Source organism: Onychomys torridus, chromosome 13 (genome assembly GCF_903995425.1).
Source record: "Onychomys torridus chromosome 13, mOncTor1.1, whole genome shotgun sequence".
In the NCBI taxonomy this organism is placed as follows: Eukaryota; Metazoa; Chordata; class Mammalia; order Rodentia; family Cricetidae; genus Onychomys; species Onychomys torridus.
Genome location: NC_050455.1, coordinates 62,641,396 through 62,785,574, shown reverse-complemented (window position 1 = coordinate 62,785,574; position 144,179 = coordinate 62,641,396). Strand labels below are relative to the sequence as shown.

Here is a 144,179-nt window from a genome sequence, read left to right as displayed (position 1 = left end):
TATTCACATTCTGAAGTGTCTTAGTTGGGGTTTCTATTGCTATGAAGAGACACCATGACCACAGCAACACATCTAAGTGAAAATATTTCATTGGAGCTGGCTTATGGTTCAGAGGTTCTGTCCCATTATCATCATGGCAGGAAACATGGCAGCATGCAAGCAGACAAGGAGGAGCTGAGAGTTCTACATATTGATCTGTAGGCAGCAGGGACAAACTGTGCCATACTGGATGATGCTTGAGCATAGGAGACCACAAAGCCCATCCTCACCATGACATACTTCCTTCAACAAGGTCACACCTACTCCAACAAAGCCACACCTCCTAATAGTGCCACTCCCCTAGGGGCCAAGCATTCAAACACATGAGTCTATGGGGCCATACCTATTCAAGGCACCACACTAAATTACCAATACTTAGAAACACATTGTGCCTGGAACCACCAGTGGACATACCTATTAGGAGCTCAGAAGCATTCCCTACCAGCCACCACACTCTCCTAAGAACCAGAGAGGGCAATAGAAAACAAGAAACAAAACACCCACCTAACAAAGACAAGACCAGAAAGCATCACCTAGAATTACAATCTCCCCCAACACAGATGCCTATCTGTCAGCAATACAATCAATAACAGCAAGGAAAATACATCCCCACTAGAGCCCAGCAACCCTACTACAGGGGGCCCTGAGAAGTGCAGCATCACTGAAGAATAGGCCAAGGAACTTAACATAACCATTATGAAAGGCTATATAGCAAAGGACACCATCATTCAGACACAGCATCAGGATAAAGTGTCAGGTTACAAAGTGGGAAAAAGAGTTAACCAGCTACACATCTGATAGAGGGCTAATATTCAAGATATATAAAGAACAAAAAAAAATCAAATATCAAGGAACAAAATAACCCAATTAAAATTTTTGGTACAGACCTCAACAGAGAATTCACAAAAGGGTAGACTAAAATGACTGAGAAGCATTTAAAGAAATACTCAACATCCTTAGTCATCAGGGAAATGCAAATCAAACCTACTTTGAGATTTCATTTTACACCAGTCAGAATGGCCAATATCAATAAAAACAATGACAGCTCATGCTGGTGAGGACATGGAGTAAGGTGAATACTCGCCCATTGTTGCTGATGGTGTAAACTTGTACAGTCACTATAGGAATCAGTATGGAAGTTCCTCAGGAAGATGGGAAGTGACCAGATATACCACTTTTGGGTGTATACGCTCAAAGGATGCTTCATCTTACTCCAGAGACACTTGCTTAACCATGTTCATTGCTGCTCTATTCACAATAGCCAGAAATTGGAAACAACCTACATGTCTGTAAATGGATGAATAATAGTTAAAGAAAATATGGTATATTTGCACAACTAAGTATTATTCCACCATTAAAAAAATGAAATCATGAAATTCACAGGTAAATGGATTTAACTAGAAAGCATCACCCTGAGCAAGGTAACCTGGACCCAGAGAGACAAATATGGTATGTATGTGTTAGCTGTTCAGTCAAATGTAAGCAAGCTACATTCCATAGACCTACAGAGGTTAGGTATAGAATAAGGGACTGGGGGCAAGGGACGGATCTCCCTAGGATGGGGAAATAGAATAGATAGTTAAGGATGGATGGTGTAGACTGGAACAGGAGTGTCAAAAGGAAAGAGAGAGTAGAGAACAGGGCAAAGGAAGGGCTATGGGAAGGGACATCTAAAGTTGATGGCCATTTGAGGGGTAGTATGGAAACCCAGTACAGTAGACGACTCCTAAAGTATATACATATATGAAGGGGATCTAAATGAAGTCACCAAATAATGGGGTTAACCAGACACCTCTTATCACTAAATGAAGTTTCAGTATGGAGAATGGGTTATGTCTAATCGAGTTATTGGCTGAAGTGGTCCCATGGGAACCCCCAAACAACGCAGACTGTTGCAAAGGCAGTAAGTTGTTCTCAACACACTGCTGATAAAGCCCTGCTGCAGAAAATAGCCCCTATACAACCCGTTGAAACCAGAGAAGTCGAGCTGGTGCCTACCTAGAGCCTTTACCTCTCTGGCTAGTGTTTCTGGTACTGGAAGTTACTCTGCACACTACCAAAGGAGAAATGTTTGTGACCACCTATTGTTTGATGTTGGGTTGTAGGTGCCACAGTACAGAGAGAAGCTCACCAAGATGCTAAGCCTTCATTTTCCGAAGGAGCAGAGGGGTACAACCTTCTTGGAAAAGCCTGACACCCAGCTAGCTCCCTCCAGTTACCTTATTCAAACAATTGCAAGGTTAATTGGGAGTGGGAAAGGTTCCAGCTACCAAAATCATCTTGCTCTTGCTGCCCACGAAAGACCCACACACATCTCAGTCCCTTTTGATGATTCTATAATCACAAGTGAGAACTCCAAGTCTGCCAGGAGGGTCTTAGAACCAAGATCAGCGAAGCTGCAAGCTCTCACGTGGCACCAAGTGAAGACTCTCCAGAGAAACATTTCTTTGAGGTTTAACCAGTCTCAAAACAATTCCTCAGCCTCTACTGAAAACATAGCAAAGGCTTTGCTAAAACATTTCTCTCAAAGCCAGACACAAAGGCTTTACTATACACTTCACTTAAAGCCAGACATTAGGCTTTACTTTACATATCACTATAATCATCAACCCAGCCACAAAACCTCTGATCTACAATGTTGTCCTGTCTGCAAGATATGATAGGGCAGTGGTGGCACAAAGCTGGTGGGAGTGACCAGCCAATAGTTGATTTAAGGCCTATTTCACAAATTGGAATCCATACCAGATGCTGTCTGGGGGACCAAGAACCTGAGACTAGATAGGCCAGGTTTCTAGGGGAAAACCAAATACTACTGCTCTGAAGAAGAAAAAAAAAGTAGCATTAAAATGACTCCTTGACATTCTCCTGTACTCATAAGTCAGCGTCTTGCTCAGCCACCATCAGAGAAGCTTCCTCCTGCAGCAGATGGAACAAATACAGAGACCCACAGCCAGATAATATGCAGAGAGTGAGAGACCTTGGAACACTGAGCCCTAATTTATGTCTCAATCAAATCCTCCCCTAAGGGTTCAGAGAACCCTGCAGAAGAGGAGGCAGAAGGAAGGCCTTCTAAACACAGAAGGAACATGCATGCACATAGGAACTCACAGAGACTGAGGCAGCATGCACAGGGCCTGCACTGGTCTGCACGAAATGGGACGATGGAGCTGAAAGCAGAAGTGGACACATGCTTCCATCCCTAACCCAGAAGCTCTCTCTGATTGACAGCCATTTGCAAATGAGAAACTCTTTTTCTCCAAGGAAGTCACACTGAGCAAACATACTACTCTTTTTGTTTTGTTTTAAAGATTTATTTATTTATTTATTTATTTATGTATTTATTTATTATGTATACAGAAGAGGGAACCAGATCTCATTACAGATGGTTGTGAGCCACCGTGTGGTTGCTGGGAATTGAACTCAGGACCTCTGGAAGAGCAGTCAGTGCTCTTAACCTCTGAGCCATCTCTCCAGCCCCAAACATACTACTTTTAAGGGTAGGCCATATGCACAGCAGTAGGTGGCCAACAGAAACCCAAGTCTATGGCATCCTTTGGTGGTTCCTGTCTTATAATGTCATATCAGGGCTTAAAAAACTATTATTTTATTTTATTTACTTATTTATTCTCCTTTTTACCCTACTGATTTTACACATACATTATGGCTTCCAGCTTCATGTTTTTATGGGGTCCCTGAGTGTGTGGTCAGTGGGTTTCTGCATCTTTCTCTGATCCTTGTGTCTTTTCTCGGCTTCCTTTCCTCTGTTTGTTGGTTTGGACCGTTTCTGACTTGTTTGTTTTTGTTTCATCTTGTTTTATTAAATTTTATTATTATCCTTAGAAGTCTGTTTGTTTTCTAATGGGAGACAGAAAGGATGTAGATCCAGATGGGAGGGGAGGTGTGGAGGAACTGGGAAGAGTGGAAGGAGAAACCTAGTCAGACTATATTGTATGGAATAATACATTTTTAATAAAGAAAAAAGTTTGAATAAAATAAAAATTTTTAAAGGAGATGGTTCTTTTCCCTGAATCCTACCTAGACTCTGTTGTACTTGCAGAGTTGAAGAACTAAATCTGCTGCCCCAAAGGCTTCCTCTTCCTTCTCTCTTTCTTTTCTTCTTCATCCATTTGAGCTATTTAAATCCCTCGAACTATCCCTTGAAAAGAATCACTAATTTAATGACACCATCAAAAGCAAATGGGGGAAATCCACTTTCACTGGGAATTTGCACGTGCATCAGCCTTAAAGCATTTGTTTGGAGCCTATCACACATTAGAGTCCATTTTAACTTAGCTACAGTTTTTGTTTTTGTTTTTGCTTGAGAATTTCAGTAAAATGGGATTTTTCTCTTTGCTTTTTCTTGTTGTTGTTAGACTATTTATTCTTTTCAAGGGATTTAAAGGTAAGTCAAATAGTTCAAATTTCTACAGTCTAAAAAGAAAGACTTCCAAGGGTGTTCCTTTTCAGTGGGGTCTTAGAAAGCACACTGAATGTGAGCCCCAGCGGCCCAGCTTCAAATCCTGATCATTCCAGCTGCTTGATCTTAATCACTCTGGTCCTCGGTTTTCTCCCCCATAAATTTTATGTTATAATCCCTGTCTACAGGAGAATTGGCATGCATACCTAGGGATGCATGCCAGTAACCCCAACATTAGTGAGGCAGAGGGAGGAGAATTAAGAGTCTGAGGCCAGCCTGGGGTCTAAAGCAAGACTCTGTGCAAATACAAGTGAGTGAGAGGGGGTGGGGAATACGTAAACTATGCATCATTCATATCATGAAATACTATCTGAAAACAGCAAAAATCCAGTGACACCTACCCCAGTAGGGGTGAGTTATTCAGCTAAGTGTAATGGAGGGAACCAGACACAGAAGACAACATCCTGTATGATTCCATTTCGAATTTCAAGAGCAGGCATATGAATGGATGGTGTTAGAAACCAATGGATGATGGTTCTTGATGAGGGAGCAATGGCTGGGAAAGCTGAGAAGATTCTCTGGGATGCTGGAAAAGTTCCATATCTTTTCAGTTTTGTTTTGGTTTTAGTCAGTGTCTTATGTAGCTCTGGCTGTCCTGGAACTTACTATGTAGATCAGGCTGGCTTCGAACTCACAGTAATCTACCTGCCTCTGCCTCTGCCTCTCAAGGGCTGAGATTCAAAGTGTGTGCCACTGTGCCCAGCATGTTCAATATCATTTTTGTTTGTTTGTTTGTTTTTGTTTTTTTGTTTTTCAAGACAGTAGCTTTGGATCCTGTCCTGGAACTCACTCTGTAGACCAGGCTGACCTTGAACTCACAGAGATCCGCCTGTCTCTGCTTCCTGAGTGCTGGGATTAAAGGCGTGCATCACCAGCGCCCAGCACAAGTTCAGTATCCTGATCCAGAGGAAGTATATGGAAAAACTTAATGGAGCTATGTCCTGTGTGTGTCACAGCTCAGTTATTAAAAAAGAAAAATCCCTGTTAAAGTTCCACGGCTACACATGCTTGATAAACACCAAAAATGTGTATTGTTGCTAAGTAACAATAACAACATTAGATTCCCAAGCCTGAAAGCCTCATTGTCCTTTTTTCTAGACTAAAACTAAATTAGGAAGAGAACCTGAACATTTCTAGGAAGTTACACAGCTTCACTGCAGGGACATGGCATGTGTTATGGTCTGTGACATTTCTAATGTTGTTACACTTAGCATGTGTTGAGGACTAAGTCTGGACTGTGTTATCTCATTGAATTTCACAAAAGTTAAAGTTAGGTGGTCTCTAGAGTCTTCAAGTCTTCGACTTCTTGACCCTTGACTGGCTTAGAAGTGGCCCAAACAACCAGGTCCTAAGACACTGTGGGCCCCTGTCATCCATGCTAATAGTATATTGGCTTCTTCCTGGAGCCTATAGCTCATTTAACTCTGTCTAGTAATGTAAGCAATATAGTCAAGAAGGTGACTCAGTCATTAAAATCACTTGCTACTCTTGCAGAGGACTGGGCTTTGGTTCCCAGGACTCAAATAAAGATTCACAACTGTCTGTAACTCCCATCCCAAGTGATTCAATACCCTCTTCTAGGTTCTATGGGTGCCAGGCACATCCATGATACACATTCACACATGCAGACAATGCGAGCAAATATTCATGTATACAAAATTAAAAAAAAAAAAACAACACATATTAAAGGCTGTGCCCTAAGTGAGAAGGGAGGTGAGACAGGTTTGTGAGATGCTGTCCTCTGGGCATGCTATGATGCCACTACCATCCTAGCAGACAGGTGTCACTACTGAACAAGACCTTCACAAAATAAAGTCTGTCGGAGCCTTGCCGTAGTTGGCTCCCAGCTAACCATTCACTCTTAGTGTCCTCTCTCCCAGCTGCAGGTGACTTTGGTCTGTCATTGGTACCCTCTCTAGCTTTTGTTTTACATGTCCCCCGGGAAACCCAATGCACTAGATGGTCTGCACATGAATTGTGGCCCTTACGGTTTGTCTCTGATGTGTCCCCACAGGTTTACACTGTTCCCCAGCTGGAGGCACTTGCAGTGCAGGTAAGGCCTGGCTGTCGGAAGTCAGTCACTGCAGACAGGTCTTTGAAGGTTGAAACCCGGCCCTGCTTCCAGCTGCTCTCTGCTTGCTGTCCAGGGCAATGTGAGGAGCCTCCAACACCACTGATACCATAGCTGTGCTGTGCTTCCCCGACCGTGGTGGACTGAACTTCCCAGAAACCGTGAACCCAATTAAACCTCTCCTCCCTGTGGCTGTTTCTGTCGGGTATTTTGGCCACACCCGCAAGTCAGTGTCTAGTGCACTTAGAAGATCATCCAAACATCTGGATTTGTTTGCTCAATGCTGAAAGCTCTGACCTTCTGTAGCTAAGATGGATTGTCGCATTGAGACAGTCCACTTTCGCTTTGATCCTCCCGAAAGAGATGCAACTCAGCGTTTTCTTCTTTCTCTAGTCCATTTACAATACCCAAGACCCAGAAGTCTAGTTCAAGTACCCGCTTTTCTGGAACCTTCCATGTGGGCCCCGGCCATCATAAGCGTCTCCCTTTTCTAAAACTCCCAAGCAGAGGGGTAGCTCTGAAGTGTTGGTTGGATGGTGCCACTCTCCTCCAAGTCACCAAAAGTCTTCTTCTGAGCCACATCAGATGAATAGATAGATCTGAGCAGATAGTATGCTATTTACACGCAGTTTCAAGATATACACTCCCCCACCCTAGATTCAACTAGATGCCCCCCAAAGCTTGGGCTCCACACATTCTGGCTTCTTCCCATAGTGGTATGTCTGTTCTCTGCAGTAGAATGTATTCAACACGGCACTTCATTACACGTTGCTTTATATGGCTCTCCGCTGTGTCTTGCTCCAAGGTCTGGATCTTTAATAAGACTGCTTTCTGAAAGGGCATTTATTCTGTTATTCCTATTCCATACGCCCCCTCAGGCCTAGCAGGGAGCTTCACAATGCTGAGGTAGCCCTGGGTTCTTATAACTTTAGGGATTTTCTGCTAAAACATTCCATGCCTCGTAAACAACACAGGCTTTTATTTGTATTTATATTTGTGGTAGCCATGCTGATAACCATGATGGATATATTAGTTTTCTCCTTATTGCTGCATTTATTATTGACTTCTCCAGTCGTTAAACACAATTTATAAAATGCCAATTGGGCTTTTAACCGCCCCACAGCTATTTCCCAAGGTGATACTGTACTTTTTCATTACATCTTTAAATACCATACTCAGCACATTTTGCGGGCTGATAAAATAAATTTCTCAAAATGAAACTCTGGCATCTGTAGTGTGTATGCCAATAAACAAGTTTTATTTCCAATCACCACCCAGCTTAAATTATTTTTCCATTCTACTCAAATAGCAACCTCAGTTTATTTACAAACCAGATTGTTGGTACTTCCCATGGTCTTCCTTGAGCTTTCCTTCCTTGACTTTTGGGTCTGGTATTATCCTGATGGGCACAGGTGCACAACTTTTTATCCAAATTCTTTAGGGCTAGATGTCATTAGAATTCTGAATTTCTGGATCTTAGAAATGTAGCATGATGCCAAGGCATAGATCTCATAATGCAGATTCCAAGCCACAGCTGAGAAGGCCTGTCATCATCAAGAACACCAGCACAATCAAGCTTTGTTGATCAGGTTTGGCACGGAGCTTTCTGATCTCAGAGCAGCTTGAGAGCTGGAGGTGAGGCCCAGAGGGGCTGTGTTGATCTTCCAGGCTGTGCATGGAGGGGGCCTCATCCGAGGGCCCTCCAGAGTCTTTCCTCTTTCGTTCATTTGAGGACTAGACTTCAACCTAGCACACATTTGTCAACAGGGTCCTGCATCCCAGGCACTGTTCTGGGTGCTGTGAGAGATTTAAAGGAGAATAGAGAAATCTCTGTATTAGCCAGCATAGGCTGTCATCACAAATGCCACAGCTAGGTGACACAAAACATGTTTATTTCCTCTCCTTTCTGGAAGTACAGGATCAAGTTTCATTAGGGTTGGCTCCTTTCATGGATGTTCAGCCTTCTTGCCTCGTCTCCTTATTTCTCCATACCACTCCCTCCCCCACTTTTTTTTTTTTAAATCTCCAAAGCAAGTGGTCTCTGGAGGCCTCTCTTATGTGGACAGTACTCTTTTGGCCTCTCAAACTGTGGTTACTTCTCTGAAGTCATCTCCAGCCACAGCCTCTCTCGGACCTGTGGTTAGGCTTCCAACTCTGTGCTCAGCAGGCTCTTTGCCTCTCATTGCCTATAGCTGAGAAGATGACGTGGGTCACAGCTACCCTAACAGAAAAGAGGAGAGCTGGGCTGAGAGGGAGGGCACTACAGAGACTGTAAGAAGGCAACTTTTGACTTCAGCTCACCCTATAGAAAAGCCAAGAAGTCCACAGGGGAGTGCAGAAGTGAGAGGTACTGTAGGAATCCAGTGTGAAGCCCTTAAAGCCATTTTGCTTGTAACCTTGTATCAGTCACTCAGTGGCTGTGATAAAACACCACAGCCGAGGTAATTTATAGACTAGAGAGTTACGTTGGCTTATTGTTCCTAAGGGTTAAAGTTCGTAATGGCAGGGGAGGCACGGCAGCAGGTGGTGAGAGCAGGAAGTTGAGAGATGACATCTTAACTGCACACAGGAAGCAGAGAGACCAAACAGGAAGTGAGGCAAGTTTATAAGCCCTCAAAGGCTTCCCCAAGTGATGTACTTCCTCCAGAAAGCTGTACCTTCTAAAGGCCCCATAACCTCCTCAAACCAGGGTCTAGGTTTGCAAATACATGGGCCTGTGGGGGATATTTCCCATTCAAATTGCCACAAACCTCTATCTCACCCTCTAGGTGACCCCAGTGCATATTCCAGGCCATATAAGACAAGTTTTAAGTCAGCCAGCTGAGTTTTGGCCTAGCTACTGACACCCAGACTGGACATGTTAATCGCTATTGAGCAAGTCAGGCATGCTTGGTTGACTAAGGACTACCTCTGTCTGATTCAATATATAAACTTTGCTTCCTGGTTCAGGGGACAAGGGTCCCCCTCACCCTGCCACCTAAAACACACACTCCACTTCCTAAAAGTTACACTTGCATGATGTTTTAGAGTTGCTCCCCTGTTCCTTCAGCATCTTGGTACCTCCCATACCTTAGTTAAAGTTTCTATGGCTGTGATAAGACACTGTTATCTTAAACAACTTGGGAGGAAAGGGTTTATTTCATCTTACACTTCCAGGTAGAGTGGTCCATCACAGAGGGAAGTCAAAACAAGAACTCAGGTAGGATCCCGGAAGCAGGAAGCGGAGCAGAGGCCATGGAAGAGTACTGCTCACCGACTTGTTCCCCATGGCTCACTCAGCTGCTTTCTTATACATCCCAGCACCACCTGTGCAGGAGTGGCAACATCCACAAAGCCCTGGGTCTTCTCACCTCCATCGCTAATAAAGAAAATGCCCAACAGGCTTGCTCATGGGCCAGTTCCATGGAGCCATTTTCTCAGTTGTGGTTCCCTCTTCTCAGATGACTCTAACCTGTATCAAGTTGACATTAAAAACTAGCCAGTGGACCCTGCAATGGTGGCCAGTTCTCACATTCTTTGTCTTCCCAGACAGGCATGATGGCCTCAAGTAGAGCTGAGGACAACATAGCAGGGATGAGAGGTCTGCCTGTCTAGGGACCCAGTGACTGTCAACTCGGATGCATGAACAAGCTAAAGGGGGCCTATGAATATGGGTTCCAAGGTTCTTTCCTTATTGCAGGATAAGGCCTATAAGCACCAAAGCCTATTGATAGCAGACTCAAATATGTAAGACTCCATTTAAAAAATAATAACCCAAATAAGCAAACTTTTAGCTACTAGAATCGTACCAGATGAAGCCTCACCTAACAGCTGCTGCCTACTGATAAGCAATAAGGCCAGAGGCTCCTGCACAGTAACTGATATCACCTAAACATGAATGTCCCTCTCAACCTCTCCTCTGAAAGTAGCTGCCTTGTCCTCTTTCCTTTGTGAACAGTCAGCTTACCTCCCTAAGCCTGTGGACTGGCTCCTGCAATGAGACCTCTCTTAAGCCCTGCACAAAAGAAACCCAAGTTGAGTGTGTGTGTGTGTATGTGTGTGTGTGTGCGCATTACTGCCACCTCATGGTCATATCCTTCTTCCTGTCCCCAAGTGTCAACCCCAGAGAGACAGAAGGAGGCCTAGAAGCCAAGAAGAAACCTTGATTGATAGCCAGAGACATAGATGAAGAAACTGTCTTGCCCTTCAATCCACACTCCAACTCCACATTAGCTGCTAATTTGCCACAGTCCCCTTACAGGACTCTGGGGTCCACCTCAAGCATAAGTCACACGTCCTGCTGCCTTTCTCCCTTGGCACTTTCCCTGTACCTTCTTTTGTCTTGTCATCTGGAAGGCAGGGAATCAATATCCTGAGGCCAACCTCCAGCCAAAGGAGACAAGGGAAGGGATAAATGTGCCCCCCCCCTCCCAGCTGTACCTTATATTATAAAGCTGATGGGTTTGTGGATTTGCTGTTGTGTTTTTTGTTTTTGTTTTTGTTTTTGTTTTTAAGGTCTCATATAGTCCAGGCTGGACTCAAGCTTGCTCGGTAAGGTGAGAATGACCTTGAACTTCCCATCTTCCTGCCTTCACCTCTGCAAGTGCCAGGATGGTAAGCATACAACAACCACCATTTCCAGTTTTATGTGGTGTTGGGGATGAGCCCAGGTCTTCAAGCACGCACTGGGCTAGTGAGCTACATCTCCAACCCCTGATGTATTTTCCATACAGTCCTTCAGGAGGTCCCAAGTAAAATGAGACTCAGCCTCCTACAGAGGAACAGCTCTAGAACACATCCTTGTACTGATCCCTCACCCTCCCCACCACCGTGCTGTGCTCTGTGGATCACTAATCAAACAACCTGACTATACCACATCTTCACTTGGGCTCTGCTTGTGGTAGAAGCAAGCCCAAGATTCCCCATCTATAAAGGGAAGGATGTGGAATGCACATGCTCTCAGGTCCCTTCTAGCTCCAGATACTCCTTGGTTTTTAGGCAAGAAGATTAATCTAGAGGCTGGAGAGATGACTCAGTAGTTAAGGGCACCTGCTGTCATTGCAGAGGACTTGAGTTTATTTCCAAGCACCCATGTCATGCAGCTCATAGCTACCCTTTTCAGGCCTCCATAGGTGCCTGCTTACATTAGTAAACATGGACACACACACAAACAAACACACACATACCAAACAAACAAACAAATAAATAAATAAAATCTTAAAAGGAAATTATTCCAGCCCAAAGTTACACAGAGCTGATTATGACACATGGACCCAGAGCCCAGCTGGAAACTGGTTCACCATGTCACCTTACCAGTGCTATATCGACAGTCATTGCAAATAAAAGTCCCTCATTACAGTGCTTGGGAGCACAGAGCTAACAGCCCTCAGCCTCCCTCCAGTCATATGTCTTAGAACTTTATAGAGAAGCATTGACATTTAGAGGGTAGTTAGACTCTTATAACCCTGGCCTAGCAGACAGCTTCACAAGCCACATAAATGGAACCCCAACAGCTCTTATTGTCCCCTGCACTAAATGTGATAAAAAAGACTTTCCAGTTATTTCAGTGGCTTCTCAATATAGGAGGCTGTTCTTTTATTAGATGGAAGTCTCTTCTGTATTCTGAGAAGCTATTTCCTCTTTTTATATACAATAACCAAAAGATCAGCAGGCCAGCTTCCAGGAGAAAAATATTCATGTTTGCATTTAACTCATTGACTATGAATATACTTGAGTACCCAGTGGATTTGTACCAAAATACTCTGCTAACAAATGTAAAGGCTTCAAAAGAGACCAAAAGCAAAAGAAATAGCATGGAAACAGTGTTGTGCTGACAGCTTAAAAAGCAAACTTTTTTCTCAAATGGCATAATGGTGCATAGGCACTCGAGAGGTAGAGACAAGGGAATTCCCATGATGATGAAACAGCCTTGGCTACATAGACAGTACCCAGCCAATAAAGTCTACATGACAAGACCCTGTCTAGAAAACAACAGCAACAACAACATAAAACAATACATTCACCAAATGCATTGATGAAGACAACAGGGCTTTAGCAAAGCAGGGAGAGGTATAGGTAGGTTTTAGAGGCAATCTTACAGCATTCCCAGTTTTAGGATTGGTGGAGGCTAGACATCTGCTGAGCTTAATGATATATTTCAAGACTTACCTAATAGTCATGATAATGTTGAGGTATAGAGATGGAAAAATGGGCATTAAAAGGACTAGGATGGGGCTTGGGAGATGGCTCAGTTGGTCAAGTGCTAGCTTTGCCAACATGAAGGTCTTATTTTGATCTCTGTCATCCATGTAAGGAACCAGATGCAGTAGTGCATCCCTAAAATCCTATTGCTGAAGGGACAGAAGCAATACAGTCTGTGGGGCTAGGTGGATAACCAGTGTAGCCAAATCAGTAAGCTCTGGGTTCAGTGAGAGACTCTGTCTCAAAATAAGGTGGTAAGTGATTGAGGATGACACCAGGCATCAACCCCTGGCTTCAGCACACTCAAGCATACACATACTCACACACCGACATGGACTAAGATTATATGGGATAATTGTCTCTTGACTTACAATATTTCCATGTCTTCACAGTCATAATATGTTTTAGTCTACAAACGTCAAACATCTACAAGATCTTTAATGTCGTTGTGGCTCTTTTAGAAAACTTCAGTTCATAAAGAGAGAGGTTATTTCTTTGGCTTCCGCTTCTTCACTTACAAAAAAAAGCTCAGGATTCTTTTGGCTATCCTGGATTTTTGTTTTTCCATATGAAATTGAGTATTATTCTTTCCAGGTCTGTAAAGAATTGTGTTGGTAATTTGATGGGGATTGCATTGAATCTGTACATTGCTTTTGGTAAGATCGCCATTTTTACTATGTTAATCCTGCCTATCCATGAGCATGGGAGATCTTTCCATTTTCTGACATCTTCTTCAATTTCTTTTTTCAGGGACTTAAAGTTCTTGTCTATAGGTCCTTCACATGCTTAGTTAGAGTAACCCCAAGGTATTTTATATCATTTGTGGCTATTGTAAAGAGTGATGTATCTCTGATTTCCTTCTCAGCCTGTTTGTCTATTGTATATAGGAGGGCTACTGATTTTTTTGAGTTGATCTTGTATCCTGCTATGTTGCTGAAGGTGTTTATAAGCTGTATCAGTTCCTTGGTTGAATAGACTTCTACACAATTCCAGGGAGGCTACCTAAAAAACAGGACCCTAAGAAAGACACAGGGATCACCCAATGACAGAGAAATGGACGAGATCTACATGAACAACCTGGATGACAGTGGGAGTAATGAAGGGCAAGATTCAAGGGAAAGAAAGCTTAGGGGAGCAGGAGATCCCAGCTGGATCAAGAACAGAAAGGGAGAACAAGGAATAACAGACCATGATAAATGAAAACCACATGAGAACAGGAAGAAGCAAAGTGCTAGAGAGGTCCCCAGAAATCCACAATGATACATCCACTGTAGACTACTGGCAATGGTCGAGAGAAAATCTGATCTGACCTAGTCTGGTGATCAGATGGCCAAACACCCTGTGTGCTGGAACTCTCGTCCAATAACTGATGGAAGTGGGTGCAGAGATCCTTGGCCGGGCCCCAGGTGGAGCTCCAGGAGTCCAATTGTCAAGAAAGAGGAGGGACTGTAAGAGTGTAAATTGTTGAGACCAAGATTGGAAAAGCACAGGGACAAATAGCCAAACTAATGGAAACACATGAATTATGAACCAAAAGCTGTGGAGCCCCCAACTGGATCAGGCCCTCTGGATAAGTGAGACAATTGAATAGCTTGAACTGTCTGGGAGGCACCCAGGCAGTGGGACCTGTCCTTAGTGCATGAGCTGGCTGTTTGGAACCTTGGGCTAACACAGGGACACTTTGCTCAGTCTGGAAGGAGGGTACTGGACCTGCCTGTACTGAATCTATCAGGTTGAGCTGAATCCCCAGGGGAGTCTTGGCCCTGGAGGAGATGAGAATGGAGGGGAGGAGAGGGGGGGAAGGTGGGGACAGGGTGGGAGCAGGGAGGACAGGGGAACCCATGGCTGATATGTAAAATTAAAACACAAATATTAAAAAAGTTCAATGAAATATTGTGATGCATTTTTAAGCTCCTAAAAACTACAGTTTATCAATTTTTACTGGTACTCCCTGTGGTGAAGTGGTGATAAGGCAGAATGACTAAAAACCGGCACTCTTCAGTCTTGGTACCCATCTATGTTAGGGTTGCTGTTGCTGTGATGAAACACCATAATCAAAAGCAACTTGGGGAGGAAAGGGTTTATTTCACTCACAGTTCCATATAACAGTTCATTATCAAAGGAATTCAGGACAGGAGCTCAAACAGGGTAGGAACCTGGAGGTAGGAGCTGATGTGGAGGCCATGGAGGGGAACTGCTTACTGGTTTCCTTTCCATGGCTTGCTCAGCCTGCTTTCTTATAGAACCCAGAACCACCAGCCCAGGGATGACCCCACCCACCATGGGCTGGGCCTTACCACATGAATCAATAATTAAGAAAATACCCTATAGGCTTGCCTACAGTCTGATCTTAAAGAGACATTTTCTCAACTGAGGTTCCTTCCTCTCTGATAACTCTAGCTTGTGTAAAGTTGTCCTAAAATTAGTCATCACAGTAACACAGGAAAACTTAATAGTCTTGATATTGTTACTTTGTTGACTTACAGAACACCAATTGTATGGCTTACACAGCTGGGCAACACACTGTTTAGCTTTGCTATAGATAAAAGTGGTAACAGTTGTGTAGTTTCCTTTTGAGAGACCTGGAGGCCCCCTTTTCTCATTACCCTTCAGAGCTTGTCTTTGGTTGCAGTAGCTTGCACATCAAGAGTTCTACATTTTCTACCTGACACTCATGTTCTCAAGTTCCTGAAGTCCTTCGGCAAGATGATAACTGCCTGTTTCTCATCACCGTGACAAAAATGTCTGAGAGAAACAACCCAAGGAAAGAATTTGTTTTGGCTCACTGTTTCAAAGGTTTCAGTGAAAGGTCCTTGCTCTTTTGGTTATTGGCAGTAGCCCATTCTCCTTGGACCATTCCTGAAGTGGCATAAATGATTGAATATGAGAAAACACTTTCCATCAGCAGTTCTATATAACCAGAGCACTCCAGAGCTCTCTTGTCAAAGTAACACCTTTCAAAAGGATTAAAGCTTTTATGTCCTTCAGATGATAATAGGAAGGGTAAGACCAATTCCTGAGAGTTCCTCAAGTCATATTTCCTATGGTACTGATGCAAACTAGTTATCTTCTTTTTAATGACCCATGTCTCTTCAGCAACTATGCTTTTCTTGGCCCCAAGTTTACATGTATCTTTTCTGGGTAAACAACAACTTTTTCAAACCTTTCTGCTCTTCCTTTTATTCTCAATTCTCACTATAAACTTAGCTAAGAGCAGCCATCATTAGCCATGCCACGGTCTGAATATCAGGCTGCCTCTCAATTTTCTCTATCGGATTAATTAGTTCTTTATCTTTAAAACTGGCCTTCCACAAAGTCTCAGGAAATATACAAAATGTAGAAAGAACTTTTACGTGCCATCATGAAGATGAAAAGCCTCTAGCCCATTTCCTTATAGAGTCCTCCTTCCTTCGGAAACCTCACAAGCCTGGCCTTCACTGTCCCCATTCATCCCAGCATTCAAATTTTCAGAGCTTCCACCAGAATTATCCACGTATCTCCACTTAGAACATGCAAGGGCTACATAGCCAGACCTTATCTCCCTTCCTCTCCCCCAAAAGGTAGGTTTGCAGAGTGCAAAATTACTGTTGCATGTTACACACAATTACAGTGAGAAGAAGTTTGCTCTATAGGCAGTAAGGATGGGGTAGATCACAAAGTAATCCCCTAGCCTGAGATGGAGAAAAGGAACTGACTTCATGGGTAGAACAGAACACAAGGAAAATGAGTAGGTAGGGAAGATGGATGAAGGTGGTCATTCCCCAGATTAGATGAGTATTGCAGTTACTGCTTCAACTGGGTAGAGATAGCATGGTAAGGGTGTAAGTCTACTTACTGGCTTGGCCCTAAATGTGCTCAAAAATGACCCATCTTGGTAGGTTGAGCCATCTGTTCTGTTGTGTACATTCTAGAGAAAGAGCTACCATAGCCACACTTTGGGACGTGAATAAATAAGTAAAATTATTAAGTACACAGCTACCCAAAGTAAAATAATAAATAACAAGAGATGCATAAATAGACATCATCAAATCAAATACTCAAAGCATCCCACAGAACTTGACTGGGGAAGTCCCCTTGAGGTAGTCAGCTGAAGTTCCTGATCATGAGAGTCCTGGGCTAGACCAAGGAGACAGCTCAACAAGCAGAAGCACCTGACGCCATGCCAGGCCACTTGAGTTCAGTCCCCGAGACCTACATGGTAGAAGGAGAGAACTGATTCAAGCTGTCTTCTGACCTCCATATGCATAGCACAGGACACTTGCACCCCCACACATGTACACAATATACACACACACACATATACATATACATATGTATATGTATATGTGTGTGTGTGCATGTATGAATATATAGTGTGTGAGTGTATGAGTAGGTCTTTGTGTGTGTGTGTGTGTGTGTGTATGAATATATATAGTGTGTGAGTGCATGAGTAGGTCTTTGTGTGTGTGTGTGTGTGCGTGTGTGTGTATGAATATATAGTGTGTGAGTGTATGAGTAGGTCTTTGTGTGTGTGTGTGTGTGCGTGTGTGTGTATGAATATATAGTGTGTGAGTGTATGAGTAGGTCTTTGTGTGTGTGTGTGTATGAATATATAGTGTGTGAGTGTATGAGTAGGTCTTTGTGTGTGTGTGTGTGTGTGTATGAATATATATAGTGTGTGAGTGTATGAGTAGGTCTTTGTGTGTGTGTGTGTGTGTGCGTGTGTGTGTATGAATATATAGTGTGTGAGTGTATGAGTAGGTCTTTGTGTGTGTGTGTGTGTGTGTGTGTGTGTGTATGAATATATATAGTGTGTGAGTGTATGAGTAGGTCTTTGTGTGTGTGTGTGTGTGTGTGTGTGTGTGTGTGTATGAATATATTGTGTGAGTGTATGAGTAGGTCTTTGTGTGTGTGTGTGTATGAATATATAGTGTGTGAGTGTATGAGTAGGTCTTTGTGTGTGTGTGTGTGTGTGTGAATATATATATTGTGTGAGTGTATGAGTAGGTCTTGTGTGTGTGCGTGTGTGTGTGTGTGTGTGTGTATGAATATATAGTGTGTGTGTATGAGTAGGTCTTTGTGTGTGTGTGTGTGTGTGTGTGTGTGTGTGTGTGTGAATATATATAGTGTGTGAGTGTATGAGTAGGTCTTGTGTGTGTGTGTGTGTGTGTGTGTGTGTGTGTGTGTGTGTATGTGTGTTGTATAATTGTGTGCGTGCAGGCGCACGCCCTGGTCAGAGCAGAGTGTCCCCTTAGGTGGTATTTCCAAACTCATAGAGATAATATCCCCTGTTAGTGTGCCAATTAGTAATATTGGGAATAAGAACCTCCACTAGATATTTTGGGAAGGAACCTGACGCTACAGCTATCCCGTATGATAAAGAAAACCTAGAATGGCTATCTGCACATCACCCGAAATGGGCTACACTTGTTTGTTCCTATGCGGGAAAATTCGATACCCAGATGCCTAGTGATAAGTTGTTACAGTATTTTTCTTTCACCCCCTTTCTCTTTCTTAAAAATACAAAGTCCAAGCCAGTTCCCAATGCTTGCACAGTATTTATAGATGGATCAAAGAATGGTCAAGCTGCATATGTTTATAACCAGCAACAAAGAGTTATAAAAACACCCTTTAAGTCCGCCCAATTGGTGGAGCTTCACGCCGCTCTAGCTGTGTTTGAAGCATTTGAGGCACGTCCCCTTAACCTGTATTCAGACAGTAGATATGTGGTGGGAGCTCTGCAGGTCCTGGAAATGGTGCCAGTAATTCAGCCAAACACCCCAACTTTTGAGATGTTTTCAAAGATTCAGAGATTGATCGGCCAAAGGTCAAAGCCCTTTTTTATCGGGCACATTCGTGCTCACACTGGACTGCCTGGACCTCTAGCACTAGGGAATGAACTTGCGGACACTTGCTACATGCTCGCCCTTAGTTCTGCTTATAGAACAAGACCAGATCGCAGCTGCCGGCGAAGCCCACCGATTACACCACCTTAATGCCCAGACCTTGAGACAAAGGTACTCACTCACTAGAGAGCAGGCTAGAGAAATTGTCAAAAGCTGTAAAAAATGTCTAATGTTTTTGCCCGAGCCCCATTATGGGGTAAATCCCAGGGGGCTTGTTCCAGGACAAATTTGGCAGACGGATGTCACCCATGTCGCTTTCTTTGGAAAACTAAAATATGTACACGTTACCATAGATACCTTCAGTGGGTTTATTAGTGCCTCTGCTCACAGTGGGGAGGCCACTAAGGATGTCATCAATCATATGCTACATGTTTTCACTGTGCTGGGACAGCCAAAATGTATAAAAACTGACAATGGCCCGGGGTACACTAGCAATAGATTTAAACAATTCTGCTTGCAATTGGGAATAAAGCATATCACTGGAATACCCTATAACCCACAGGGACAAGGCATTGTGCAATGGGCTCATCAAACCCTAAAGAACACTATTAGTAAACTCAGCTCACAGGAAACCTTGTTCCCTATCAAAGGAAACCAAAGGATGTTGCTTGCACATGCCCTCTTTGTGTTGAATTTCTTGACCTTGGATGGCTTGGGAAAATCCACAGCCAAACAGCACTGGCACCCAGAGACCAGCCCAGGATACGCCCAGGTTCTCTGGAAAGATCCCATCACTGGAAAATGGGGCGGCCCGGATCCAGTATTAATCTGGGGAAAAGGGTCTGCATGTATCTATGACACCAAGGAAAATGGGGCCCGCTGGTTGCCTGCAAGATTAATTAAACCCTACTCTATAAAAAGGGTCCCCTAAAAATAAATAATAACCTTGGGTCCAGGAATTAGCCCTGAGACATGAATCTTTCTTTTGCAGGTACCCCTGAGACCCAAGGAAGGAGAAGGACCATGAGTACTCTCATCGCTCTCTCAGCATGCCTCAAGACCAGGAAAACCCGCCTCTATGCTCTTCCTTTTCTTTTAATTTTGACCGCCATCTCTATGGCCAAGGCCAGTCCCCATGCTTTTAAAAGACTCACTTGGCAGGTTATCTCCCAAACTGGGGAAACGGTCTGGCAGACGTCTGCCAATCATGCCCCTTTGTCATGGTGGCCGGACCTGACCCCTGATTTTTGTCAATTGGCTGAGGGACTAGCTACTTGGGACATCCCAGATAAAGGTATCAATGAGTTAAATACAAGTCATGGTAGCTCCCCTCATAGTCAGCGCGCCTACACTGGATGCAGCAGTCCCACCGCACGCTGTCGACTTGCCCAATCTGACTTCTATGTCTGTCCCAGAGATGGTAGAAATCCTGCCCAGGCATATAAATGTGGAGGATTTGAAAAATATTTCTGTGCCTCATGGGGATGCGAAACAACTGGAAGTGCCTACTGGTGCCCTTCATCCTCCTGGGACCTGATAACTGTTAAGCGAAATTATAACAAGGTCTATACAGGGGCCAGTGGATGCTACTGGAACAATATACCACAATCCCTTATGCGGGGACTGTCCCTTCCCCTCAACATCTCTTTTACTGAGAAAGGAAAATCATTTTCAGGTTGGGCTACAGGCCACACCTGGGGCCTGCGATGGTATCAGTCAGGCTCGGACCCAGGAGTTACATTCAAACTAAAATTACAAATAGAAAATCTTAACTCTGTCCCCATTGGACCCAATCCAGTCCTCCCCAAAACTCTGGGCAAGCTCCCAGCCCCAGCCAAAGCAGCGGCTACCCCAGCACCCACTCCGGTTGGCTCCCTCTCCTCCTCCCTGCCAAATGCCACCTCCTTTACCCCACAGACCACAGATACTAGACTGTTTAGCTTAATACAAGGAGTATATATGGCCTTAAATACTACAAGCCCAGATAAGACCTTGGATTGCTGGCTTTGCCTTACCTCCAGCCCCCCTTATTATGAGGGAATCGCCTTTCAATCTGCTGCCAGCAACCTCTCCTCCCCTAGCAGCAGGTGCCAAACTAACCCTCATAGATTGACACTCTCTGAAATCTCGGGGCAGAGATTCTGTTTAGGTACGGTATCATCAACTCACCAACATCTCTGCAATCAGACAATAACACCCACCAAGGGAAGCTACTATCTTGAGGCACCCAATGGGTCCTATTGGTCCTGCAACACTAGATTAACCCCCTGTGTGTCTGCTCAGATATTTAATAACTCCCATGAATTCTGTGTACTTGTTCAGCTGTGGCCTCGTGTCACATATCATGAGGAAAGCTCAGTGATAGAATTCTTTGAACAGAGGGGCAGATACACTCGAGAGCCTGTATCTATGACTATTGCCCTCTTGTTAGGCATCGGAGGCATTGCTGCTGGAGTTGGTACCAGAACCACTGCTCTTGTACAAAACAACCACCTGATGCAGTTACAAATGGCCATGACCACCGATCTAGAGGCTATAGAAAGATCCATTTCAGCCCTTGAAAAGTCACTCACTTCACTTTCAGAGGTAGTACTACAAAACAGAAGGGGTCTAGATCTATTGTTCCTGAAGGAGGGAGGTTTATGTGCCGCCCTAAAGGAAGAATGTTGCTTTTATGCAGACCATACTGGTGTTGTCAAAGAATCCATGGAAAAATTGAGGGAAAGGCTAGCTCAGAGAAAAAGGGAATTAGAAAATCAGCACGGATGGTTTGAAGATTGGCTGCAAGGATCCCCCTGGCTCCCCACCCTGTTACCCACCATTTTAGCACCTTTGATTATTTTTCTTCTCCTCATCACCTTTGGCCCCTGGGCTTTTCAGCGGCTGACTCAAATTATCAAAAGTCAGATTGATTTGGCCTTACCACACATATTTCGATTCACTATCATAGACTAGACACATAGGAGAGTGGCCAGGAGCCCCCTCAAAGACTCAGGTTCAGTGTCCTAGGGTCCTAACATTCCTTGGTTCCATTAGGACCATGATGAAGATGCCCCACACAGACCCCTCGACTCGGGTGAGGCCGCCCCTGTGTGAGGGAAAGATCCAGGCATGACTGGAGTGCAGCTGTGACTGCACAGGCTGGGGACGTGGGTGCCCTAATATCCCGAGAGCCTGGATTACATGCCCCATTGCATAATGGTTGTGCGGTAGCAGCCTAACGCTCAGCGCTTACCAATTTCCATTCCCTCTAAAAAACCGCCCGGTCTGCTGATTGCCGCACCACGGGGACGCCTGTAGTGTTTGAATCTGGGGAGATATTGTCTCCCGGACATCTTTTCTCATAGCATAGAGGGACGGGGCCCCTGTGATCCTCGAGAAGCCATTCCTTCAGACCCCCCAGACTTCTTAAAGCTTGACCACAAACATGGTCCATTTTAAAGAAAAGAGGGGGGATTTGTTGGAGACTGACCCAGGACTGTTTGACCCAGGACTGTTATGTCTTGAGTTTTTCTGCTTCTTGGAGTCTTGCAAAAGCAGGGCGTCCTTGGCCTAACCACAAAAATGTACGTTTAGATAAGCCACCTAGAATAAACTTTAAATCAGCCAGCTTCAAGAGCCTGGGACCAAAAACACCCCCACCCTGACCACCCTGACTTCTTCTCAAAATTTTCCACTCTCCTTTCCCTGCTCCCCCTCCCTGCCTGAAATCCTGCTCATAAGCTGCAGCATCCTGCCAATAAACGAGACCTTGATGCGACTCAGACTGACTGTCTTTCATTATGTGCCTGGTCTCCTTCTCCTCTCGCCCCCATTGGCTTTCAGGTGGTTCCCTCCTCGAGACCCTCGAATAACCTGACCTGCTGGACGGGTCAGTGCCTGATCAACCAGGCTGTAATTCCTACGTGTCACATATACCTCCTACTACCTATTTCCCAAGTACTAGCGTGCTTTCTTTACTAGTCCTCTTGACCCATATTACCAGATCCTTTTTGCATTACTTGAACAGACCATGAACATCCAAATATGCACCCAGGTAAAATGGACAGTCTTTCCCCTGGGATTCTACAACAGCCCTTACCTCCTTAACCTCATTCACAGCATCCTCCTCCAGCATGTGGATACCCTCCTTCTTTGAAGTCCCTCTTACCAACCGTCTACAGAACACATCTCCATACCTGTTAGCTTTCTGACTGGATGAGACAAACTATCCTTTTCTAAAGCCCAGATAGCCTTCTCCCACATAACTTACCTTGCCCTCATCCCAACTCCTCTTTCTTGGAAAATCTAAAAGCTGCAAAGCTGAGCTTGAGCATACCTTCTCCTCAAACTAAATGGAATCTTCTCACTATACTGGATCTCATGGGTTATTTTTATCTGGATCCACAACTGAGGGGTCTTAGTTAAATCACTTTGCCAAACTATTCAGCGTCCCCTTATGGACACTTTAGACCCCACCTGTACCAGGCTTTTTCTTTTGGGTCACACCCGCTCCCAAATCATGACATGGAGATTTCTTATTAGTTTTGAATGCTCTGTCTTAGCTTAGCTCTTATTTTAAGCTGTTTCTCTTTATATATGTTTTCTCAGGGCTTTTTTTTTTTATCTTTCTCTCTCTGTGTCTCTGTCTGTCTCTGTCTTTCTTTCTATCTTACTTTCCTGCTGTCTCCACCAGCTGGCTGGCTGATGGCTGCCTGGTTTTTGGCCTGGTATGCCTCTCTCATTCTCTTTGTTCTTCTTCTCTCTTGAGCCTAGATTTCTCTTCCTCAGTCAAGGAGGCTGTGAGAGGAGGAAGTATTAATTTGTTAATAGAGTTCATCTGATTATGTTTTGTTATGAGCTGCAGAATTATAGTAAGAAGTCAGCTGAATATGGTAAAGCTGTACATGAAAGAATCAAGGAATTCTTCCAGCGGATTAAGCCAAATCTCAGGGAGTATTTGGTGTTATTTGGCTTTTAATATATCAGTTGTCTTCTGTGATGAATTTCATGTGTGCTCATAACTTCCCCAAGAACTTTTTGTTGTTGTTGTTCTGTTTTTACCCTTTATTTGGAAGACAGGTCAACTATAGTTTTAGATTTTTAAATGATATACATGGTGACAAAAGTGTTGAAAAGAAGTCTGGCCTGAATTTGGAGAGTAAGTGGTTTTCCACTTTGGGGGTAGGAGAGAAAACAGGTGCAAGATCATCTCCAAAGGAGAAGAGAACGCATGCTCAGTAAGCCACCAAGGGGTTTGGCTTCCACTCACTAAGGGCAAGCAGTGCAGTTCAGGCTAACCGTCCATGATCTTTTTCACAGCACATCACAGTCTCCAACTGTTCAAAGTCATTGTCGGTACAAGTGAGAAAGCAACTCCAGACTGACTTAGTAATCAATCTGGATGACTATGAAATGTCCCCCAGTCCAGAGGTGGCAAAATCTTCAGAGTGACTGTTGAAGCAGGGAACCTTTCATGTGCTCCCAGTTGTTATACAGTGCATAGAGACTGGTGAGGGTCGGTCCTGCCAGGCCGCCACATGCTATTCCTCGAAGACCACCTGTACATATATACAACATTCCCGTCATGGTTCCGGCTGCTCCTGTGTTGAGGTCATCTTCTGCACCTTGTTTTTTTCTCAGTGATAACGCCAAATGCACTATAGAGCAAAGCCAGAGAGCCTAGAGTATTAGCCCAAAGTGCTCCTTGCCTAGTCACCATATCCAAAATCTGTTCGTTTCTTGGTTTGGACCAGGCCATGCTCTGGGTTTCCTTCAATCCTAACCGAAGACCGTTCATTGCCCCAAATACAGCCCCTGCCATGCAACATCCTCCAATGGTAAAGAAAGCTAGCTCAAATCTGCCTCGGGTTTTGTTAGCTCCAGTTGGCAAAATGAACTCATCGGAATCCTGAACAAGATAGCGTGGATCCACATTTAAATATGGAATCGGGGTTCATACCAGTTAGCGGAACGCCAGCCAAGTCAGCGTGCAAGTAACCCGCTCCTCCCGCTCGGAAGAAGCCAGCCAACCCGCCGTGGTTTTGTTGCCACTTCCTCCGCCACCCTGCATGGCGTCGCAGCAGACTGCGGTGGGCTTCCCACCACCACCTCACGCCGGGGTCCCCACAGCAACAGCGGGAAGACCCGTGTTGCTACTGCCACCTTCACATGCTGACCTTCCGGGCGCCGGCTCCCGTTCCAAGAACTTTTAACAGTGTATTTTACCTGAAATACTTCTCAAGCATCCTAGGCCAAGACAACTATCAGTCGCCTGAACTAAAGTAAACACCCTCCAGAGACACTGCCTAGGGGGCAGGCAAAGCTAGGTGCAGAGCTTTGTTTCTCGTGCAAATGAGGCTCAGACCCTCCCTCTCTCTCACAGGCCAAGTGGCATTCCAGAGCCTTTTACTCAGATGGACTCCAGTCACACATTCATATTTCCTCTTCTTACAGTCTCCTTGACTTCATAAGCCAGTCTTTTCTCTCCCTCTAAAGAGCTTGGTGTGCTGAGATTCTATTTCCCCAAAAATAGTCCTCACTGTTCATAGTTTTCTCTCCTGAGCTCCTGGGAAGTATAATATTAAGGCTAGTCCTTTTAATATTATACAATATTATAAAGAGCCAGGAGGGGATTAGGTCATCCTAAACATGATTGGCCAAATGAGCAGCCCTAACTAATATGTTTCAGATTGGTTGGAGCTGTAAGCGCTAAATATGCAATATTTCCCTCACCTGCCTTATGAGAAACAGCATTGTTCTCCCAGAGTCAGATAGCGACCTCCTTTTAGTAGGAACAGTAAGTCTAGTCTCCTTCTATTCTGGAGTACTACCTCTGCCATGGAAGAGAGGGACTCTTGTAGGTGGGTGATAGATTTTTCTAGATTGGCTATGTCAGCACCTTTAGCCAAACTTAAGGCTTTATAGTTATGGTCCTGGAGAATGAGAACTAACATTCTAGTTTCTAGCTCCAGTCTGGCCCAGGCCTAAGAGGGAAGATACTAAGATAGCCATGAAACAAACAAACAAAAATCCCCTCCTAGCTCTTTATAATCTTGTGTAATATTAAAAGGACTAGCCTTAATATTATACTTCCCATTCTGGTGGTCCTAGCTGGTAGAAAAGTCTCCTCCACAGGGTAATAGGTTATTTTGGGGACTAATTGCACCAAGACACAGGAATTCTGAGTGTTATTCAGAACGTGGGTATGTACACAGGGGTTAAGCTGGTGGTGCAAAGGGATACGTTGCTTTATGCAGGTAGCAAGCACACTGAGAGAGCAGGAAGTTCAATAGGTCTTTATCCTAATGCAAGAGTATGGTGTCTTTTCTGCATTAGCTAGGATCTGACCCCGCAGTCTTTGGTGGTTATCTAACTGTAAAACAAATGGAACAAAGGATAGGGAGAAAGGGTAAGTTGATCCTGGCCATCAAATATGGGGGAATGTGAAGGGTCTTTGCATAAACAAAAAGTTTTACAAGAGGGGGCAGGTTACAAAATAGGCTACATTCCTGTGATTACTCTTTGGATAAAAAAGTAAAAAATAACTTAAAAAAAAACCTCCTTGTGGTTATTTCCCACCACCTTACAAAAGATAGAAATCACAAACCTTACCTGTACCATCAAACTAGCATGATACTGAAAAGCCAACATCTACACTGACTCCAAATATGCTTACCACATTCTACACTCTCATATTCCAATTTGTCAGGAGAGAGGCCTCCTCACCTCAAGGAACAACCCAATTAGTAATCCCAAATTAGTTTGCAAGTTCTTTGAGGCTACCTACTTGCCCTTCAAGGCAACAGTCATCCACTCCTAAGGTCATCACTGTACTTCAGATAACCAAAAACAACACTAGTGTGGCTACCCTTGCTAAACAGGTAGCCTCTGTATTCAGGGTACTGTGTCTCAAGGGTCTGTGTCTTAAGAGTACTGTGTCTCAAGCGTCTGTGTCTCAAGGGTACTGTGTCTCAAGGGTATTGTGTCTTAAGGGTTCTGTGTCTTGTGGGTACTTGTCTTTTTCCCATTGAGATCTGACCTCACAGTCTTTGGTGATTAGCTAACTTTAAAAAATGAATGGTACAAAGAAGCTGACCTCTTACCCCCATATTCTCTTTTTTAAAACTTTCTTTTTATTTATTCTTTGTATCTTTTACATCATGCATCTTCATTCCATTCATTTCCCTGTCTTTTCATATCTGCCCATTGCCCTTGCAATCCTCCCAATAAAATAAAATTTAAGAGAAAAAAGAAGAGAAAACAAACAAACAGAAAAAAATCAATCTCATCATGGAAGCTGTAGTATGACACAGTGAGTCATGCAGTAAACACTTTTATTCATTTATCTTTACTTGCAAGTGTTTATTGCAAGCAATCATTGGTCTGGTTTGAGGTCTCTGGTTTTTGCTATACCATTGATGTTGAGCCCCCACTGAAACTCCTCTTGTTTATCCTGTTGTTGCCCTTTATGTACTCCAGCAGATTATAGATGGGGTGAATGTTGAGGTGGGCTAACTCATAACCCTGGTTCTGGGCCTGGGCAGTTTCAGGGTTGGTCAGTCCTCCAGCTCTCCTTTGTCCTCACCACCAGAGTGAGCTTTCCTGTACTGTGCTGGCTAGTTCACCCCTGGCAGGTATGAGAAAGAGGCTGGGCCAGTTCTCCTTCTTTCATGCCATCAGAGTGGGTTCTCCCATACCTACCCCTTCAGGGCCAGCTCTACTGTGTTGCCCAGGTGTGGTGTAGGGACCACTCTCCAGACTGCTGCAGCTGTTGAGGAGCAGAGACAGCTCTCCTGCTCTTTTAACCTCAGGGCCAGCTCTCCCACCTGCCTCAGGTATTGATAGGTGGAGGAAGGGGCAGGGGGAGGGCATTTGTCCACCACCCATGCTGCCACATGGCAGATGAGTAATGGGGACAGCTCTCTTGTACTCACAACTTTAGGGCTGTCTCCCCCACACCTCCATCAACAGGATTGGCTCTATTGTGCAGATCCTGCTCTCCCAAGTATTGCAGCTGGTGGGGGACAGGGGCAGCTCTCTGACTCTTATGACTCAGGGCCACCTACCCCCATATTCCTTACACCACATTTTTTTAAAGACTGTGAAGTCAGATCCCAGTCAATGGGGAAAAGGCATAGACCCTTGTGTTAGGATAAAAACCTACAAAGCTTTCTGCTCTTTTGGTGTGCTTGCTACCTGAATAAAGCAATGTACACCTTTGCAGAAGCAAAATCTAGTTCTCCAATTTTCCAGACACCACCCACCATCCTCTCTTGTTAACACTCTCCTTCCAGCTTCCAACCCATTTCAGTCTCTCTATTAATAGGTCTTCTGTACCCCAAGAGTAGGTTTCTCTGCCAATGCAATAAGCCAGATCAAACTGAATTAAAAATAAAAGACCAGGTATATTGGAGCAAAGCAAGCCCCATGTGAGACCTCTAGCCCCCAGAGATCTGAGTAGAGGAAGAGGGCAGGAGAGAAATCACATGGCCAATCTAAAGGAGGGGGCTTAAGTACCCTGTAGCTGCAGGCTGGTGACACATCCTCCACAAGCTGAGTTTGTGGCCTATTATAAGCTTTTGGTGGGGTCATGGGGAGCTAGCAGCCTCAGATGAGAAGCCACTGCTTGGCAGTTTATCTGAGAGGGTGGAGTTTGGAGAGGGAGGAGTAGCCGGATCAAGAAGGGGTAAGCTGAAGATTCCAGCTGAACATCAACATCCCCAAAAAACCTCCACAATTGAAAAAAAAGGTAGCCATCCTCAAAGACTCCTGGTATGTTCTCCATAATTGTCTTATTTCTTTCTGCCCAAGAGCAGGCCCTCATCTCCAGCCCACATGACTGTTTTCATGTGAGACACCAAACTCTTCCCACTTTACTCAAAACCAACTCCCACCACCACATGCACACCTTGTCATAGAACGCTCCACATCATTACCTGTCTACCCTAAGAGGCTCGGAAACCACCTCATTTTCCCAATCACCAAACTCAAGGGCATCTCCAGAGACAATACTGGTATCTAGACTTTACTCATACATGCTGTTCACTTGGTAACTCAACTGTATTCTCACTGTGGTAGACACTTGTCAGGTGGTTAGAAGCCTTTCTCACTATGTCTAAGGCTACAAGAAATAGCTCATTTCCTTTTATCTCAAATCAGTCCTTTGTTTTAGCCTACCCTCTTTGACACAATCTGACAAGAGACCTGCTTTCATTTTAGAGGTAACTGCTAAGGAGCTGTAACCCTGACAGATTTGGACTTGCACTTCTCTTTCTCCTGACTGGGGATACAAGGAAGAAAGAAGCAACAGACACACCAACGGAAGAGCTGGGATTGGATGGGAAGTAGGCCGGGCTGGAGGTATGGTGATGATACCCAGTGCCCTCAACACATTATATACTCTTAACTGTGGGACATAGGTGTGGCTGTTTCTCTTCAGGAGGGGAATCAACACTGAAATCAGTAAGCTTTCAGGAAGAGGGGTGAGAAGGAATAGGAAAATTGTGAGCAACCTATTGTCATATACTATTCTTAGCTGAGGATGATATTCTCATAAACATGTTTGTGTCTTTGGACAAACGTGTTTGGAGAAGGGTCATGCTTCTTCTTCATAATGGAGACTGAAGCATTACTCTAATTGTTCTTTATCAATAAAAATTCAGAAGTCAGATATTGGGGTAAGAGCCTGAAAGATCAGAGAAGCAAAGAATCCACTAGTCCTTCCTACCTGTTCTGTTCCTTCCTCCAAACAGAGAGCCAAATCCCTTTCCACCTTACTACTTCCTCTCCTATCTGTCCTCAGTCTTCTAAAACCTCTGTGATTAATTTTGGTCAGCTAGTGACTAACTCCACCCTCTGACTCTAAGCAAGCTTTACTTGTCAGAACACAATCAAAAGATCACACAACATTTCCCCCATTTTGTCTAAAATGAAGAAAAAAGAAGAAAGATTTGTAAGTAACACAGTAAAACAATATAAAATTTGTACAATAACTATATACAAGTATATACAGGCAAGAATTACATTTAAAATGTCCATTCTAATTGCATCTGACAAATTTGGAGAAAATACTCCATTATCTATCCTATTTTGGTGAGTTCAAAGTATTGTACCAAATTCACTTTCTATCCTAACTTGTATTACCAACCCAAAACTATCTTTTTATGACTCTAAAGTATATTCTTGTATACTTTACACCTCTTTTGTCAGTTTCTTTTCTGAATCTGGTAACAAGGAAAGCTATAACAATAGCTATCTAGTCTTCACTACATCAGAGACCTGAGAAGGATAAAATATTATCTGAATAAAAAAGAAGTATGAAACAAACAACTTCCAAAACTAAGAAATGACAAAAACAACTGGTTGCCTGGACAGTAACTCAAGGTTCCTCTGTAATGTTGGAACATTCATCTCTGGCCTGCAGTACCAGAATACCTGGCCAACTTTTCTGTGAAACAGGATTTTTGAAGGAATGTCCCACCTTGTCTTGGCAAAGTTTGGCAGTCACTTTCTTTTGTGTCCTGATTATCCATTTTGAACAGCGCACTGTCAGCAGTTGAGGCAAGGTCAGTTTCTTGCCCAGTGCCTAACTTTTTCCATGATTAAAGTAAATTTCATATGGAGTTTCTTATATGTCCACCATCTATTCTAAAGTAGATTGATGCTTCCAGGAACAGACATGTCTCGTTGTCATTAAAGAAAAAAAAGAACCTTATGTTATTAAAACATCTTAAATGCCATATTCTGTAGATTTCTGAAGTGTCTGAAGATCACCTGTCCAGCTAAAATATATCTGTTTGACCTTGAAAACATACCTAACATGACTACAAGTTTGATTATAATAGGTGACTAACTTCTAACCTGCATTTCTTTATTATCCTAAATAGTTTGTAATAATAACTTTCAAGGACTAGAAATTTTCATTACATTGTTAAATAAGCTGTATAAGTACGATGCCTTGAAAAAGGGTAGAAATGTATATACAGTATGTTCTAAAAAAATTACCTTAAATTTATATCAATATATAAAATATCTTAAACAAGAGTAGAAACATATGCATAGTATAACAAAAATAACCTTGCCGGGTGGTGGGGGAGCACGCCTTTAATCCCAGCACTCAGGAGGCAGAGCCAGGCGGATCTCTATGAGTTTGAGGCCAACCTAGGCTACTAAGTGAGTCCCAAGAAAGGCACAAAAGCTACACAGAGAAACCCTGTCTCAAAAACCCAAAATAAATAAATAAATAACCTCAAATTTGTATCAATTTACAAAAATTCATACCAACATAAAATATTTAAGACTAGTAGTTGGGGATTTTTTCTTTAAAATACCATCTTACACCTGTCAGAATGGCTAAGATTAAAAAAACACTGAAGACAGTTTATGCTGGGGAGGATGTGGAGCAAGGGGAACACTCCTACACTGTTGGTAGGAATTCAAACTTGTACAACCACTTTGGAAATCAATATGGCGATTTCTTAGAAAATTGGGATCAATCTCCCTCAAGGCCCAGCTATACCACTCGTGGCCATATACCCAAGAATTCTCAATCATATCACAAGGACACATGCTCAACTATGTTCATAGCAGCATTATTTGCAATAGCCAGAAACTGGAAACAACCTAGATGCCCTTCAACTGAAGAATGGATAAAGAAAATGTGGTACATATACACAATGGAGTACTACTCAGCAGAGAAAAACAATGACCTCATGAGGTTTGCAGGCAAATGGATGGAAATAGGAAAAAATCATCCTGAGTAAGGAAACCCACACTCAGAAAGACAAACATAGTATGTACTCACTTGTAAGTGGATACTAGATGTAAGGCAAAAGATAACCAGATTGCAACTTACAACTCCAGGGAGGCTACCTGGTAAAGAGGACCCTAAGAAAGACAAAGGGATCACCCAATGACAGAGAAATGGATGAGATCTACATGAGCAAACTGGTTGTGTGGGGGGGTAATGGAGGGTAAGTGTTGGGGGAAAGAAAGTTTAGGGAAGCAGGATGTCCCAGCTGGATCAAGAACAAAGAGGGAGAGCAAATAAAGAGTTACCATGATAAATGAAGACCTCCTGAGAATAGGAAGAAGCAGAGTGCTAGAGAGGTCCCCAGAAATCCACAAAGATACCTCTACAATAGACTACTGGCAATGGTAGAGAGAAAGCCTGAACTGACCTACTTTGGTGATTGGATGGCCAAACACCCTAACTGTCATGATAGAACTCTCATCCAGTTACTGATGGAAGTGGATGCAGAGATCCATGGCCAAACCCCAGGTGGAGTTCCAGGAGTCCAGTTGGCCAGAGAGAGAGGAGGGATTATATGAGCAAGAAATATTGAGACCATGATTGGAAAAAGCACAGGGACAAATAGCCAAACTAGTGGAAACATATGAACTATGAACCAATAGCTGAGGAGCCCCCATGGAACTGGATCAGGCCCTCTAGATAAGTGAGACAGTTGATTAGCTTGAACTCCCAGGCAGTGGGACAGGGACCTGTCCTTAGTGCATGAGCTGGCTTTTTTGAACCTAGGGCCTATACTGACACATTTTTCTCAGCCTTGGTGTAGGGAGGAGGGGACTGGACCTGCCTCATCTGAATCTACCAGGCTGAGCTGAATCCCCAGCGGAGACCTTGCCCTGGAAGAGGTGGGAATGGTAGGTGGATTGGGGGGAAGACTGGGGAGTAGGAGGAGGGAGGACAGGGGAATCCGTGGCTGATAGGTAAAATTAAATTAATTATAAAATAAAATAATTCTAATAAATAAATAAATTTTAAAAAGAAATAATACTATTGACAAAAAAAGTAGATTCAATAATCTACCCTTCTATCCTTTTCTGTATTCCCCCTTTTTATTTTGAGAACAAAATTCCTGCATCTACACTCCTTTGTTCAGCTTTTTTCCTGATCATTACCAATAACAACTTGTAACCCCCACCCAAATGATAGCAAATATCCATAACCCACTGAATGAACAAAAACGGTCCACCCCATCTCTTGGGAATGCGGACATTGCTTCCTGTTGTCTGGGGATGACAGCATCTTTAGAGGCACCCTGAAAAATATTAGGATAATTGTCAAGTCCCGGGAGAGGTAGCTGTGTCATTTGTTGCCCAGTCTCTGTAATGGGAAAGTGCAGGGCTCATCTCAAGTCTTGGCTAGAGTAGTCTATGAGGCTGGACCATTTCAACTAGCCACCTTGAAATTGTCCTGAGCCATTTGTGTCCAAAGCAGATCTTTGGGTGGTGTTTGTCAGCTTGGTGGCATTACCACAATCCAGGTAGATTTGTTGTTGTGGGGTCCATCCTCCTTTTAGAGACTTTAAAGGTCACTATTAGGGATGGTCATGGTTCGGTGTAGAAAACTTAAAACATTTTAAATGTTATATGCAGCAGATCTCAAAGAGGTTAAAAGACCACAAATTGTTATATACATCCAAGTACAAAACTTAATTTTTAGTTACCTGCTAAAGACTCAAACCCAAAGTCATGTACATTGTCCATAGCTCTGTCCAAGAGTCACTCAGTCCAAGCTGATACTGCTCTCCACATCTTCCCCCTTTCTTGTTTTTGTAGATGTTTATGATGAATCTTCTTGCTTACTCCAGAGGAGATTTGTGGCAAGGCTCAGCACCAGAGTGTAAAGAGGATAAGAAGAAAAAAAAATAGCTGCTATGCCCAATGGAACAAAAAGGAGTGTTTTAACAAGTTAAAGGGATTGAAGTCTCAAAAACACATTGAGGATCATTTGTGCAATAATAGCTAGGAAAACAATCTGATTGTATTGGCTAGTCTTACGTCAGCTTGACACACAAACTAAAGTTATCTGAATGGACAGAGCTGTTGGTGAACCTTTCTGACCCACCATCTAGTTCCGAAATAACTGCACAGAGATTTATTATAAAGGATAAACGCTTGGCCAATAGCTCATGCTTGGAACTAACTAGCTCTTATATTTTAAATTAACTCATATTTCTTATCTATGCTTTACCATGTGGTGGTCCCATTTTTCAACACAGAAAGATCATCTTGCTTCTCTCTGAGTCTCCTCATGACTCCTAAGCCTCTTCCCTTCTTCTTCATGCTCTCCTTTTGTCTACAAGTCTCATCTAACTTCTACCTATCTAGTTAGCTCTTTAATTAGCCAATGAGAGTAACATATATTTATTGTGTACAAAGATTGTTTCACAACACAGAATCTTAATTAAGAAAATGCCTCCATAAAATCCACCTATAGGGCATTTTATTAATTAGTTATTGCTGGAGGAGTGCCCAGCACTTTGTGGGTGGTACCGTCCCAGTGCTGGTGTTCCTGGGTTCTATAATAAAGCAGTCTGAACAAGGTGGTGGTGACCCACACTTTTAATCCCAGCACTTGGGGGGAAGAGGTGGGCAGATCTCTGTGAGTTTGAGGTCGGCTTAGTCTACAGAGAGAATTCCAGGACAACAGAGCTACACAGAGAAAAAAAAAAAAAGGAAAAAGGAAAAAGACAAAAGGCAGAAAGAAAGACAGGAAGGAAGGAAGGAAGGAAGGAAGGAAGGAAGGAAGGAAGGAAGGAAGGGAGGGAGGGGGGGGAGGGAGAAGAGAAGAGAAGAGAAAAGAAAAGAAAAGAAAAAGAAAGAAAGCAGTTTGAGCAAACCATGGGAAGCAAGCCAGTAAGCAGCATTCTTCAATGACCTCTGTATCAACTCCTGCCTCCAGGTTCCTGCCCTGTTTATGTTCTGGTCCTGACTTCCTTCAATGATGAACAGCAATATGGAAGTGTAAGCCAAATACATTCTTTTCTCCCCAACTTGCTATTAGGAGATGGTATTTTGGTGCACCAATAGAAAACCAAATTAAGTCACTGATGATAAACCTTTCTCAGATCTAGGATGTGCTGCCATAATGGGGCTACATCAACACTATCATAATTGTGGGTCCAAGCACCCAGGAGGTGGGCCTTAATTAATTCCCAATTACATTTGCTTTCATTATAAAGAGCTACTCTCACACATGTGTTGGTAGTCCATGTGACATATTAAATCCTGTCTAAATAGCAGGGCCTAGTTCTCATCTCCCAGGAACAGTATTGTGGCTTCGAGGGAATTAAGCCATGCACTTATTTTGTTGTTGTTGTTCAATGTCTAACTGGTCCTTGAGAGCATACATGGTGTTTTTGTGAGATCATTGACAGAGGAGATTGATGAGGAAGCGGGTAGCTGTGGCCACCAAAGTAATTACTGCCATCACTCCAGCTATAATCAGTCTGAAATGACTAAGGTAACACCATTTTGTCCTGACTCAGTCTTGTGTCTGCCTAGATACTTTTCAGTCTTCCATTCCCCTAACACCCACATCTGTTTTGGCAATGCTTTTGGGACTGTCTATGACCCCATTTATAGCAGACTTTTACTTAGCCATAGGGATGCCATTCTGCAAGGCAAATACCAGAAAAAGCAGGAGTTCACCTCAAGTCAAGGAAACAAAATAACTGTGGTCTGTGGTCGGCCACCCTGCTCTGGGAAAACAACCGTTGAGTCAAAACAGGATGAGACAGTTGAGTCAAAACAGGATGGGCCACCTGGCCTTGGGGAATAAACAGTTGGGCTAGAAAAACACCACTGTGCCCTAGAGAAAGCCAGGTCAGCCACACACATCCAAATTCCGAGAAGTCCCCAAGTTCACCCTGGCCTTATTTGAATCAACCAATGGGAACCCTGTAACTATGCTTCTCGCTTCTGTAACCGTGCTGTAGAGAGCTGCGTGTAGCCGCACCCTAAAGATGGCTCTGGCTTCTACCCTCTGCCTTCCTGATGGCAAACACTCTTTAGGGTAAACAGCTCCTTATTTGGCTATGGCTGGATTCGTGTGTTGCTGGCATATGCGTGAACCTGTGGACAGTGCCCACGTGGCTGCTTGGGGTTGGCAGCCCAGCCCTACTTAGGTGCTGGGAGAGGCTTGCCCCGGGGAGAGAGACACAATGCAATTAATCAAAGGTCTGAATAAACTGTGATGAGAAGGATCCCGGTGTCGCATCTTCCTTGCTGGTCGAGGCGGGCGCGACACCGCGCCTCTGCCCCTGGGATCCTATAAAAAGTCCCCCTTTCCCTAGGAAGGCGCGCAAGTCCTCTGAGAGACTTTGTCGCCCCAGGTACCTGTGCATTGAAATAAACCCTCTTGCTGTTTGCATCTGATCCGTGGTTTCGGCGTGTTCCTTGGGTCCGGGGTCTCTCCTGAGGGAAGATCTCCACTGGGGATCTTTCATTTGGAGGTTCCACCGAGATCGAGACCCCTCCCCGGGACCACCGACCCACCGTCAGGAGGTAAGCCGACCGGCCTCAGTATATGTCATCCCTGTCCTGTCTGAATGTTGTCTGTCTGTCTGTGCGCATCTGATAATCTGTCTGTGGTGGTGGGGGCTGAAGGAGCTGACGAGCTCGGACTTCGCCCACCGAAACCCTGGAAGACGTTCCACGGGTATCTGAAGTCCCCACAGGGGCACGGTTTTTTGGGGCCACTCACGTATCCGAAGGATACGTGGTGTTGGTTGGAGACGAGGGATCCGGACCCTCACAGCAGTCTCCTTCTGAGTTTTTGCTTTCGGTTTGGAGCCGAAGCCGCGCAGCGTGTGTCAGTCTTACTTGTGTTTGTCTGTCGTTCCTCATTTTCTGTCTGAGCGCTCTCCTCCTAGAAACAGCCATGGGACAGACCATCACCAACCCCTTGAGCCTCACGCTTGACCACTGGTCAGACGTGAAAGCACGAGCCAACAACGAGGGAGTTGTAATCAAGAAGAACAAATGGATCACCCTTTGCGAGGCCGAATGGGTCATGATGAATGTAGGATGGCCTCACGAGGGAACCTTTAACCTCAGTCTTATTTCACAGGTGGAGGGAAAAGTCTTCGCTCCGGGTCCACATGGCCACCCGGACCAAGTCCCATACATCGCCATATGGAGACTCCTGGCGACAGAACCCCCCCCATGGGTTAGGCCATTTCTCTCCCCTCCGGCGCCCCAGGCCTGCCCCCCGACGGCACCGCCGCCCCATCTCGCCCCTCCTACCTCCTCCCTTTACCCTGTTCTCCCATGAAAAGATCCCCCTAAGACCCCTGTTCTTCCCCCGGACCCCAATTCACCTCTTATTGACCTCCTGACAGAGGACCCACCACCATACCCGGGGAATCGGGGACAAGGGGGACCGGCGGCCCCTGCGGCGGCACCGGAGGGACCGGCAGACCCCACGGCGGTGCTAGAACCGCTGGCGGCCCCCGAACATCCTCTACAGACAGAGCGAGAGGATGAGGCTCCGGCCACCTCCCCAATTGCCGGTCGCCTACGAGGCAAGCATGATGAACCAGCCAAAGAATCCAGAGTCTTCCCCCTCCGGGAGGGCCGTAATCACCAGCTTCAATACTGACCATTTTCAGCCTCTGACCTTTACAACTGGAAGCAGCACAAACCCCCTTTCTCTAGGGACCCTGTTGCCTTGACTAACCTGATTGAGTCCATTTTAGTGACCCACCAGCCCACATGGGACGACTGTCAGCAGTTGCTGCAGACCCTCCTAACAGTGGAGGAAAAGCAGCAAGTCTTCTTAGAGGCTCGGAAGCAGGTTCCTGGTGACGATGGAAGACCCACCCAATTGCCTAATGTTATCGATGCAGCCTTTCCCCTCACCCGCCCGAACTGGGACTTCACGACCCCAGAAGGTAGGGAGCACCTACATCTTTATCGCCAGTTGCTCTTAGCGGGTCTCCGGGGGGCTGCTAGGTGCCCCACCAATTTGGCTCAGGTTAGGAGTACGGTCCAGGGAAAGGATGAGACGCCAGCAGCATTCCTGGAAAGACTCAAAGAGGCCTATCGGATGTATACCCTGTACGATCCGGAAGATCCAGGTCAGGCACCGAGCGTCATCTTGTCCTTCATCTATCAATCAAGCCCAGATATAAGGGCCAAGTTACAGAGACTAGAGGGATTATATTCGTTCAGTTTGTCAGATATATTAAGGGAGGCAGAGAAAGTGTTCAATAAGAGGGAGACTCCCGACGAGTGGGAGGATAGGATGTGGCAGAAGCAGGAAGAAAGAGAAAAAAAAGTCATAGAGAAATAAGTAAAGTCCTGGCCACTGTAGTGTCACAGGGACAGGTCAGAGAGGGAGTTAGGACGGGAGGTCAAAGAAGGATACTGCTTGACAAAGACCAATGTGCTTACTGCAAAGCAAGAGGACATTGGGCTCGTAACTGCCCAAAGATACCTCAAGAGTCTCGGAGAACTAAGCCAAGGACCACGGACCTCCTCAATCTAGAGAATTAGGGAGGTCAAGGCCAGGAGCACTCCCCCGAGCCTAGGATAACTCTCAAGATCGGGGGGCAGCCAGTGACCTTCCTAGTGGACACCGGGGCTCAACATTCAGTCCTGACTCATACCGGAGGCTCTCTCAGTGACCGTACAGCTTTGGTCCAGGGGGCCACAGGTAGCAGGAGATATCGATGGACCACTGAAAGAAAGGTTCAGCTGGCATCTGGACAGGTAACCCACTCTTTTTTGCATATACCTGATTGCCCTCACCCATTGTTGGGCCGAGACCTATTGACTAAACTCAAGGCTCATATCTATTTTGATGACAAGGGGTTGACCGTTACGGGGCCCAAAGGGACCCCCCTACAAGTCCAAGCCCTAAAATTGGAAGAAGAATACTGCCTGTTTGAACCCGAGCCCTCTAAGGGGCCACCACAAGGGATGCAGAGCTGGTTGAGAGAATTCCCCTCGGCATGGGCAGAGACTGGCGGCTTGGGGCTGGCTCACGACCAACCCCCACTTGTTATACAGTTAAAAGCCACCGCCACTCCTGTTTCAATCAAACAATACCCCATGTCCCGGGAAGCCCAGGAGGGCATTAAACCACACATCCGGAGGCTCCTGGACCAGGGGGTACTTGTGCCCTGTCGATCCCCTTGGAATACCCCCCTCCTGCCTGTAAAAAAAACCTGGGACAGGGGATTACAGACCGGTTCAAGACCTGAGGGAGGTTAATAAATGAGTTGAAGATATACACCCCACAGTGCCAAACCCTTACAACCTCCTCAGCACTCTTCCACCAACCCACATTTGGTATACGATATTGGACTTAAAGGATGCCTTCTTTTGTTTGAGATTGCATCCCCAGAGTCAACTGCTGTTTGCTTTTCAATGGAGAGACCCAGAGATGGGACTTTCAGGACAGTTGACCTGGACTCGGCTTCCCCAGGGGTTAAAGAACAGCCCGACCCTCTTTGATGAAGCCCTACACTCAGACCTGGCCGAGTTCCAGGTCGAACACCCAGCCTTAATCTTGCTCCAATATGTGGATGACCTCCTCCTAGCGGCCAGAACCCAGGCTGAATATTTAAAAGGCACTCGGGCCCTTTTGGCTAAACTGGGACAGAAGGGCTATCGGGCTTTGGCCAAGAAGGCCCAGATTTGCCAAAGCAAAGTCATTTACCAAGGTTACACCCTGGAGGGAGGACAGAGATGGCTCACGGAAGCAAGGAAGGAGGCCATAATCTCCATACCCCCTCCAAGGAACCCCCGCCAGGTGCGGGAGTTCCTAGGTACAGCCGGCTACTGCCGCCTCTGGATCCCAGGTTTTGCTGAAATGGCTGCCCCTCTGTATCCCCTCACCAAGCCCGGGGTCACGTTCCACTGGGGAGAGGAGCAACAGCAGGCCTTTCAACAAATTAAGAGAACTTTACTTGAGTCACCAGCTCTTGGCCTACCAGATCTGACTAAGCCCTTTGAACTGTTCGTGGACGAGAACTCAGGCTTTGCAAGAGGAGTGCTGGTACAGAGACTGGGGCCATGGAAGAAACCTGTAGCTTATCTATCAAAAAAATTAGACCCGGTAGCTGCAGGTTGGCCCCCTTGTCTGCGCATGGTAGCCGCCATTGCTGTTTTGCTCAAGGACGCAGGGAAACTGACTTTGGGACAGCCATTAACTGTGTTATCCTCCCATGCGGTGGAAGCTCTGGTCCGACAGCCCCCAGATAAATGGCTCTCAAATTCCAGAATGACCCACTACCAGGTGCTGTTGTTAGACACAGACCGAGTGATGTTTGGACCAGTTGTCTCCCTCAACCCCGCAACCCTGCTGCCCTTGCCAGACCCAACCAAGGAGCACGATTGCCTCCAGATTCTGGCAGAGGCCCATGGCACCCGCTCCGACCTAACAGATCAACCGCTGCCAAACCCAGATTTCATCTGGTTCACAGATGGGAGCAGCTTCCTCCAAGAAGGAGAATGGAGGGCCGGAGCAGCCGTCACCACCGAATCAGAGGTAATTTGGGCCTCGCTGCTGCCGCCCAGAACATCAGCCCAAAAGGCAGAGCTGGTCGCGCTGATCCAGGCCCTCCGGATGGCGGAAGGTAAGAGACTCACTGTCTATACCGATAGCAGATATGCCTTCGCCACTGCCCATGTACATGGAGAAATCTATAGGAGGAGGGGCCTCTTAACCTCCGAGGGCAAGGAAATTAAGAACAAAAAGGAAATTTTGGACCTCTTAAGAGCTTTATTCCTCCCACATCAGCTCAGCATTATACATTGTCCTGGGCACCAAAAAGATGACTCTGTCATAGCAAGGGGAAATCGGCTGTCCGATCTGACGGCCCGGACAGTCGCCTTACAACCCCCCAGGGGCGACCAGCCGCTGGTCTCGCAGGGCCAACAGCCAAGCAGGGACCCCATGCCCTACAGCCCGGAGGACCAGGAGCTAGCTAAGAAAATGGGGGCGGAATGGAGCCCCGAGCGACAAGCTTACATCATGGGTGACAAATTATGCCAACCTCCCACACCAAATACATGCTCAAGTTCCTCCACACGCTAATCCTTTTAAGCAAAAACAAGATGAAGACCCTTCTGGCTGATGAGACATCGAACACTATATTATTAAATCAGGAACAGGTCCTCCAACAGGTGACTTCCAGCTGCCCTGCTTGTGCCCAAGTTAACCCAGGTAAAGCCCATCTGAACAGAGGGAACCGCCTGCGAGGCCACCGCCCCGGAGTCCATTGGGAGATTGACTTCACCGAGGTAAAACCCGGACTGTATGGATACAGATACCTACTGGTTTTTGTAGACACTTTTTCAGGATGGACAGAGGCTTTCCCTACCAAGAAGGAGACCGCTAACGTGGTAACCAAGAAACTCCTGGATGACATCTTTCCCAGGTATGGAATGCTCCAGATATTGGGATCAGACAATGGGCCCGCCTTCACCTCCCAGGTAAGCCAGAAGGTGGCCAGGCTATTGGGGATCGATTGGAAACTCCATTGTGCATACCGCCCCCAGAGCTCAGGACAGATAGAACGCATGAATAGAACCATTAAGGAGACTTTAACTAAATTAACGCTTGCAACTGGCACTAGAGATTGGGTACTCCTACTCCCGCTAGCCCTTTACCGAGCCCGAAATACTCCTGGGCCTCATGGCCTAACCCCGTTTGAGATTATATATGGGGCTCCCCCACCAATTATAAATTTCCTTCACCCTGATATCTCCTCTTTTACCACTAGCCCTACCCTGGAGGCGTACCTTCAAGCCCTCCAACTGGTACAAAGGACGGTGTGGAAACCCCTGGCCGATGCATACCGGGAGCAACTGAATCACCCGGTGGTGCCTCACCCATTCAAGATTGGGGACTCTGTCTGGGTCCGACGCCATCAATCCAAGAACCTAGAGCCGAGGTGGAAAGGACCATACACTGTCTTGTTAACTACTCCCACTGCACTTAAGGTTGACGGGATAGCAACTTGGGTCCACGTGTCGCATGTGAAGATCGCCAAGGAACCTGACGAAGCTGAGAACACCGAGACATCTACATGAAAGGTTCAACGCTCTCCAAACCCACTGAAGATAAGACTTATACAAGGGGAGGGATCCCGGTCCTAATATGGGTACTATTAGTCCTGAGACTAGGGACAGTACAGGGCAGCCCCCACCAGATAAAAAGGCTAACCTGGCAGGTTATCTCACAAACGGGGGAGATAATATGGCAGACTACGGCACATCATACGCCCTACACCTGGTGACCGGATCTCACTCCTGATTTCTGTCAGCTGGCTGCAGGTTTGGATACATGGGATATTCCAGATAGAGCACACAATCAGTTAAACACCTCGTATATAACACACCCAGAAGAGTGACTAGTCCCTCGACGGTCTTATAGTGGATGCTTGGGCCCCACGTCACGCTGCCATCTTGCCCAAAGTGATTTCTATGTATGTCCTAAAGATGGTAGAACACCAAGCCAGGCATACAAATGTGGAGGATACACCCAATATTTTTGTGCTAAATGGGGATGTGAAACCTCTGGAAGTGCCTTCTGGAAACCTTCCTCTTCCTGGGATTTAATTACTGTTAAAAGAAAATATGTTAAAGTCGATACATGGGCCAGTGGATGTTATTGGAACAACATGCCAAAAACCCTATTAAATGGATTATCCTTCCCCCTAAATATATCCTTCACCAAGACAGGGAAGTCCTTCGCAGATTGGACAACGGGTCGCACCTGGGGTCTACGCTGGTATCTATCAGGCGAAGACAAAGGGCTGATGTTTAAACTTAAGCTTAAAATAGAGGAAATAAAACAATCCATGGGGCCAAATTCAGTTCTGTCTGAACAAAAGCCCCCCTCCCCGCCAGCCAGGTCCCCGGTTACGAATGATAAAAACCCTCAGAGTATGCCAGGGCCCCTGATGAACACCAGCACCTCTGGTCCCGCTGTCAGCAGGTCTATACTAGACCCCACCCAGAGGACCGGCATGGGAGATAGGCTACTCCAATTGATGCAGGGCACTTACCTGGCTCTAAATGTCACCAACCCCAACCGGACCCAGATATGTTGGTTATGTCTGATAAGCACCCCCCCTTATTATGAAGGCCTAGCAATCCTTGGAAACTATACCAACCATACCAGTCCACCCACCTCTTGCGCCAACAGCCCCCGACATAGGCTGACCCTATCCGAAGTATCCGGACAGGGGTCATGTATAGGAGCCGTTCCTAGAACCCATCAAGCCCTATGCAGCAGGACTCAAGCCCTATCACCTGGGAACTACTATCTGGCGGCCCCAAATGGTACATATTGGGCATGTAGCACCTGACTCACTCCTTGTGTGTCTGCTGCGATTTTAAACATCACCAGAGACTTCTGCATTTTAATTGAACTATGGCCTAGAGTCACTTATCATGAGCCTGATTATGTATACCACTTCCTAGAAGAAAGAACCAGGTATACAAGGGAGCCTGTTTCCATAACTCTGGCTTTGTTGCTGGGGGGCCTCACTGTAGGAGGCATAGCTGCAGGAGTGGGCACCGGTTCAACTGCCCTCTTAGAGACCCGCCAGTTCCAACACCTATAGGCAGCAATGCATACTGACATCCAGGCCCTAGAGGAATCAATAAGTGCCCTGGAAAAATCCCTTACTTCTCTATCCGAGGTTGTCTTACAAAATAGGAGAGGGCTAGACATCCTCTTCTTACAAGAAGGTGGCCTATGTGCGGCCCTCAGAGAAGAATGTTGCTTCTATGCAGATCATACTGGGCTAGTACGGGACAGCATGGCCAAATTAAGAGAAAGGCTTAAGCAGAGACAGCAGCTCTTTGAGTCCAACCAAGGATGGTTCGAAGGATGGTTTCACAGGTCACCCTGGTTCACCACCCTCATTTCTTCCATCATGGGCCCCTTGATTATTCTACTCCTAATACTACTTTTTGGGCCTTGCATTCTCAACCGGCTTGTACAGTTTATAAAGGACCGCATGTCGGTAATACAGGCCCTGGTTCTAACCCAACAATACCAGAGATTAAATCAGTCAGAGGCCGGATTGATGCCAATACCATAAATGAAAGATTCCATTTTGGGACCATAAGAAAATGGGGGAATGAAAAGACCCCATTTGTAGCAGACTTTTACTTAGCCATAGGGACGCCATTCTGCAAGGCAAATACCAGAAAAAGCAGGAGTTCACCTCAAGTCAAGGAAACAAAATAACTGTGGTCGACCACCCGGCCTTGGGAGAGATGACTATGGTCTGTGGTCGGCCACCCTGCTCTGGGAAAACAACCATTGAGTCAAAACAGGATGAGACAGTTGAGTCAAAACAGGATGGGCCACCTGGCCTTGGGGAATAAACAGTTGGGCTAGAAAAACACCACTGTGCCCTAGAGAAGGCCAGGTCAGCCACACACATCCAAATTCCGAGAAGTCCCCAAGTTCATCCTAGCCTTATTTGAATCAACCAATGGGAACCCTGTAACTATGCTTCTCGCTTCTGTAACCGCGCCTCTGCCCCTGGGATCCTATAAAAAGTCCCCCTTTCCCTAGGAAGGCGCGCAAGTCCTCCAAGAGACTTTGTCGCCCCAGGTACCTGTGCATTGAAATAAACCCTCTTGCTGTTTGCATCTGATCCGTGGTTTTGGCGTGTTCCTTGGGTCCGGGGTCTCTCCTGAGGGAAGATCTCCACTGGGGATCTTTCACATTCCCCTAACACCCACATCTGTTTTGGCAATGCTTTTGGGACTGTCTATGACTCTGACCATGATCCAGATGTATTAGCCAAAATAATTAATGTTTGTGTGCAAGCTAAAACATAAAACTAAAATAATTAGAGGAAGTGTAAATCAAAAAGAATTTCCTGCTGTGTTGTCTCTTAAAAACATTGCTAAGCTCTGCAAAAAGACAGAGACTGTGTAATCTTGGAAAAAATAAACCCATGAGTGGATGTTCAGTATAATATCTTGGATAGCAAAAGGTAAGAATCAAGCAAGCCAGGGTAATTAGCCAAAGAGCATTGCCAGGCAGTGGACTGTTACCAGAGCCTATGTTGTTGGTATCCTGGTATGGGATAATGGTTGTCTCCTATCTTTACCTATCATTTATACAGTGCCCTGTGCCCCTTTGAGATTAATTTTGACACCAAATTATGAAAGGGTTCAAAACCTTGGAGGGGGGATGTCCCACATGCAACCATGACAACACACCCTGCAGTTGCCAGCGTTTCCCAGTAGGGGTCATGAGCAATCTTAGGATTGACAATGAAAGTGGAGTGGTCAGGTACCAGCTCTGCACTCTTGGACACAACCTCCTCCACTGCAGCTATAGCCACCCCAGCCTCAGTAGAGACTGGTGCCCCTTTTTAATTTCTGGAAAACTGAGAAAGTTACTGGCTATTAAGCTTAGGTGAGGGTGTGAGCTGATTAATATCTTCCAACAGTTCTTAAAAAACATTAAGAGTTTTGATACAATTCTTATGAATTTCTAGCTTTTTAAAATTTCTTTCTTCTTTCTTAAGATTTATTTATTTTATGTATATGAGTGCTCTATCTACATGTATGACTTTATGCCAAAGAGGGCAGCAGATCCCACTATAGATGGTTGTGAGCCCCCATGTGGTTGCTGAGAACTGAACTCAGGACCTCTGGAAGAGCAGCCAGTGCTCTTAACCACTGAGCAAACTTTCCAGCACCAAATTTCTAGCTTTTAAAGGTATATAGTACACTCTTCTAGAACTTTCCCTGGGTATTGGATATATAAATTTGTTGAACCTTTTCTGGATAAAAATGAAGCCCCTATGCTTGAAGGCTGTTTTGGAGGTTGACAGAGATCACTGCCAATTCATAAGAGTCAGGATGGTTGATTAGAACATGTCTATATAGCAGGTGATAAAAACCTTAAATTTTTTGTCACATATAGGCTCAAGAACCTCAGCAACTGAAGAGCCAAGAAATATAAAAATTGTAAGCCTATACACATATTTGGGGTGGGGGGATTGGAGCTGATAGCTACTGTGGACAAAGATTAACCTTTGACAGTTGCTTCCATGTGACTCCCTGCCCTACATTCCTTTAAACTTTAACTGTTGTCTCTACATGACCCTCTGCCTTACATTCCTTCCAGCTACCAGGAAAGCAACTATGTCAGGATAGCCACAGGCTTTCACAAATATCATAAACTAACACCCTGTAATCAAAGTTGTAAATCTTAAAATATGATGTGGCTCAAGACCTAAACTCAATATTGTACAAATTCCTTTAACTATCCCCATGACTTAACCTCAAGACTGTAAAATCTCTTTTACCCACCACCTTGGTGTTTGGTTTTTACTATAAGAAGAGGCCTGAAACCTCTCATTGTCATGGTGTCAGAAGCCCAAACTCTGACTGTGGCCCTGGCTAGCTAGAAGTCATTTTGCCCATGGTGTCTGCAATAAAGGTTGCTTCTGGCTATAGACTTTGGTGGCCTGTTCCTCATTATTTGCATGTCTGTGGGACCCAACATTTTGGTGCCCAAACCTGGGACCACACAACTCTGGGAAGACACCCTAGTCTCTGGAAACTTTACTCTAGTTTTTGGCCAACTGGTAAGTTTTCTCTGGTTTTTGTATTTGGTGTCCGGACAAGCTGGAACTCAATAGAGAGCAGGCAGACACACTGTTGACCTGTGATCCAGATGGGAACAAGGGATGCCTTGACCCTCCTCTGACCATTGGGTTGTTCTTTTGCAGCCCTTTGGGACTGAACCAGAACAACACAGCCCATCACACAGCACTCTCTCATCCTGTCTGCTGGCTTTTCAGCTCATTTTTGTTTTCCCCTTGACTTGTTTGTTCTCAGTCTTCTTGTTGCACTTGTTTGTTAATCAATCTACACTGCAAGTCAAACTTCCTCTAAAACTAAGGCCCCCTTGGACCTTGTCCTTTCTTATTTTCAGAACTTCAGGGATGCTACAGCAGTCTCTGCCACCTGTGTAAAGCTGGAGTGAGTTAAGGTCTTTTGTTCACTAGAATGGCCAGCCTTTTGGATTGGATGGCCTCCTGAAAGGTTCCCTTGATCTTAAACTTATTCTTAAGGCCCAAAATGTTGTTTTCAGCCATCCAGGCTATCCAGTCTCCTACATTGTGGCCTGGCACTATCTCCTGGTCAACCTCCCTTCTGGAATAAAACCCCTTATCCTTTCTCCAGAGAATGAGCCTACCATTCTTCCCATTCAACTGAAGAAATCAAAGGAAAAATCTAGCCAACCTGATACTCCCGCAGTCTTGCCTTCCCTTCCTGATCCTGAGTGGGATGACTCTCCTCCTCCCTATAAGCCCTGACCCCATAGACAAGCAGTGAACTCCTCTTTGATAGAGAATTGCATGGCTGCTAACTTCCTTTTTGCCTTACCTTCCTTTGAACCCTGTGCTCCCTCCTGAAGTGCCTCCTCCTCACCCTCTCCCTCTTACCAGTCACCACCTGAGCTGAGCCAACTCTATCCTCACTTAGGAAAACCTCAAATTGTGGCCTGCATTGCTTTTCTCCACCACACCATGGGCCCACTTGATGTGGATGGCAACCCTCACCTACCTAGCCTACTTTCCCTTTGCAACCAGTGACCTGTGCAACTGGAAGCTCCAAACTTGCTCTTTTACCAAAAAGCCACAAGTGCTAACGACGCTTCCTGATACTGTGTTGCTCACCTATCAGCCCACTTGGGATGATTGTCAGTAGTTCCTATGGTTTCTATTTACTACTGAGGAGAGAGAATCTGGTGAGAATGCCACAAGTTGGTTCCAGAGCAAGATGATCACACCACAGATGACGAGACAACTGTCAATGCTTCCTTCCCACAGATGACGAGACAACTGTCAATGCTTCCTTCCCCACTTCCCAGCCTGATGAGGAATGGGCCTAAAACACAACTGAAGGGAGGGAGTGCATAAAGGTCTACCATCAGATTATTATGGGGGGGGCTCTCCAAGTGGCTGCTAGACAGCCAACAAATTTGTCTAAAGTGAGTCAGGTAGAAGAGGAAAAAAAAAACCACTGGAACCATTTCTTGAATGCCTGATGGATGCCAATTTTACCTACACCCCGTTGGATCCAGACACACCAGAAAATCAGATGGCAATCAATCTGGCCTTTATTAACCAAGTAGTGCCAGATATTAAAATAAAACTTCAGTGGCTCGATGGATTTGAAGGTAAAAATTTGTCTGAATTGATGGCTATAGCCACCAAAGTTTATAACAATGGAGAGGCATTTGAGGATAGACGAAAATGCCCAGTAGATTGGGATGTATTCATGAGATAAATATACTACAATACAGGCAGTGGGGGTCTCTTCATATCCACTCATACCATGCCAGATACCAAGGAAAGATTGTAGCAGCAATATGTAAAGGCACAACGGAAGCAAAAGACATTCTGGAGCCTGTAGTCTTGTAGCCTTGCTTAAATAAGATTCACCCATCAGAGAGTTTTCCTCTTGATGGGCCCAACACCTTGAACTTAATTGTCACCTGCTGCTCCTCTGACATGGCCACCAGCATCAACTGTCTCAAATAGCCAGTGGGCAGGGAATAAAGAGAGCCCTGAGTGTCCCCCTCCAAAAAAGAATCAATGTGCATATTGCAAAGAAATGGACCAATGGAAGAGGTAACTTCCCCAGAGAAAGAAGGGACCAACCCCTCCCCCCAGAGATGGCTTAAAGATCCCTGAACTGGCAGGCCCAGATGGCTGAAGGAAATAGGGCTCAAAGCCCCTCCTCAAGCCTTGAGTAGCCCTACAAATGGAGGGATAACCTATTGACTTCCTAGTGGACACCAGAGCTCACCATTTGGTGTTAAAAACTCCACTAGGGCCTCTGTCAGGCAAAAAACATGGGTTCAAGGGACTACAGGAACCACAAAATGAACTGTGGTCTTGGGAAGGAAAATTGTTACACATTCCTTCATGGGTATCCTTGAATGCTCCCACTCTCTCTTGGGAAGAGACTTATTGACCAAGATGAAAGCCTAAATTCATTTCATTGGGAAGTGGATGATGATCTCCCCACAGCCTGAAATCTATGCTTTGTGTCTGGATCTAAAAGAAGAATACAGGATTTTTTCACAGACAATGTACTTCAGAAGTGTCTCCTCTAATGCGTAAACACCAACATTCTATTCCAGGAATATGTGCAGAGACCAATCCCTCAGGGCTGGCAATTCAGCAGGCCCCAGTCATAGCTCCTTAAAAGCAAATGCCCAATCAGTCCAGGTATGGTGATACTCCATGATTCCAGAAGCCAAATTGGGCTTTACTAAACATGCCAACTAGTTCCTGGAGCATGAAATTCTAGTGCCTTGCTAGTCTCCATGGAACACCCTGCTTCTGACAGTCAAAAAGTCAGGGACCAATAATTATCAGCTGGTGCAGGACCTTAGGGAAGTTAACAAACTGGTTGAGGATATTTATAAAACAGTTTCCAGCCCCTCTACCATCCTAAGTTCCCTCTTCCCAGAGATCCAAGTTTACTAAGTTCTGGACATTGAAGATGCCTTCTTCAGCCTAACCCTGGATGCTGTGGATATCGCTCTGTGTAAATAAAATTCTGATTGGCCAGTGGCCAGGCAGGAAGTATAGGTGGGACAAGAGAGAAGAGAATTCTGGGAGGTGAAAGGCTGGGATGGAGATTCTGCCAGCCACCACCATGACAAGGAAGATGTAAGGTAATGGTAAGCCACGAGCCACGTGGCAAAGTATAGATTAATAGAAATGGGTTAATTTAAGATAGAAGAAGTAGATAACAAGAAGCCTGCCATGGCCATACAGTTTTTAAACAATGTAAGCTTCTGTGTGTTTACTTGGTTGGTTCTGAGCGTCTATGGGCCTGGCGGGTGAGAAAGATTTGTCCTGACTATGGACCAGGCAGGAAAACTCTAACTACAAATGGTGCCCTACATGTTGGCTAGAGTTTCCACCTAAAACCTGAGAAAAAAAAGGTTCTAAAAAGGAGCTAAAAACAGCTTCCTAGTTGTCTCTCTCAAGTTAGCAGCAGCCTGCCAATTTGAGCTACTATGGCAGGCTCCTGGCGTGTGCATCTGACCTGCAGTGTGGCGGGAATGAGGAGTCTACAAGCGGCACTTTACTCTGCTGCATGGTGGATTTAGCCTTTGCTATGCACTGCTTTGATAGAACTGCTTCTGATAGTTGATAGTACACATGGCTCCAGACCCAGAGCTGGCGGTAAACTGTACCACCGCCATGTTGGGAAGCTGAAGTGGGTGGAGCCAGCAGCCACAGCGGCGTTTCAGTCTTACAAAGATGGATATTACACAGAGAATCTGTTTTGTATTGTCTTTGGGATTTTTAACTACAGAAAAAGATTTGATTGTAAAAACTGTTGAGTTAAACAAATATGTAAATTTTAAAGGTACCTTGACTTCAAAATTTGGATATAAGGATATGTTGCTTTGGAAAAGAGTCTCTGCTTTTGTTTCCACAGAAAGCCAGAGGCTTTAGATTTGTTTCTGATTAAGATACAGCAGCTTTGATCAGCCAAGACCACCTGAAAGTTCTCTGATGACACCATGGCCCAGATGATCCAACATCCAGAATGGTTTCGAGGCAACTGGCTCAGCGGTTTACACTCACGGACTACTCCATAATCCTAAAATTTTCTTTATGTCCCCATAAGATACAGCGCCCCCCTCCAGCAGGAAGTAGTAAGAAAAACTATGCCCAAATTCCCAGCTGGCTTTGGAGATAGAATTGGCTCACTCCTTCTCCAAACCCAAGCACATTGTTAAAAGAAAAGGTTAAGAGAGTTTTGTGTCCCAAATCAGAAGAGCCCTCTGGTGTGGGACAGAGAAAACCAATATTTTTATTTAAATCAGGTTGATTATAAATGTGATCTCTTTCTAAAGAAAAAAAGGGGATATGATATAGATATAATAGGATGAAAGGGTAGATTAATGAACTTACTTCTAAAGAGTAACAACTCATTTAAAATGTTTTACATTGGTATAGATTTTAGTCTATTGATACAAACTTAAAGTTAATTTTGTTATACTGTGTGTATATTTCTACTCTTGTTTAAGGTATTATATTTGTACAGCTCAGTTAAAATTGTAATGGATAATTAAAAATAGATTAATAATTAGTCATCTATGATAATCATACTCATAGCCATGTTAGTTAAGTCTTCTAGATATACATAGAGATATTTCAGATAGATAGGTAATCTTCAAATACTTCAAAGACCTACAGAATATGGCATTTAAGATATTTTTAAAATTTAGACTTTCTGGACAGTGAGACATGTCTGCTCCTGGCAGCACCGATTTATTTCAGAGACGAGGATGGGCATTGAAGACACTTCATATGGAGTTTATCTTCACCTTGGCGAAAATAGCCATTTGGGCAAGAAACTGTTCTTGCCTGGACTGCTTGATCAACTGGACATGCAGGACCCATAGAAAGGTGACCACTAAACTTTGCTTAACAAAATGGCCCTTCAGGTTCCTGCTTTGCAGAGAAAACTGCCAGACATTCTACAGGACACTGAAAAAAGTTACCAAGAGACTCTAGCCCTGTGGGCTAAAGACAAATGCCCCAACTTTACAAAGGAACATTAGGTTACTGTCCAGGCTGCCAGCTGTCTCTGTCTATCTTTCAAGATTCCCAAAAGTTGCTTGCATCTTTCTCCTGGTTCTCAGGTAATATTATATCCTTCTGAGATCTTTGATGTGGTTGAAGACTAGATAGTTATAATTTCCTCAGTTATGATAAAAGATAAGTTAGATATAAAACCTTAGACTCACAAGTATAAGATAGGATACCTTCTTTAATATTGTAACTGTAATTCTTGCTTGATAATTGTTTTGCTATATGTAATTTTACTATGTAAAAGTTTAAACCTTCCTAAAAAAGGGGGGGAAGTGATGTGGATATAGCTCTGTGTAAATAAAATTCTGATTGTCCAGTGGCCAGACAGGAAGTATAGGCAGGACAAGAGAGAAGAGAATTCTGGGAGGTGAAAGGCTGGGATGGAGATTCTGCCAGCTGCCACCAAGACAAGGAAGATGTAAGGTAATGGTAAGCCACGAGCCATGTGGCAAAGTATAGATTAATAGAAATGGGTTAATTTAAGATAGAAGAAGTAGATACCAAGAAGCCTGCCATGGCCATACAGTTTTTAAACAATGTAAGCTTCTGTGTGTTTACTTGGTTGGTTCCGAGCGTCTATGGGCCTGGCAGGTGAGAAAGATTTGTCCTGACTATGGGCCAGGCAGGAAAACTCTAACTACACTTGGAGGCCAAAAGCCAGCTCATCTTTGCCTTTGAATGGCATGACCCAGACCAGGGCTTCAGCTGGCAACTCACCTGGACCTGCCTGCCACAGGGATTCAATAATTCCCCAACCATCTTTGATGAAGCTCTCCATTGAGACTTGATGGACTACTGGACCTCACATACTGAGGTAAGCCTCCTTCAATATGTGGATGATCCCTTGATGGCTTCCAAGGACCAGGACACTTGCTTACAGGCAACTAGAAAATTACTACAAGCCTTATATCAGCTGGGATATAAGGTGCCAGCTAAAAAGGCCCAGGTCTGTACCTCAAAAGTCATGCACCTGGGTTACATTCTAAGAGAAGGTAAGAAATAATTATTACCTGCTCAAAAATAGACTATCCTGGATATCCCAGCCCCTAAGACCTGGAGGCAAATGCAAGAATTTTTAGGCTCAACTGAATTCTACCAACTCTAGATGCCAAGGAAATGGCCAAACCCCTATCTGAGGCCACTTGTGGGACTGAGGAGTCCTTCCTCTGGACTAAGATTCAAGAAGGGACCTTTAAAGCCATAAAGGAGGTTCTGCTAAAGGCCCCCACCTTGGTTCTGCTAGACATAAACAAGCCCTTCCAACTATTCATATATGAAAACACAGGAATAGCTAAGGAGGTCCTGACTCAATGTCTTGGACCCTGGAAGCAACCTGTGGCTTATTTATCTAATCTATTGAACCCTGTAGCTTCTGGGTGGTCTAGATACCTCTGTATCATCATAGCTACAGCCCTCCTCTTGATCAAGAACACTGACAAATTGACTCTGGGGCATCCTCTAACCATAACTGCCCCCCACTCAATAGAGGGGGCTCTCAAAAATCCCCCTGACTAGTTGATGAGCAACACCCAGTTAACACACTGTCAGGCCTTGTTCCTCCATCCCCCTTGCATGAGGTTCTTCCCAAGCATTTCTCTCAACCCAGCAACCCTGCTGCCTAACCCAGATTCAGATATCATCCATGACTGCACAGAGATACTGCAGAAAGTACATGGAATCCAAAAAGACTTGACTGACATCCACTGGCCAGATCCAGACATACTTTATGGATGGCAGCAGCTTCATTTGGGAAGCTACCAGGTATGCATGGTCAGTAATAGTGACATCTTCAGAGACTATTTGGGCCATATCCTTGCCCTCTGGCATCTCAGCACAAAAGGCTAAGCTGATTGCCCTAACCAAGGCCTTACAATTTGGAAAAGATAAAGGATATAGATAGCTGTTACAGTTTTGCCACAGTACATGTCCATGGGACTATCTACAGAGAAAGAAGCTTACTAACTGCAGAAGGAAAATTTATTAAAAATAAACAAGAGATCTTGGCCTTATTGTCTGCCCTCTGGCTCCCCAAAAGACTGACCATCATCCATTGCCCAGGACACCAAAAAGGAAACTCTTATGAAGCCCAGGGCAATAGATGAGCATATCATGCAGCCAAGGAAGCTGCCCTGGCTGCCACCAATTTACTGATACAATACCAGACCCTATGTTGCCTGAAATGCCAGATTATTCTGCCCAAGATGATAAATACTTTGCCTCTTTATCAAATACTCAGGTTAAAAATGAATGGAGGTGCACACTGGATGAAAGACTCATCCTGCCAACTGAACTGGCCAAGTCTTTGATCTACCAAATCCCCAGATGAACCCATTTAGGCTAAAGAAAATAAAAAGAACTCCTAGGATGATCAAAATTCAAAAATTTCAACATAAATCAATTGGTGGAGGACTGTGTGACTCAAAGACTTCCTGGTAAAGCTACTAACCCACAAAGGAAAGAATCCTCTCAAAAAAAAGAGGGAAAGAGGAATCTCCTCTGGAGTCCTCTGCAAGGTGGACTTCACTGAGGTAAGACCTGGCAAATATGGATATAAATATCTCCTAGTCTTTGTATGCACTTTTTCAGGTTGGAAAGAAGCCTTCTCCACTAAAAACATAGATGGCATCAATGTATTCATCTCAAGGTATGGACTACCTTCTGTACTAGGGTCAGACAATGGACCATCTTTCATCTCTAAGGTAACATAAGACTTAGTTAAAATATTGGGAACCAATTGGAAATTACCTTATGCATACCACCTCCAGAGTTCAGAATAGATTAAAAACAAACAAACAAACAAACAAACAAAACAAAACAAAAACGATGAATCAGACTTTAAGGAGACCTTGACTAAATTAACCCTAGAAACTGGCAATAACTAGATAGCCTTCCTACCCCTTGCCCTGTTCCAGGAAGAGAACACTCCCTACAACTGTGGGTTAATGCCCTATGAAATCATGTTTGACAGGTCCCTTGGTTCTCAGACTCCTCCCAGAAGTCATGGCTAAAATGTCTGAATACAAGTTTCTTGAGTCCATCCAGGCTCTCCAGACCATCCAGAACAATGTCTTCCTACTCCACAGACACATATATGAGTTTCCACCTGCCAAACCACACTGCCACAAATGAGGTGACCTCGTTTGGTCTGGAGACATCATAAAGAGGCCCTTGGACCACACTGGAAGGGACCACACATAGTGATTCTAACTATCCCAGCTGCCATTAAGATCAGTAGAATCAAGATGATTCAACACTCACATCTCAAACCCACTCCCAATGTAAGATCAGGTGACCCAAACATTAGATAGAAGGCCTCCTCACACCCTGAGGACCCACTAAAGATAAGACAAAAAGCTGTCAAGCTATCGTAACTTTTCTAATTGAGATGAAAGACCTAATATTCAATAAGATACCCAGGAGAGCCATTCATAGGGGAGCTGCCCAACTTGGTTCTCAGACTATAAAAGTATGTAAATCTCTGGCCCTTAATAAAGGTTTTTCAGGAGAAATTCAAGGGAAACACTTCAATGTTTGCCTGGCTATCTCTACCCCAGCCTGCTCCAGTCAAAATGAAATCTGGTGTCTATTCTGGGGTTGTGAAACTTTGGCTCCCTCTTGGAATGTTAACAAGAACCCTTTATTACACTATCAGCTTCTGTCAATAGCTCCTGAACAAGACCCATATCCTGTAATTCTATCATAATCCAAGTTTTAAAATAGAATGCCACACACCCACAAGCTTATAGCTCCTGGGACTTGGGAAGATCTTGGGGATTCAGATTATGGGAGTCCAGTAATGACTGTGGAATGGCATTTACCATACAATGATCACAGGTCAGGACTTGTGGAAGAAGCATCACTAGCCAAGCCAGTTGCAATAGTCTCTCAGAGGCCATGGAAAAAGACTGAGTCCACCTCCAGGCATCAACCTCATACTTTGAACAACAGGAAGACTCTTTAGTAGACATGGCTCTACAAAAAGGAAGGGGGCTAAAGTTACTACTACTGAAACAAGGAGGGCTATGTGCCACCTTGGGTGAATGCTTTTCTTCCTATGCTAACCACTAAGGCATTATTAGAAGTACTCTTCAAGAGCTCAAAGTAAGTCTCCTTGAAAGACAGAGAGACAACCATCATTTTCCTGGTTCTATAAGCTCTTTAATTGATCCCTTTGGCCAACAATCCTATTGTCCTCCACTGCTGGACCATTGCTTATTCTTTTGATACTCTTAATGATTGGTCCTTGTGTGATTAGATTTGGAAAGGACTGAATTATAGCTGGAAGCTTTTCTGGGTCCCTTCCACCAGTTCCCAATCTCATGGCTGCTTGTAAGTAATCATTCAGAGGCTTAATATTAATTGCAAAATGCTTGGTCTACAGCTCAGGCTTCTTATTAGCTAGCTCTTTCATGTTAAATTAACCCATTTATATTTATCTATATTTTGCCATGTGGCCTTGATATTACTGGTCTGCTGGCATCTTCTTTTCTCCTTGGCAACTGGATTGTGTCTCCCTGACTATGCTCTCTCCTTCCTATATCTCTCTTGGATTTCCTGTCAGGCTATTATTCTGCCTTACCATAGGCCAAAAAAGCTTTTTTGTTAACCAATAGTAGCAACATATATTCACATCATATAAAAGACCATCCTTTAGCACTTCCCATTTTCTGTCTAATCAAAAGGGAAAGTTTTCATTTTAACATAGTAAAATTACATATAACAAAACAGTTATTCAGCAAGAATTATAGCTACAATATTTAGTCTATTTGTATTTAGAAAAATTAAAGAAAATACTCTATCATCTACCCTATTTTTGTGAGTCTAAAGTTTCATATCTAATTTACCTTTTATCATGATTAAGAAAACCTATAATTATAACTGTCTAGTATAGATGTAACCATCTTGTTGAATAAGAAACACAGAGCCAAATACAGAGTTAATAGCCAAGAGATCAGAGCAATAGCTGAGAGCTGAAAACCTTACCCTTCACTGCTTCTGCTGTCTTTCCTCTCCGCAAGAGGCCTACTTCCTGTGTCCTGTCTTTTTTATAGACTTTCTGTTCTGCCTTCTCACTGGTTGTAAACCCAGCCACATGACCTCCTCATCACTGCCTGTCTGTACAGACCTCCAGGTCTTCTATGGTTGGTATTGAGATTAAAGGCGTGTGTCTCCATGCTGGCTGTGTCCTTGAACACACAGAGATCTGCCTGGCTCTGCCTCCCAAGTGCTGGGATTAAAGGCTTGCACCATCACTGCCCAGCTTCTGCTATGGCTTGCTCTGACCACAAGGCAACTTTATTAACATACAAATAAAATCACATTTCAGTACAAATAAAATATCACCATAATCTAGTCTTCAACTCCATCAAAGACCCCAGAAGGATATAATATTACTTGAGTAAACAGGAAGTGCATTGTAAGCAACTTCCAAAATTTTAGAAATGACAGAGACATCTGACTGCCTGGACAGTCACCTAAATTTCTTTTGTAATGTTGGGGCATCCATCTTCAGCCTATAGGTCTAGAGTATCTGGCAGACTTTTCAATGAAGCAGGAAATTTGAAGGACTCCTCTGCCTATTAGCAAAGTATATCAGTCACTTTCCTCTGTGTCCTACAGAATATCTGGCAATATCTTTTGTGAAGCAGGAACATGAGGGACCATCTCGCCTTGTTTTGGCAAAGTTCAGTGGTCACTTTCCTATGAATCATGTATGTCTAGTTTATACAACATACTGTCAAGCAGTCCAGGCAAGAGCAGTTTCTTGCCCAAATATATTGGGGACTATGGTGGTGCAGCCCCTTGATAGTCCCTTTCCAGGGTCCAGGAAGAATCTATAACCAGCTGATAATTAATCTCTGATGAAAAGAAATGAATCTATGTACACAAAATTACTTAGTCCATACATTTTATTATTCTGTCTGATCCCTCCAGGTTCTATCTTAATTCCTTCATCTAGTTCTGTCCCTTCTAGGTTCTCAACCATCTAGTTCTTTCCCATCTCCTCTCTTGTCTTGTTCTTCCTCGGCTTGTTCTTCCCCATCTGACTCTTCCTCATATTCCATCTCGTTCCTCTAGTACTCTCTTCTAGCCCTTAAATCTAGTTCTTCCCCATCTCAGTTTGTTTCTCTCAAGTTCTTACCCATCTAGTTCTTCCATTCCCTTTTCTCTTCTCCATCCTCCGTTCTCCATGTTCTACCTAAGTCTCCCAGGAATCCAGTTATAGCAAACCCCTGGTCAAGCAAGGTCACCAGGCTTGAATTCCACAGGGTCACAAAGGCAGGTGAGAATTGTCCTCAGGCAGTGACCACCAGGGTTTCTTTTACAATCCAAAATGGGAGTGGTAAAAGAGAAGGCTGACTGAGTGCTAATGACTTGTTAGCATATCAAAAAGGGGATCTATGTGCCCAGTCTACATTCCTAGAAGTGGTTAGGAAAGAAGTTATGGGTCTATTACTAAGGTTGTATAAGAAAGGATGGTTCAAGCTAAACTGTGTAAAGCTATTATTTAACGTCCGCCTGACCTAGGTGGTGTCTCCTTACATGTGGGCTGTTATCCCTGTTAGTCCTTGAGAGTGGCTAAGGGAGATACATATCTGATTCCAGAGAAAGCCTTTCCTGAGGCTGTTCTCCAAATACCTGGAATGTGTATGTCCAGAGAGTGATCAGTCCACTGTTAGCCCTTCTTAGGGAAAAGTCAATTGGAAAAACTATGAAGGCACACATGATTTTCATAACAGAATACAGCTGATATATAACAAGCCAAATAACACCAAAAACTCCTTGGAATTTGGCTTCCTCTGGAAGAATTCCCTGATCCCTCCAGGTAGTGACTTTGCCATAACCAGCTGAGTTCTTATGATATATTCCTGTAGCCTGCAGCACCAATGTCTAACTTTTGCCACAAAGAAAGCAAACTCCATACAGAATTTCTTCAAAGATCATTATCTTCTCTAAAGTATATTGGTGGTACCAGAAGCAGACATGTCTCAATGTCCAGAAATGTCTAAGTTCTTAAAGATATTTTAATGTCGCCGGGCAGTGGTGGTGCATACCTGTAATCCCAGCACTCAGGAGGCAGAGGCAGGTGGATCTCTGTGAATTCGAGGCCAGCCTGGTCTACAAAGCGAGTTCCAGGACAGCCTCCAAAGCTACAGAGAAACCCTGTCTTGAAAAACCAAATATATATAATATATTTTAATGTCATATTCTATAGGTCTTTGAAGTGTTTGAAGATTACCTACCTAATTGAAATATATCTATGTATACCTAGAAAACTTAACTAACATGTGATAGGAAATCACAACATGTCCACACGGTTGGGCTTTCCCGGCAGACCGCCTACTTATTTTTAGTTCAAAATAGCCATTTCTAGGTCAGAACATCTCGCGTGGCTAGGACTCCATGGCTTTACATGGTTGTGTAAAGCGCGTGCGGCCATGTAATCTACGCACATGCGTGGAGTAGCCACATGCGGTTCTGTACACATGCGCAGCTCACTCTTTAAAAAGCTGGTGCCATTTTGCACAGGTCTCTCTCCTCTCTCCTCTTCTCTCTCGCCTCTCTTCTCTCCTCACTCACGTGTGTGCTTTAAACAGGCCTGTCACCTCTATCCTATATTAATAAACAGCTCTTCTGTGGATTTGTCATGTTCGGGATGTGTTCCTTACGGGGTAAGAGCGCCAATAAATAACTAACATAGATGACTATTAATCTTTATTTTTTAATTATATATTAAAATTTTAAATGAGTTGCAAAAACATAATATCTTAAACAAGAGTAGAAATACACCTACAGTATAACAAAATTAACTTTAAATTTCTATCAATAAACTAAAATCCATACTGATGTAAAATATGTAAGATTAACAGTTGGGCTTTTTTTGGATTAAAGTAGATTTAATAATCTACCACCTTTTTCATCATTTCTATATCATATTTCTCTTTCTTCCATTAGAAAGAGATTGACTATGGCCAATAACAATTTATCACCAAACCCGCTAGACAAAGACATATATCCATAATACATTCTTTGGAGAATGTGGGCTTAGTTTTCTAGGGTAATTCCTGCTGATTGGGGGACCCTGAGAAAGTTTAGGATAATGGTCAAGTCCTGACTGGAGTAGTCTGTGAGGCTGGATGATCTCAGCCAGCAGCCTTGAAGACTTTCTGGATATAGAACTCAGAGGAAACTACAACAGAGGCGCTCTGAAATCTTGGATCATCTGCACCATCTGTTCCCATTGGAGATTTTTCAGGGAGTCTTGCTTGATCAAACCATATTAACCTGGAAACAATCCACAGGTTCTTATCTTCCATGGAAATAAAATCATAACCTCTTTTCCAAAGCAACATATTCATAGACTCAAATTTTAAAGTAAAAATATTTTATATATGTTGGTTTAACTCAGCAGCATTTACAATCAAATGTCTTTCTGCTGTTAGCTCATTAACAGTCAAAATTTTCAAAGAAAGCACAATCATATACATAATCCAGACTCTCTGTGTATTTTCCATCCTTATGTATTTTAACTTTCATATTACTTTTACTGTCTTTTTAGACTTTATTTTTTAAAACTGTCTATTTCTTTAAATAACTGCCTATGCTTGCTTTCCACTCTCTTCCAAGCCTACGTTTATTTTTACACACACTGTAAAGTATTTAGAGTTTTCTCCATTTGAATCTGTTCTTATTGTGTATCTGTAATCCTTTTTTGACCAGGAGAGTTTTTAAACTGTTAAGCTGCACAGCTAGGACCGAATCTGCAGCTTTGGCTGCTGGCTCCACCCTGCTTGGTTTTTCAACATGGCTGAGGTACGTTTACTGCCAGTTCTGGGAGCTATGTTCACCACCAGTTCTGGGAAGCTCTGGATTCACCATGCCTCTACCAAGCAGCATATAGCCCAAAAACTTTATAGCAAAAGCTAAATCTGAGAGTTGGGGGTTTGCTCTTACTTTTCAATCATTTGCTGTGGGCCTTCTCATCTCTAAATGATAGATTTAAAATTAGGATTCACCATTGGGGATGGTAGAGCAGTGGAAGGTGGTTTCTAGTTGGAGGAAGTAACTCATGGCAGGTGTGTGGGGGTGTGTGTGGCAGCATGCCTTTGAAGTACATGTGTTGTCCCTGGTCCCTTCCTGTTACCTGTTTTCTGTTGGTCTTGAGGCGAGAAGCTTCTAGTCACATCTTTGGCTGTGACAGTGCTTCCTTGTCATAGACATGGGATCAGAGCCAGGGGACAGTGCAACAGAGACCTGAAAGAATTAAATTGTCATCTGGCCTATAATCAATCCTGTTTACTCTGGAGAATGAGGCAAGATCACATATTCAAGACCAGCCTGGTCTTGTGATAGCACATTTTTTTTTTTCAAGTGAAAAGAGGGTTTGGGATCTAGCCAAACATTTGCCCAACATTTTCAAGATGCTGGGGTCCATCTCCCAAACAATAAGACATAAAATTTTTCAAGGAAATGTCATGCTGTGAGTGAGAACAGCCTGAGGCATAACTGTCAGAGAAGACCCGGGAAACAGTCTAGTAACATCTCAAAGCTGAGGCTCCATACTTGTGTGTCCTGTCTATTGTCTATTGCAATGCTGACATGGGAACATGAAAGAGCTCAGATGCAGGTTCAAGAGGGACACTGAAATGGACTTTTTGACATAAGGAGTTTACTAGAGAAGTTGTTAATGCCCTGGACAAATAGACAGCCAGAGAGACAACAGCATGGTGGGGGCTCCAAAGAGAGGAATCAGGCCTATGTGGTAAATGAGGAATTCTTCTCTTGCAGCTTTCTGAAGATGGGGGTGGTTTTATGGGACAAGCCTGAAGCCAGGCTCTCCAGTTCTCAGTAGGACAGGGGAGAAGTGGGAAGCAGAATGTGTTCCCCCCAAACCTACCCAGTATCTCCTTTACTGTAAACTCATTCCCCTCGGTAAGAAATCTGGGCACCTGGAAGTCTGTTGGCTCCTGCCAGTGTCTAGGAGAGGGGAAGGGTTGCTTCAGGGATTGTGGCCTGAGCAGCAGTCTGATCTGGATTCTAGTCTTTCATTCTTAGAGAAACTAAAATAAATAAATAAACAAACGAATGAATGAATAAATAGAGCAATAAGTTCTGTTCTGTTGACTTTGTCAGCTTGACACAGCCTAGAGTATCTGGGAGAAGAGGCCTCCATCCAGGGACAGTCTAGATCAGATTGGCCTGTGGACATATCTTTGGGAGATTGTCTTGATTATTGGTTGATGTTGGAGGGCACAGCCCACTGTGGGTAGCATCTTTCCAAGGCTATATAAGAAGCTGAAGCTAATCATGAATTTGTGAGTGAGCCAGAAAGTATGCCATTATTTGGTCAGTGTTTTATCACAGTAGGGAATGGGGGGGGGCTGTTATTCGAATGTTAAATGGTCTTACTAATAAAAGAAAAAAAAAACTGGTACCAGATATTGGGGTGAAAGCTGAAAGATCACAGAAGCAGAGCAAGCCACAGCCAACCTTACCTTGCCAACGCCTCAGCCAATCCTAAAAGCCTGAGTTCTCATCCAAATGGCCTCAGCCAAAAAGAATCTCTAGTTCTGTCTCCCCATGCCTTATATACCTTTCTTTGCCCTGCCATATTACTTCCTAGGATTAAAGGTCTGTGTGCTTCCCAGTACTGGGATTAAAGGTGTGTGTCACCACTGCCTGGTTCTGTTTTCTCTTCTAGACCAAGTCAATCTCATATAGTCCGGGGTGGCCTTGAACTCAAAGAGATCCAGACGAATCTCTGATTCCCTAGGGCTAGGATTAAAGGTGTGTGCCCCTAGTATCTGACCTCTATGTCTAATCTAGTGCCTGGCTCTGTCTTCTGATCCTCAGGCAAGCTTTATTAAGGTACACAATATGTCACCACATGGGATCACATTATGGCCCAAACTATAAGCAAGCCCATTTCCTTTACTAATTCCTGTCTCCAGGGTTTTGGTACAGTACCATACAGGGACTTCACATCCTGTAAAACCAGACAAGCTGTACTGAAAACTCCGTAACCAGAAGCTAAAATCAGTCTTTCCTCTCGTTAAGTTGGGAATGTCATGGCAATGAAGAATTGACTAGTATCTAAACAAAAAACACATTTATTTGAAGGATGGTAATTATGTCTAATAAAGTATACAAACACAGAGAATAAGAGTTTATCCATTAGCTAAAAGGTGTAGTTACAAAACACTGAAAGACCCAGAAACTGTGCATTGATGTTTAATACACTATCTTGGAAGCTTGTCAGGGCAAGCCCTGCGCATGGGGTGGACATTCTGAGACAGAGCTTGATGCTCTGAGAGGATCTCCTGGATCCTGTCCAGACAGGCTTTGTTTGCTGCCATCCCTGCTTCAAATTCCTGGCGTTTCTCTTCCTTCTCCGCTTCTAGAGCCTGCTGCTGGTAGGCAATTTGCATCCGAAGTTGATTCCTATACTCCTTAGCCAAACCACAGCGCCTAAGGTTTTAAAGACAACAAAGGATAACATTAAAAATTACATTTGGATTTATTTATAGAGTTATCATGAAATATAGTGCTTCCATGAATATGAACATGCAAATATCTCTTAAAGACTGAGAAGTGGGATTGCTAGATTATGGAACAGTTCTGTTTTTTGTTTTTTGTTTTTTGTTTTTTGTTTTTTGTTTTCATATTTAAGAAACTCCAATGCTGGAGAGATGGCTCAGAACTAACTGTTCTTCAGAGGGACACAAGTACGGTTTCCAGCACCTGTGTTATAGGTCATTACGATCTGTAACTCTAGTTCCAAGGGCACCAATATCCTCTTCTGGCTCTGAGGTCACCAGACGTATGTGGTGCTGGCAAAACATGCACACACATACAATAAAAATAAATACTCTTAATAAATAAGAAAACTCCAATTACTTGTTCCATAATAACTACTGATGGTACACCTGTGACATTACCTTAAACCAAAGCCCCTGGTCCTGAGAACAAGCATAGAGAGCTCTTTAAAACACACTGAACAGTTTGATCCACAGTTCTGCAGCAGAACACCCGCTGCAGTCTCCCCTTACTCTCGGATTCTCATCCCCAATAGATCATGGAGACCTTCCCATCCAACTTTCTTTCCTTCCACTCATCCTATTATCTAAGCCCCCAACACAAGCAGACATGCCACAACATCCAGGGAAACATGTAGGCTGACTTCAGATCTTTGCCTCACCTTCCTTCTAAATCCAACCCCCAAGCTCTGTAGCAGAACATCTGATGCATTCCCACTCCTCTATGCCCCCATCTCCATCAGACCACAGGGATATCTGCATCCAAAATTATAACCTTCCTAAATACAGATGCCTATCTGCCAGCATAAAAACACAATAATATCCAGGAAAATATGTCCCCACTAGAAAACAAGAACTACAAGAAATGCAAAATAGCTGAAGCATAAAACAAGGAACTTAACACATCCATTATGGATATGCTGGAGCTCCTTAAGGAGGAAGTGAATAAACACCTTCAAGAAATCCATGAAAACATAAGCAAACAGCAGAATAATAATAAAACAGTTCAAAACTTCAAAGTGGAAATCAATCAATAAAGAAAACCCAAACTGAGGGAAATCTGGAAATGAAAAACTTAAGAACCTGAACCACAGAGGCAAGGCTCACTAACAGAATACAAGAGATAGAAGAGAGAATCTCAGGCATTGAAGACATGATAGGAGAAATGGATACCTCCATCAAACAAATATTAAATCTAAATACTCCCTCTTGGGGCTGTCTACAAAGAAGACATTGTAATTCTTAATATCAATGCACCAAATACAAGGGCACCCAAGTTCATAAAAGAAACATGACCACAGCTTAAATCACATATTGACCCTCACCCACAAATAGTGGGAGACTTCAAAACCCTCTCTTGCCAACAGTCAAGTCATCCAGACAGAAACTAAGCAGAATTGCTGTTGCTAACTGACATTATATACCAAATGTACCTAGAAGATATTTACAGAGCATTTCACCCAAATAAAAAAGATGATACCCTTTATGTTTATTCATAAAGGTATATTTATGGGTGGACTGGGGGCAAACAGGACAGAAAGAAGAGGGAAGAGATCAGGTGGGGGGGAAGATGAAGAGAGAGAGTACTGGGAGGGATGACTGGAATTGGGGGGCATTGGAATTGCAATGGAAACTCCCAGGAATCTATGAGGGTGACTTTAGCTAAGACACCTAGTAATGGGGGATATGGAGCCTGAACCAGTCATCTCATGTAACTAGGCAAGATTTTCAGTGGAGAGATTGGGACACCAGCCCAGTCACAAAACTAGTAACCTACAATTAGTTCTGCCTGCAAGATGTGCTACAATAAAGGTAGCACTGAACTTGTAGGAGTGGCCACTGATGGCTGGTCCTGCTTGAGACCCATGCCATGAGAGGAAGCCCACCCATAACACTGCCTGGAGGGCCAGGACCCAGTGTCTGGAAAGCCCAAAGACCTAGAATAGAGTCAAACATGACCAACAGAAAAAAAGTCAATGAAAATAACCTGGGCTGATAGGGTCCCATGGGAACTGAACTAACAACCAGGGAGCCTGCATGGGACCAACTGAGGTCCTCTGCATATATGTCACAGTTGTGAAGCTTGGTCCTTTTGTGGGAATCCTAATGTGAGAGCAGGGGCTCTCTCTGACATTTTGCCTGCTTTGGAGAGCCTTTTCTTCCTACTGTATTGCCACATCCAGTCTTAATATAAGGGGATATGCTTCGTCTTACTGCAACTTGATATGCCGTGTTTGGTTGATATCCGTGGGAGGGCCTACCCGTTTCTGAAGGAAAAATAGAGGAGGAGTGAATCTAGGGGCCAGGGGAGGTGGGGGGAAATGACTGGGAGAAGAGAAGGGAGGGGGAAACTGTGGTTGGGATGTAACATAGGAGATAAAAATGAATGAATGAATGAATGAATGAATGAATGAATGAATACAGCTTCTTCTCAGCACCTCAGGGCACTTTCTCCAAAATTGACCACATACTGAGACACAAAGCAAGTCTCAACAGATTTAATAAAAAAAATTGAAGGAACACCCTGAATCTTATCTAACCACCATGGATTAAAGACAGATATCTACAACAACAGAAACACCAGAAGCTTACAAACTTGTGGAAACAGTACAACTCTCTACTGAATGAGAAATGAGTCAAGAAATTAAAGACTTTCCAGAATTGGATGAAAATAAATAATCCACATGCACAAATGCTTGGGAAACAATGAAAGCGGGTCTGAGAAGGAAGGTCATAGCACTAAGTGTCTACATTAAAAAAATAATTGGGGAGACCACATACTAGTAACTTAACAACACACCTGAGAGCTCTAAAACAAAAAGAAAAAATCCACACTCAAAAGAAGCAGCAGGCAAGAAACAATCAAATTCAGGACCGAAATCAATAGCATACAAACAAACAATAAAACAGCACAGAGAACCAGTAAAACAGAGTTGGCTCTTTGAGAAAATTAGTAAGATTAACAAAGCCTTATCCAAATTAACCAAAAGGCAAGAGAGAGAATATCCAAACTGACCAAATTAGAGATGAAAAGGGACATAATAGACATGAAGGAAATCCAGAGAATCATAAAGACATACTTTAAAAACCTGTACCCTGCCAAATTGGAAAGTCTAAAAGAAATGGATAATTTTCTTGATACATACTACTTACCAAAGTTAAATCAAGATCAGATAAGCAATTTAAAGAGAACTATAATCCTCAGTGAAATAGAAGCAGTAATTAAAACTCTGCCTACCAAAAGATCCCAGGGCCTGATGGTTTTATTAAAGAATTATACCAGACTTTCAAAGAAGAGTTAATACAATACCCCTAAAACTAGTCCACAAAATACAAATAGAAGCAACATTGCCCAGTTCATTTTACTAGGCCACAGTAACCTTAATACTCAAACCACACAAAGATCCAACAAAAAAAGAGAATTACAGACTATTTCCTTTATAAACATAGATGCAAAAATTCTCAATAAAATATTTGCAAATGGAATCCAATAACACATCCAAAAGATCATCCATCATGATCAAGTGGGCTTCATCCCAGAGATACAAGGAGTGTTAAACATGAATTAATTAATGTACTCTACCATATAAACAAACTAAAAGACAAAAAATCACATGGTCAACTTATTAGATGCAGAAAAGGCCTTTGAGAAAATCCAACACCCCTTCATGATAAAAGTCTTGGAGAGATTAGAGATAAAAGAGATACACCTCAACATAATAAAGGCAGTTTACAGCAATCCCAGAGCCAACATCAGCTTAGATGGAGAGAAACTCAAAGCAATCACACTGAAGTCAGGAACAATACCTAGCTGTCCACTCTCTCCATAGCTAATCACTTTAGGACTTAGAGTCTTAGCTAGAGCAATAGCATAACTGAAGGACATCAAGGGGATGCAAATCAGAAAGGAGAAAGTCAAAATAGCCCTATTTGCAGATGATATGGTAGTACACATAAGAAACACCTAATAAACTGATAAACACTTTGACCAAAGTCGCTAGATACAAAGTTAACTCACAAAAATCAGTAGCCCTCCTATATGCCAATGACAAATGGACCGAGAAAGAAATCAGGGTAACACTACCTTTCACCAGAGCCTCAAATAATATAAACTTTCAACCAAGCAAGTGAAAGACTTGTATGATAAAAAAAATTTAAGACACTGAAGAAAGAAATTGAAGAACATATCAGAGGATGAAAAAAATCTCCCATGCTCATGGACCAGTAGGATTAATATAGTAAAAATGGCCATCCTATGAAAAGCAACCTAGAGATTCATTGCAATCCCCACCAATATTCCAACACAATTGTTCACAGATCCTGAAAAGACAATTTTCAGGTTTATGGAAACACAAAAAACTCAGGATAACTTAAACAATCCTGAATAATCAAAGAATATCACCATCTCCAATTTCAAGTTGTACTACAGAGGATAGTGATTAAAAAAAAATCAAAAAACAAAACCAGAAACAAACAAACAAAAAAAAACCCAGCATGGCACTGACAAAAACAAACATGATAGTCAATGGAAACAAATTGAAACCCAGATATAAATCCACATATTTATGGACACTTGGTATCTATATATCTATATCTATCTATCTATATATATATATATATATGTGCATACACACATACATATATATATGTATAGGCAGAAATATACACTGAACAAAAACCAGCATCTTCAACAAAGTGGTACTGGTCAAACTGGATGGCTGCAAGTGAAGAATCCAAATAGATCCATTCATAGTGTGTGCACAAAACTAAACTCCAAATGGATCAAAGGCCTCAACACAAAGCTAGATACACTAAGCCTGACACAAAAGAAATTGAGGAATGGCCTTGAACTCATTGGCACAGGAGAAGACTTTCTGAAAAGACCAGCCTTGGCACAGTAACTAAGGTCAAGAATTAAGAAATAGAACCTTAATAAAACTTAATGAAAAGTTTCTATATGGCAAGTGACACTATCTTCCAGGCACATTGGCAGTCCACAGAATGGGAAAGAATTTTACCAACTACACATCTGATAGAGGTCTAATATCCAAAATATACTAAGATATCAAAAACTGGATACCAAAGAAAACAATCCAATTTAAAAAATGAGGTAGAGATCTAAACTGGATTCTCAAGAGTAAACTCAAATGGTGGGAAACACTTATAGAAATGTTCAACATCCCTTGTCCTCAGGAAAATGCAAATCAAAACGACTTTGTGATTTTATCTTTTTTTTTTTTTTTTTTTTGGTTTTTCGAGACAGGGTTTCTCTGTAGCTTTGGAGCTTGTCCTGGACTAGCTCTGAAGACCAGGCTGGCCTCGAACTCACAAAGATCCACCTGCCTCTGCCTCCCGAGTGCTGGGATTACAGGCGTGTGCCACCGCTGCCCAGCATTTTTTTTTTTTTAAACTGAGGACTGAACCCAGGGCCTTGCGCTTGCTAGGCAAGCGCTCTACCACTGAGCTAAATCCCCAACCCTGTGATTTTATCTTATACCCATCAGAATGGCTAAGATCAATAAAACAAGTGACAGCTCATACACTGCTGTTGGGGACTGTAAACTTGTACAGCCATTATGGAAATCAGTGTGGCAAAAGGCCTTCACAGAAACACCATGGCCAAGGCTCTAGCCCTATGCCAGGCTAATCTTCTCATCCTTCATTGATATCTCCACAGTGGTCCTCTCTTTGAAGGATGGCCCCTTCTCCTAAAGGTCCTACTACAACCTCCTTCCTTATCCTTGAAACTCCAAAACTTACTTTCCATTAATCTCTCGCTGTAGCTTCACACCACCAGTTACCAATTGTAAACAGAAATTTTTGTCCTGCCAGAAACTCTCAAATGCCTGGCAGCTGCTTCCCAAATAATTGACCCAGAGGCTTAATATTACTTGTAAATGGGTTTTGTTTTGTTTTGTTTTTGGTTTTTTGTTTTGGTTTGGTTTGGTTTTGGTTTTTCGAGACAAGGTTTCTATAGCGATATTTTATTTTTATTGAAATGTGATTTTATTTGTATGTTAATAAAGTTGCCTTGGGGTCAGAGCAAGCCATAGCAGAAGCTGAGCGGTGGTGGTGCACACCTTTAATCCCACCACTTGGGAGGCAGAGCCAGGTGGATCTCTGTGTGTTCAAGGATACAGCCAACATGGAGACTCACGCTTTTACCCCAGAAAGCAAGCCTTAATCCCAGAAAGCGAGCCTTTAATCTCAGGGAGTGACGGAAGAAAGGGAAAGATATATAAGGCATTAAAACCAGAAACTAGAGGTATTTGGCTAGTTTGGCATTTGGCTGGTTAAGCATTTGGCTGGTTAAGCTTTTAGGCTTTGAAGTAACAGTTCAGCTGAGAGTCATTTGGATGAGGATGTAGAAGCTTGCAGTCTGAGGAAACAAGACCAGCTGAGGAACTGACAAGGTGAGGAAGCTGTGGCTTGTTCTGCTTCTCTGATCTTCCAGTGTTCACCCCAATAACTGGCCTCAGGTTTGTTCTTATTAATAAGACCTGTTAAGATTCCTACTACAGGTTTGTCTGTATCTTTGTAGCCTGTCCTGGACTAGCTCTGTAGACCAGGCTAGTCTCGAACTCTGCCTCCCGGGTGCTGGGATTACAGGTGTGCGCCACCACCTTGCTGCTTATAAATGTTTTAAAAAAGGAAATAAATAAAAAAGAAAAAGCCAGGCGGTGGTGGTGCATGCCTTTAATCCCAGCATGCAGAAGGCAGAGGCAGGGGAATCTCTGTGAGTTCAAGACCAGCCTGGGCTACAGAGTGAGTTCCAGGAAAGGTGCCAAAGCTACACAAAGAAACCCTGTCTCAAAAAAAAAACAACAACAGATAGATAGATAGATAGATAGATAGATAGATAGATAGATAGATAGATAGATGTTTGGCTGATGGCTCAGGCTTATTACTAGCTAGCTCTTACATCTTAAATTAACCTATTTCTATCAATCTATGTATTACCACGTGGCTGTGGCATTACAGGTCTGCTGGCTTGTTGCTCCTTGGGTAGCTGGCTGGTGTCTGATCTGACTCCACCTTTCTTTCTTATTATATTCTGTTTGGCTTTCCCATCTAGCTATAGTCTGCCTGGCTATAGGTCAAATCAGCTTTATTTATCAACCAATGAGAGCAACACATATTCACAGCATTACATCCTTCTGGAGCCATTGATGGAATTGAAGACCAGATAGTTATAGTTTTCTTTAGTTATAATAAAAGATAAATTAAATGTAAAACTTTAAGCTCACCAAGATAAGATAAATAACTAAGTATTTTCTCTAATTTGCTCAAATGCAAATAGATTAGAGTTGTTACTGTAATTCTTACTTAATAACTATTTTTGCTTTACTGTATTAAAGTTAAAACCTTACTTTTTTATTAGACAAAAAAGAGGAAATGCTGTGGAATAATGCTCTTGTACACTGGAAAGATTTGTCCCTTGAATTGATTCAATAAAACACTGATTGGCCAGTAGCCAGGCAAGAAGTATAGGAGAATTCTGGGAAGAGGAAGGGCAGAGTCAAAGAGTTGCCAGCCAGATGCAGAGGAAGCAAGATGAGAATACCCTATTGAGAAAAGGTACCACGCTATGCAGCTAAACATAGATAAGAATTATGACTTAATTTAAGTGTAAGTGCTAGTTAATAATAAGCCTGAGCAACTGGCTGAACATTTATAAGTAATATGAAGCCTCCAAGTCAATTATTTGGAAAGCAGCTGCTGGGTATTTGGGAACAGGCAGGTGGGAGAGAAGCTTCCATCTACAACCCATCACATGCAGCCTACCCTTCATGTTTTAGCCTTCATGACTCCAGTCCCTGCATTCAGCCTTCCTTCACCCTTCTATCTCCCTGTATCCATGCCCTCCCCTATATAGGGATAACTTACTGTCAATGAACACCTCCTCCACTGATATCCTTCACTTCTGAAATTATGAATAGCACTCTAATACCCCTGTCTCAGAGGCTCATGACTGCTTCACTGATGGCAGTGTCTCAAAAACAGCTGGCTATTCCATCACCAAGGAGCTGTCAAATCACTCCTACCACCTCAGACCATGGAGTCCATCCCCTCCTTTCCAAGACTACCTCTCAGCAGGCAAAACTCACTGCTTTCATTATAGCACTGATCCTAACCACCAATGCACATGCCTTAGTCAAAATCTTATTGCTGTGAAGAGACACCGTGACCATGGCAACTCTTACAAAGGAAAACATTTAATTGGGACTGTTTATAACTTCAGAGGTTTAGTGCATTATCCTCGTGGTGGGAAACATGATGGCGCTCAGGCAGACATGGTAGAGAGTTCTACATCTGGATCCATGTAGAGAGTTCTACAGCCACATCCAAAGGCAGCAGGAACAGAGAGAGACAGAGAGACAAAGAGACAGAGACACTGGACCTGGGTTAGGCTTCTGAAACCCCAAAGCCTACCAACAGTGACACACTTCTTCCCAACAAGGCCATGCCTACTCCAACAAGGCCACACCTCTTAATCTCTCTCAGTTAGTACCATTCCCCAATGACCAAGCACTCAAATATTAGAGCCTATAGGGTCTATTCCTATTCAAACTATCACAACACATACCAATATCAGGTTTGGGGTCAAACACCTTTACCCACTGACCCATTTGGGAACCCTTATTTCCTTTAATTGAGACAGTTTATCATGTAGCCCAGGCTAACCTTGAACTAAGTATATAGCCAAGGATACCTTGACCTCCTAATCTTTGCTTACATCAGCATTCCTAGCTTGCACAAGTATTATTTTTAATATTAGCTGGTAGAATGCTGAGAACTCTATTCAGCCTTTGCCTCTAGTAAGGAAAACATATTTATAGGGCTTTAAAACCCTTGAAGGAACAAGAATGTCTTCTTTAATTCACCAAATCAAGTCAGTTTATGGTAAAGAGATAGGTCCCTAGGTAGTTTCAAGACAGGTTTCTAGTCACCGGAGAGACAAGTTCTCAGGTAGCTGAGGCAGGTATTGAACCTACTACATAGCTGAGGATGACCTTGAACTCCTAATCCTCCTGGCTCTACCACCTGAGTGCTAGAATTATAGGTGTGTGCCCCCACATCTGGCTTGGATATTTTCTTCTTCTTTTCAATCTTGAATTTAGGGCCAGGATCATGGCTCAGTGGGTAAAGTGTTTACCATGCAAGCATGGGGACCTGAGTTCAGATCTCCAGAACCCACAAAAAGTTGGGCACAGTAGCATTCATCTACAATTCTAGCATTCTGATTGTTGCTTGCCAGTGTCTCTTCCTTGGTTACCAGACTACTGAAACAATGGACCCAAGAAATTTGAGTTTGACCATGGTAGAGTGCCTAGATTGCAAAAATGGGCAAAATTGGATTTCTATGAGATCACAGCTGGCCTTTGCTCCCTAGATAATCTGTCTTGCTTGAGCAAACAGTTCCAAGAAGAAGGGGCCATTGCAATCTGCAAATAACTTCATCATAGTTCCTACTTCCTCACCCCCAAGTCCATCACCTGTCCCTATAAAGATTTTGAACCAGCTCCAACCCTCCCACCCCCAGGCAAACCCTGCAATCCGTTAGGAGAGAGGCTGGCCATCAATGTGTGTGCTAATAAACCCAGCTCATCTGTTGAGGTCAGACTCTGGTCTCTTTGTGGCCTTTGTCTCTTTATTCTGCACTTTGGTCAAAATCTAACAGCCCAGGAATATCTTCCTGGCTGAAACACACAGAGAGTTTCATACAACGTGTTGGGAAGACTTTCAGGAGAGACTTTCCCTTCGGTTAAATCTCACCCTCATGTCAGGACCCCTGAAGATGGACTTGAGGGGTTGCTGGATCTCTGTGTCCCTTCTTCTAATGTGGTCACATTCTATAAACCTTTTGTTTTCCTGCTTTTAACTATTAATTTGGCTTTTTTAATTGGCTCATAGAGACTAAGTGGCCAAACCTAGATTGTTGGGGCAAAGGTTGTGACCCCCAAATCTGGTAACAATCAGGCAAGATGGGAGGTACCTTGGAGGAAAAGAGCACCAGCCATGCAAGCATGAGAACTTGAGTTTAGTTCCCCAGTACCCACATAGAATCTGTGCATGGTTACACATACTTGCAGTCAGCCTAGTCAAAACAGCTAGCCTCTGGCTTAGTGAGACACTTTACTTTAAGGAAATAAAGTGGGAAAAGATAGAGGAGTATGGTGATATTTTATCTGTATACCTCAATAAAGTTTATGTGAGGATCAGAGGAAAAAGCCAGCCACTATAGTAAACACAGAGGTCAGGCAGTGGTAGTAAATGCCTTTAATCCTATCACTCAGAAGGAAGATCTGTCTGGATCTCTGTGAGTTCAAGGCCACACTGGGAATAGAGCCAGGCATGGTGGTACATACCTTTAATTCCAGCAGTAACCATAAAGGTCTGGAGGTCTGTATAGATAGACAGGAAGTTACAGAGTGGGCAGGAAGAGGAAGTGATGTATCTATGTAGAGAGATGAAATGAGATGGCAGAACAGAAAGGTACATAGGCATGGATATACAGGAAGTAGGTCTCTTTGGCTGACAATCTCTAAGTGGTGAGAATGGGACTGGCTTCTTTCTGCTTTTCTGATCTCTCGGTTTTAACCCCAATTTATGGCTCTGGGTTTTTTATTAATAAGGCTGTTTAGCACTTTGTCTTACAGAGGACAGAATCTACTCTGGCCTCTACATACACGAGTACTGACACATGAACATAATAGGCACATGTGCACATACTTTCACATGCATGCAAAACACACACACACACACACACACACACACACACACACACTCTACCTGAAGCTCATGAGTCAGCTACCTGTTGTATGCAACAAACAAGAGACTGGCCCAAACAAGGTAACGTGTGCACAATGGCCTGTACATACCAATGCTCACACGTGAACACACATGTACATCACAGACACACATAAAGGTTAAAATTTTGAGTCTTACCACCTGCATTTCTAGCACTTGGAAGTCAGAGGCAGGAGAACCTCCACAGGTTTGAGGCTGTCCTGTCTAAATAGAAACTCCAGACTATCCAGGACTATATAGCAAAACTGTCTCAAAACAAAGCCAAACAAAAATACAAAGGAAAACAAATGAAAAAAACCTCAAGCAAACAAAGAAACAAAAAACAAAAAAGGCTTGAACTTTCCAGGTGTGGTAGGGCATACTGTAATCCCAACACTCAGAAGGCTAAGGCTGAACTGTAAGGTAGAGACCAGCTTGAGCTACATGTTGAGTTTGAGTTCAGCCTGGGCTATGTAGGAACACCTTGTATAAAAACATACAAAAGTTTCTTGGATAATGTTTAAAGAGATCCTGGAATGAGAAGGGTGGCAGCCCCACAGAATGTAAGGTATCTCTTCCATTAGTGACGAGCAGGTAAATATATGTAAAATATGTTTCTGAGTTCTATGCGCAGGCCTAGGAAACTGAATTTTGAGAGAAGGAAGTAGAAGCCTCTGATTTTTATAGGTGGCCAGATAAGCCTGAGACCTGGGCTTGATATTTTAAAAGATACTTAAAATAGTCTTGTGGGACAGCCCCTAATCCTGTGTGGTCTGTGTTACCTAGAGTTAATGTCATAATTTAATTGAACTGTTGGATATTCAGTGTCTAGAGAATCAGATAATTCTGATTGATCGTTTGGTGTCCGTACAAAAGCTACCAACTTTCATAAGAAATAAAGAATTGTTTAGATATTCCTCTGTGGAAGATTCTGCCCTCCAAGACTATGTTCTGAGACAGACCTTAATCCCACTTCCCTTCTGACATGCCTTTCTGCCTTGAGAGGCACTGCTATTCTAACCAGAGGTGACGCTTCTTTCTCCATCACTGTGAATCTGCACAAACCCTGTACGTGTCTGTGTGACCCAAGGTGTTAGGGACCAAGATTTCAGTAACCAAACATGAACCATGGAAAGTAGTAGCTAAGCCAGAGAACAAGTCATACGCCCACTGCCCTTCCCCAGAGCAGTAACACCTGTTTACTAATGGGAGGCTCCCAAAGATAAGAAGACATTCCACAGTCAGGTGCCATGGCAACCGAATGTAAAGAGCATTCCATGGTCAGGTAGCCTAGCAACAGAACAAATGGCCCCTGACCAGTGACCTTAGCAGACATCTTGCAGTTGCAGGACCTGCACATCTCCCACGTTCTGCATGCCTTCCACATCCTGCACACCTTCCACGTCCCTTCCCCCTCCCTCCTTCCTGCCCCTTCCCCTCTTATGCTATATAAGCCATGCGGAGGAAAATAAAGATTGGCAGCTTGATCAGAATCCTGTCTTGCTGTCCGTCTCTTGTGTCCCCTGTCTCTCATTTGCTCCCACAGGTGGGTCACCCCCGTTAAAACCCCGCTGGTCGGGGCATCACAGAATTAGGCAAAGGTGGTGCTCTGCTGGTCCTGCTCTTAGTCTGGGTCTGGAAACTCCTGTTCCTTATAATACTTGCTGTGAAAATGCCCTTTCTCAGAACAGGTTGCTCTACTATCAGTATTCCAGCCCTCACATCAGTGAGGTGCTCCAGCTGCTAACCCAGGTGAGATCCCCGACTATAGTGATGAGTGGTGTCTTCTTCAGGTCTACCCCACTCAAGCTTCCAGGTGTACTCAGCTTCAGTTTACATATGAGCTATGTGAGCTATCCTAAGCAAGAACCACTGAGTCGAGGTTTGCCAACTTGCAGAATAAGACAAAATAAATTGATTGAAACCACAAATGTTGAATGTTTTCAGGCAGCAATAGGAATCTACAATGCTTCCAGTTCACACTCCTTTATTATCCCCCAGTTGACTTCATGGTGGGTGGGAAGGGGTGCTAATGAAGATGCTTTCAAATCTCCAACAATAAAGTAGGAAGTAGGAAATCGAAAGGAGGGGCTGCCAAGGTAAAGGAGCTTGCCACCCAATCTGATGACTTGAGTTTGACCCTATGATCCATAAGGTAGAAGGTAAAAACTGACTCCAACAATTTTCCCTCTGATTTCCTATGCATGCCACCTTTTAGAGCAGAAACAGTAAGTTGAAGTAAACAGGGTAGGCTACATACTATTTTTATCAAAGTGGCAAAAGACTTAGATACAAAATCTTACTCTTCTAGGAAAAAAAAAAAAGAACATATTTATACGCACCAGGTATCAGTGAATGGACAGAACCGCCCTCCCCAGGGCAGAGAGGATGAGTGAATTAGAGGATACAGGCCCTCTTCTTATCCTGCACCCCATGGGAAGAGAGTCACGCAAGGAGGCGGTGGCCTGCTCCCCCCTGAGCCTGACTGGGTAACCATAAGGAAGCACACTGATCCCAGAGAAGACTGTCACAGGAGGACAGTGGTGTTTCCAAAAGCACCAAAACACATAAGCACATAGTCTTGGGGACACATACGAAGAGTGCTGTGCATATGAACCATTCCTGCTAGTCTAGCTATTAGGCTACTCTGATCTATGCCAAGTGTCTTCCTCAGTCATTCTCCATGTTATTTATTGAGGCAGGGTTACTTGTTGAACTCAGAACTCACCAATCTGGCTAGTCTAGCTAGCTAGCGTGCCCCAGGGATCTCCTATCTTTGTGTCTGAGTGCTTCCAGTTTCCATGTAGGTTCTTGTGATCTGGTCCAGTTCTCAAGCTTCTGTAGCAAGGACTTCATCCACTGTGCCTCCTGCCCAGCTCCCCAGGCTGGTAGCAGAAACTTTTAAGTAGAACCTCCTGGGAAGTCCTCCAGTAACTGGAATCTTGACCTTGATGGAAATATTGGAACCTCAGCTCCTTCCTCTTCCTGTCTCTTGCATCCCAGCCATGAGGTATTTAGATTTCTGCACTGTCATAGGCCCAAAGTGATAGTGATAACTCACTGAAACTCTAAAACTGTGAGGGGGAAAAACCTCTTTAAAAAGAAAAAGAACTGACCAGGTAGTGGTGCATACCTTTAATTACAGCACTCAAGAGGCAGAGACAGGAGGATATCTGTGAGTTCAAGGACAGCCTAGTCTACAAAGTGAGTTCCAGGACAGCCAGAGCTACATAGAGAAACACTGCCTTGAAAAACCAAAACCAAAGAAAGAAACAAAGGAAGGAAAGGGGTAAGGAGGGAGGGAGGGAGGGAAGGGAGGGAGAGAGAGAACTTCTGATAGAGGGTAAGGATGTAAAGACAGGATGAGCATAGTTATGTACAAACTACCATAATCTTAAAATGGAAAGGAAGGAAGGAAGGAAGGAAGGAAGGAAGGAAGGAAGGAAGGAAGGAAGGAAGAAAGAAAGAAAGAAAGATTGGTTCTAGATGTACCAGTACAGCATTAATATAAAATAATATCAGTAATATATGGATTAATAGTGCATTATCCTTATGTTAAAGATACATTTTTTATCTACATAAGGAATGGTAATAAAGAGAACAAGATCATACCTGGCAAAACTCTCCCTCTCTTCACAGTTAAGTTCTTTCAGGCCTTCATTTATACGTTCTTGTTCTATAGCCAATTCTTCTTGTTCTTTGAGTTTTCGTTGCACTAAGAAAAGACAAAAGAAATTACTTGACAAAGTTTTTTCAAGCAAGACTGGCTGATATCTTTCTGGTCACTAATGCCATATTGTCTTTAGAATTGCTGGGGTGGATCTCCATTCAACAGAATGGAAACATAGGGCCAGTAAGATGATTTAGTGGGTAAAGGCTGCTAAACCTGAAGACCTGAATTTGATCCCTGGGACTTAAACATGGTGGAATGAGAAAACTGACCCCAACAAGTTGTCCTCTGACCTCCACAGGTGCCATGGTGCATATGTGCATGCACACATATAAACATACACACACACACACACACACACACAGAGAGAGAGAGAGAGAGAGAGAGAGAGAGAGAGAGAGAGAGAGAACACAATAAATAAATAGATAAATGTAACAAAATTAAAATATTTTTTTAATCAAAGGAAAAGAGAAGTACAAACCAGGTATGCAGTTGTATACCTGTAGTCCCAGGTACTTAGAAAGCTAATGGAAGAGTATCACTTGAATTCAGGATGTTGGGGCCAGCTAGCTAAGATGTTGGGGAATATTATTTTAAAGTGTATTACTTTTGTTTATGTTGCATTTGTTTAACTCTGTGAAGCTGTGTTATTGTACCTGTCTAAAACACCTGATGGTTTAATAAGCTGTATGGCCAATGTCAAGGCAAGAGAAAGGATGGACAAGGCTGACAGGCAGTGAGAATTAATAAGAGAAATCTGGGAGGAGAGAAGAAGAAGAAGAAGAAGAAGAAGAAGAAGAAGAAGAAGAAGAAGAGGAGGAGGAGGAGGAGGAGGAGGGGGAGAAGAAGAAGAAGAAGAAGAAGAAGAAGAAGAAGAAGAAGAAGGAAGGAAGGAAGGAAGGAAGGAAGGAAGGAAGGAAGGAAGGAGAGAGGAAGGAGGCCAGCCACCCAGGAGGCCAGCCACCCAGCCACCCAGCCACCCAGCTACACATCCAGACACAGACTAAGAAGGAAAGAAAAGGTACACAGGAATAGAGAAAGATAAAAGCCCTGAAGCCAAAGATAGATGGGGGATAATTTAAGTTAAGAAAAGCTGGCAAGAAACAAGCCAAGCTAAGGCCAAGCATTTATAATTAAGAATAAGCTTCTGTGTGTGATTTATTTGGGAGCTAGACGGTAGGCCCCTGAAAAGAATAAAAACAACCAACATATTTTTGGCATATATCTACCTAGGTAGGGCCTGAGAAAGCTGGGGCAAAAAAGATACCAGTCCTTTAAGAGGCACTGCTGATGAGCAGGCAGCACTAAATAGAAACAGCAAGCTAAGTAAAAAACAAAACAAAACAAACACCCCACTTGCTTGTGGTTTCCTACAACTGGGAGGGTTGACTGCAGTTCCAGATCAAACAAACCTCTAATGGGGCCACAAGCTTTAGGCTTGACTCTCATGAACCTAGAAGAGGGCAGAGCTAGACAAGAGGGTGGTGTGGAGGATCAGGTGTAGCTTAGCAGTCTAAAGCTTGCTTGTGCAGTCAAAGTAACAAAGTCTTTAAAGAGAGAATAAAATAATGAAAAATAATAAGCCATGTAGAGATGGGGAATACACAGGGAGTCTGGAACCTGTATGTTATTGTGCTGATCTTTGAATGTTTTGAATGTTGATAAGCAAACAACAATTGCTAAGAGACATGGGAATGAAAGAGGAAGTGTTGAAATAAACCAGCCTGTATACTTTAGGAATGCCTTCACTTTAAAACCTCAAAAAATGTATTTGTCAAAGAGAAATAAAAAGTGCTTTGGAGAAGAGGCTTTGCTTTCATTTCCATAGGAAACAAGAGGCTGTGGATTTGTGCCAGGTTAATATGGATCAGGTATGAAACTGGACCAGGTATGAAACAGGTGATATCTATCAGCAAAGGTTACTTCTGGCCCTCTCAGGACTTGGCCATTATCTCAAATTTTTCTCAGGGATCCTAAAGATACTTTGTCCACATAGAGCAGGAAGCAGTTTGGAGAACATGATGCCCACATTCCCAAGAGAGGTGTGAGAGGCTTTTGGTTATTTAGTGGGTTATGGATGCTTGTTATATTTAGAGGAATATAGGGATATAGGATAAAAAGACAACTATTAAATCTCAGATATTGTGTATCGGCATGGATTTTGGTGTATTGATACAAATTTGAAGTTACTTTTGCTATACTGTATATATGCTTCTACTCTTGTTTGAAGTATTTTGCTTATGTAGCTCATTTTAAAAATGCAATGTGTAACTAAGAAATGAGGTTAGTAGTTAATCTTTATTAATGAAACTTGTAGTCACATTATGTTTTCAAGGTTAAATAGATATATTTAGATAGCTAAATGGTTTTCAAACACTTCAAAGATCTATGTACAGGATATGGCATTTAAAATATTTTATTAACCTACAGGTTTTCATGACAATGAGACACATCTGCTCCTGGAAGTACCAATTTATGTTAGAGATGATGGGCATTGAATGAAACTGCTTTCATTGTGGCAGGGTTAGTCACTGGGCAAAGAAACTGCTTTTGCCTGGACTGCCTGATTGTATATTGTATATTGCAGGACCCACAGCAAAGTGACCACTGAACTTTGCAAAACCAAGGCAGGATAGTCCTTCAAGGTTCCTACTTCACAAAATAAACTGCCAGATATTCTGCAGGACAAAGAGGAAACCGACTGATTAACTTTGTCAATACAAGGCAGGACAGTCCTTCAAATTTCCTGATTGTCTGAAAAGTTTGCCAGATATTCTGGGCCTATAGGCTGATGCTAGATGCCCCAACATTACAGAGGAACTTTGGGTGACTGTCCAGGTAGTCAAACATCTCTGTCACTTCTAGAGTTTTTGAAAATTTTTTGCAATGCACTTTTTGTTTAAATAATATTATACCCTTCTGGAGCCTTTGATGCAGTTGAAGACTAGATAATTATAGTTGCAGTTTTCTTTAGATATGACAGAAAGTAAATTTGGTATAAAAATTTGAATTTATTAAGATAGGATAGATTATGAAGTACTTTCTTTAAACTGATCAGATACAAATAAATTGGAATTCAGTACATTGTAAATGTAATCTTTACTTGATAATTGTTCTTATTGTATATAGTCTTACTATGTTAAAATTAAAACCTTTCATTTTTGTTTAGAAGAAATGGGTGGGAATGGTGGGGGATATTATCTTAAAGTATAATACTTTTGTTTATGTTGCATTTGTTTAACTCTATGAAGCTGTGTTACTGTGCCTGTCTAAAACACCAGATGGTCTAATAAAAAGCTGCATGGCCAATGTCAAGGCAAGATGAAGGATAGGCAGGGCTGGCAGGCAGTGAGAACTAATAGAAGGAGAAATCTGGGAGGAGAAAAGAAGGAAGGAAGGAGGAAAACTTCAGGGGTCAGCCACCCAGCCACCCAGCTACACATCCAGACACAGACCAAGGAGGAAAGAAAAGGTACATAGAAATAGAGAAAGATAAAAGCCCCAAGGCCAAAGATAGATGGGATAATTTAAGTTAAGAAAAGCAGGCAAGAAACAAGCCAAGCTAAGGCCAAGCATTCATAATTAAGAATAAGCCCCTGCATGTGATTTATGTGGGAGCTAGGTGGCAGGCCCCTCAAAAGAGTAAAAACAACCAACAACAGTAACAGTCAAATTCTGTCTCAAAAACAAAAGGGAGATGCACTTCTCTCCAGGAATAAAGCTGTGATCCACATAGATTTCTTCTCATCATTTTGCACTGAAGATCTGTGAGTGGCCTTTTCACAACAGATTAGAATATTTCTTGGCCAGACCTGCTGATTAGGGAACAGGCAAGGTACTCCCTTCATCTTCAATGCCCATGATCCCTCCCTAGCCTGGTGAGCCTGCTCCAGTCTACTGGCCACAAGAGCCCATAATGGAGAGGACTGGTAAGACAGCCTCCTCTTCTCTATCCACCTCCTACCCTCCATTCTCCTCCCAAGTGGTCTAGCCCACCAATCACCTACAGGTACCAGGTTTAGTAAGCTAAAAATACATAACAAAACTCACAACCAGCAAACTAACTGCAGATACCCAGGACTTGTTGGAAAAATACACCCAGTACAAAAAAAAAAGAAAAAGAAGAAGAAGAAGAGGAAGAAGAAGAAGAAGAAGAAGAAGAAGAAGAAGAAGAAGAAGAAGAAGACAATGTGCCCCATCCAAGCACCAATGGTACAGTAATGATCCCAAAGGAGAACAAATTAAATGAGATAGAAAATATGGGATTCAATCTTCTATGCTCTTGGATAGGTAGAATCAACATAATAAAAATGTCAACCTTAACAAAAGCAATCTACAGATTCAATGCAATCCCCATCAAAATCCCACACAATTCTTCACAGACTTTGAAAGAACAATACTCAACTTCATAGTGAAAAAAAAAAAACAAAAAACACCCAGGATAGCCAAAACAATTTATTGCTGTATAATAAATGAACTTCTGAAGGCATCACCATCCCTGACTTCAAGCTCTACTAAAGCTATAGTAATAAAAATAGCTTGGTATTGGCTCAAAAACAAACACATGGACCAATGGAATCAAATTGAAGACCCTGACACTAATTTGCACACCTATGAACACCTGATTTTTGAAAAATAAGCCAAAACTGTACAATGGAGAAGAAAAAAGCATCTTCAACAAATGGTGCTGTCATAACTGGATGTCATCAGGTAAAAGATTGCAAATATATCCAGATATATCACTCTGCACAATACTCAAATCCAAGTGGATCAAAGACCTCAACATAAATCCAGGTACACTGAACCTGATAGAAGAGAAAGTGGGAAGTAGCCCTTAATGCATTGGCCCAGGAGACCAGTTCCTAAATATAACACCAGTAGCACAGACATTATAAATAAATGGGACCTCCTGAAACTGAGAAGCTTCTGTAGGCCAAAGGACATGGTAAATAAGACCAAACAACAGCCTACAGAATAGGAAAGATTTTCATCAACCCCACATCTGACAGAGGACTGATCTCAAAAATATATAAAGAACTCAAGAAATTAGACATCAAAATATCAAATAATCCAATTAAAATGGGTTATAGATATAAACAGAGAATTCTCAATGGAAGAATCTCAAATGGCTGAAAGACATTTAAGGAATTGCTCAACATCCTTAGTTATCAGGGAAATGCAAATCAAAATGACTCTGAGATACTATCTTACACCTGTCAGAATGGCTAAGATCAAAAACACTGATGATAGCTTATGTTGGAGAGGATATGGAGTAAGGGGAATACTCCACTGTTGGTGGGAATGCAAACTTGTATAGCCACTTTGGAAATGAGTATGGTGACTTCTCAGAAAATTGGGAGTCAATCTACCTCAAGACCCAGTGATACCACTGTTGGGCATATACCCAAAGGATGCTCAATTATACTACAAAGATACTTGCTCAACTATGTTCATAGCAACTTTATTCATAATTAACAAAACCTGGAAACAACCTAGATGCCCCTCAACTGATAACACACAATATTACTTAGCTGTAAAAAACAATGACCTCATGAGATTTGCAGGCAAATGGCTAAAATCAGAAAAAAATCAGCCTGAGTGAGGTAATTCAGACTCAGAAAGACAAACATGGTATGTACTCACTCATAAGTGGATACTAGATGTAAAACAAAGGAGAACCAGACTATAATCCATAGCTACAGAAGAGCTAGGTAACACAGAGGACCCTAAGAGGGATGCATGGATTTTCCAGGAAAGGGGAAATAGATGAGATCTCCTGGATAAACTGGGGTTGGGGGTGATAGAGGAGAGGGAATCGGGGATGAGAACATGAGGGAATGGGATGGTCAAACTGGGAGAGGGAGGGAGTGGGAGAGCAATGAAAGAGATATCTTGATAGAGGGAGTCATTATGGGGTTAAGGAGAAAGCCAGCACTAAGGAAATTCCCAGGAATCCACAAGGATGACCCCCAGCTTAGACTCCTAGCAATAGTGGAGAAGGTACAGGAACTGACATTCCCCTATAATCAGATTGGTGAATATCCTAACTGTCATCATACAGCCTTCATCCAATAACTGATAGAAGCAGATACAGAGATCTATAGCCAAGCACCAGGCCAAGCACCAGGAGTCCAGCTGAAGAGAGGGAAGAGGGATTCTATGAGCAAGAGTGGTCAAGATCAGGATGGGTAAATCTACAGAAACAACTGAACCAAGCTCGTGGGAACTCAAGAACTCTAGACTGACAGCTGTGGAGCCTGCATGGGACCGAACTAGCCCCTCTGCATGTGACAGTTGTGTAGCTTGGTCTGTTTGAGGGGCCCCTGGCAGTGGATCTATCTCTGGTGCATGATCCAGATTTTTGGAGCCCATTCCCTATGGGGGGATGCCTTGCTCAGCCTTGATGCAGCGGGGAGGAGCTTGGTCCTTCCTCAATTTAATGTACCAGGTTTTGTTGACTTCCCTTGGGAGGTCTTACCTTTTTGGAGGAGTGGCTAGGAGGCGGGTTGAGAGGAGATGGGGGAGGGGAGAGCTGGAGGACAAGTGGGAGATGGAACTGTGGTTGGTATGTAAAAACGAATAAAATTTTTTTATTAAAAGAAAAGAAAACACAGGATTCAAAAGGACAGTTATAAACAAATTCAAAGAATTCAAAGAACTTGAAGAGGACTCAATGAACTGAGAGGACAGGGATAAACTGATAGAAAACTCAAAGTGAAATGAAGCTGGAAATGAGGGGGAAAAATTCATGAAAAGTTCACTGGAAAGCCTTAGCAACAAAATGAGCCACGTGGAAAACACAAAGTAGAAGACTAGGATCACAGCCTCAGAAAATGTGAAAGTTAACACATGAATTGAACACACAGGGTCTCTGAGGCACTACAAAAAGATCTAACAATGAGATGTGAGCATAGAATAAGGAGAATAATTCCAGGTCAAGGGCAAAGAAATCATTTTTAATAAAGTTATGAAAGAAAAATTTCCAATCTTGAGATGCCCCTACAGGTACTAGAGGCCAACAGAATACCAAATAGATGGGACCAGAAAAGGGAGCCATCACATATTACAGCAAAATTTCAAAATCAAGAAAGGGTATTGAAAGCTGCAAGAGAGAAGGACCAAGACACATATAATGGCAGCCCATTAGAAGAGTAGCTGAGAACTCTATAAAAACTTTTAAATTTACATTTAAATTAATTAATTAAGTGCATGTGTTGATTACCTATGGGAGTCTGTTCTCTCCTTCTACTGTGTGGGTTCTGAGGATCAAGGCCAGGTCATCAGAGACTTACTTGGTTGTAGCAAGCTTTCTCAAATGTAGCCAGACTTTTCTTTGTGAAACCAACAGCTCCCCAATAATGACACAGAGATTTAATATTGATTATGAAAGCTTGGGCTTGTCCTCAGCTAGCTCTTATAATTTAATTAACTGTTTTTATTAATCTACCTGTTGCCATTGTTAGGGTCGGCATACAAAACAGAGAGCTTCACTCCGATATCGGGTCACAAATGAAGCTTTATTTTTAGCACGAGCTCGTGGGGCACCAGCGCGAGGAGTAGCTGGTGACCCCGAGTTTAAGGCTCACAGGTCTTTTATGAAGCAGTTCTACCAGGGCAGGGGAGTGGGGTCACCCAGAGTGTAGACACCTAGACGCCAGATGTCTCCACGGTCTTTTCTCAGAGTCTGGGTAGGTAAACGAATTCCAAGCTTATCTAGCAAGGGGTTATTTGGCAAGCATTCTTCTTAAGCAATTTATCTTGCAAACACAACCCCAGGGGTTATTTGGCAAGCATTCTTCTCAAGCAATTTATCTTGCAAACACAACCCCAGGGGTTAATTGGCAAGCATCCTGTTAGCACAGCATGGTGGGCTAACTTTTCTGATATGGGGCATGGGGGCAGAGTGCAGTATTTCCCACTGAATCTGCAATTAGCAGAGCTAGTGGGGGGGGGCTTGTTTCCCTTACAATGGCCTTTCACCATGTGCCTTGGTTACCTCTCCTCTGTACTGTATGTCTGACTTGCTCCAAGTCTTGCTGGCATAATCTGCACACCTAGATTCCTTCTCCTCTTCCTCTCTTTCCTCAGAAATCCCATTTATCCTCTCCTACATAGCTATTGACCATTCGGCTCTTTATTAAACCACTCAGAAAGCACCTTGGCAAAGATACATCTTCACAGTGTACACAAAGATTATCCCACAACACTTGGTGGCAAGCACCATCAGCCATGAGCCATCTTACCAGCTCTTGATAGAAATGTTCAAAGCTAGGAAATCTTGGGAAGAGACACTTGAAGCTCTGGAAAAACACAAGTGCCAATCCAGACTATTATACTCAGCAGCACTATTGTTATGAGTGAAGGGGGAGCAAAAACTTTCCATGATAAAAACAAACCAAAGGAATTTATGACCCTTAAGCCAGCCCCACAGAGGATACTTGAAGGAATACTTCAGACCCCAAAGAAGGATAAACATGCCTAAGAGGCCACAGGGAAAAATAAACAATATCAGGGCAGTCAATCAAAGAGTATCTTTAAAAAAAAATCACAAAATCATAAAAATGACAGCAATTAAAACATATCTTTCAATATTATTGAGTATTAATGGGCTTAACTCCCCCCCCCAAAAAAAGACACAGATTAACAAACTGGAGTAGTAAATAGGATGCAGGGGTTGAAGACCTGGCTCAGCAGTTAAGAGCACTTGCTGTTTTTCTAGAGGACCAGAGTTAGGATCCCAGCACCCTTTTGTCAGCTCACAACCAGCTGTAACTCTGGCTCCAGGGGTCCAATGCCTCTGGTCTCTGAGGGCATCAGTGTTCACATGCACATATCCACATGCAAACACACAAACCTACACGTGATTTTAAAATAATATTTTTAATTAAAAAAGAAAGTTAAAAGGATCCATCTTTTTTTGCTCCCTTTAAGACATACATCTTACCATTAAGGATAGTTACTAACTTAGAATACAAGTAGGGATATTGGTTAAAACTTCTGTATAGCAAAATAAACTGCTAATTGAGTGAAGACGCAGGTCCAAAGAATGGGAAAAATATGTTCTAGCTATATTTAATATGCCCCCTGATCTTAGCATAACTGACTCCATGATGGAAGTACCATTCAGACCATAAAATACAGCACGTAGATAGCACCACCCAGCCAAAAAGAAAACAAAGACCTAATTCATTAAAATCCATAGTTCTGGGAATGTTTCTAACCTTGCTTTTTTGTTCCTGTAGTTCCACTTCTAACTACCTGTTCTTTTTAACAGAAGTATGTCAACCCATGATATGGTTTTATACTTAGTCGCTCACCCTGAGAAAGGCTTGGGGCTTCAGTGAGATCCAGAGCACTCAATGTAGTCACCAGCCAGCTAATAAAGACTTTCCATTGGCTTAAACCCATGTCTACGCAGTCTTCTCTGGTGCACACCCCACATCTCTGGAGGTTCCATCAAGATTCTAGAGACCAGACCTTGGGACACTGAGAATCTCACAACCCCTTGGAACAGGGAAGAGTGTGGTGCTCAAGGGGCCCCTAGGGGCTTCACAACCTGAGATGTTCCAGGTCCCCACAATTCCCTTTGATCAACCACTGTCTAACACTTTCGACGAGTCTGATACCTCTACCTCATAAGGAAACAAATTAAACAGTTTCCTTGTCTGTCACCTCTGGAGAAAATGTAAGGGCTAAAGTTATGTTTTAGGTCTAAATTACTATGCTTTAAGAGATCTATAAAACAATATCTCTAACCTGTAAGCCCCACTTGCCCAAGAACAGATAACATCCTGTAATGCTAGGGGCTGTTGTTCATATAAGATAACAAGCCACATGTTTTTGCTTCTATAAACAAGCTTGGTTGCCCCAACTGCACAGGATGTGTGCTTGATCGTGCATAGGCAGGAGGTACATAGGCAGGAAATACATCAGGATGCGTGTTTGCCTCCTATTGGATGAGGGTGGGAAGTTTGTAGCCTTGGGTTTTGCCTTTATAAGCCTTTGACTAATGTAATTTGGTACCATTCTCTGGGAGTCCTGGGTATAGACCTGGCCAGTGTCCATCATCCTGGCTATTATTTAATAAAGCTTGCTTCAATTTTGGCTCAAAATTTGTGATAATGAGCTTATTCTTACCCCTTGGAATTAACAGTAAGTCTGGTTAAGGCACCTTCTGTTAGGACACATAGGAGAAGTTGGACACAGTCATTACATATCCAGAATCTGTGTGAAATGTCACCAAATTCCCCTATGTGTTTCAAATGTGTGGTGGCTACCCCTGTGTGTGTGTGTATGTGTGTGTATGTGTGTGTGTGTGTGTGTGTGTGTGTGTGTTCCTGTTAATTCTGTTTCCCTGTATTGACTAGTGGTTTTCTCTGGTGTGAGACAACACCCTCCATGGTGTTGTCTATGCCCCCTTCCTATTGGGAACTCAAATCCTTTTGACTTTGCCAGGTTGCCCAGAGAAACTCTCAAACAAAACAAAACAAAAACTCTACCTGTCCCATTCCCAGAGCTCTTCCTTGTTTCCACGTAGGTCCCTGTGTAGGGGGATGGAGAAGCTGTGCCTCTCATCCAGGGGCCCCTGACATCTAAGCAGAATGCACATAGGGACAGTGAAGCAGTCCCCAAGTGTGTGCTCCCTGTGCTCCTCACCTGCTCAAACAGCCCTAGGGAAGGGAAAAGAGGAAGTTCCATTTCTTTCCCTTCCATGATTTACATCTTTTCAGTCAATGATCCATATAATTGGAAAACTCAAAACCTACCTTCCTCTGGAAAAAAAAAAAAAAAAAAAAAGGAGAAAAACTGGCCCCAGACTGGACGGGGAGACTGCTGCTAGATGATGCCGCCTGGAAAGAATGGATTTTCTCTTCTGTCCAACCCTGACCAAAGAGACTTTAAACAATGTTTGCGGGGTCCTCTTTAAAAGGATTAAAGACAGTTGCTGAAAAGGTTTCCTTTGTCATCCAGTTGGCACCAGATATTAGAAAAAAAGTTACAAAAGTTAAAAAGAAAAATTAAAGATATAAATAGGTCTCAGATGCCAGAGGTAGCTCAAAAGGCATTTAACAACAGAGAACTGATAGGGAGAAGGCCTTTTCCATAAACTGAAAGCCACCATCACCTTCTCTGACAATGAGATACAGTTGGACTTTCTCTCAGATTAACAACAAATACTCCTGGGAGTATGGGCAGAAACCATCCCCCCAGGACTGGCCCAACACCAAGGTCCTATACCTGTTCAACTAACCAGGTCGACTACCTCAGTCCAGGTTAAACAACCCCCAGTGAGCCTGGAGACAAGGAGAAATTGCAGTCTGTGTTGCCTGGCCTGGAGAGACAGCACCATCCCGGTGCTCCGTCAGCCCCTGTGGAATACAGCTCTCAGGCCTGTGAAGAAACCTGAGACCTCTGATTCTCATGAGTCTGAGTCTTCCAGAGAAACAGCTATACACTGTCTTGGACCTGAAATATGCATTTCAGTTGAGCCATTGCTTTTAAAGGGGCAGACCCAGAGAGAGAGGCTACAGCAGGCAACTTATCTGGATCATGTTGCCCCAAGGATTTAAAAAGTCTTCAATGCTGTTTGATAAGATGTTAAATGCTGAACTCCTGCCCTCCCATCAGGGGTTTCTCGGGAAAGTATATTATAAAAGAGCCAGTGAGGGACTGCTACAAGAGTTCCAGTCTATAGATTGGGCTACAGATTGTTGGCTGAGAAAGGCCAACTTTGGTACAGCAGGGTCACCTAGTTGGGCTGCTAGCTGAAGGGAGACAAAAGGAGTTGATCTCAGAGTAGGATTGCTGCACTCCTTCAGATCCTGACTCCAAAGAGACAGGTTCAAGAGTCCCCAGGAGTATGTGTTGCTGCCTCTGGATAGCAAAGTTTGCAGAAATAGCAAGGCCTCTAGACACCAGCACAAAGGGGGCTACTGAGCCCCTTAATCTGGACTGAGACTAAACAGAAGACATTCAAGGCTTTAAAAACAGCTCTGACTTCAGCTCCAGCCCTAGAACTCTCCTATGTTTCAAAACTTCTTCATCTGTTTGTCCATGAAACAGAAGCCATTACAAAAGAGATTTCAACTCAAACTTTGGGGCCAGGAAACACCCTGTGACATAACTGTCCAAATGATTGGACCCTATAGCCACAGGATGATGACCCATCTGTCTAAGAGCTACCACTAGTCTTTAAACAACAACAACAACAACAACAACAAAAACCCGAGGTTATCTCTGGGTCAGGATCTTATACTCATAGCATCCCACACCATTGAGGCCCACCTCCAAGAACACTAGAATGCCTGCTGTCTAATGCCTGTGTGACCCAGAACTAGGCCCTGCTCCTGAACCACCCTGGAGTCCAGTATGAGAAGCCTACTGCCATCAATCCCGCTACCCTCTTACCTGATGAGCACCAATGGGTGCTCATCCATGACTGTCATGAGATGAAAGATGAAACCAGGTATGTGGGAGCTTTAACTGAATATGTAGGTACTTTAAATGAAATGATTTAAATTCAAGCCAGGTAGTTCAGCCCAGAGAGCAGAAGTGACCAGTCTTATCCAGGTTCTCAGACAGAGAAAAGGAAAGTTCAATGCCATGTATGTAGACAGCCACTATGCTTTCTCTACTGTGCATGCCTATGGTATGATTGATAGTGAAAGAGAGCTTCTCACTGCTGGAGGAAAGGACATTAAATCTTGGCCCTCCTAGAAGCTATTTGGCTGCCCCTACAAATTACTATCCTCCACTGCTCTACTTCAAGGACATCAAAAAGATGACTCCCCTGTGGCAAGAGGTAAAGGAGTCTGCTGCCCTGGATACCCAACAAATGGCCCCAAGACCAGTGGACTCTATTCATATTCTGAGGACATACTCTGACCAGGGGGTACCTGAGACTCCATGGTATAACCAAGAAGAAAGAAAGGATGCAAAAAGAAAAAAAGATGGACATCTCAAACCCACAGGTTGGTGGAGGACACCTGAGGAAAAAACCATTCTCTCAGAAACAACTGGCAGGACTCTGATAACTAATCTTCACCAGGCCACTCATCTGGGGTCTACAAAAGCTTCTGAGTTGCTCAGACCAAGGTATATTACACCTAGACTGGACGGCCTAAAATGGGATGTCTCAGTCAGATGCCAGGTTTGTGTTCAAGTAAATCCAGGAAGGGGTCTAGATGAGAGACCAATGCCCCAGTGAACCCTGGAAAGCAGACTTCACTGAGATTTGGCCTTCAAAGGAAGGATAAAAGTACTTACTAGTTTTTATGAGTACTTTCTCTGGGAGGGTAAAAGTATTCCCTCCTCGGACTGAAACTGCTCAAATAGTAGCTTAAAAAGCTCCTCCACAAACTGGTCCCCTGCTTTGGCAATGGGGTTTGACAATGACCCAGCTTTCATAGCCAAAACCTCTCTATTAGCAGTATAGTAAAGATTGAGTCAAGATTGTAAATTTCATTGTGCTTATAGAACTCAGAGGTCCGGGCAGGTAAAAAGAATAAACAGGACATTAAAAGAAACTCCAACAAAACTCTTATTGGAGTCTAGTGAAGGGTAGATAGACCTCTTTCCTTTGCTTTGATTTGGGCTCACTGAACCCCATATATAGAGAGATTTATCCTCTATGAGAATTATGTTTAAAAGACCTCCCCCATACTGGGACACTAACTCAACCACAAAACCTTTGACCCACACCTGTCCTGCCTGCAAGATGTGGTGGGGGCAATGGTGCCTCAGAGCTTGTGGGAGTGGCCAACCAATGACTGGTCTAACTTGAGGCCCATGCCATGAGAGGGAGCCCATGCCTGACACTGCCTGGATGGCCAGGAACTGGAAGCCGAATGGTTCAAAGACCTAGGATAGAACCAAATAAGATTGACCAAAAAAAAGTCAATGAAATGATTCCTAATGATATTCTGCTATACTCATAGATTGGTGCCTAGCCCAATCACCATCAGAAAGGCTTCCTCTAGAAGATGATGGGAGAAGATGCAGAGACCAACAGCCAAACATCAGGTAGAGCTTTGGGAACTCTGTGGAAGAGAGGGAGGAAGAATTGTAGGAGCCAGGGGTATTGAGGCCATCAGGAGAACATTGCTCACAGAATGAACTAATCAAGGCTCACAGGGGCTCACAGTGCCTGAAGCAGCAAGCATGGAGGCTTCATGGTTTATGCTAGATTTTCTGTGTATATGCTGTGGTTTTAGATTGGGGTTTTTGTGGAACTCCTAACCATGGGGTTGGAGGTGTCGCTAACTCTTTTGTCTGCTCTTGGGATCCTTTTCTTCCTACTGGGTTACCTCATCCAGCCTTGATATAAGGGTTTGTGCCTCATCTTATTGCATCTTGTTATGCCATGTTCAGTTGATATCACTGGGAGGTCTGCTCTTTCCAGAAGGGAAATGGAGGAGCAGCAGATCTGGGGGAAAGGATAAGTGTGAGAAGAGGGCCTGGTAGGGGTAAAGGGAGGGGAGGATTCAATCAGGATGCATTGTATGAGAAAAGAAAATAGAAAAACAAAACAAAACAAACAAAAATATCTCCCCCACAGTTTCCCAGGCTCAGAGACCAGCAGTTGGTAGGACTCTCTAGCCACTCCTTTCCCAAGTCATTACAGACCCTCTAGTCTTCCATAAAGTCCATTCATCAGACTATGTGAGAGACCCTACTGACCTTCAAGTCCACCAGTTTCCCCTTGTTTGAGTCTAGTGATACTGTCTGGGTCAAGCAGGTCACCAAAGGGGTGCTGGGACCAACTTGGAAAGAACCCTAGAAGGTGATTTGCTCCATGCCTACAGCTTTGAAAGCAGCTGGAAATACACCATGGATCCACCACACCCAGGTAAAGAAATTGGAAGCCACAGATGAGGATGCCAAATGACCCACTAAGGTTTCATCAGGCTCCTGGTACTTCCACTCCCTGTCCCTCTATTTCCTCCTGAGTCTTCTGTTTAGTCTGAATACAGGGTTATGGTCCAACCTGCACCACCCTCAGGCTTTGACCTGGGAACTGAGGAAGACAGATGCAAGGAAGGTATTGTATTGGCTAGTGTGACTACAGACCAGTAACCTATATTCATTTTGGCCTTTGCTCACTGATGCTCAATTTAAATGTCTGGTTGTATTGGGAAAAGGAAAGTTATGAGAATGTATCCTGTCAGATAGAAATACAGAGTTCACAATTCTATGCATGTCATGTGGCTGGGCCTCTTAGTTGCCAAGAACAGGGAGTTTTCATTGTAAAAATTGGTGTATTGAAACTGAAGCTTTCCTGGAAAAAAAATCCTTAAAAAGAATCTGGCCTTTGTGAAACAGGAAGAACATAGGCATCCAACTTTACCCATGTCAAGGTCTGACCAACTCTCTCCTAAATGCACTTGACACATCCAGAGCCAAAGTCTCACCTCCCACTGTCCAAGAACCTGAGGGACTCCCCATCCCTATCCTTGACATGGTCTACTTCTCAGTTAATTATTCCCAGCCAGAAATTAGCCAGGATTGCTGGTTATACTTAGACCTCCATCCCTTTTACTACATAGGGATAGGAACTAACCAGACTGTCAGCCCACTAACTTACGGAACTCAGTGTTGTTGTGGAATGTTCCTTTACACTGTGTGAAGATGTGTCACTGTGATTGGTTTAATAGAGAGCTGACTGGCCAATAGCTAGGCAGGAGGTATAGGCAGGACTTCTGGATAGAGAGCGCTCTGGGAAGAAGAAAGGAGGAGTCACCAGTTAGACATTGAGGAAGCAGGATGTGTTAGAATTCTGCCCTTACTCCAGTTGCATGACTGCATATGTGCAGTTCAGGAGTTAAGCAAGGGGTCTTGCATCTTACATCATCAATGTGTCCTGGTGATCAAGGTGTGGCAAGGTCCCACAATCTGTGCCTTAAATAGCCATGATGCAGACCCCACCCTCTCTCTCTCTCTCTCTCTCTCTCTCTCTCTCTCTCTCTGCTCTGTTCTGCTCTGCTCTCTTTCTCCCCCCACCCCACCATCTTTCTCTCTCTTTCCTCCCCAGGCCTGGTCCTTTTGTCCCTCCTCCCCCTTCCTCCTAATAAAGCTCTCCACTACTAAGCAACCGGGTTCTGTCATGACCATGACCTTTCCTCCAGTAACCAGCACCGCTTATCATTCATTTCAGGATGTGCAATGTAGAGTAAGGTAACTGAGCCACATAAAACAATGTAGATTTAAACATATGGGTTAATTTAAGTTATAAGGGTTAAGCTAAGGCCAAGCTTTCATAATTAATAAAAAAAATCTCCATGTCATTTTTTTTTTGTGAAGTGGCAGCCTAAAGAAAAGTCTGTCTACTTATGGCATCCAACATCCAGCCATGTATATCCACATCATGCCTGAGAAAGCTGAAATAAAGTTCAAAACATGGAGCTAAACACAGCATCCTGGCACAGCTCCCTGGTAACTAAAGTCTCTTTGGTAGGCTCACTGTACAGACACTGCCTGCAGGCTGGAGCCAGCCTCCAGCATAATGGACCAGTGCCATGCACTAAGCTGAGCCACACTGGTGGCTGACATAGTAATTTAAGATTTGTCTCACACAATCAGAGAACACTAAGCCATGTAGCAATACATAGATTCAGAGAAATGGGTTAATTTAAATGTAAGATCTAATTAGTAAGAAGCCTGACCTATTGGCTAAGTATTTACAATTAATACAAGCCTCTGTGTGGTAATTTGGAAGTGGCTCCTGGGACAGGAAACCTTTGCCTATATCAGTGGGTTATTTTTTTTTTAAGGCCATGAAGTTAGAGGGGGATATTGATGGGGATCCTAGAGGAGTTAGGGATGGACAGTGGGCAGATAGGATATTGTATATATGTATGAAAGTCTCAAAGAACTTTTCTAAAAAGCACATCTCATATGAATCAAGCAAGGCTATACATGAATGCAATCTCTGCATTAAAGAGGCAGAGGCAGGGGATTCCAAATTTAAAGTTAGCCTAGGCTACATAGCAAGACTAGTATTTAAAAAAAAAAAAAAAGCCGGGCGTTGGTGGCGCATGCCTTTAATCTCAGCACTCGGGAGGCAGAGGCAGGAGGATCTCTGTGAGTTCGAGGCCAGCCTGGACTACAAAGTGAGTTCCAGCAAAGGTGCAAAGTTACACAGAGAAACCCTGACTCAAAAAAAAACCAAAAAACAAAAACAAACAAACAAACAAAAAAAAAAACATTTAGCTCAGTGGTAGAGCCCTTGGTTAGATCCTCAGCTCAAAAAACAAAACAGGCCCCTAGGTCCCACCCCTGGGCACCAGCCATCCCTGGAGGACCTGCCCAACTTGGCCCCAGTTTCTGGCCACTAGGCGGCCCCGTGGGAAGGTTCCCCTTTTCCAAGACTGCAGGCAGACCCTGCAGTCTCCACACCCTGCCCCCACACCCATCTGCCCGAGACCCCAGCCACTTCCTGAGACTCAGAGACCAGCCCCCAGCTCCCATCTACCCTGGAACTCCCATCTGGACCAGAGAGAGTTCCCATCTGGACAAGATACGGAGACCCAAGCCACTTCCTGAGACTCAGAGTCCAGCCCCCAGCTCCTATCTGGCCAGCACTCTCATCTGGACCAGGGCTCCCATCCGGCCCAGAGCTTCCGTCTGGACCTGAGAGGCTCCCTAAATCTGTCAGCTCTGTCTGGACCAAATGTGCTGATACGACCAAGAACGAATCCAGGAGGAGATGGTCAGACGTCAAAGGCAGAAGTACATACAACAAAATAAAGAGCAATACAGCATCACCAGAACCTAGCCCTTCTCCAACAGCTAGACCTGAACATCACAGAATAGAAGAAGCAGAAGAAAACAAGCTTATAAGTAACATCATGAAGAGGCTAGAGCCTTATATAGAAGGAAATCAAAAATAAAGTGGAGGAACAGACAAACAAAAAATGGGAAGAACGCTATAAAAAAAACTAGAGGAAAGGACAATTAAAGCAGAAGAAAACAATAAGTCCCTGAAAGAAAATCATGAAAAAGCAACGAAACAAATGAGGGAAACAGTCCAAGACATGAAGAGGGAAATAGAAAAAATGAAGAAAACACTAGCAGAAGGAATGCTGGAAGTAGAAAAATCTGAGTAAACAAACAGGAACTTCAGAGGCAAGTATAACCAACAGAATGCAAGAGATGGAAGAGAGGATCTCTGGTGTTGAAGATATGGTAGAAGAAATAGATTCATCAGTCAAAGAAAACACTAAAGCCAACAAAGTCATGACCCAAAATGTCTAAGAAATTTGGGACACCATGAAAAGACCAAACCTACGAATAATAGGGATAGAGGAAGGAGAAGAATACCAACTCAAAGGCACAGAAAATATATTTAACAAGATCATAGAAGAAAACTTTCCCAACTTAAAGAAGGAAATGTCTATGAAGATACAAGAAACCTATAGAACTCCAAACAGACTAGACCATCCCCATAATGTCCCCTCGCCACATAATAATTAAACAACTAAACATACAGAATAAAGAAAGAATATTAAGAGCAGCAAAGGCAAAAGGCCAAGTGACTTATAAAGGCAAAACCTTCAGAATAACACCCGATTTCTCAATGGTGACTTTGAAAGCCAGAAGGACCTAGATAGATATAATGCAGACACTAAGAGATCATGGATGCCAGCCTAGAATAATATACCCAGCAAAACTTTCAATCATCATAGATGGAGTGAACAAAACATTCCAAGACAAAGCCAGATTTAAACAATACTTATCCACAAATGCAGTCCTATAGAAAGCACTAGAAGGAAAATTGCAACCTAAGGAAGTCAGATACACCCTCAAAAGCACAGGCAATAGATAACACCACAGCATTAAACCCCAAAGAAGATAAATGAAGACCACAGGAGAATAGGAAGAAGCAAAGTGCTGGAGAGGTCCCCAGAAATCCACAATGATACCTCCACTGTAGACTACTGGCAATGGTCAAGAGAAAGCCCGAACTGACCTAGTCTGGTGATCGGATGGCCAAACACCCTAACTGTCATGCTAGAACTCTCATCCAATAACTGATGGAAGTGGATCCAGAGATCCTTGGCCAGGCCCCAGGTGGAGTTCCAGGAGTCCAATTGTCGAGAAAGAGGAGGGACTGTAAGAGTGTGAATTGTTGAGACCAAGATTGGAAAAAGCACAAGGACAAATAGCCAAACTAATGGAAACACATGAACTATGAACCAATAGCTGAGGAGCCCCCAACTGGATCAGGCCCTCTGGATAAGTGAAACAAATGAATAGCTTGAACTGTTTGGGAGGCACCCAGGCAGTGGGACCCGGGCCTGTCCTTAGTGCATGAGCTGGCTGTTTGGAACCTGGGGTTTATGTGGGGACACTTTGCTCAGCCTGGAAGTGGGACTGGATCTGCCTGGACTGAATCTGCCAGGTTGAGCTGAATCCCCAGGGGAGTCTTTGCCCTGGAAGAGATAGGAATGGGGGTGGGGAGGGGTGAAGGCAGGGTCAGGGGCGGAGGGGGAGGATATGGGAACCCATGGCTGATATGTAAAATTAAGTTTAAAAAAAAAGAGGAGCTCTCTCTCTCTCTCTCTCTCTCTCTCTCTCTCTCACACACACACACACACACACACACACACACACACACACACAAAGAGGACTAATAAATAGTCTAGCTCAGTATTAGAGTTTGCTTTAGTTAACTTTAAATTGCTATGATAAGACACAATGAAGGCAACTTACAGAAGGGTTTATTGGGGGCTCACAGCTTCAGAGGGTGAGTCTGTGACCATAATGGGAGGGAGCATGGCAGGCGGGTGGGCAGGCAGGTGGGCAGGCGTGGCTTGGAGCAGCAGCTGACAGCTTACATCTGATCCACAAGAATCAGGTAGAGAGAGCTAACTGGGAATGGTTTGAACTTTCTAAACCTCAAACCCCACACACAGTGACACACCTCCTTCCCAAAAAGCCACACCTCCTGGGCTTTCCCAAACAGTTTCACCAACTGGGGAGAAAGTATTGGAATATATGGGTTTATAGGACAATTCTCACTGAAACCGCCATGGAGCCCGAGCCATCATGCTTGAGACCTTTAGTACTCTCTTCAGCACAAGAAGAGGAGGAAGAAGAAGGCGAGGAGGAGGAGGAAGAGGAGGAGGAGGAAGAGGAGGAGGAGGAGGAGGAGGAGGAGGAGGAGGAGGAGGAAGAGGAGGAGGAGGAGGAAGAAAAAAGGGAGTTCACAAAGGAGCAAAAGCAACTAGGCTCATTCTGATTCTTGAGAGAAAATTATACACATGGTGAAGAGAAAGTCTCAAAACCTGTGAATAGCTATGATTTCCTGAGTGGTAGAATTATGTTTGGTTTTGTTTGTGTACTTATAACTCACCCTTAATGTTTAAGTTTTCCATGGTTCCTCAAAAATTTCAACATTTATCAACGATGAGTACAAACATAGTTTCCACTTATAAATTTTCTTCTCATTTACTGAGAAATTTAACTAATTTGAATTAACATTTTTTTTTTACTGCTGTTATAGTTCCTAAAGTAAAGAATTGATCGGCAAAACCAGGAGCTATTCCTATAGAGACCACTTGTGTGGAAATCTAACAGAACTCTCACAGTCTATATTGTACTTTCCTGGCAGAGGCAGAAACCTTAAGGGGGCGACAAACTTGTGGAGTCACATAACTGAATGCAGAGTCATGCCAATGTTGGAAACATTAAAAGGTTTCTGAACCTGCAACAACCAAACTTTAATTCCAAATCAAGCAGGTAACATGATGGATTTGTTTCTGGACGTGCTTGCTAGCATAGCAGCGACTTCCCTGGCACCTTGATTCCAAGTGCACAGTGTGTGAGTTTTTCACTACACACAACGCCGTACCACCCAGCGCTAATGAATGCCGTTGGGATTACTGTGGGTTAGATTTGGGTGACTGTGTGCTATGAATTGCAGTTTATGTGCCAAGTTTTCTGTTCCTAAAGAAACAAAATGGTTTAATTATGGCAAATCACGGGGATCGGATGAGGTCCAACGTGAGTGTGTGCCATTGGCATAGGCCTAGACATGTCAAGGCACAAATGCCTCAGATCTATGGGGTTAGAAGACCTTCCCCTGGTCTGGCTGGGAGGAATGGTAAAAGCCCTGGGTTCCAAGTACAGGTGTTGAGGAAAGTTTGATCTTTAGCGGAAAACAGTATGTGCAGAAATTACCAATCCCTGCTCCCTCCTTCCTGATGACTGCATCCCAGGACTGCTTGCCTACACAGACCCACCGCCCTATTGAGACCAGCTCACCTGCCTTCACCAAAGGCCTTGTACATAAAAAAGCTGCCAAGTCCCCAGGCTGCTTGCACATCTCCATTATGGCACATGGCCCACCCAATCCCAGCCTTTCTGTATGTGTGCCTGTCATGTCTTCATTAGGTTAATTACTAAGCCGTACAGGTCACAGCAAATGGCACCCTAACAAGGATCCTGGCTATGGGGTGTGGTATTGTGTTCCCCGAAATATTGTGCATGCTAATAAACTTATCTGGGGTCAGAGAACAGGATGGCCACAATATTAAACACAGAGGATAGGCAGTGGTAGCACACGCCTTTAATCCTAGCATTCCAGAGGCAGAGATCTACCTGGATCTCTGTGTGTTCAAGGATACAGCAAAGCATGGTGACTCATGCCTTTAATCCCAGAAAGTGAGCCTTTAATCCCAGGGAGTGATGCCAGAAAGCAGAAAGATATATAAGGTGTGAGGACCAGAAACTAGCAGCATTTGGCTGGTTAAGCTTTTAGGCACAGAGCAGCACAGTTCAGCTGAGATTCATTATGGATGAGGACACAGACGCTTCTAGTCTGAGGAAACAGGATCAGCTGAGGAACTGGCAAGGTGAGGTAGCTGTGGCTTGTTCTGTTTCTCTGATCTTCCAGCATTCACCCCAATACCTGGCTCCAGGTATTTGATTTTATTAATAAGACCTGTTAAGATTCCTGCTAGATCTGGCACCCAACATTCGTGATACGAATTTGCAAAAAAGCAGCTTGCCTGTGGCCTTGTGGGGCCCCAACTCAGACCCAAGCTACACTTAGCTGGTTGTGGTGGCGCACACCGCTGGTAGAATTTACTGAAGGAGGCAGAGGCAGGAGGATCCCAAGTTTGAGGCCAACCTTGGAGAAGCTTCGGCCAGGGCCCAGCCACAAACAGTGGTGCATGGTCTGAGTGCAGATGTTGAGAAATATTTGACCTCTAGCTAAGACCAGTGTGTGCATAAAGTAGCAGCTGCGTCCTGAGACTGCTTCCCTACCGAGACCCTCTATCAGCTAACACACCTAATAAATGTGCTGAGGTTCCAAGCTGCTCTTGGTACGTCTCCATGACAGCGCTGGACCATCTCACCCCAGCTTTTCTGTATGTGTCTCTCATTTCTTCAGCCCCCATTGCCCCAGTTAGGTCAATCCCTAAACTGTGCAGGTCATAGAGATAAACAAAGACTTCAATTATTTTCTTATTAACATTCCTCAGTATTATCAGATCTTTGAATTGTATTATGTTAGGATGTTTGATAATTGATTAACATACTATTATTGCTGTTTGAATTCCTGGCTTGAGTTTCATTTTTAAAAGATCAGTAAATGAGTTTTCACTTGGGATTAGGGCAGAACTTGCAACAATTTCTGAAATAGGCATCAATGTAATTCTGCCATTTTGAACTACATGTTTATGTGAAGTTGCATTCTCAGTGTTGATGATTATAAAATAAAAACACCAGTCAACTCTGAAAATATTAAAAGAGCTATCAGTCATGCATTATCAAATATTCCACCAAGATTAGGCCTCAAGATTTCATTCTTTATGTAAAATATGCAAGCATATCCATCTCATTAGTATGCAATTTTGCTTTTACCTTTAATAAATGATAAAAATATACATATACCAGAGAATTGTTTTAAAATAAATTTACTTATGATATATTATCAGTTCATGTTTGATCTGTGTACCTATTTTATACATTCATAGATATGGATTTGTTTAACAGTTTCCTGAGTCAAAGGGTAAGAAGTTATAGTCTAGGGCTGGAGAGATGGCTCAGAGGTTAAGAGCACTGACTATTCTTCCAGAGGTCCTGAGTTCAATTCCCAGCTACCACATGATGGCTCACAACCATCTGTAATGAGATCTGGTGCCCTCTTCTGGTGTGCAGGCATACATGCTGTATACATAATAAATAAATACATTAAAAAAAAGAATTTATAATCTAGACACACTGAAGCTGTAAGACTGGTGGTCTCCAGAGAACCTTTGAGAATCTCACTGACAGCCTCTACATTCAGAGAGCAAGAGGGACACTATGTTGGATTACACTTACCTTTTGGGTAAGAGATTTATTGGAAGAAATATTACCTTTAATAAAGATAGCCAAATACCAGCATGGCAGGAACTCTGGGAAGAGCTCAGGCCCATGTAGTAGAGTAGAGGTCCCTTATAGGTTTCAGTAATCCACAGTACACACCTGCACTCAGACTGTCTCTGATTCCCAGGTGATGGGGGTGGGAGCTTGGGGGAGTAAAGGGTGTGGGGGTATATCTTGCCCTTGAGAAAGGAATACACAACCTTGAGAATATGGCATGAATAGGGAGGAGAGGCCCATTTCGTTAATGGATATCTATCATGCAGTTGGGAGTGTGTTAGCCAATATGCAGAATCAGCTAGAGGGAAGAGGAAGACACAGCTGCAGAGAGTCTCTGGTCTGGCTTCTAAGGCAGAGTTAATAGAATCTGTCACTTAGTAGTATGGGGCAACTCGGTTCAGAGAGATCCCTGAGTCGAGGGTAACACAGCACACATGTACTTCCAGAAATCTTAAACTAAAGTTAACCCTCATACGAGTCATTGAAAGTTCTTTATGAAACACCTGGGAACTGATGACTAACTGCTGATAGAAAAGGGGGGAAGACCTCTCCAAACTTTGAGAACAGTCTCTGAATGGAGACCCTTCTTGTCCATCAATCATCTGAAATGTCCAAAAGTTATAGTTAAAGCCCTGGAGAGAAGGATACACTTTGAATGGGGGAACACAAAGAGCCTTGAGTGAGTGAGCCGTTTGAGCTGGCTTCAACAGACATCTGGATCTCTCAAGGTTCAGTACATTACAGGCTGTTAAAAATGACATGTGCAGTTACAGGAATAGAAACACCTTCAGAAAGAAAAGAGGGGCAGATGAGAGGGAGGAGGAAGAGGTGAGTTTCTGCCTTCCACCATTTCCTATCTTTTATAATCATCAAAGTACACACCACTCTTCAACCTTGAGAACACCTCCCTTGGGTCTGTGCAGTGCCTGCTGGGATGTGAAGTTTCTCATTCATTGATGTCTCCAGTTCTAATTAGATAAGGTTTGCAAAAGCAGGAGTCTTAATACTTATAAAATCACACCCATGGCGGTGTCACCTGTGTGGCAAATGCCATTGATCTGGTGGTCGCCAGGAAAGGAGGGGGTTGAGCCCCACGGGGATAGCCCTCTGGCGGTTCCTTGGCAATCAGGTCGTGTGATGCTTCCTGATGGAGGACTTCCACAAAGACGCTGTCCCTCAAAGTGAATGACTGGAGCACTATTCTTTCTCTGTGCTATCACTATCTCTTCCTTCTGCACACTGCCAGGCCCTAAATGGCCTCTCCATGTTCCTGATAATAATGAAACACTGCCAATACCCCCGTTGGCCCAAGCCTTCAAGCAAGAGTTAAAAAAAATCTCCCAAGAGTATAAAAAAAATTACTAGATGGCATTGAGCAAGCAGAGCTCATGATAAGTGAGCCCACCACTCAAAGTGAGAAAATATTACAACTCATAGACAATCCCCACTCGAGTCATCAGGATTCCAGGGAAAAAGAGTTAGCAGCACTGGCAATTCCCACTAAAAGAGACGGGGAATTTGTACAGTACTTGATTAAGGATGGATGGTGGACTCCTCCACGGTATCATCCCATGCATGGGAATAACCTGGAGCCCCTTCCATTTACAGGAGAATATGATTCAAAAGGAGTGAGATGGGTAAAACATGATGGAAAAAGGGTCAGATGGAGTTCATTGCCTTTTATGGAACGATTAGCTAGAAACAGAAAGCCTTGGTGCCTTTATGATAGAATGACAAGATCTAAAATATTGAGATCTATACAGCCACACATTATGAGATGGGCAAAAATCTTTAGGTCGGACTATGTAACTAAGTTTAATAATCTACTTGAGGGAAAGGAACAACTTGGCCCGTGAGTCGTACTCTGGCAAAGATCTGCTAGACAGCGCCTGACCACTACAGGATATCTCATGGGGGGCTTTTATGTTTAATCATCAGAACAAATTTAGACACTGTGTATCTCTGCCTTGCTGTTTGCCTCCTGATCAGTTCCTCATTTGACTGTTTATAAACCACAAATCACTTCAGTAAAATTGCAACAGTTTCACAGCATCTTGTGTCTGTGTCTGTCTGTCATTGCCGACTCCCTGATGTCCTGAGTACCTTCAATCCCGTTCTCCCTCGGTCTGGTGGTCCAACTGAGGCCTGGTCCGCGACATTATAACATTCATGGCATTTCACAGATAGGTACTTCAATATTTTGGTGGTTAAAATAAGAGCATGGAAGAGGAGGGTATGAGAGGATGGTGGGGAAAGTGTGAAGGAGAGCACAATATAATGATATGTATGTATTAAAACGTCACAGTGAAACCCATCATTTTGAGTTGAACTCTAACTAAACAATTAATTTTTAAAAAGTAAAGGCAAAGAAAAAATAGAGATAATTCAGTTCCTTACTCTTTTCTTGAACTTGGAGTTTTCTTGTACACATGACTTCATTCTGGAGTCGCTTCCTTGCCTCCCTTTCAAGGGCCAGCTCCTGATCCTTCTCAGCCTGCTTCTTGGCCTTTATGTCCTCTAGTATTCTGTCTAGTTCTTTCTCTTGGGCTTTCTCTTCCATTCGTCGCTGCTTCAAATAGTCATTGTATATCTTCTGTTCTCTTTCCATGTCTTCCTACACAGCATAGAATTTAATTCATATTATTAGAACACATAAGTAAAAGCAAGTTTTTTTAAATTTTTTTTTAATTTTATTTACAAGGCATCTTAGGGTGTGAAAAGGCAGCACAGCAACTCTTATTTAAAAAAAATTAATTGAGGTGACATGGTTTACAGTTTTAAAGGTTCAGTCCATTATCATCATGGTAGGGAGCATGCCATCATGAAGGCAGATGTGATGCTGTAGCTGTAGCTAAGAGTCCTACATCTTGCAGGCAACAGGAAGTTGGCTGAGACACTGGGCAGTATCCTGAGCATAGGATACCTCAAATCCCACCCCCACAGTCACACTTCCTCCAACAAGGCTATACCCCTTTAACAAAGCCATACCTCCTAAGAGATTAGTGCTACCCCCTAAGAGGTTATGGGGGCCAATTACATTCAAACTACCACACGTGGTAATTTATTGGTATGTGAATGTGTAATGTGTGTGGGTGGAAACACATGTACCATGGTGTGTGTGTGTGTGTGTGTGTGTGTGTGTGTGTGTGTGTGTGTGCCTGTGTGTGAGGAGGGACGGTATCAAAGGACAACTTTTAATAACAGGCTCTGTCTTTCTACCTGGGGAAATAACTGAAATCAACAGGGTTGATAGCAGACTCCTTTACCTGCTGAGCCATCTTGTCAACCCCTAGGGCAGCCTGAAAAGCAGTCTTCTAAAAGGTACTATCCTTATGTTGTGGTGCCATATACTTAAGCATTCACTGGTACACTATTATGTCTGGAATTTACTTCAAAGGCCTCAGAAGTGCTTGTAGGTATAGACAATACAAGAATGGACTTTAGCTGAAGTTTTCTAAAGCTTTCTAAGGACACAAAGGGGCTCAGACCATTCTTTGCATCTGTTTGAAGTGTTTGACAGCACATTTTTGAATAAGTTGATTCAAATGCTTTCTCAAAGAGTTTCCTAAAGCAGTTACTGGCACACTTTCAATGGGAATACTGCTACCCTACAATGGATTGATTGGAACATCAACAGAAATGACCTAAATAATCCATAAAGAGACCTTTCACCTAGGAGACTATAGAGAAGGCAAACAAGAACATAAAACACTGTTCAACATCATTGACTATTAGTGAACTGTAAATTAAAGTCATATGAGATATTAGTCAATATAATAAAGCAAACAGAGTGACAATATCAAAAGCTAAAGAAAACGTGGAGATACTGGAGTGCTCCTGCACTGCGGGGCACTAAAACTATCTTTTATAGTCTTCCCTCCCCTCCTCCCTCCCTCTCTCACCCTCTTCCTCCTGTCTTCTCTTCATTCCTTTCTGGTGCTGGAGACTGAGTTCAGGGCCTTGCACCATAAAGCACACAGAAAGCAACAACCCTATTCCCATGATGTCTTCATTTATCATGGTATCTCTTTCCTTGCTCTCCCACTCTGTCCCTGTTCCAGCCCAAACCTCCTGCTCCCCTATGTTCTCAACCCCCATCCCTTGCCCTCCATCACCCCCTGTTTGCTCATGTAGATCTCATCTATTTCTCCTTCGCTGAACAATCCATGCGTCCTTCCTATGGTCCTCTTTACTAGCTAGCCTCCCTGGAGCTGTGGGTTGCAGTCTGGTTGTCCTTTGCTTCACATCTAGTACCCACTTATGAGTGAGTACATACCATGTTTGTCCTTCTGAGTCTGGGTTACCTCACTCAGGATGATATTTTCTAGACAGAGTGCTAGGAAGTTCCCAGAAATGCATGACTCCATTGTAGACTACTGGCAATGGTTGAGAGGGTGCCTGAACTTGCCTACTCTGATGATCAGATGGTTGAATACCCTAACTGTCATCATAGAGCCCTCATCCAGTGACTGATGGAAGCAGATGCAGAGATCCATGGCCAGGTGCCAGGCCGAGCTCCAGGAGTCCAATCAATGAGAGAGAAGAGGGATTCTATGAGCAAGAGACATCAAGATCATGATGGGAAAAAGTACAGAGACAACTAGCCAAACTAGTGGAAACACATGAATTGTGGACCAAGACCTGAGCAGCCCCCATGGAACTGGACCAGGCCCTCTGGATAAGTGAGCCAGTTGTTTAGCTTAAATTGTTTAGGGGGCCCCAGGCATTGGGATTGGAACCTGTCTCTAGTTCATGAGCCGGCTTTTTGGAGCCCAGTGCCTATGGTGAGACATTTTGCACAGCCTTGGTGCAGGAAAGAGGGGCTTGGACCTGCCTCAACTGAATGTGCCAGGCTCTGCTGACTCCCCAGGGGAGACCTTGCCTTGGAGGAGGGGGGAGGGAGGGTGGGTTGTGGTGGGGGAGTCTGGGGAGGGTGGGAGGAGGGAGGACAGGGGAATCTTTGTTGGTATGGAAAATGAATAGAAAAATCTCTTAATAATAATAATAATAATAATAATAATAATAATAATAATAAATTGAACTTGATCCACTAACTGAAAAAAAAAGAGAGAGAGATAGTAACAACCCATAAGACTGACAATAGCCAGTCTTGACCAGCATTCAGTAGGCACTAAATAAACGCCTTACTCTCTTCTGCTTCTTCTTATCTGCCTCCTCTTGCAAGTCTTGAAGGGCCCTTCCCACGAGTTTCATGTTCAGGTCCTGCTCCTCTCTGTGCCCCTGCTGCAGAGACTCCAGCTTCTCCTGCACAGCCTTTTGCAAACTGTTCCTGGTTTCCCGTTTGGACTTCTGTTTCCGGAGCTTCTCTTGCTCCTTCTCTAGCTTAACCTGTGCATTGTTCTTCTCCTGAAGAGCAGTCAAGATGGACGGGCACCGTTAAGCGAAGCAAGTAAGTCAACGCATTTGCTCTAAGGGGTGAGCCTAAGGGATTTCTTGGAAACACACACACACACACACACACACACACACACACACACACACACACACAGCTGCATTAAGAGGGGCTGTAGAAAGGGAGCTTGCTTTTTAACATAGCTGAGCCAGCAACAAAGCTTTGTCGGAATTGCTCAGTGTGTGACTATAAATGATAAGTAGGTGTGAGTCCAAAAGTCTCACACACACACACACACACACACACACACACACACACAAAAGCAAGTGTAAATGATCTTTGGTCCCATTACTCATCACTCACCACTATGCTCCACATGCCAGCCCACAGTCTTCCGGACCTTGTGCTTCTATGCACATCTGCACATCTAGACTTGAGTGTATTAAGAAGCCATGAGACTTCTAAGGGGAAATGTGCTTAGTGGACCAGCCCCAAACTCCACGCCTGAAAACTATATTAACCAGCCAGAAAGCGCTGCATCCATGGAGCGTATCACCCCATCACAGGCATGTGAGAGGGCTCACCAGGAGGCGGGCCTCCTCTTCCTTCATCCGCTGTGCAGCCTGCTTTTGTGCCTGGTTGCTGGTGACTTGTGCATCCAGCCCCAGGCGTGTATCTTCCACCAGTGCTTTCTGTCTCCTCTCCTCGGAAGCTTCTCGCTTCTCCTTGGCTAGTCTGTCTTCCTCCCAGAGCCTGGCGTACAGCTGCTCTTCCACCAGGTTTTGCCTCTTCAGCTCCTCGTTGAAGGCCACCTGGGCCTTCCGTTCCTCGCCCACCCTCAGCTCGTGGACGCTGATCAGCTTACTGCGGAGCTCCTCACAGCGTTCCCTGGAAGGGAGATTTCAAAAGGCAAACACGCCGTGAGGCAGTGCCGTGGAAAGACCCCAGACCCCTGGGATACTCTCGTCTGCGGGAGGGCACCCCCAGAAACCAAGATTCCATACCAGCAGATGCAACATGCAAGAGGAATTTATTCAGCGTTTGCGCAAACGGACTCTCTGCCCTGGTCAGTCAGAGAGCCTCCGAGCAGCGGTTACAGGCATTTTTAAAGGCAGAAACTACAAAATTAGCATAAGATACCAGGTGCCCCGGGTTTGGCCCAATTTAAAAATCATCATATATTTCAGCAATCATTTTGTTACGCAGGAAATTTTGTAACATTAGTCGTAAACTGGTTGGCTCGGGGAGGTCTAGGGGGAGCGGTTACTCTGGAGGGGAGTTCGCATAGTTACATGCTTGTGATTGGCTGACATTTGATCTAGTTTGCTGGACTCACCAGATGGTCCTTATCTTGGGTCCCATTTGGGGAATTTTTAAACAGAGACTTATGTTCGTTTATTTTATTTTATTTTATTTTTTTCATCTATAATTACAGACCTTGTCCCAAGGCCAGTGTCTGGACTCTGAAACATTTTACTTATTTCCAGGGAGGGGATGGGTCAGTGTCTAACGCAAGCAAGTTTACAGAAGCAAAGTCAGCAATTTGCAATTGCAAAATGTATCTCTAATTTTTTTTTCTCACTGTGTGTAGACATCTCACTACACAGTGATTAATGCACAGGAGTAAGGAAAACCAAAACAAGCCAGATGCAGGCCATCTGGACAGAGGACACGTGAGGAAGCCACAGGCAGGGGGCAGGTCCAAGCGGACACTGCTAAGATACTAAGATAAGATCAGGCAGGATCGACTTGAATCCTTGCTCGGCCATTTCCTGTGTGACTTTGGATCAAAAATTTAACTTATCTATCCCGGCGTAGTGGTGCACACCTTTAGTTCCAGCACTCAGGAGGCAGAGGCAGGCAGATCTCTATGAGTTCGAGGCCAGCCTCCTCTACATAGTGAGTTCTGGGACAGCCAGGGCTACACTGTGAGACCCTGCCTCAAAAAGAAAACAAAACAAAAAGAATTAACTTATCTGAGCCAGTTGCCTCATCTTTAAAACACCTGCCCAGAAACCTGTTCTCTCTAGGTTCCTAAGTCTGAATTTCTTCTTACCAGCTAGTTGTTCTTGCATCCTATGCCCATTATTCATTACAGCAGCGTACTTTTCCTGTTATCCTCTACTGCAGTGGTTTCAACCTTCCTAACGCTGTGACCCTTAATACAGTCCCTCGTGCTTTGGTGATGCCCCAACCATGAAATTATTTTTGTTGCTACTTCATAAGTGTAATTTTATTACTGTTATGAATTGTGTTGTAAATATACAATATGCAGGTATCTTCTACAAGACCCCCGTGAAAGGGTTGTTCCACCCCCAGAGGGGTCTAGACCTACAGGTTGAGATCCTCGGCTCTAGCGGGAAGGATTAGTCCAGTGTGTATTGTTAATGGAAATTCTATAGAACTGAAGTCAGTGATGAAGATTTCATGGTTCTCTGGACCACATCTTGATCTGATATTGCTCCTTTTTCACCCTGCTTTGCAAGTGCTGTGAAAATGAACTCTTGTATTCCCTTTGTATTCTGCCAGTTAAGTGGGGACTTCCTCTTAGACCCTCTGGCCCGAATGCAGCTTAACAAGAGCCGTCCCTTTGCTTACTCATGTTCGGTGACTTGAGAACCTAACTGATATTCATTCTCCTTAAGTAAATCACCGTAGTATTCTACCAAAGAGGCTGACGTAAGTCTCAAGAATATTTATTGAAGCCAGGGGTGGTGGTAGTCCCAGGACTTGGGAGGCTGAGGTAGAAATATCTTCAATTCAAGGCCAGCCTGGGCTATACCATGAGTTTTGAGCTAGCCTAGATTACAAAGTTAGGCCTCATCTCAAAAATGAATGCATTTGGGCTAGAGAGTTAGCTCAGCAGTTAAAGCCCTGGCTGCTCCTGCAGAGGACCCTATTTTGATCCCAGCACCCACATGGCAGCTCACAGCTGTCTGTAACTCCAGTTCCTTCTTGGGCACTAGGGACTGGGTGCACTTACACCCATGCAGGCAAAAAGTTTATAAGTATAAAATAATAAGTGCATTTATTAAATGAAATTTTGAAAGATTAATGACTATGTTTTAAACACTTCCAGGAAAAATTTGACCTTTTCAAATCCCTTCTGCAGATTAAAATCTTAAAATTAAAAGACATATGAAACTGATAATACTATCATGTGACAATCACTACATTGAAGGACTTGAATTTTTAAAAGGGAGCAAAATGAAACCAACTTGAGAAATATGATGGGAGTTTTTATTGTGTTTTCTAAATTATGTCTACATGTGTCTGTCTATATGTGGGTATGTGCACATGCGTACAGGTGCCAATGGAGTCCAGAAGAGGGCAGCAGATCCCCTGGAGCTGGACTGTCAGATGAATGTGAGCTGCCAGATCTGTGTGCTACAAACAGAGCATGGGCTTCTGCAAAAGCAGTACACAGCTCTTAACCCCATGACAGCAATGTCTTTAATGTCCACCTCTTAGAAGTAGAAGAAGCAGTGAAAATGTAACCGCAGAATAATAAATTAGTTATAAATATGTTCTTACTCTAAAAACTAGGAAGAAACAGCAATCATGGAGACTTTTCCAAATATCTTTGCTTTAGGGCTGGGGATATATAAAGGCATAAAGATCTAAATACAATCTGCTGAGTCTGTCCAATGTCCCTGTTTTGATTTGAGGGCTGACCACTTGGCACTGTAAAACTAACCAAGAAGTTCACCCCTGGGAGACTAATTCTGCCACTCTCAACATTCTTTAGTTGCCTATAATTATTTGCCTGAATGAGGTACCTTGTGAGAGGTCCCCCTTCCACAGCTCTGCTAGCTTTCTTACACAGCCCAGGCCACCACTTGCCTAGGGATGATGCCACCACAGTGGGCTAGGACTTCTCACATCAACCAAGACAATTCCTCACCGACATGGCCACAGGCCAACCTGATCTGGCAATCTCTGGACTGAGGCTTCTCTCAAAAGTCTTTAGGCTGTGTCAAGTTGATAGCCGAAGCTACCCAGCACAGGGACACACACACACACACACACACACACACACACACACACACACACACACACGTTTCTTTTAAAGGTAAGGAATGTGTCTTAGTTTATGCTGTTAAAGGCATCTGCCATGCTCTGACGATGTAACACACAATAGGTCATTTCAAAGGAGGGGTACTTCCTTCAAAACTCTCATGAAATCAGTACAGACTCAGGATATCTGAAGATGGAAAGGCAAAATGAGAAGGGACACTGGAGACAATCACGGGATCAGACTGAGTACAGAGAAGACCAGGGATCCGAAAACAAGGGGTCTCTATAGTCTGTGTCAGGAAGTGGATCGCAAGTCTGGGTGATCAGAATTGATCACGGTACCAGGCAATAATCAGACGCTAGTAAACGGGGATCCACCATGGATTTGGCAGAGGTGGAAATGACCCTCACTTGGCACTTCCATTCTTAGGAGGCAAGCAGAGTCCTAGAGCAGGATTTAAGACAAACTGCGCACTTGTGTTTTAAGTGATCTATGTGTTTAATCTGTGCATTTTAAGTGATTACCAAGATTTAAAGTATGATTACCGTGCACACCCTTCTAAGGCTACGATTTACTGTGAGCTAGCTCTCCTAAATCATTTTTAATATACCAGTTAGAATGCAGGACTGTCCTTTAAGACGGTGGTCACTCTTAAAGGAGATTCCACAGCCTAAAGAAGTCAAGCCCTGCTCCCCACAGCCACTTCCTGTGTGCAGAGAACTAAAAGGCAGTCTATGCTCTGACAGCTCTTAATTTATCCTGGCTCTTCCGTGCCCTTTGTCTTGAAGGTTGTGTTGAACTAAATCACTGGTGTGAAGCATCACCAGCCTCCAGAAAGTTACAAAATCTGGCATTTCCTTTGTTCCTGAGGTTGATCTAGGGGCTTTCTCTGAGGAGGCTCCTCTGCGCCCAACCCCCACCCATCCCAGGTGCTCCAGTGGGAGGGGGGCTCTCTCCCTCCACTCTCTCTCCCCTCCCCCTCCCCCCTCTCCTTCCTCTCACCCCTCCCCTTTAAGGCCTCATACTGTACCATTTTCTGTTTAATGATCTCCCTCCCACCTCAAGGATCCATCATGGTGTTGAGGGAGGGAACCATGTGTCTGCTTCCTTCCCTTGACAAAGCACCTCTGTCAGTCTCTCTTCTGTAGTCTATTTGACAATCCCGTGTTCATATTCTGCTTGTGTACTCTTCCAATTTATTACCTGAATTGCTGCTCTAACTTTTCAGCTACAAAATCCTGCCTCTCTTTTTCCTTCTTCTCCCGTAAAAACTTGGTTCTCTCTCTCATTCTGTCTTTTTTCTCTTCAATGGTTTCTCCTTTCAATTGCATTTCGGTAAAATACTCATTTTCTTCTGATGCCAAAAGTTCACGTAGCCTGAAACAAACAAAAAACAACTAAGTAATTTATTCACTAAAATTATCATTCCAACTAACTTTTGATCTTGTGGATTAGTGTCCAATAGTTTCTTCAGAAATAAAAGATCTCTATTAAGTTGAGGAAATAACTCAGCAAAGCCCCTGCAAGCCTGAGCTTTGTCCCCAGAACCCACTTCTTTTTCAATTGAAAGAATAGTCTGATGACCTGAGTTTGACCCTGGGACCCACACAGTGGAAGGAGAGAACCAACTCCCAAAAGTTGCCTCCTGACCTCCACATGCACAATGACACTCCCTCCTCCAATAAATAATGTTAAAAATAAGACCTTAATCTGTGCCATAGTTTATTTGATAATATACAGATAAAATATGAATGCTTATCTTCAAAAGTAGCAGAGTGGACATATTTCAATTAAAGAAACAAATCATAAAACAGTATGCTCTTTTTCCATCAAAATGTTGTTAACATAAGCAAAAATAATCACAAACAATAATTACTGGTTTTTCTATGAAAAACTTAGCCAGGGCCTTTATTTCACTTGATTGTTTTATGCACAATATTAAACATTTGTGAGTTGAGGACATAAGGAAATGTTAGAGAACTTGCCTAACATAGGAGAGGCCCTGGGTTTGAGCCCCAGTACTCAAAGGAAGTCAAAAAGTGATGGTGCTTCAAGAATGCTTCGATGCCTGGGCTACCAGGTTTGTGAGCCTTACTTGTTGCGCCTCTCTTCGGTGTTGAGGATGAAGCCTTGCATGGCATCCTTGGTTCTCGCTCGCACGAGGCTGTCAAAGTACTTGCGGTCATTGTGCTGGAGCCAGTCGCTTCTCAGGCGGTCCTGCTCATTGGACTTGATGGACGCCAAAGTAGTGTGATACTTGTGGTAGCTGCGCTGGATTCTTTTCAGATGTTGCTCAGCCCTTTGAGCCTTGGGAGGCTTGGCCCTCTGAAGACAAAGAACAGTTGTCATTGACAAGAAGCTATAGTGAAATTTTATTTGTGTTGAAATGTGATTTTTATTTGTATGTTAATAAAGTTGCCTTGGGATCAGAGCAAGCCATAGCAGAAGCTGGGCGGTGGTGGTGGTGGTGGTGGCGGTGGTGGTGCATGCCTTTAATCCCAGCACTTGGGAGGCAGAGCCAGGCAGATCTCTGTGTGTTCAAGGATACAGCCAGCATGGAGACACACGCCTTTAATCTCAATACCAACCATAGAAGACCTGGAGGTCTGTACAGACAGGCAGTGACGAGGAGGTCATGTGGCTGGGTTTACAACCAATGAGAAAGCAGAACAGAAAGTCTATAAAAAAGAAAAAACACACAGAAGTAGGTCTCTTGTGAGAGGAAAGACTGCAGAAGCAGTGAAGGGTAAGGTTTTCCGCTCTTGCTCTGACCTCTTGGCTTTTAACTCTGCAATTGAATCTGTGTTTCTTATTTAGCAAGCCGGTTATGTCTACAAGAAGCAAAATTCAAGAGCCTGACTGTGGATAGAAAAAACTTGTGTGTTACAACTTGTTGCTGTTACAACCAAAAGCAGGTTTAAGCATCCAAGGGCTGCCTTGTTTTGTTCCCCAAGTTTGATATCCTTCAAATTAGCCTCAAGTACAGAGAGTCTTTGGCTTTTGATGAGGTGCATTCTGATAAACCTATTGTAAACAGGAAATATGATTAGTAAAAATGCAATTAACACCCGTAAGCTACTAAGCATAACAAACACTGCAGAGTATCTGTTACTCGGCCTCATGATCTCTCCTGAACCTGGTGTAGACTTCATCTTAATGGCATGCCCAAGGCCTTGAGAGTAACCTTACTATATATTGCTAGTCTACGAAAAGATCCAAATTCACATTTTAAAGTGCAACCTACTGAATGCCTATCATTTTTGCACCCTCATTAAAGAAATGTAAGTCAAATCATGAGTTATAGATCATCTATTTTTCTTAAAAAGTCCTTTGATTAAAAGTAGATGTAAATATTAAAGTTAAATTGTGAACAGCTTTTCGCACGCTTTCTGCATATTCCCACCAGGTCAATACATCCCTCAACCCCCACCAGAAGCTTCTGTTTGCAGTAGGTGGTGATTAACACAGACACCCAGAACTGGTCAAAGTGCATAGAATAGGAGACTACAAAATGCTCAGTCCCAAAGGAAACATGTATACTGCACCCCAGGCCCCCACCCACTTCCAATGCTCAGGGATCATTGCAGAAGAGAGAGCAGAAAGAGAGTAAGAGCCAGGGGCAGTGGAAGACAAGAAAATATCTTCTGGACACAGGAGGGAAGCTGTACATATGAACTCACAGTGACCACAACAGCACAAAAACTGTGCAAGCCCAAGCCAGACTGGATCCCAACATGGAGAGGGAAGCTGGGTACACAATCCCATCACTAGCTGCAGGGCAACAACTGTTAGCTGCTGAGAGGAAGAGGGAGGGGGAGGGAGAGAGAGAGTGAGAAAGAGGGAGGAAGAGGGAGAGAGGGAGAGAGAGAGAGAGAGAGCGAGAGCACTTTCACTAAGAGTGTATCCCCTAGTTAAGTTGACCACACTCAGTGGAAGATCACGAATCCAAGAATATTGGGGCAGCATAAATCAGTCTTGAAGGCTTAAAAAAGAAAGAGTATACAAGTTGGGTGAGTATGGAAGGAAGGGGGTGGATCTGGAAAGAGTTGGGGTAAATACAAGCAAAACAGGCATGGGACTGGAAACTCACAAAGAACTAATACAGATAGATAGATAGATAGATAGATAGATAGATAGATAGATAGATAGATAGGAGATAGATAGATAGATAGATAGATAGATAGATAGATAGATAGATAGATAGGAGATAGATAGATAAGAGATGATAGATAGTATAGGTAGATAGACGGTAGGTAAGTAGGTAGATAGATTGATAGATAGATAAAAAGATAAATAGATGATAGATAGTAGATGGAAGGATAGATAGATAGATAGATAGATAGATAGATAGATAGATAAAAATTTAACAGACTAGGTTCTAGAAATCATTTAATCAACCAGAGATGTGAATGTTACATTCAAAGTGCTTCAAATAGGCTAGACCTGGCTAACAAAGATTAGGGGCTTTCTCAAGCCTGCTCCTGTGACCTACTGTCTGCACATTGTTTCTAATCAGTTATTAGCATCAGAATACTTTCAATGAAACAAAAAAAGAGGGCTACTATTTAACTACACATGTGCTAAATTGTGAAAGGTCAAAAAGGAAGAAATGAAGGAAGGAAAGAAGACTAGAGGAGGGGCTGCTATTAGAAATGTACTCTGATTTGGTTGGTTTTTTAAACTTTGAATGCAAGGCCTATGTGACAGACATTTCTGGGATAGTTTCAGTTTCTTTTGAAGGGGTTAAACTCTCCCGTTTCACAACTGAATTTAGGTTCCAGTTCTCTAAGAAGGACAAACAGGTGTCTCTTCCAACAAAGGGTCATTTATCTACAAGGCCCTTACATTCATGGTCAAGGGAGAGAATGAACACAGAGGGTCTAAGTCAGCCTCACAGTATCTCAAGGACAAACCCAACAGCCCCTTCTGAGCCACTTCCAAGCTTGTGCAGATGTGTTCAAAAATGATCAGATGAAACCACAGCCAATTAGAAATATACTAATGTAAATGCTGCCTGCTTAATCAAGCAGTTATTGTGCAGTTGACCCTGAAATGCCCTTTAGCTGTACTTAAAAGGAGCCTACAAGTCCCTCTGGGGTCACCGCTATTTTGTACAAGTGAACAACCGCACATGCTTGCTGGTATAATAAACGCTCTTTGTTCTTGCATCCTATTTGGGCCTGGGGTCTTCCTTCAGCATTTCCTGGGACCCTACACTTTAAATGTATTCTCTGTGCACAATGATCACTCAAAAGTTGAACACGTCCACACACTTTGAATATATATCAACACACTAAATGAAATCTCCTTGACTACATCTTTATCATTTCTGTATTGCTAGCATTGAGCCCACTCTGCCCACAATTAGTCTCTCAATATGAGTAAGTGAGCAAGTGTTTCTGGGTAGTCTTGATTCAGTCTCTGTACCTTTTGGTGACACCAAGAAATCAGTAATCTTGAACTTCATGTTTTCAGCAGCGGTGTTATGCAGTAGTCCTTGGGTGAGTGGTAGCATGTGGGTGCTCATTAATAGAAATAAACCCAGAAGGCACAGGTGGATTCATTCTGCTGAATTACATTTAGAACATCGGTGCCAGAATTACCGGATACTGGGGTTTTGGATTTGTAGTAGAGCATTCAAAGGAAATAAACAAACACAGCATCCAAAGATAAACTGATGAAATGTTTTGGGTTTGGGGGCACACAAAAAGGCACCTAGACATATCTGGCAGGATGAACTAGGAAGCAGACCCAAGAGGAGAGTAGGAAGTGTCTCATGAGAAGCAAATCCACATCAAAACTCTCTGGAGTCTAGAGTCATTTAATTAATCTACTAATCTCTAACATTCCTGGTATTTTATGAGTACAGATTCTGTGACAGTGAAGTAGCGCAGGGTCACTTGGGCAGGAGACACAGCAAGAACTTAGGCTTCTGGTAGACAAGTGTGGGCTGGGAACAACTCACAGGCCAGCTAGACGCAATTGTTGCCAGCTGTCAGGACAGGAATCAAGATCTGAGGTACACTTTGACTACAGGGGGGAACAAGGGTAAGAGTTGATGAGAAAAAGTGTGGGTGGTAGCTAGACCTGGAAGCCTTGTAAGGCTTGGAGCATTGAGACATGGTGTCGCGTAGCTCTGGCTGGCTCAGATTCTCTCTTTAACTGATCATCTGCCTCTCCCTCCCAAATGTTGTGGTTACAGGCTTGTGTCACCACACCTAGCTGAGTTCCCAGTCTCTGGATGAAGGAGGGACCTTGAGTTATCTAAAAAACGAAAAAGGTGATGCCAACCAAGGAACAGGCTTGACACTGTTATCCAATATATCCAGAATATTATCTTTTCAATATGTGACTCAACACATTTCCAGAAGTGAAGTCGTATGTGGTTAGCAACTATAATAATGGACACTGATGCTCTGGCCACACTAAAGGAAGAGCAGAGAAGATTTGTGAAGATCAAGGAAGGACTTTGCTACTATAACATCTCAGGTTCCTATTTTAAAGAACAGTGACTTCATCTAGATTTGATTCTGGCCTACACACTAGGGCTCCTCATCTGTCAAATGAGGAGGAGAAATGTGCTCGCGGCTACTCACCTCACTGTTCTTTTTTTTCCATTGCTTTTTCCTAGGGAATTTCTGAGGGTCTATGCTTCATCAATTCTGTTACCTCTCATCCTTTCATGTCTGCATTTCACTTCTCCCTCTCCCCTTTCCCCCTCTCTGGTTTTTCAAGACAGGATTTCTCTGTGTAGCTTTGGAGCCTGTCCTGGAACTCACTCTGTAGACCAGGCTGGCCTTGAACTCACAGAGATCTGCCTGGCTCTGCCTCCAGAGTGCTGGGATTAAAGGTATGGGCCACCACCTGACATCATGTCTGCATTTCTTATCACACACTTACACACCAGAGAAGAAGAAACAACTCTGGCTTTTTTTTTTTTCTGTAAGCACACAGTATTCAGTGACCTGGTTCTGTTTTAGCAGTCTGTTTTTTTTTTTTTTCCCTGATCCTTATTGGTTATGAACATAAGTCATCTGTTCTCCAACAAAGGGCCTGGACCCTGAGCACTACATTGAGATACATGACCCAAAAGTGTTCTGATTCTGTCCCCCATGGAGTCATCTTGAGCCCTTAAAGCCCACAGCAGTTTCCAGACTACTTTCTTCCAGGTCCAGATTCTATAGTCCTTGAACCTAAAGAAGAGGGAGGTCTGTAAGTGGAAATATGACATGTGCCCTATGTACCATATTACAACTGTATTCTTGATTAGCCCAAATCTTTCTTCCACAAGTTGCCACCATAGAAACCATAACCTACTACCTACTTTTAATGGCTTATTTAGGAGGAAGCTTTTTCATCATATGAATGGGGCTTTTAATGCAGGGAAAACTCCCAGGGTCACTGGATTTACCTCTGAATATTCTTTAGTGCTATACACCCAGTAGTGGTTCCAGCCATAACTGATTACACAGTACACGTTTTCTGGTCTGTAGAAGCCAGTTTGCAGGAATAAAGAATCCCATATGCATGGATAAGGAGTGTATGTATTCCGAGCAAAATTAAATTCCATTCTTATGGGCTGCCATTACCTACCATTACCAGCCCATCCTAGGAGGCAACTAACTGGCTTACTTTCAGTCTGTAGGGGCACTTTTGTCCAACACCAGCTACTTACTTATTTAGGGGGCACAGGGAACATTCCATGATCACAAACATCATTCAAAGCCCAATTCCCGTTCTATAGACTATTTTCATAGGGTCACAAGAGCAATCCAAGTTTGTGCCATTGAACCATAGCCAGTATAGATCCAGAATCTGCCTCCTGGACCAGTGCCCTTCCATAATGCTCCCACAGCCAAGCTCATAGCAAGGGGTCAGATCTTTCCTTTTGGAGGAGACTGAAGGAAAAACAAAAACACAAAGATCCTAACTGGTGATTATAGCTAGAGGTTGGAGTAGAAAAGGATGGGGTGGGTGCAGGCAGAATGATAGATAGGTGAGCAACCTTTTCTTCCTCAAAACCGGCTGCATCAGGGATCTACCTGCTTCCCAGGTGAAGGAACCCAGCCAGGACAGGCTCCACTGGATGCAAAAAGTCCTATGTGTCCCGCACAAACACCCTGCACTTACTATGATCACCGCCTTGGGAGTGGGGCCTTTAAATTCCCTGGGGACAGTGCCAAACCGCTGGCTATACATCTTCAAGTCTCCTTGGGGTGGCGGTGACCGGGAACCGCAACGCCCAGCGGAGTCTACTTCCTAGACGCAGACGCCGGTTGCCATGGTGAACCACCCCTCCTGCGAGCGGCTAGTGAAGGTGGGCGGGTCAAGCGGAAGTTGTCCCTGGTCACTGGCAAATAAGAGCACTCTGCTGTCATCACCCCGCCCATCCATTGCCCAGTCCCTGGCAGGAACACCTCCACCTCCTTCTCTTCCTCCAGGGCCTGCCAGATACCCCACCATTGGATGGGGGGCGGAGTAATGGGACCGGACAGGGCACACCTCTACCTGAAGGGTCAAAACAGTCCAGTTTGCTAGCTGTCACCTGTAATTCACCTAAAAGCATGTGAAGGGTTAGTGGGCCATGAGTGGAAAGGTTAAATTTTCTATTACCTTGAAGTTAATCTTGATGGTGGTAATAATTACATGGCAACCTTATGCTTGATTTTTTTTTTTTTTTTTTATAATTTGCAAAGTATTTCCAGAAACAACCTTTGAGGTTGACAACAATATTACAGGGTTGAAGGAACTGAAAGTATCATTAGCTTTATTTTATAATGAAATCGATTAAAGCTCAAAGAGCTTAAGTGCTATATAGAGCCACACAACCAGTAATATCTGTGAAGAGAATCTTCCTACTTCACTGAACAGAGAACCGGGCTTACACTTGGGTAAACACAGGAAGCAGGCAGGTCAGATGCACTGGTGGGGCAGTAGTCTTACTGGGCTGAATGCGATAGTCTGAATGGAGGAATCAGAGTGGACCAGTACTTGCAGATCACAAGTTCAGCTACTCAATTCTTGAGTCAGGAATTCAGGCAAAACTGGCAACATAGTCCAGGGAACTAGATTGTCCCCAGCACTTGTGGGGACCACAGCTGTAGTTCCCATTAACAGTAAGATGGAGTTATAATGTAGAATCTGCTTTGGTACCCCTGCTCTTAAGTGGGGGGGGGGGTGAAGAACAGAAAAGTAGACGAGGGAGGGTCAGTAACAAGGCCAGTCACTGACGGACACTAACATCCTGAGTGCAGCTCGGGTGTGTGCCCTCTGAAGGTCGGTTCCCTTCAAAATTAGCATGCTTAATGATTTGTAACCCAACCACTTCAGGTTTTCTACACGGTACATCTCTAGATTTGGATTCCATTTCCTGAATTCCGGGTTCAGCTTTTCAGCCACAAAAGAATGTCTTTCTTCTCTTAATAATAATTGTTTTTTCTCTCCTACAATATTTCTTCTTTCAACTGCAGTTCAGTAAAATACTCACTTTCATTTACTGCTAACAGTTTATGTAGCCTGAAACAAACAAAAAAGAAAACAATTAAGAGGCTGTCTGGGTTTCCTGACAATGTCCAGAGGGGCAGCTCCTTCATCTGAGCAGCTCTAGGTGCTGGTCTTTGGGTGGGTCTCCCCTCACCCCCAGCACACATTTTCTCCACAGAAGGGAGGAAACCCCTTGAGCAGGATTTGTCAAAGACCCCAGAGATTAGGGATGCCGGCCCCACACCCTTGAGATTCATGTAGCCACAGGGGTCCTGTTTGTGAGTTTGGCAAGGCCTGGAGAAGCTGACCCTCAGAGGCAGCCAGCTGCTTGCAGACATCACACCACCATCCTGAGCTCATACCGCAGAGCAGTCAGGTGATGAGCCTGGTGAGGAGACTCAGTCTGTTCCACCATCCTCTGAAGAGTGGAATCGGCTTCTCTGTACAACAGGAGTGACTCCTGGCACAGGCTCTGCCCAAGGGTGCCCGGCACCAGCTTTAGAATCTACCCCAATGGTCTTCTCAACCAGTCCAGGCCTGGAGGAGACTTTTAGACTGCAAGGTGAATGAATAGCAAACACAGTGCCTCAGCCTGCAGCTACGGCAAGCTGAAGCCTAGGGAAATGTCAGAACTGACCTTCATCTTGCCACCCACTATCCCAAGTTTTCCACAGCAGTCAACACTGTTACCACCACCAAACATTCCTCAAAGAAAAAACTAACATAGAAACCAATAAGTAGAACAAGAAAATTATTTTAAAATAACTTTAAAATAGAACAGCTTAGAAATAGAAGCAATTAACTTGTTTCCAACTTCTAGAGCATCTCAAAAAAACTCAAACAAGGACTGGCTTCTCCACAGTATACTAGATTCTATATTTTGAGCATCAACATCCATAATAAACTGGAGATCTTTGTATCACTTGTAATATATGCTGATGCATTTTATAAAATTGCATTTCTAGACCTCAGTATCATGTACAGTGATAACTATGGGCCAAGTTTTCAATACTTGGATGAATAACACAAATACAGCTGAGACCAGCAAGACTGTTATGGATGAGCTTGACAGGATTTCTCTGCTTGCTGGGACCATCATGAAATCCATGGTCTTTACGATTTCCCCAATGTAGTTCTGTCAGTTATCCTCAGGTGATTGCTGAGACCTTTGGGAGCTGAATCATGGCAGGGTGGCTTTCTAACATGTCACCTTGACTAGACTATGTTTCCCAGAATCCATCCCCACAGACTTCTAGTTAAGAAAATCCAGAAACATTGTGGTTAGCAGAAGTGAAGCAGCGGCGGGCTGTTGGAGTTGGTGCAGGCAAACAGGCATGCTGCAGTTCATACAAGTGGTCACTAATCTGCTGTCTCACCTTGGTGGGGAACAGCAAGTCCTACAGGCAGACTTTCAGCTGCTGCAGCTTCCCTGGGGTCTTCCTTCAGCTTCTCTAGTCCTAGGTCAGATGCTCCTTCCCTCTGAGGAAGGACACTAGCTTCTGCAGGACACAGACATCAGTGAAGCTGGAGACGACGAAACACTGACATGGGTTCCAGGCCATCTTCTTGAATTCCAACTCTTGTTCATGGGCTCCCTTGTGTCCATCCACCTTCCCTTTCTGACTGCCTGTCCTGAATACTTTTAAGTTCCAGCATTATACACAAATGACAGCCTTAGAGGCTATTAAACTATCTCCCAAAATTATATAATGTAAATGTCTCCCAAATTTCCCTTAAAACACATACACTCTTCTTTGTAGTGGTTCTGAGCTTTTGACTGTACCCTAGTTAAAACAAAGTAATCAGAATCTTCATTCACAAGTCAAATGCCAGCCAAAGACATTACTCTTAGAACATCACTGTCAGAATTACCAGAATACTAGGGACAAGTGATGTGCTCTGGGGGTTAAAAAGCAGTATGATTCCAGGACAGAAGTAGACAAAGCAGGGCAAAGGAAGAGTAGAGGGTGGGAGAGAACTGTGCCTTGTGAGGTGGAAATAAGAGATGAGTAATCCCCATCTGAATTACCCAGAGCAGCAGGGCTGGGGCTAGGCTAAAGCAAAGGGGCACACAGGACCCAAAGTATGACGAGGCACTCAGTCCTAGCCCCTTAAAGCTGGCTAAGCAACCAATTATATATCTTTTTGGCATTTTAAGGATAGAAAGTGAGGTAAGGCTGAGCCAAGTCCGGCCCTAGGGCAGGACTCAGTGCATAAATTCATTCAGCCTCCTAACAGACATGTGGGCTAAGGGCAGGAAACAAGTACAAAAGTTATCAGAGAAAAGACACTACCAGAAAAAGATGGGCCAGGCTGACAGCTTTAGTTCTACCAGAAAAAGACGGGCCAGGCTGACAGCTTTAGTTCCAGCACTGCCCCGGCCAAAGTGAGACCATCTGGGCTCAAGTAAACTGTCAGCCAGCAGTGGGGAAGAACACACTTTGGGGATTCAGGGATCCTATGCAGCATCCAGGGCCTGCAGGGAATCTAGATTCTAAATGAACCAATGCTCTGACCAGGTGACCCTATCCACCCACAGTCTTGGAATCCCTAAACCACAATGGAGGCAAAAGTGTAAAGGATATCTTAGCATATTCATAGTGATCCACTGCTATTTTCAGAGTTACTAAAACTGTTACTGTAATATACATTATTGCACAAAAGATTGTAATTGACAGTTTAGTGGATTAATGAATAGAGCTGTTATAGCCTGATGTGTTTCTAGACTCTACCAACACTAGCTGTTGGACACTGGGAATATTCATCTCTCTGAGTCTGTTTACCCACCTGCAAAAGTGCACACTGTCACTCACTGTCTTCCTAAGGACTACTGCAAGGGTTTAGGAAGTGGCTCCACAGGAGGAGCTCACCAAGCAATGCCTTTTCCTCCTTTATTCCATAGCATTTCAACTGCTGTTTCCCTGAGAAAGTGTTCAGACGCACTGCCAGGTCTCATGCAGAAGCCACCAACCAACAGTTATGAAGACGGCTTGTCTGAGCTGTCTGTCAGCTTCAGGTATATCCCTCCCTGCCTACATCCAACTTCTCATCGCCTTGAGACCCTTGGAGGAGCAGACGTTCTCCCAGCCTTGTACTCTGTCTCTTCCTCTCCAGCTGCTGCTGCTAAGCTTCCAGGACTGGGCAGGCCTGTTCCTCGATTGTGCTTGCAGGATTTTCTCCTAGGGTTGATTCATAAACAAGCTCTGCAACCAAACCACGGCCTAGCCCAACTCCCAGGGTTGATTCTCATAAAGCCGATCTGCAAATATCACCTTCAGGCCTACAGTCAGCAGAGGCCTCCAGTCTACTGCATTTTAGCTTCAGGATTTTTAAGGTCCTTGGACCTAGAGAAGAGGGAGCAGGTCTGTCTGTTGAATGAGGTTTGCCACGTATAAAATAGCATCACAAAACCATTTCCTACTATACTGCACCTGCATCAATTTCTCCTTTTTCACCTATACTCACTTTTCTTTCTTCTAAAGACTAGCAAGCAAACAGTACAGCACTTCTTTGTTAAGAGGAAACAATTTCATCTTCCAGAAAATCATAAGCTCCTGCATCTCCTTGGAGATAAGCCTCACAGCCTGCAGTATCATCACCGGTGGAGGTCCCCAACTGCTGTACACCAGGCAGAGTCTCAGTCATCTCCACCCGCTATCTACAAGGTACACTGGCAAGTTTCTAGCAGTTAAAACTGGTGTGTGGGAACCAAGGAATCTAGGTGCTTGGGCAAAGAGATTTTTAACCATGGGGGTGGTCCTCCCACTACAATGGTCCCCTCCTCACTTCTGTCACTAGACATATGGGGACAGTTCTACACAGCATCTCAAACAGTCAACTCAACAGGAAAGGTTTGGATGCAGAGCCCAAATCTACCCACAGAGGCTATTCTAGGAAGTGGGGGATACCCTTGAAATCACACAGCTACACACAGACTCAGCTCACAGAGTCACTTAAAGCCCAATCTCTTAACCAACTCTATTGCTTGGGCAAGTCCAATGTCATCTGTGTGATACACATTCTTCCCATCATCAGGGACAGCTCGCCCAATAATGGGCTCGTGGAGACTTCAAAGGCCTTCAAGACCACAAATGGTGATCTTCTGAGTAAGAATGTATTACATCAAGTCTGATTCTTAAAAGGATTTTCTTAGGGAGTTGAGGACCAGCCTCACTTTGTCTTTTTTCTTTCAACTCTCATCATGGAGCATCAGTCCTTGTGTTCCTTCCCCAAGAAGAGAGCCCTGGAATACCAACAGGCTGGGTCTCAGGAGCAAGCTTACAGTGCTGCGTGCGTGTGCGCGCACATGCACGCACACACATACATATACACACACACACACACACACACACACACACACACACACACTCCCTCACTGGTTGTGCACTGTAATGGTTGCAGGCCTTTATGTCCCTCTGTACCAAATCAACTCGCTGACCCTAGGCTTAAAACTCAGGGCCCACACCTGGCCAGCACCCACTCATCCCCACACCTAACTCTATGGGGCACACCTTGGCAACCAGGCTGCTGCATCCCGGAGACGGGTTCCACCCAGGCTGAAAATCTCCGTGATCTAGGGAAGAATTAACACCATGGGTCAGCATGACAGGAGGAGAGAAGGCAAGGTCAGGGTAGGGCGGCAACATCCCCCAGCACTGACCACTGGTGTGCCAACCCCTCCTGCCTCCTCCTCTGGGGCTGATTCAGAGACATAATCTTCTCTGTTTCCTTCTATACCCTCCTCAGGGCCAGGGGGCTCTTGTTTCACGGGTGGAAGGTCTGAGTCTACTGCCTAGAAGAATGAAGAAGGGCAGCAGTTAGAACAGGGCCAGGCTGAGGCAAAGTTTTTAGCTAACCCATTATGCAGACAGACCTTGCTGTTATCACTAAATGCCACCTCTCTGCCTATGAACCTTTCCAATTCCTCAACGATCTTCAGTCTCCTGGGAGCTGGGCATTATAGCAGGCAAACTCAGCTGCCAATGGAGAGTAAGGCACCTGCTAGACATGCTGGGTAATTCAAGAGAATGGTCCCCATCAGCACGCCATCACTATTCACAGTGCCACCATCAGGACTCACTATAAGTCTGTTTACAGACTACCTGAATGGCATCCATAGGACACTACCTCGCTAACCTTGCTAGGGTAGCCAGGCTGCAGTGTTGAAGAGGTCAGGAAGGCTGTGCCTGCTGTCCACTCCTCTGGGGCATCCGTCTTCTCTTGCTTCACCTGGGGCATGGCTACACCCCAACTCTGGGCACAGCACTGGTCCTCCTGCATAAAGGAGGGGGACAGCAGCCTTAGTCTCAGCTCCGAGGCCCAAGGCTGGGTGGAGTCTGGAGCAGCGGGAGGAGACCCTTACCTGTAATGGGGCTTCTGAAGAAGCTGCAGCAGGGCCAGGCACCTGCACAGGACTGCTGGCACCCTCTTGTAAAAACACAAAGTCTGTGTCAGGTGGAGACAGCACAAAGCCTCTACCTGCTTGCTGCTTTGCTGAAGCCTGGGCAGGACCTGCTGGGGTTGTGAGCACAGCCAAAGGGGCCTTTGAGGGAGAGCTCAGATGGGGTCGTCGAGGAGAACCAGGCCTCTTTCGACAAGGGTGACATGGAGGCAATCTTGCTCTCTCCTCAGACCCTGACCCAGTACTGGGCAGCAGCCGCTTCTGTGAGAAAGATTGGGTGGTGTGGTCAACCTGGTGCCATCTGACCCTACCCACCCTGCCTTACTCAATGTACCTGCTAACTTCCCATCAGACCCGGCACAGAACCTGCTGCCTACATGAGCTCTCACCACTGAACCTGCTAATCAATCTCCTGTTTGCAACGGCAGTACAGCTGGACTCATTTACCCCAGCACAGTATCTACTAATCCTCAACTACAGTCACTACACCACCCACCCATCTACCAGGCCTGCCCACTACTCCCAAAAACGGGGGTGGGCTGGGCCCAACCTAGCCCATCCACCTAACCCTTCCTGCCCCACCCACCATGGCAAATTGCAGGCACTGGCGCCAACGACACTTCTGGCGCTTCTGGTTGCTGCCCCCGAATTTGGGCTTGTCGCAGCAGAAGTCACAGTGGCCACAGTCCATCCGCCGTAGGCAGGCTGCACAGGCCCCGCACTTGCGGTTCTGCCGGTGGTTCGTGTAGGGCTGCTGGGGTGGAGGGGAACGGTGCTACTGTCACTAGGACTAGGAGAGGCCATCCTCAACACCCACTGCAGTACTGTTCCTCTAGCCCCGTGGAGGAGCTATCTACAGACGAGGCTCAGCCTGCTAACTCTCCTAGGCATCTGCGACTTCAAAATGTGCCACGATTACTGTGCCACCTGGCCTCCGAGACATCAGGACTGAGGCCGCTCCATTACTGCATCATCAGAGCACCTGCGATCAAGACAACGTCTCGGGCCCTCACTGCCATCCGTCCTCATCACTGCCATCCGTCCTCATCATCACTGCCAGCTGCGTTGACTCACTCTACGCAAACATGATTACCTGCACCCTTGTGAGTGCCACAATTCGGCCTGCTTGTCCTGCACTAGCCACTGATGCTGGTCCATCTGACAGAAAGCACTGTACTGCTAACCCTTTCCTCTTTCTTTCCCCGGTAATTGCTTTTCCCATCTAGTGCTCACTATTACTCCCTACTACCATTACAGCATCTGCTTCCTTGGGGTTAAAGAAGCATCAGGAGCGTCTAGGTTTACCCAGGTAAGGTGGGGCCACTCACTAGCTCGTCCTCGTCTACACAGTAATAGATGAGCTCAGCAGGTGATGTGGGCGCTAGGTCGCTGATGCGCTGCAGAGGCAAATGTGTTGGGGTCAGGGCAGGTCTGTAAGTTTAGGGTTGTGCCTTCCCCCTGCCCACCAGGGCCTTACCAGCTCCGTGGGTTCTGGGTGCTGGGATGCAGGAAGTGGAGGCAGTGGCTGAGCTCGGGAGTGATGCCGGGCAGCCGCCTTCGAGCTGCTCTTACGACGGTCACGCTTACCCTAGAAGCAGAAAGACAGTTGAGGCTTGGTGGTACCAGGTAGACCCAGGACCCCCAGGGAGTGCAGAAAGCATGCAATGACTGGTCAGGACGAGTGTGCACTCACAGTAGGGGAAACCACAACCTGAGGAGGGCACTGGTGACATCCTTGAGGGTGACCACGGAAGCGGTGAGCAAAGTGCTGGCAGAGAAAGGCAGGTAGGCAGAACCAAGGAGGTGAGCATGGATAGAAAAGAAAAGAAGACATGAGGCAGGCAAAGCCACACCGGGAGGAAGCAACTGCAGCAGCAACAGCGGCAGCGGCAGCAGCAGCAGCAGCGGTGGTAAATGTAACAGCAGAATGAGCTCCAGCAGCAGTGGCCCCTCCAGCCTGACTCACCCAGAAGCAGCGCCGCTGCAAACACCTCCACTGGCGCTTGAGACCAGGGCGGGCTGGGCGAAGGCAGACTCGGCACCGGCCACAGTCCTCTTGGGTCTGACAACCCCGGCACACTCCACACCCTCGGCTCTGTGGGGGGAGCCCGAGTGGTGACCTATGGGGTCAGGGCCTTGAAGGCCAGGGCTTGAGCAGAGCCTTGACCCACATCACCTGACTGACTCACCTTCTCCACGATCCGGAGGCAGCGTCTTCGCTCACACTTGCAGAAGAGCTCTGAGGCCACGTCATGGGGCAGCCGCAGGCGGCAGATGGAGCAGGCCCCACAGTCTTCTTTTATCAGGCAAGCCGCACACTCTCCACAGCCAACTCTCTGTCAGCAATGGTTGGGGTAAGGTTAGAAGCCTAGGAAGGGGCTCCACAACCACCGCCCTTCCAAACGTTTGCTGGACTTACAAGTCTCCCCATTAGCCTTCTTCCTATAGCTACTAAACTACTGCTTAGCTTGCCAACATCAAGACAACTCCTATGCCTTCTACCAGAGCTCTGTTAAATTCATCCCTGTGTCTACTGACAACCCATCAGTTCCCACCATTACATCTACAAACAAACCAACAGCCAAGTCTCTATTTAAAAAACAACAACAACAACAACAACAAAACCAACCTATCATGCCTGGTAGACCTGTCATCAATCCCAAACGCTCCATCAGTCCTATCATATCCTGCTCCCTTGTAGACTGTAAGGAGACATGTGGTTCTTACCCTAAACATTCTCTGTTCTCGGTTGAAGGCAATTCTCTGTGCTGGTGGGAGAAGAAAGGAGAGAAATGGGAAGGGAGCAGCAGACACAGACACATGGCTTCAGCTCCTACCTTAAGCCTGACTTTCACCATTCTACCTATGCCAATCGAGTGGCACCACAGGCTGATGCCATACATGCCCAAAGCCTCTATCCTGACAGGTACCATACACCCTCCAGCCTAGCCTGCCACTGGCTCTAATATGTGGTCTGTCTCCCACTCCCTCGGGACTTACTCACCTCGGCAGTCTTTGCACAACGCTTTCAGCCTCTGCCTTTTGATACCATCCCATGAGAGGTGGATCCCACAATTCTCACAGCACCTGAAGGGAAAAGAGCAGACTGCTGCAGGGCTGCCAGTCGCAAGCCTCACCCACATGGCTCACATTAAGCCAACACTCACCCAAGTGCAGGTAATGAAGCTGGGGCTGGGGCTGGGGCTGGGCCTGGGGCTGTGCCTGAGGCAGCGCCAGCACGAGCGCCAGCCTTCTGCTCATTCCGTGGAGTCTCCTTCCTGACCTCACTCTTCTGTGGCCCAACCTGACATTTCTTAGCCTTGGCTGGTTTAGAAGGCTTCTTTTTCTTCTTGCTGGGGGCAGGCAAGGGATGGGTCTGGAGGTGAAGACAGCAAGAATGTGAGTCCGTACACAGGTGTCATGTGACTCAGTTGCCTCTGCACAGACACTGACATTGTGAAGTACCTTGGGAACTGGATAGCACAAGATGCCTTGTCTGAAGTCGAAAAGGGTAAGATCACATGCAGGGCCCAGGTATCGAGTCAGCTCAACTTTGCTTCGAATCTTCTCTCCTGTGGGACTGAGAATGAACCAGAACCAATTGGCACCAAGATGGCACTAATGTCATGCCACCCACAGAACATCCCCACAGATCTGGGAAGATGTAGGAAGCAGTCTGGATTCAGCCTGTGAGCCTCACCCAAGTCCTTCAATATAAGTAACAGGAATACAAAATATGAATATAAATATCAGCATGCATACAAATGTGAATAATATAACTGTGAACCTCATTTTGAATCCTGACATCACATATTCTATGGTAATCACATAAAATTATAATTACAGGGGGAAATTCTATTATCTGGCAATTCTGTAATAATATTAATGTCATAACACAAAACATTATTCAGGCACCTGTAGTGGTGTATACAAAAATATATACACAAGTGGTATATATAAGAGTAAACAAGCCTAGTGTATTGCACACTGGTGTATACTACATGCTTGATTAATAATAATTACAATTACTGGTTTATAAACTTAGTGATTCTTATCATTATTTTAGAGTCCTACTTAACAAAAAAAATTAATGTACTGTGAAACTGCAATGTTAGACTAGTAGTAACCTAATATAATTAAATGGCTACTGCTTCTTTTGACTTCATAATTCTCTCATGTTTGATTTCATCTCATTATTTTTGTTCAGCATAGGAGCATATTCCATAGCGTATATAATTATATGGTATCCAATGATGCTCTCGTCAATAATCAACTGCATATACACAACAGTCCCATAAGATAATATTGTCTAATGACACCACATGTCCTAGTTTTATAATCTATGATTTTCACATGAAAAATCATTAAATAACGTGTTTCTCAGAATATATCAGTCCTAGTAAGCAAGTGTCACTATATGAATATTTGACTTAGGTATATAATGTAGTGTATTATACCACCTGAGTTTGTGTAACTGCATTCACTATATATTTCTCAAACTGTATTACTATTGGTAACTGTATATAGACACATAAATAGGCAGCGCATGGTGGCACATGCCTTTAATCTCAGCACTTGGGAGGCAAAGAAGGGTGGATGGATCTCTGTGAGTTTTAAGGCCAGCCTGGTCTACACAATGAGTTCCAGTATAGCCAAGGCTCTGTAGAAAGAGACCCTATCTCAAAAAATGAATAAAAATAAAGACACACAAACATACTTACAACCTGTAACACTATTAGTGTTGAAAATATGAGTAAAAATCGACAGAAAACACATATTAAGTAACATGTAAATATGTATTTTGTTTTGTTCTGCTTTGAGATAGGGATATCATTTTAACCTAGAGAACTTTGAAACTCCTATGTGAAGAAAGATGACCTAGAACTTCTGATCCTCCTGCCTCTTCCACCCCAGTGCTAGGATTTCAGAAGTGTACTACCACACTTAGTTTATGTAGTGCTAGAAATCAAACTCAAGACTTCATGAACACTAGACAAGTACCCAGTACTTAAATATGTTATGTATTACATACCAAATGAATGAGCATAAAAGCTTGTAACGGGCATTTTTTAAAACATGAAAATGAAACTATATTCAATACAAAGTATACATAGGTAATGTTGAGGGGTGACACTCCAGGATTTTCACTTCTGCAAAAATTGTGAGAGGCATTCATTCAATATCTCTTGAAACAAACTATCTTCTCGTTGTTTGTAAAAACAAGTCACTTCAGAAAAGGTTCCCTTCCAGGGAAAGCGCAGCATGCTTATTATACTGCTACTTGATTACCTATGCTCAAATAGACAGGCGTCTTTCCAATAGACAGTGCAGCACATATGCTACTTAGCCCAATGGGAACTGGGATTCTGGGAAATGTCAGAAACAGATATTTTTGGTTCTGATACTACTGTGAGAAGCTTTTTTATCTTTGGCCCATAAGTATCACATTTCCTGCCAGCATCCACAAAACTAATGAACCAATTTACTATTCTGAGAAATATATATCTTTTGACAATTACTTTTAAGTTTTGAAATTTTTATAAAATTTCATAGGTGAAAAAAAGTTATAAACATAATGAAAACTATCTGAAATTGTATTACATTCTTCTAGGAAAATGGCAACTCAGATAAACAGGAAGGGTGGAGAAATATTAATAGCTCTATCACAAATACATTCTAACATATGCTTCTGAACTTCAAGGTTAATGTATTTACAGTCAATTCCCATTATATGTAGTAATTATGTATTAGGAGGTTGCTACAAACACCCTGAATTTATGAAACAAGAACCACTGCTCCCACAGGAAATACACAGTAGGTTCCAGCATGCCCACCACATTTTCAGCAGCTCATCAATGCACAGTCTTGTTTTATGTGTTCAAGACACTATAACATTTGTTTCTTACAAATGACTCCATGAACGGTTAATGATTAAGGGCCACTGGCTTCAGAGGATGTTTTGTTTACATTTGTCTGCCAGTGTTTTGGTTCTGTTTTTCTGAAGACACCTGATGTACCGAACCTGTATCACAAGTTTAAGGCCTTTATGTCATATCACCTTATGAACCACGCAAGCCAGCCAGAAGCAGCTAAAATGGTTTACATTTTCCTAATGCTGGCTAATAGGTCTTTGGCCTTCTTGACAACAATGCTGTTCACTATGCTTTACTGACTGTCAGTTCACGGATCTACAGATTTAGCTTTCCCAACTCCTCTGACACTTCATCAAGTACTACAGATGTTAGTTTCTGTTCTTCCCAGAGCGGCCTCACACAATCCCAGCAAGATTCCTCTTCTCTTTTGGGATGCACTGTTTCTGAGTCTTAACATTGTAACCCAAGCAGATAGTACATGCAATTCATCGAAGAAACTTATCTGACAAGGAGAAAAGGCACATGACTGTCTTCTTGCACTCAGAACACTAGAAAACCTTCAGCACTTTATCTGGGAGTCATTTTAAGCAACAAATCTGGCAAGAAAACAATGGCACTAAATAGACAACAGAAAGGATGCCCGATTTGCAGTCCAAACGGAAACAAAGGTTCTTGTTCAACTGATTGGGAATGCAAGCACTAGACAAGTCAAATCTTTAGCTGCCCCATGTGTGTCTGTGAATAATCACAAATGCACTGTGAATATTGACTTTGGTCAAATAAACTTTATTAAGAATAGATGGCTGTGAGAACACAAAACTTTTAATATGGACCGACTACATGCACAATTTGAACTCCATCCGTTTAATTACTAACTAGGCCCCACTCCTGAACACTGTCCACAACCCACCCATTACCTCTGATAATAGATGTCTGAGCGTCCACAAGAAGCCCCTGACTTTCGAAAGGCCTCACGTCGCTTCCAGCCAGGGCCCAGGGCTGGGCAGTCCTGCCAGTCCTCAGCCATAGATGCTTCAGGAAAAGAACAGAAGCCTGCAGGATTGGAAGCAGGTAGAGCATGGAAGAAATTGAGGCTCTAGAAAGTGGGGAACTGTCCAGGCCACAAAAGTCCTGTTTCCTTTAATACCTGCCCCAGACCTGCACACATACTTCCATGGTGCAGACTACTCAGTCTGTCTGAGGAGACAAGTTGCTCCTATTCTGGGTATGAGACCCCTATTTCTCTTCTCTTCAGCCCCCTACTTGAGTTTAACCTCATTTCAACTTTCCTTGACCTGAGTTCCCAATGTCTCTCAGTGTTTCAGCTGCATTTACGTGCATGAAAGCCCCCAACTCCATCTATCAGGACCCCCTCATTCTTCCCATTCCTCGGCCTGGAAGCCTCCCGTGGGTCTTCCTCTTAAACCCAAGGGCTCTCCCCAGAACTTCTTTTCCCTCATTATTCTGACCCACAAGTCCTCTCCAATCTCACCCCTCACCCCTCCAGCCAGTGTTAACTACTCTTCCCCCTAACTTTGCCATTCTCGATTTCTCTTATCGTCCTGTGAAACTTCCTGGTTCCTTCACATAAGTGACCTGCCTCCCAATTTCGGCTTGTGTTTTCCAGGACGATACCATCTGTGTCCGTCTTCTGACGTTCTCCTTCTTTTTTGTCCTCCACGAGTCTCCGAGTCCCTCACAATTCTAACCCTGCTATTTCTCCCGTCCCGTCTCGCGGGCCTCGTCTCCTCCCTGTCAGCTTTGGGTCCCCATTTCTAACCCTGTTCACCTGGACGCCGGATGCCTGTCTGAACGTTCTGATCTCTTCCATTGCTCTCCCTCCTCGTCCCAGAACCTCGACATTGCTGTCATAGCCCCCGAACCACATTCCTTCCCTTCCCCTCTTCTGCCCAGTTTCCCCGGCTCTCTCTTTCAATGTGCAGAAGACGCCATTCCTCCTCCTGGCCGCAGGGCCCTGCGCGTATCCCCGCTAGCGATCGGGAGCCTCAATTCCTCCCAGCCTCCTCCTGAGCTCTCGCTATACTTGCACTCCCACGGCTGTCTCACCAGCTTGACACGAGGCACGCAGCCTCCAGCGCTCTAGGCCCGTGGACCCATGGGGAGGATCCCGCCCGCGCGTCCCGCCTGCTCCACTCTTCTCCTCCTTCCTCTTCCACCGCAGCCTCCTCCTTAGCACTAGTTGTGGCCTCCGCAGCCGTTGGCTACTCCCGGAACCGGAAACCCACGGGCTGCCTTTCGGGCTCCGACCGTGAACAGAACCTGTGTGCAACCCTGACACGCCTGCCCTCAGTGGGGTGGCTCCAGCGCCTGCGTACTGCCGCTTCAGTGGGGCGCGCGGTTTGCCCGGGATCTGCTGCGCCTGCGCGCTGACGACATCCGCAGCCCGCACGGGGTCCCTTGACCTGTGCGCCTGCGCCCCGAGCTCCCCAATCTGCGTCCTTCCCACTCTGCACGTCCCTAGAGCGTGGGCGCCGTCCAGTCCCAACACAAGGGGGCGTGGACGGCCTGGGCAGCTCGTTCTCGCTCTTAGTTTTTGTCTCCACAAACAGCAGGCATGTGGTCGCCCAGCTTGTGTCTGTCCACTTCCTTTCCTAGGAGACACCCCTCCTTTGTTCCTGTGACTACCTTCTTCAGGATTGGTACCCACTACTTCCTGGAACTTCCAGGTTCTCTGCACCCTGGCCAGGTTCCTTCCTTGGGAACCAGGGAGGAGGGCATGGTGCAGAAGCAGGGAATGAGGGTGCCAAGTGAGAGCTTGCCCATCCCTCCAAGGCCCAGTGGGAGGGGATGGTGAACTGACCAAGGTAACCCGTTTTGCTTTAACCTGACTCCATTTGTGTGCTTCACCCAACAGCTCCTTGGCCCTGTTGGGTTGTGGTGTTACAGGGTTGCAGACCACTGGGAAAGATCACTCAGACTCAAAATAATCCAATTTGCTGAATTTTGGCCAGTTGACTGTAAGAGGTTTAAACTTCCTCCATTTTACAAACTGGGTCTGTTAGAGTCGGCGCTGAAACCAGAAGCTTCACTCCGATATCGGGTCACACAGAAACAGTTTATTGTACGCGTGCACACAGGTCAATCAGTCAAGCTTGGGACTGAAGACCCCGAAGCTCAAGCTTGCAGGCTTGTTATAGGGCAGTTTCACATGGGTGGGGGAGTGGGGTCGCTCGGAGTTTAGCCATCCGGCTGGCTCACATGGGTGGGAGAGTGGGGTCGCTCGGAGTTCAGCCATCTGGCTGGACCACACATGGGTGGGAGAGTGGGGTCGCTCGGAGTTCAGCCATCCGGCTGGATCTTGTGCCTTTTAGGTGGTTTTGCAAGGTGGTTCTGCCACAAGCAGCTTATTTTTGCAAGAGCTGCGGGCTAGCTTTACAACGTAGAAGCCTTCTGTAAGAGCTAAGCAGAAATATTTTTCCACTAAGCAGAAATACATTTCTCTACTGGGATAGAGCCTAAAATGGAGTCCTTCAGGTCCAAGTTGCTGTTTCTTTTTGGTTTTTTGAGACAGGGTTTCTCTGTGTAGCTTTGCACCTTTCCTGGAACTTGCTTTGTAGATCAGGCTGGCCTCGAACTCAGAGATCCACCTGCCTCTGCCTCCCAAGTGCTGGGGATTTAGCTCAGTGGTAGAGCGCTTGCCTAGCAAGCGCAAAGCCCTGGGTTCGGTCCCCAGCTCCGGCAAAAAAAAAAAAAAAAAAAAAAAAAAGGCATGCACCACCATAGCCCGCCACCATCGGCCTGGCAAGTTTCTGTTTCTTAAAGGGCTATTAATCAACAGCTCCCCTGATAGCAGGGACAATGGAGAGAGCATGGACAAGGCCTGATTCCGCGTCACAGTATCTCAAAGCAATGACCAATAAGGACAGTTCCTACTGTTGTGCCCAGATAGAGACCCCCCCAGAGAGACCACGGAAGTCGAGCATTCTGGAATGCAAAAGCAAGGCTTTATTCGGGCACAATACAAGCCTAGTCAGGGACCTCAGCAAGCACACCCGACCCAGCGGACGATGGAATAGGTGCTCAGCCTGAATTGAACATAGTTTTTAAAGACAAAAACCATAGGATTACAGCAGCAAAGAATTTCGGTACGGGTACATTTCTGATTTGCTCATTTCTACGGACTTTCCAGAAGCCTTATCTTCATCTTACTGCTGAGTGGGTGGTTTTGTCAGCATTTCTCATTGGCTGCCTGCGGATGGGGACATTCCATAGTTCAACAGTCACTACTAGATGGTTAACTTGATATCCTATACTTTGTACTTTCAGGTTCCTGGAATTTGGGTCAACGGTTCCAGGAACCTACACCTAGAATGTAGAGGCTTACAAAATGGAGGCCTTATTAAGATGGAGGTGCTTTGGTCTCACACTACAACCTTCCTTCCCCATTCGAAACTTACCCAAATATGTCCAAAGAGGAAAAGACTAAAACCTCAGCCTATCAAAAATGTACTAAAATAACTGCCGCCTGCTTAATCAATTTTATTTTAGATGATCTGTTCCTGCAATACCCCTAGCTACACTTAAAAGTGTTAGGATTCTTAGCCACCACCCCACCCCACCCCTAGCTACATGACCCTATATGTGTTGTCCAGCAGCCAGGCAAGATGCTTAGTCATTCCAGGGCCTTATGTCCTACGTAATACATGCACCGTGAGATTACGTAATTTGCATGCAGCCACATAGGACCATATGTGCATGCTGGGGTGGGGGGGGGGCGGTGGCAATAAATCAGATTCAATTCATTCCTCCCCTCCTTCCCACACCTGTCATTTCTATAGACCTATGAACCTCTTTACACCTATCCTCTTTCCTTAATAAACTCTTATGGTGGGTTTTGTTGTACCTTGAGTTACTCTCACATGGTAAACAATGCCGCATAATAAATAGCCTCACATTGGGTGCCAATATTATGATATACACATGCTGGCTGATAGAACCAAGTGCCCCTTGGCAGGTGAGAGACAGAGATGCCATGCAGACAATGCTCAGTCAAGAGTTTTATTTGATAGGGAGGGAGAGAGAGAAGAAAGAAAGAGGGAGAGATAGAAGGGTAAAGGGTTCGGGAGGTGTGCATATCATGGTAGGAAAGCGGAAGGGATAGGACAAGAACAAGAAATGGACAGAGTTTCCATTAAGAACAGGCTTTTACTTCAGGGCATAGGGTGGTGCCAAGGGGCAGGATCAGAATATTAACAAAAAGGAGTCTGTGCATGCCTATCAGGGTCTCCATTTTGTATAAATGGTTGACCCTGTATACCAATTGTTTCTACAGAATAAACACTTTTGTTTTTGCATACTATTCAAGTTTGGGGTCTTCTTCAATGTTTCTTGGACCCTTACAACTGCACCCTCCAGATTGGAATAAGAGACTGCAGCCCAGGCTAAAGGGGGAAGGGAGCTTTTAAAGGCAAAACCTACAATTACTTCATTTCTGAGGAATTTGTAACTGTGAAAAAATGCCTTACTTCCCTCTTGCACACAGCCATAAGCATGTTTACAGAAGCCAGTGCAAGCTAATCATTTCACAACAGATCCACTGGCTCTGGATCATGTGGATCAAATCACTGATTCATACTCATGTTGGGTCAAATGTCGATATTGGACTAGCAGAGCCAATATCTTAACCAGACTGATAGTAATTAGTTTATTATACAAGGCCTATGGTGACATCAAGAAGGAACAAGAGAAAAAGTCTTGCGGTTAGGGTAGTGAGCCAAGGGGACCAGGAGAAAAGTGATTGATACCAGTTAGAGGAACTCCCTCTGGCTCTCTGATCTAGATTTTGGTTTTTTGGAGTAAAGTTTCCCTTCATGACTCCTGAGTTATTAGCATTAAAAACAGTGGTTTTCATCAAAGATCTCCTTCCTTCATGAGTAATAATTTCAGTCCTCTACAATTTTGTAATACCATCTCAGGGAGTCTGCTTACTTTTTTAAGCTGGCCTATGGGACTTCAAAGGTGGTCTAAATCTTGATCTATTCCAGAACTCAGAATTTGGAAGTTCTGATTCCTTAAGGCTAATGCTTAGGCTCCTAGGGCTGTTGATCTGGCTATTCCTATCCTTGTGAGGAGGGGAGTGAGAATGGCTAAGACCATCCTCTTGTTTATACTGATGACTCCATCAGTCAAAATGGGGGCAGAGAGTCACCAGTGAAAGTGTTACAGCTCTAATTGGAAAGGCATCCTGGCAGTCAGAAGCAAAGAAATACCACAAAGTCACACCAAAGAACAAACCTCTCACAAGAGGTTTATCAGGTGGGAAAAAACCCTGGAGGATAGCTGCCTCTGGTCAGGTGAGAAGCAGCAGAGAACTGAGCAGAGACAGGGTTTTTATATTGGGTTTTGGGCAGGGGAGGGGGACACTTTCCAGGGTGGAAATTTCAAGCTCAGGTATTGGTGGGTTTTCAAGTCCAGAGTTTGGGCTTTTTACTCTGTAGGGTGGAGCTTGGCCACCTGCATCTAGAGGGGCTAGGGCTGGCTATTAGCAGCCATTAGTGTGTTCTGTTAGAGGAGCCTGGTGTTTGGAGGGTCTTCCTGGCCACTTGCATGCCTCATTCCCCTCCCCTTTTTTGTTTACTATTGATAAACAATCAGGAATTGGGAAGGGGGGTGACATTATCATTATACTACTTCCTGCTGAGTGGGGGCATCGAAGTCATTTGGGTGACATAAGGGAATAATTGGGAGTCACCACCTCTGGCTTCATGGATAGGGGGCCAGTAATCCTGCAATGGCAACTGATTAAAAATCTGGTTAGAAATCTTTTAAATCTGTTGTTGAAGAAATCTAGACAAGAAGTGTATAAAGCAGGTTACAACTAGTAGGATTTTAAAAAGGAGAAGAAGGGGGTTAAGAAGGGTGGTATCCAGTTTCATATTGGACTGTCAATGACACACTGGCCAGAGACATTGAGTTGTTTCTTACTTTTTTTTTTTTTTTTTTTAGATCTGTCTGGAGTTGTCAGATCTTGTCTTTTACTATACCTGATTCTGACATAAAAGCAACTTTCATCCCCGAGGAAGAGAAAAACACCACCTCCCTGCTGTTAGTAAGCCTAATTGTCACCGTGAAGACCCCCACTGGAGATCTTCCCTCAGGAGAGACTCCGAACCCAAGGAACACGCCGAAACCACGGATCAGATGCAAACAGCAAGAGGGTTTATTTAAATGCACAGGTACCTGGGGCGACAAAGTCTCTCGAAGGACTTGCACGCCTTCCTAGGGCAAGGGGGACTTTTTATAGGATCCCAGGGGCAGAGGCGCGATTACAGAAGCGAGAAGCATAGTTACAGGGTTCCCATTGGTTGATTCAAATAAGGCCAGGGTGAACTTGGGGACATCTCGGAAATTTGATGTGTGTGGATGACCTGGCCTTGTCTAGGGCACAGTGGGTGTTTTCCTAGCCCAACTGTTTATTCCCCAAGACCAGGTGGCCAACCACAGATATCCTGTTTTGACTCAACGATTTCTCTCCCAAGGCAGGGTGGCTGACCACAGATATCCTGTTTTTCTGGTGCTTGCCTTGCAGAATGGTGTTTCTTGGGCTAAGTTACTGGGACCGGGGGGGGGGGGGCATCTCATTCCCCCATTTTCTTTTGTTCTAAATGGAATCTTTCATTTTAGGATGGAGGATAAGGGGTCAACTCCATCTCTGACTGTCTGAGCCTCCGATATTGCTGGGTTAGACCAAAGCCTGGACAACAGAAACCCTATCCTTGACAAATTGTACCAATCGGTTGAAGATGCATGACCCAAATAATAAAATGAGCAGGAGGATGATTAGGGGGCCCATAATGGTGGAGACAAGGGTTGTAAACCAGGGTGACCTTTGGAACCATCCTTCAAACCATCCCTGTTGAGACTCAAATAGTTGCTGTCTCTGTTTTAATCTTTCTCTTAATTTAGCCATGTTATCCCTGACTACTCCCGTATGATCTGCATAGAAGCAACATTCTTCTTTAAGGGCCGCACATAGGCCACCTTCTTGTAGGAAGAAGATGTCTAACCCCCTCCTGTTTTGTAAAACAACCTCAGATAGAGATGTAAGGGATTTTTCTAGGGCACTTATGGATTCCTCTAGGGCCTGGATATCAGTATGCATAGCCATCTGTACTTGTCTAAATTGTGCAGTTTCCATGAGCGCCACAGTGCCAGTTCCTATGCCTGCGGCCATACCCCCGACAGTCAATCCCCCCAGCAGTAAGGCCACGGTCATAGACACTGGTTCTCGAGGGAACCTGTGCCGTTCCTCATAATAGGTGAATACGTATTCGGGGGTATGATAAACAATTTTTGGCCATAATTCTATCAATATACAATAATCAGAGGTCAAATTAAGTATTGCCATTGAAATACATGGAGTCAACCCGGTGCTGCAGGCCCAATAGGTTCCAGTGGGGGCTGCCAGGTAGTAGGATCCCCCGACCATCTGTTGGGTGGTATTGCACAGGAACTGGTGAGACTTGGGCACCTTTCCTATACATAATCCTTGTCCTGCAACTTCTGATAGGGTCAACCTATGTTGAGGGGTGCAGGTACATTCTGGGAACGGGGAAGTGTGGTTAGTGAAATTCCCCATAACAGCAACCCCTTCATAATAAGGGGGACTTGAAATTAAACAAAGCCAGCAGCTTCTGGTTTTGTTTGGGGCAGTGAGGTTGAGGGTTAGATATGCCCCTTGGATTAATTCCAGGAGCCTATCTCCAGTGCTTGGTCTTACAGGGGAAGCGGTGGTGGCCATGCTAACTGTAGGGGACAATGTAATAGATTGGTGGGGGACCTGGGCTGGGGCTCTCTCAGGTTGTGAAGGTGACTTCTGTTCTGGGAGAACAGGGTTGGGGCCCACATGAACATTAACTGATTCTATCTTTTGTTTTACTTGGAAGGTGAATCACTTGTCTGTTCCCGTCATATAGACCCTAACTCCCCAAGATCGCCCATCGGTCCATGAAGAGAACTTTGTGCCCTTCAGGGTGAAGGAAATGTTTAGTGAATCTTCTCCCTTCCAACCTCGTCCCACCCTGATGAGATCCCAACTGGAACTAGGCTTCCAGTATGCGTCCCCGGTCGTTTCACATCCCCATTTTGCACAATAAAGAGATTCTAGCCCCCCACATTTGTAAGCCGTATCCCAATCCCTTCCGTCCCTAGGGCATACATACAGCTGGGTCTGCTGCAGCTTCCTATGGGCTTACTGTGTTCGGCAGCCAGGCGAGTCGGCTATATATTGTCCTCGGGCTGTACCCCCAGTTTGTATGGCCCGCTTTTTCCGAGACATAGCATTGTTGTGGTCCGAATCTAGGACAGAGGGCCTATTGGTGTGGGTGTACTCAGGGATATCCCAGGTATCCAGCCTAGCGACTAGGTCACATATCTTGGGAGTCAAGAAGGGCCACCATGTGTTAGGGGCGTGTTGAGCAGTCGTGGACCAGACTACGTCCCCAGTCTCGGAAATGACTTGCCAGGTAATTTTTTTTAACTAGGTGGGGGCTCTCTGGTGATGCTCCTCCTATTAGGGGAGGACTATTAGGGGGATTAGGGGGACCCACGGGTGAGTCTTATCTTTAGTGGGTTTGGAGAGCATTGAACCTTCCATGTAGATGTTTTGGTACTCTCAGCTTCGTCGGGTTCTTTGGCGGCCTTCACATGCGACACGTGGACCCAAGCCGCTATCACGTCAACCTTGAGTGCAGTGGGAGTAGTTAACAAGACGGTGTATGGTTCTTTCCACCTCGGCTCTTGGTTCTTGGATTGATGGCGTAGGACCCAGACAGAGTCCCCAATCTTGAATGGGTGAGGCACCACCGGGCGATTCAGTTGCTCCCGGTAGGCTTCGGCCAGGGGTTTCCACACCGTCTTTTGTACCAATTGGAGGGCTTGGAGGTGCGCCTCCAGGGTAGGGCTAGTGGCAAAAGAGGAGATATCAGGGTGAAGGAAATTTATAATTGGTGGGGGAGCCCCATATATAATCTCAAACGGGGTTAGGCCATGAGGCCCAGGAGTATTCCGGGCTCAGTAAAGGGCTAGCAGGAGTAGGAGCACCCAATCTCTAGTGCCAGTTGCGAGCGTTAATTTGGTTAAAGTCTCCTTAATGGTTCTATTCATGCGTTCTACCTGTCCTGAGCTCTGGGGGCGGTATGCACAATGGAGTTTCCAATCGATCCCCAATAGCCTGGCCACCTTCTGACTTACCTGGGAGATGAAGGCAGGCCCGTTGTCTGACCCCAATATTTGGGGCATTCCATACCTGGGAAAGATGTCATCCAGGAGTTTCTTGGTTACCACGTTAGCGGTCTCCTTCTTGGTAGGGAAGGCCTCTGTCCATCCTGAAAAAGTGTCTACAAAAACCAGAAGGTATCTGTATCCATACACCGGGTTTTACCTCGGTGAAGTCAAGTTCCCAATGGACTCCGGGGCAGTGGCCTCGCAGGCGGCTCCTTCTATTCAGATGGGCTTTTCCTGGGTTAACTTGGGCACAAGCAGGGCAGCTGGAAGTTACCTGTTGGAGGACCTGTTCCTGATTCAATAATACAGTGTTCAAAGCTTTATCAGCCAGAAGGGCCTTCATCTTGTTTTTGCTTAAATGGGTTAGTGCGTGGAGGAACTTGAGCATGTATTTGGTGTGGGAGGTTGGCATAACTAATTTGTCATCCATGATGTAAGCTTGTCGCTCGGGGCTCCATTCCACCCCCATTTTCTTTGCTAGTTCCTGGTCCTCCGGGCTGTAGGGCATTGGATCCCTGCTTGGCTGTTGGTCCTGCAAGACCAGCAGCTGGTCGCCCCTGGGGGGTTGTAAGGCGACTGTCTGGGCCGTCAGATCGGCCAGCCGATTTCCCCGCGCTATGACAGAGTCATCCTTTTGGTGCCCGGGACAATGTATAATGCTGAGCTGATGTGGGAGGAACAAAGCCCTTAAGAGGTCTAAAATTTCCTTTTTGTTCTTAATTTCCTTGCCCTCCGAGGTTAAGAGGCCTTTCCTTCTGTAGATTTCTCCATGTACATGGGCGGGGGCGAAGGCATATCTGCTATCGGTATAGACCGTGAGTCTCTTACCTTCCGCCATCCAGAGGGCCTGGGTCAGTGCGACCAGCTCTGCCTTTTGGGCCGATGTTCCGGGCGGCAGCGGCGAGGCCCAAACTACCTCTGATTCGGTGGTGACGGCTGCTCCGGCCCTCCGTTCTCCTTCTTGGAGGAAGCTGCTCCCATCCGTGAACCAGATGAAATCGGGGTTCGGCAGCGGTTGATCTGTTAGGTCGGAGCGGGTGCCAAGGGCCTCCACCAGAATCTGGAGGCAATTGGGCTCCTCTGATGGGTCTGGAAAGGGCAGCAGGGTTGTGGGGTTGAGGGAGACAACTGGTCCGAACATCACTCGGTCTGTGTCTAACAACAGAGCCTGGTAGTGGGTCATCCTGGAATCTGAGAGCCATTTATCTGGGGGCTGCGGGACCAGAGCTTCCACCGCATGGGAGGATAACACAGTTAATGGCTGTCCCAAAGTCAGTTTCCCTGCGTCCTTGAGCAAGACAGCAATGGCGGCCACCATGCGCAGACAAGGGGGCCAACCTGCAGCCACCGGGTCTAATTTCTTGGATAGATAAGCTACAGGTCTCTTCCATGGCCCCAGTCTCTGTACCAGCACTCCTTTTACAAAGCCTGAGTTCTCATCCACGAACAGTTCAAAGGGCTTAGTCAGATCTGGTAGGCCAAGAGCTGGTGACTTGAGTAAAGTTCTCTTAATTCGTTGAAAGGCCTGTTGTTGCTCCTCTCCCCAGTGGAATATGACCCCGGGCTTGGTGAGAGGATACAGAGGGGCAGCCATTTCAGCAAAGCCTGGGATCCAGAGGCGGCAGTAGCCGGCTGTACCTAGGAACTCCCACACCTGGCGGGGGTTCCTTGGAGGGGGTATGGAGATTATGGTCTCCTTCCTTGCCTCCGTGAGCCATCTCTGTCCTCCCTCCAGGGTGTAACCCAGGTAAATGACTTTGCTTTGGCAAATCTGGACCCTCTTGGCCGAAGCCAGATAGCCCTTCTGTCCCAGTTTAGCCAAAAGGGCCCAAGTGCCTCTCAAACATTCAGCCTGGGTTCTGGCCGCTAGGAGGAGGTCATCCACATATTGGAGCAAGATTAAGGCCGGGTGTTCGACCCGGAACTCGGCCAGGTCTGAGTGTAGGGCTTCATCAAAGAAGGTCGGGCTGTTCTTAAACCCCTGGGGGAGCCGAGTCCAGGTCTAATGTCCTGAAAGTCCCATCTCTGGGTCTCTCCATTGAAAAGCAAACAGCAGTTGGCTCTGGGGATGCAATCTCAAACAGAAGAAGGCATCCTTTAAGTCCAGTATCGTATACCAAATGTGGGTTGGTGGAAGAGTGCTGAGGAGGTTGTAAGGGTTTGGCACCGTGGGGTGTATATCTTCAACTCGTTTATTAACCTCCCTCAGGTCTTGAACCGGTCTGTAATCACCTGTCCCAGGCTTTTTTACCGGCAGGAGGGGGGTATTCCAAGGGGATCGACAGGGCACAAGTACCCCCTCGTCCAGGAGCCTCCGGATGTGTGGTTTAATGCCCTCGTGGGCTTCCCAGGACATGGGATACTGTTTGATTGAAACAGGAGTGGCAGAGGCTTTTAACTGAATAACAAGTGGGGGTTGGTCGTGAGCCAGCCCCAAGCCGCCAGTCTCTGCCCATGCCGTGGGAAATTCTCTCAACCAGCCCTGCATCCCTTGTGGTGGTTCCTTAGAGGGCTCGGATTCAAAGAGGCGGTATTCCTCTTCCAGCTTTAGGGCTAGGACTTGTAGGGGGGTCCCTTTGGGTCCCGTAACGGTCGACCCCTTGTCATCAAAATAGATCTGAGCCTTGAGCTTAGTCAACAGGTCTCGGCCCAATAATGGGTGAGGGCAGTCAGGTATATGCAAAAAAGAGTGGGTTACCTGTCCAGATGCCAGCTGAACCTTTCTCTCGGTGGTCCATCGATACCTCCTGCTACCCGTGGCCCCCTGGACCAAAGCTGTGCGGTCACTGAGAGAGCCTCCGGTATGAGTCAGGACTGAATGTTGAGCCCCAGTGTCCACTAGGAAGGTCACTGGATGCCCCCCAATCTTGAGAGTTATCCTAGGCTCGGGGGGGGGGGCTCCTGGCTTTGACCTCCCTAGTCCTCCAGGTTGAGGAGGTCCGCGGCCCTTGGCTTAGTCCTCTGAGACCCTTGAGGTTTCCTTGGGCAGTCACGAGCCCAATGTCCTCTCGCTTTGCAGTAAGCCCACTGGTCTTTATCAAGGGGTGTCCTTCTTTGATCTCCCATCCTAACTCCCTCTCTGACCTGTCCCTGAGACATTATAGCGGCCAGGACTTTACTTATTTCTTTATGACGTCTCTTATCTCTCTCTTCCTGTTTCTGCCACATCCTCTCCTCCCGCTCTTTGGGAGTCTCTCTCTTATTAAAAACTTTCTCTGCCTCTCTCAATAAATCTGACAAATTGAACGAATTCAATCCCTCTAGTCTCTGTAACTTGGCCCTTATATCTTGACTTGACTGATAGATGAAAGACAAGATGACGCTCGGCGCTTGTCCTGGATCTTCCGGATCGTACGGGGTATACATCCTATAGGCTTCTTTGAGTCTTTCCAAGAATGCTGCCGGCGTCTCATCCTTTCCCTGGAC

General features: G+C 44.5%; 3 protein-coding genes and 1 pseudogene across 22 annotated transcripts; 1 reads left to right on the top strand and 3 right to left on the bottom strand.

Moving 5' to 3' along the window:
• Positions 1 to 23,997: 23,997 nt before the first annotated feature.
• On the bottom strand, positions 23,998 to 24,644 carry LOC118595040 (annotated as a pseudogene).
• Positions 24,645 to 36,260: 11,616 nt separating this feature from the next.
• On the top strand, positions 36,261 to 37,673 carry LOC118594555. Its single transcript, XM_036204495.1, is given in 2 exon segments — positions 36,261 to 36,401; positions 36,669 to 37,673. Coding segments are annotated over 2 exon segments (1,146 nt in total).
• Positions 37,674 to 61,919: 24,246 nt separating this feature from the next.
• Positions 61,920 to 118,377, bottom strand: Cfap53 (cilia and flagella associated protein 53). Its single transcript, XM_036204450.1, has 8 exons — positions 117,882 to 118,377; positions 111,847 to 112,076; positions 110,955 to 111,128; positions 106,318 to 106,621; positions 105,529 to 105,747; positions 102,778 to 102,994; positions 76,950 to 77,052; positions 61,920 to 62,478 (listed from the first exon to the last, which is right to left on the bottom strand). The coding sequence occupies exons 1-8, from the start codon at positions 117,948 to 117,950 to the stop codon at positions 62,250 to 62,252; spliced, it is 1,545 nt and encodes a 514-aa protein (XP_036060343.1). The 5' UTR covers positions 117,951 to 118,377; the 3' UTR covers positions 61,920 to 62,249.
• A 114-nt stretch (positions 118,378 to 118,491) lies between these two features.
• On the bottom strand, positions 118,492 to 132,854 carry Mbd1 (methyl-CpG binding domain protein 1). 20 transcript variants are annotated; one of them, XM_036204430.1, is made up of 18 exons: positions 132,576 to 132,854; positions 131,426 to 131,561; positions 128,101 to 128,215; positions 127,803 to 128,011; positions 127,640 to 127,722; positions 127,363 to 127,403; positions 126,825 to 126,971; positions 126,602 to 126,730; positions 126,329 to 126,403; positions 126,113 to 126,223; positions 125,964 to 126,032; positions 125,222 to 125,389; positions 124,597 to 124,896; positions 124,371 to 124,508; positions 123,895 to 124,026; positions 123,746 to 123,807; positions 119,597 to 119,789; positions 119,206 to 119,267 (listed from the first exon to the last, which is right to left on the bottom strand). In XM_036204430.1, exons 2-17 carry the CDS (start codon positions 131,533 to 131,535, stop codon positions 119,633 to 119,635), a joined length of 2,046 nt encoding a protein of 681 aa, XP_036060323.1. In that variant the 5' UTR covers positions 131,536 to 131,561; positions 132,576 to 132,854; the 3' UTR covers positions 119,206 to 119,267; positions 119,597 to 119,632. The 20 variants fall into 20 exon arrangements, with proteins under 20 accessions (XP_036060329.1, XP_036060334.1, XP_036060338.1 ...); XM_036204436.1 differs by lacking the exon at positions 119,597 to 119,789 and having other exon boundaries at positions 118,492 to 119,267; positions 132,576 to 132,852; XM_036204429.1 differs by having other exon boundaries at positions 119,200 to 119,789.
• Between the last annotated feature and the right edge of the window lie 11,325 nt (positions 132,855 to 144,179).

Coding starts and splice junctions, on each gene's coding strand:
- Cfap53 (XM_036204450.1), bottom strand. CDS start 117,950: ATGTATAGCCAGCGGTTTGGCACTGTCCCCAGGGAATTTAAAGGCCCC. Junction 112,077..117,881: donor CTCCCAAGGCGGTGATCATA/GTAAGTGCAGGG, acceptor CTTTGTCTTCAG/AGGGCCAAGCCTCCCAAGGC. Junction 62,479..76,949: donor GAGAGGGAGAGTTTTGCCAG/GTATGATCTTGT, acceptor TTAAAACCTTAG/GCGCTGTGGTTTGGCTAAGG.
- Mbd1 (XM_036204429.1), bottom strand. CDS start 131,535: ATGGCTGAGGACTGGCAGGACTGCCCAGCCCTGGGCCCTGGCTGGAAG. Junction 127,404..127,639: donor GTTGTGCAAAGACTGCCGAG/GTGAGTAAGTCC, acceptor TTCTCCCACCAG/CACAGAGAATTGCCTTCAAC. Junction 126,731..126,824: donor GCCTCCGGATCGTGGAGAAG/GTGAGTCAGTCA, acceptor CTCCCCCCACAG/AGCCGAGGGTGTGGAGTGTG.